The 108,294-nt window shown below is 39.5% G+C and overlaps 1 protein-coding gene across 1 annotated transcript; it reads right to left on the bottom strand.

Moving 5' to 3' along the window:
- Positions 1 to 12,559: 12,559 nt before the first annotated feature.
- LRP12 (LDL receptor related protein 12) lies at positions 12,560 to 82,218 on the bottom strand. Its single transcript, XM_004580670.3, has 7 exons — positions 81,783 to 82,218; positions 50,297 to 50,353; positions 29,855 to 29,990; positions 22,298 to 22,500; positions 19,279 to 20,383; positions 17,677 to 17,809; positions 12,560 to 14,845 (listed from the first exon to the last, which is right to left on the bottom strand). The coding sequence occupies exons 1-7, from the start codon at positions 82,213 to 82,215 to the stop codon at positions 13,976 to 13,978; spliced, it is 2,937 nt and encodes a 978-aa protein (XP_004580727.2). The 5' UTR covers positions 82,216 to 82,218; the 3' UTR covers positions 12,560 to 13,975.
- Positions 82,219 to 108,294: the final 26,076 nt, after the last annotated feature.

Genomic DNA, 108,294 nt, shown 5'->3' with positions numbered 1-108,294 from the left:
CACCTTGGGTGAACATCCCGTCTTTGTGGGCCAGCACTTTGCAGGCAGCCCTGCGCTGCATTCCTCACCAGCTGCAGAGCCAGCTCAGAGCTAGTGCACGAAGCGGCCTGGGAGCTCAGCTTCCAGAGCTCCTGAAGCCTCCACGTCTAGCAGCGTCTTCGCTGGATGGCTTCTTGCTTAAGCTGCTTTAATTGGGGTCCTTTGCCACTTCCAACAACAGTCAGCAGACAAGGACAGGGAAGAGATATTCGCCCGGATCACACATGATCTGGAAGTTGGCGTTTTCTGTAGTGAACTGCCGAGTTTTCTGAAGCGTTAGATTATCGTTAACCTCAGAATGATGAAAATTAGAAAGCGTTTGATGTAGAGTCCCACAGACTTGGCTGTCAAGGCTGGAACAGGAAACCCTAGAAGGTTATGTAGACTGGCAAGGAACTTTGTGTAAAGGTGAAAGGGATAATTATACACATAATGAAAGCCCTGCCGGTGGTACAAGTGCACAGTACCCAAGGAGAAGAAATCGGGTGTCAGTGCTGTCGGGACAGCCTCTCTGAAATGGCCCAGATGACGCATTTCAAAGCTTTCCTTATCTTGGACACTTTGTCTTATGACATTCCCTGCAACATAACACAAACGCCCCATATGCAATTAAACTTTTATTCAATTAAAGGCTTCTCCAGTGTCACCTGGGACAAGGGGAAACGGCTCATGGAGATTTCAGGAGAGAGCAGAGGAGAGAGGGGAGAGTAAGATGAGAGGAATGCCGGCTTGGCGGAGTCCTCCTGGCTGTGCTGTCCGTGGACACTCACTAGCCTGCAGGGGGCGCTGCTGAGCCAACTACTCAGCAGGGAAAGCTTGGCTTCAGGCACAGCACTTCTTTTCTAAGCCCTCTTCAATCTCCAGACCCTGCGTCCTCCATAAGCAAAAACCAAGTATTATGGGGCATAGTGTCGGTGCTTGGAAGAAGGCAGGAAGCACAACTTCTCTTGCTTTGTATTTTCCTTGCTGGAGAAGCAATCAGTTTGCGTGACTAATATATCAAGATGTATCAGAAAATGCCCTTCCTCAGCGGAGTGATTTCCAGAGAGAATTTTATAGGAGGATCCCAGATATTGGGATACTTAACCTGTAGAAGCTGCACCTGCTTTGGAGGACAGGTGAGAGTGATTTGGTAGCAAGAGCTTCCCAGCTGTGCCTGATGGTCCACGGGGATAGAAAAGCCAGAGGATCAAGCAAGATGACTTCTTGTATTGAGTTATTCAAGTGTTCAATAATCAGAATGAGCCCCAAATCAGTCATCGGCTTTCTTGGAAGGGCCAAATCCACCTTCTCTATTCTCCCAGCCCATCGCCAAGCACACTACAGCTTTTTGGTGGTGGTGGGGAGAGGGGATAGGAGAGGTTTTCGGGCTTTGTTTCCTTGTGATGTGAGAGCTCTCTGTAGGGCGGAGGACGGAATGATGAAAGGCATGTGGGCAACACTGAGCAAGAAGTGGTTGACATCTTAAGACAGCCCACCTAGGCTGGTGTCCGAATCCTGCAGTCTTCTGGCTCCTGGCACAGCAATGAGTTTATTCCTGGATCAGTTATAAATGCAGAGAAAAACAGGCAGCAAGAGAGGGTAGGAAGAAAATCAAGTGAGGAAATTGGCATTAGGAATCTAATCCTGAATCTGATATCAACTTCTAATGTGAGCTTGAGCAAGTCACTCTCACGGGCTCAGTTTCCTCAAGTGAAAAACAAGAGCTTGTGAGACCAAGCCTTCCCACTTCAGTGATTCTATGAACAGAGATTGTCTGGTATATTCCTAATATTCACACTCTTCTGTGGCTCAGGTTAACAAATTAGACACCAAGTAAGACTTGTGCCTTCTCTGGCCTGGCGCGATAGAATAGCAGCTAAAGTCCTTGCCTTGAATGCGCCGGGATCCCATATGGGTGCCGGTTCTAATCCCAGCAGCTCCACTTCCCATCCAGCTCCCTGCTGGTGGCCTGGGAAAGCAGTGCAGGACAGCCCAAAGCCTTGGAACCCTGCACCCGCGTGGGAGATCCGGAAGAGGTTCCTGGTTCCTGGCTTCGGATTGTCTCAGCTCCAGCCATTGCAGCCACTTGGGGAGTGAACCATCGGACGGAAGACCTTCCTCTCTGTATATTTGACTTTCCAATAAAAATAAAATAAATCTTTAAAAAAAACTTAAAAAAGAAGTTTGCGTTCTTGATAAGAGATTTGATGTCTTATCTCTCCATTGGGATTGAAGGTATCTTTTTGGAAAGTGAGCTACACACTGACTATAAAGCTTGTCATCATTAGGAGATGATGTTTGGCAGGTGTTATGATTTTGATGCTGTGTCTATCCCCTCCCCAAATCCATATCAAAACTTCCTCTTCAATGCAGCAGTATTAAGAAGGAGGTGATTTGATCACAGAGATTCCCCTCATATGAATGGGATTAAAGTGCTTTAAATATCATGTGACACAGCAGAAGGGCATCATCCTGAAAGCAGAGAACCCTCACTTCACATTGCACCTGCTGACACCTTGATCTTAAACTTGAGAACTCACCTTGAAAGTGCCAGGAACGTGAGAAGAACGGGTCAGGTGTAAAACAAGACCACAAGGTGCAGAGAAAGGACAGTCACAGCATGGTTCCTCTTACCTGTGCTGCCTCCTGCTCTGCGTGAAGCCAGACCTTTCTCCTGCATTTGCTCTCCAGGCTGCCTAATTTTAAGACATCTGTTTTTCTCTAACAAAACTTAAAGGAAATAGAGTTGCACATCTTTCTTCCTTACCGTTAAAGAAACACTTCTTCAGAGAAAACGTATTTGTTTGCTGCAAGAGGTATTCAGAGTCAGATTCGTAAACACCAGAGATGTGTTGTGATCGGTCAAGAATGATAACCTAACCACCTGTTACATAAACATACACTTAAGGGCATTGCTCTGTGAACTTTTGGCAAATGAAGACTGCATCATTTGTATTTTTGTAGGCAAAGTACTATGGCAGTACATGCACGGTGTTGAAACATACCATTATGCCCCATAAATACGTTTAATTTTTATGTGTCAATTTAAGATTAGCCAAATAAATAGTGGACTCAAACCTTACAAAAAGACCTATCACAGAACACTGCAGTGCCCGGGACAAGCCTACCAACTTTTTGTTTTTTCTCATGTGGTCACGGGATTCTACTAGGGGACTTCAGTATTTGATTCGTTTCATAAGAGTCTCTTTAAAACTGCTTTGGAGCCCCACACTCAACTTCCCTGTCACTTTTCAATTTGCACCTATTCATTTCAAGGAAGTTCATTTGAGTGGAAAGATAAACAAAATTACTGAACGAGTTCAGATGCAAAATAAATGATCACAATATGGAGACAAGCCACTAGATGGCGTTATGAAAGGACCAAGGATTTCTCTGGTTTGTTCAGCAGTTCATCATCAGAAACCTGAGTCCATCCTGGAGAATCTGTAGCTTTACTGAAATATAGTTATTCTCTCCTCAGCATTGGAAGAAAAATTTGCTTCTTTTGTAATTCCCTTAAATATGACTAATATATCCTCGTATGGAAGTTCTAATTTGCAAGTACATAAGTATCATAAAATGATGATTTTATAGATTTATACAAGGTATTCTTCACATTAAACATTTTCATGTCATGAGTTAGGAAATAGACTGAGCATGATTATTCAGCTTAAAAAGTTTAATGAGAACTCTTAAAGCAGCACCCCTTGCTTTTTCCATATTGCTTAATATGCATTTGGTTAACATACTCCTACTCATGCATGCATATAACTTAAACATCAAGTATAAAATTCTTCTTTCATTCCCTCAAACCACAGTTTTCCCTGTGTCCTTGACACTCATTCTTTTCTACTGTGTCTCTGGGAAAATGTTATTGCATAAGTCATTTCTTTAAAAAGTTTATTGTTATAATTTAAAAAAATGCCTCTTGCAGTGAGTCTTTCAGGAGAACAAATGAAAGCATTCATTAAAAATGAAGTGAAGGCCTCGGTGCTGTGACGTAGTACATGAAGCGTCTGTCTGCAACACCAGCATTCCAATGGGTGCTAGTCTGAGTCTTGTCTTTGCTGCCCTTCTGACCCAGCTGCCTTCTAATGCATCCAGGAAAGCAGCAGCAGGTGACTCAAGTTCTTGGACCCCTCAACCGACATGAGAGACCTGGAAGAAGCTTCTCTCTCTCTCTCTCTCTCTCTCTCTCTCTCTCTCTCTCTCTCTTTCTCTCTCTCTCTCTCTCCCCCTCTCTCCCTCTCTCCCTCTCTCCCCTTCTCCCCCTCTCCCTCTCTTCCTCTCTCCCTCTCCCTCTCCCCCTCTCTTCCTCTCTCCCTCTCTCTCTCTCCCCCCTCTGTCCCTCTCTCTCCTCCTCTCTCCCTCTCTCTCCCTCTCTCTCCCTCTCCCCCTCTCTCCTTCTCCCTCTCTCCTTCTCCCTCTCTCCTCATCTCCCCCTCTCTCTCCCTCTCTCCTCCTCTCTCCCTCTCTCCTTCTCCCTCTCTCCCCATCTCCCCCTCTCCCCCTCTTTCCCTCTCTCTCCCTCTCTCCCTCTCTCCCCCTCTCTCCCTCTCCCCTCTCTCTCCCTCTCTCCCTCTCTCTCCCTCTCCCCCTCTCTCTCTCCCTCTCTCCCTCTCTCTTCCTCTCCCCCTCTCTCTCTCCCCCTCTCTCCCTCTCTCCCCATCTCCCCCTCTCCCCCTCTCTCCTCCTCTCCCCCTCTCTCCCTCTCTCCCTCTCTCCCTCTCTTCCCCCTCTCCCTCTCTCCCTCTCTTCCTCTCTCTCTCCCTCTCCCCCTCTCTCTCTCCCCCTCTCTTCCTCTCTCCCTCTCTCTCTCCCCCCTTCTCTCTCTCCCCCTCTCTCCCTCTCTCCCCCTCTCTCCCCCTCTCTCCCTCTCTCCCCATCTCCCTCTCTCTCTCTCCCCCTCTCTCTCTCCATCTCTCCCCCTCTCTCCCTCTCTCCCCCTCTCTCCCTCTCTCCTTCTCCCTCTCTCCTCATCTCCCCCCCTCTCTCTCCCTCTCTCCTCCTCTCTCCCTCTCTCCTTCTCCCTCTGTCCTCATCTCCCCCTCTCTCCCCCTCTCTCCCTCTCTCCCCATCTCCCCCTCTCTCCTCCTCTCTCCTCCTCTCCCCCTCTCTCCCTCTCTCTCTCTCCCTCTCTCCTCTGCCTTTCAAACAAAATAAGTATTTCAGAAATGAAGTGCACATGCACAATTTCTCAAAGCAGCCATCATTCATTTATTGTGATTTAAGTCAAGTGGTTTTCAAGGGGAAAAGGAAAACTTTCAGGGCCATAGCTGTGAAGTTAGAGCAAAGTAAGGTTTAAGGAAAAACTTTAAATGATTTCTCAGCAATTCAATGCTTTTAACAGGATTGCTGCTTCTATCAAATTAGAACTCAGTAGTTAAGATAGAAATTAAGGCTGGCTCATAAGGGACGGTAGGTTAAGCTGCTGCTTGTGACGCCTGGCATTCCATGGAGGAGTCACGGCTGGTCCATGACTTGGCTACTGCACTTCTGATTCAGCTTCCTCTTAACGCGCCTGGAAAAGCAGTGAAGATGGCACACGTACTTGGGTCCCCGTCACCCACTTGGGCCATCAGGATGGAGTTCCAGTCTCCTACCTTCAACATGGCCCACACCCAGTTGTTGTGGCCGTTCGGGGAGTGAGCCAACGGATGGAAGATCTCTTTGTCACTCCCTCCTACACTCTGCACTTTACATAAATGCATCTTGAAAGAAGGAATAGAAATATTCAAGATTTGATCCCATGATAATGTAATTGAGAAAATGTTGTTTATATGTTGCTTCTTAGTAATAATACTTCTTAAAAGCATTTTATTTCTTTGAAAGATGGGGTTAGAGAAAGATATTTCATCTCCTGGCTCACTGCTTAAGCAGCTGCAACAGCCAGGGCTAGGCCAGGCAGGGGTCAGGAGCCAGAAGCTTCATCTGTTTTCCACTTTGATGGCAAAATTTGGTGCATTCACAGGTGTGTTTGCACAAAGCTAGGTCACAAGTGGAGCAGCCAGGACTCAAACAGCCTCCACTATAGGTTGCCAGTTTCTCAGGTGGTTGCTTAACCTGTTAGGCCATTAACTTTAGTCCCTAAAATAATAATTTATGAATAGAAACAACTTCCTGTATTTCTTCATACTTGTCCATAGTTCAATCCTTTCAGTAGTCCTGAAGGGTAGTTATATAATTTTTCAGATAAGACAAAAAGGCTTAGATAGATGAAGAGATTCAATTAATTACAAAATTCAGAAGTTGTAGGCAGAATTCAAGCCAGGACACTTCTGATTCCAAAATCCATGTTTGTCCATCTAATGTCCTGTGGTTTTTCCTTAGCGAAGCTCCCATGTCACTTTTAGAGGAGGATATTAAGACTCAATGAGTGAGCCCCTTTCCGATTCTTGCTGTAATTATCTCAGTATCCTTACATGGAAACACTGAGAAAAGTATTTTTGAAAGTTATTTTGTTACCAGTACACCACATTGCATCTAGGTTGGTATGGGGGTACCTAGTCCTCTAATGCCCAAGCACTGGTTTTCAAATTCTGTGAATTCTCAAAGCCCTTTCTTTCCAATGAAATCTCATGGTCTAGTCCAAAATATAAATTGCATTCTGTTGGGGGACGGCAAGGATCCATCAACTGAAGCTACTTTTACTGAGCACTTACTTACATGTGCTTTTGACCACCTCTGTCCTGAATATTCTCATTTAATCCTCCACATCAGTGTGATTTCAGATTTGACAGTAAGTAGATTGGTTAGAAACATTATTGAGAAGCCTACAATAGTTGCTTAAATACAAAGAATTTTAGTTTTTGCTTTGGCTTTGGTTTTTCATGTACCCAGAAGTCTGAAAGTAGCAATCAGGGTTGATATGGTTGCCAGCAGCAGGCTTTTACTCTTTTCATCACCCTTCCACCAGGCTGTTCTCTGCATGCAGAACTTATATGCAGCTAGCAGTGTTTGCTACTTCAGGGGAATTAAGTGATGTGACCAAGTGCTGGGTTCCAGGAGTCCAATAGTCATTATCATGAAAGCAATGTCCTCTGGCTCTAGGCTCTGCAGAGGCCTGCTCCCACCCCCCAGACTTCTCCTGTTAAAATTCCCTTTCATTCAGCAACAGTAGGTACATTTTTGTCCTTCACTGTCTTGCTCCTCTGGACTTTGGTTCTGTGTTGCAATCCTCTTCCATGACCCCAAAGGTGACACATTCTTGCACAGCTTCAAATACCAGTTATTTCAGAACCCTTCACATGTATTTAATTCAAGTTTTCATGTTTCTTTAAAAAAAAATTTAAACAGTAACACTGACAATACCAGATAGCTCCATAGCACTTACAATGAGCTATGCACTGTTCCATGAACCTTATGTCTGCATGTTTTAATTTGTTCAGTCTTCCCACAGTTCCATTATCATCCCTGTTTCATAGATGAAAAGCTTAAATGTGAACTGAATAAGCATCTTGCTGAAGGCCACAGGCCAACAAGAACTGGAGTAAAATTAAAATTATTTTTTTTACCCAATATACAGTTGTCTAAAAATTCTCAAACCTATTTTTTCTAGGTTATGTTAACATATCATGTTGTAAAATTAGTTATTTTAAATTTGGTTGAAAACTACAGGTCATTTTTATCTTTTACAATTTCTAAATTCTTTTGATAATCTTTACATAGTTGATCAGGGCACAAAGGGTCAAGGGCTACAGGAAGGTGGGTAAGATCATTGTTTCCACATTAATATTATTACTATTATTTTTCTGTATTCGGGTTAAGGAGAGAGATAAAGGAAAAGTCCCACTCAGCCTCCCACCCACCCCAGGTCCCCAATGTGGGACATGCTCTGAGGGTTCTGCTCATGCAGTTTTGACAGTTCAACAGTTCTAAATAGTAGGGCTGGTTGGTTTGAACTAGCCTTCAATGCCCATTGTCACGTAGGAGAGCTAAATGGGATGTGGCACAGACTGAACAAGTCTGCGGTACATAGTGGCAAGCATGGGAAACGGGGTAGGGGGCAGGACTGGTGAGGGTTATGGGAGTTGCCCTGACTAGGCTGCAGCTCCCACTGGTTTGCGTGGGGGCCAGGTATGAAGTGGGCAGGATCGGGCTGGACTGCAACACCCATTGGTTTGCATGGAAGACAGGGCTGGAAACAGAACTGACCCAGCAATTGCAACAACCAGCATATGCATAAGCTGATTGGGGTGACAGACTGTGCCGGGCTCTGTACTAGCAAGCACACACAAGAATCAGGTCTGGGATCTCCTCAGACGAAGTTTCTCTGAGGATCTCTCCAACTGAACTGCTGATCTCAAAACCCCAACCATGAAGAGACTATGTCAGCCATGGGATTCAGCAGGTCATCATCCTTACATACGAACTGCCTAAATATACTAAAAACTGCACCAACGTGATGATTTCTAACAATATCCTAATTGGTTTACCTTTGTATTTGTAAGAAACAAATATATTAAAAAATAACATACTTGACTTAGGAAGGAGGAATGGAATTAATATGATCAGCTTTCAAGCAAATGTTTACTGGAAAAGTAAAAGATTAAATTTGAAATGATAATGGCAGCTTGCTGTTTTTTTATTTATAATGCCATGCTATGGTATGTTAACAATGTCACAAATTCTTTGCTATTCTCTAATCAAGAGTGCAGCCTGTAATAAATACATCACTCACTGTTGGATCCATCCTTCACGCTCTGAGGACCCACGGTGCCATTTGTGTGCAAAGATCCCTGTGGACAGATGCTGAGGCTCCTGGGCTGGAGTGCCAGCCACCACTCGGCACTGACAAGATACCTTTTGGGAAGGTATCTTTCAAACCCAAAGGACAACAGGAGCTGGAAGTTGAATCCACAGAGATTTCCCCTCATAACTTACCTGTGGGTAAACTCCACCAAGAGTGGTTACGTTCAGCATAAAACTTGGGGTGCTGTTTTGCAGCAAGAGATGATCAACCCATGTCTTCAGGCCCTGACAAAGAGCATCTATACTCCTTCTTTTGATTTCATAAGGCGTTAAAGATGAAGCTAAGTGAGTGTGCTTACTTTCCCATCCATCAATTCCCACTTTAAGGCAAATTTATTTCTCCTGTTTGATAGGCATTACTTCATGATCCATCTTATTTCCAGCAGACCTGGCTATGACCAAAGTTAAAAATCTGCCCTTTTTGGTCATATGCTGTTAGATATTTCACAAGACCATGAAGATTTCAGTTATGTATGAAGGACTTGGCAGATGGGAGGCAGTTCCGCAATGGGTAAATTATCATTTGTTGGTGGCACTTGGCATAGTGGTTAAGATATCTACAATCCATATTGGAGTGCTTGTGTTCAAGTACTGGCTTTGCTTCAAATATATTTCCTACTAATGTGTGCCCTAGGGGCAGCAGATAATGTCTCAAGTAGTTTGGTTCCTGCCATCCACACGGGAAGCCTGGGTTGAGTTCTGGGTTCCCGGCATTGGCCTGGCCCAACCCAGCACAAGCTGTGTAGGCCAGTGAATAAATTCAAGACCTGCCTCTGTCTCTCAAAGTCAATATATATATATATTTTAATTCTAAGAAACTGTTCACTATAATGAAAGAGCAGCTAGCAGAAAATATTTGTACAAATGGTCTTTGCTGGTATGCACATGGGGTACTCACTCATGGACAGGTGTGTGCCAAGAAATGTCACAATGTCCTTTTTGAAGAAAACCTTTTAATGTCACACAGTGGTAAACTAAATGTGCTTACACATCTTATGTTTGCATGTATATATATATAGTATGTATGGGCATATGACAGATTTGTTAGAAGCTAGAAAATTTCTGATTAAACAACTGTCACCTGAAATGTTGAACATTGTACCAAAAATGAAATCAGTCAACTTTCACCCTGTGACTTAACAATATGTAATTTGCCAGCTATTCCTGAATAGTTTTGATGTTCTCAGAGAGGATCTTTCGAGAAGGATGGAACAGACTGAAGGGAGGGCAGAAGTTAAACTGCAGTTAACACTGCAGGGTCTGTCTGCAGCAGGTACTGAATACCGAGTGAACTCACTGTAATCATTTGGCTTTCATTCCTTGTAATCTGCCTCACCCATTTAGAAAGAAAATGGAGTTGGGTGGCTGGGTAGAAAATTAATATAAATATGCTGTTGGCTTTATAGACAGTGAAGTCAGGCTACATTACTAACAGAAAGGACTACATGATAATGTCAAAAAGAATTAAATTTGCTGAGAAAAAGCTATTTAAAATGAGATCTCTGTTATGTCAAATACCTCTGAAGGAAACAACAAAAATGGCCTAAACACGTACCATTCTTAAGAGCATCATTGTTTACATACATAAAAGCCTTCACTACAATGATGGTATTACATTTCTCCAAGTTAACTCATAAAGTTAAAACCGGCCAAAGTAAAGAATCAATTTGTTTTATGAAAATTAACAAATTGATTCTGGAGTTCAAACAGAAAAATAAGCAAAAATGTTTGAAATACAATTAAAAGTAGTCACTACATTCATTTTACATAGGAAGCAAAAATTATAGTAAATTTTTAGTAAACTAGCTTTACATATTTTCCCTGCTTCGATTTCATGGCTAACTAATCTTCACAATGCCTTCTCATTTTCTTGGTGCACAGAATATCTTTATCTGTAAGAGAAAGGGTAGAATTTCTCAGCTCAATGGTCTTTAAAAGGTCATGAAAGGTATTACTGGGTCTCTCCGAGAGTGATAAAGATTGAAAAATTTCAGGTTGGGCGCCATTGTATGGCCTTTGGTTTATAAAATAAAGTCCTGGATTTCCTCAAATTTAAACAAACAAATGAAAAAAACGCCAAACCAAACAAGAAGTAGAGAACTGGTCCTGGTGCTATATATAGCCTAGTGGTTAAATCCTCACTTTGCATGCTCAGGATTCCATTTGGGTGCTGGTTCATGTCCCAACTGCTCTCCTTGCTATCTCCCTGCTTGTGCTCTGGGAAAGCAGTAGAGATGGCCCAAAGCTTGGGATCTTGCACCTCCATGGGAAAAAGCTCCTAGCTTTGGGGATCGGTTCAGCTCTAGCCGTTGTGGCCACTTGAGGAATGAACCAGGACATGAAAGATCTTTCTCTCTGAAATCCGTCTTTCCAATAAAAATAAATAAATCTTTGAAAAAACAAAAGGTGTAAAACAATGGGCCAGTGATATGTAGAAACTGAAGTCACCGTTAAGGAAGTGGCATGCATGTGATTGAAGTCCCAGTAGCTCCACTTCTCATCCAGCTCTCCGCTTACATACACAGGAAAGCAGTGAAGGGAGACTGAAGTGTTTATGTGGCTGCACCCATGTGGGAGACCAGAAGACCATGGTTTTGGTCTGGCTCAATGCCCTATTGCAGCCACTAGAGAATGCACCAGTGGATGATCTCACTCTCTCTCTCTCTCCCTCTCCTGTAGCTCTTTCAAGTAAATAAGTAAGTCTTTAAGAAGTATAGGACTGGAACACAAGGAGAAAGATTCACTGAAGAGAATAGAACAGTCTAGAAACACACCCAAACATTATGGATATTTATCATATGGAAACGGTTCCATGTGCAAAAGTATTATTTGATGAATAGTTTTGAGAACACTAGGTGTGACCTGGAAAAACAGTAAAGCATTATAGGGAATATTAGTCGTATTAATGTAAAATCAAATGGACATAATCAACTTTGCTTTTTAATATTCACACTGTAATGAAGTATCTTTTCCCCTGAGCAAAGGGATAGAACATGAATGCACACTATCAGCTGCTTTGCCATAGATGGCATTTTTATACATTTACACACTGGCTGATGACACTTCTGAAGATACAAGAATCTGGTACTGTATGTGACTCTTTGAAAGGGAACTCAAGAGGTGGTGGCAGGAGCAGGACAGGGACTGTTTAACAAGAATGATGGATTACATTTAAAAATAAATGATTGCAGATGCATTAAGATACACATTTTCAACCAAGACTCTGGAAAAATTTCTCCACCCTGGTGTGACAAAGCCGCCACAGCACTGTCTGGGAGTTATCAAAACCACTCAAATACAACCACCCTCAGAACAAGCTTCCTCACATCAGGACCTCCAAGATATCATCAGAGGACTAGCCCCAACACCTGGTGCTGATGCAGTTTCATAGCAAGGCGAAAGAAAAAGAAAAAACTGAAACATTTGTCCCACTAATCTTCCTCCATATCTGACTCTCTCCAATTGAGCTGAAGACCCACATGAGTATGTGAATCCCTCTCAGTTATATCGACAATGTTAAAAAGAAAATTAAAAAAAAAATCTTAAAAAACCTAAAGGCTGGTAAATGGGTATGTAAAAACATTTTTGAAAAAGTTTAATTCAAGGCCAAATGATATTTGGACTCCTAAGGAATTTTGTCCTGAAATACTGTGTACGCTAGTACTTTACAGTAGTTAAGCAGTTGAGGAAGAATCTCCTCTCACAGTTTTTTTTGGTATACATACTGAATCTGTGTATGCACCAAAGCTCAATAAAAATAAAGAACAACTTTGATTTAAAAAGTAGCTCAAGGCAATAAAAAATTATTTTAATTTTTGATACATATTAAAACATTTTAGTCAGTTCTTCCTGACAGCATAACACGACAAATACACAAGACCTCAAACATGCTTTAAAATGACATTCAGCAAAGTACTTAAAATTTAATAAATAGCAATAATCACATACAAATACACTTTTCATACTCAATTATTAAGCTACTGAAAGACAACTAAAGAATAAATAAAACAGGAAATGACAATAAAAAAATATACAGAATTCTGTAAGTTACTACTGAAAAAAAAGGGGGTGACGATCTAAACAATGTCTCCATCTGTTCTTCTTCAGCACTGTAGCTTTATTCCGCCCCCCATCAATAAAAGACACTGGAAAACAATCATTCTTACAATAATGCAGTTTTTAAATACAACAAATAAATATGAAACCAGCAAAGCAATTTCAAGTTGTAATAAAAATGCTCCCCCCCAAAGCTATGGAAATATATAGTCACTGTGGTAGCAAATAATAATATTTAAAGTAATAGTGCTTGTGCACTAAACTCATCTGAGACCTTGATATGATTTTAGTGCAAATCCCTAGGGTCCAATACAAGCATAACCCTACATTAGGGAAAGACATTGCCAGTTGGAACTTATCATGTACAATTTTTGTACATATTTTATAAAGTTCAAAATTTAATGCATAGTAGAATATCTTCATTCTCTCAATCCTGTCCTTAAATACAGATGAAAAAACGAAATGAGTTAGAATTTTACCATTTGGTTGTACCATGTTTTAGTATTAAAGTCAACATTAGAAAATCTATAAAAGAGCTTTGTTTTTGCAGTAATTTATCTAACTTTACCTAAATGTCACATCGCTGCATGTTAAACATAAGAGACAAATTTGGAGAAAGTTTTTTTTTTCCTGTTGACAAGCTCATATTATGGTGAAATCCAGTAACAGACAAATGTCTGACAAATAAAAACAAAAGTCAGTATAAGGGTTTGCTTTTTTTGCACACTAACAACCTTTACTTCTAGCATAAGTTATGTGTTGGCAAAAGCATAAAACGTTCAATTAAAAGAAGACATTATTTTGTACAAACTTTCTAACATATGACAGACAAAACAACAGTCAAATAAATGAGGTTAGCAGCCACATTTTTACAGTGAACTACAGTACCAGGATAAAAACAATGGAAAGCCACTGGAAGAATATGGAACAAAATGAATACATAATGTATTTGCAGCTGCTAAAAACAGGAAACTCTAAACTCTGAGTTATGAGTTGTTTAATTTAACCATGCAGGCTAACATATAAATAAGAAATCACCCTGCATCTTTTTTTCTTTTTAAACTAAAACTAGTACAACTGTAAAGTTACAAAATAATGAATGGATATTGCTCCAACTTGAATACAATCTCCCTTATGTGATTCGTACCTAACAAAGTAACAAAGCCTCATCATCACTCGTTTCATTTTTCAGTGTTGCTTCTAAGCAAGTGTCTGGAATCTGGGCAGTGTGGACAATTCCACAGCGCTCACAGGGGCCGTCTCGACTGCTGGGCCTCACACCACCAGGGTTTGTCGCACTGTATGGTTGTCTAAGCCCTGGTCCTTGATCTGAGGCAAGATCAAGGAGAGGTCTGGAGCAGTCATTCCCATCAATGTCTGAAGCTCCATCAGAAACGGGAATCAGCATCTCAACATCATCATCTTCTTCTCTTCCATTGATCCCATTATCAAGTTGTCTCAAAGGACTCTGGTTTTGATTAATGGAACTTGATCGTCCTAACGTAAATCGTACCCAACGCAGTCCCTGAGTCACACGGCTTAGCGCACTGCTAAGCTGGTGACGTGCTGGACTCACACTTGGTGGTTCCACACTTGCCACATCCCTTCCGTTTTCTGGATGGCCACCTCGGGCACTCTGAGCTGACGAATTTCCACATGCTCCCACTGTTGCTTCTACTGCTGTTGTGGGAGGGACTTTCTGCGGCAAAGGAGCTGCAACCCCGCCAGATGCCCCCGCCGTATCTCTCCTCTCATTCTCTGCATCGGTGTCGTCAGACTCCACAGAAAACAAACTTCTGTGCGTGTGATTTCTTTCAGTTTCTCTGCTGGTACTCTGACTAGTGACAACCTCATCTCCATCTGCTGAGACCAGAGCCAGTGACCCTGAATGACGAGATCTTGCAAAACTAAAAATCCGATTCCAAATGTTGCTGGACCTGCCTGACATAGGAAGCCTGATTGAAGTAAATCCAAGCTGAGATCGTACGGCCAGTCTCAGATTTTCCAGCACAGATGCCTACAAAAATGAGAAAAGATTGTAAGTTTTCTAACAAAATATTAAAATAAAACCACTCTTCTAATAGGAATGTGTTATCACTAAAAATCCTATTTATTTCTATTAGTGTTTATGGAGGATGAGGTAAATTCTTTTAACATAAAGATTGAAGCCATTATAGAATTTAATCTGTAACTTGAAACACTGCTTATTATGTTTAATTTCAATGCTGCATTTCATACATACCATTTAAATACACTATTTATCTTCAACTGCAAGTTACTTTATTTTAAAGCCTCATACAATAATCCAATCCAAAAGGTGCGGCAAAGCTAGGAACTCAATTATCTGATACTTTCATAACTAGGAAGGTAAAATATTCTCCATTATAATTCACTAAATGACCATATATGTGAGTAACAAATCCTATACCTGTGTTTAATTTTCAAATACAGAATAAATAGGCATGATTTAAAGGCAGAGACTTTCCAAAATATGTGAAAACTGCATTTCCCAAAACTGGCTCTCAGTGATTTTTTTTTAGTGAATGGAACCAAGGATTCAATTTTGCAGCCACAAATAAAGAAATGAATACACTTGCAATATAGCACAGAAAACAAAAAAGTAAAGCTAAAGAAACTGACTCATTTACATCAATCAAAAATGATGCACAGACATCTGGATTCCTTCTCAATCTTTAATGTTTAAGCTTTGTTTTCCATGATATTAAGCAGAAGATAAAGTCTCGTTATTGTTGGAAAACTTGTGACTTTTTAATTAGTGTCTATTTGTATGCCCAATTGAAAGAAGAAACTCTTCTTTTTTCATTTGTAGCAACCAGCCTTTAGGCTCCATCTGGTGGTTGGAAAGTGAGTATTCAAATTTGGAGCAAACATAGCCTTCAGAAACCTGGCATTTAATGCTTAAAATACATTACTTCTGGGAAGCAATGGTGAATTAACAGAACATTATTATGGTTTCCTTCTACCAAAAAAGTTTACACCTCTTGCTTTTCTTATCATAGAAAAAAGGCTAGAGGATAAGCAAGATGCTACAGTTATGTTCTTCATCTCTGTGACTGGTACTGCAGGTACTTGTGATTTCCACATAGGTCTTTGCAAACTGCCAGAAGCACAACTCATGAGAAGTAAAAAGCTACTGTCAGAGAAACATAATCTAGTAACACAGACTGTCAGTAAGAAATAGGAATATCAACACACGTTAGGACCTTAGCTATAACAAAAACACAGCAGAAACAGGTTCCCTTCATAATGACTTTCTGTAGATGTGTTCTGTCCACTCAGCCTGGAGCTGTCCAAACTGGAGTGAGCACTGTGTTACTGCGCCAGCCTTGCAGACAGCTTTTGATGCTAAGCAGCTGCCACTCCTCAAGATCAACAATACTTCCACTATAGTGTCATGCTAAGGTGAAGCTCTTCATTAAGTTTAAAGTGTTTACTTAAAAGTCTAACATTAAGTTCTCCAAGGGGAAATCTCAGCACTGTTTCAGGAGTGATTTATTTATGCTTTTTTTTTTTGTTAAGATTTACTTTTTTAAATGGGTAAGACAATTAGTGCTGTATTGTTTCCTTAATATATCTGATTAGGGGATTCTAAGGGAGAAGACCCACCCAGTCTCCCACCCGCCCCAGGTCCCTGATGTGGAGCATGCGCCGAGGGTCTTGCTCAAGTGGTTTTGATAGTGCAACAGTTACGAATCGCTGCCAATCTTGCTACTCCAAGCACGAGGTCGTTGAAGAATCCACTGACTGACATAGTCCATCACAGAGTCTCCATTTGCCCAGTTTTTCACTGCCAACATATAGCTGAGGTGGCTGATTGACTTGTTCTGTCCTCTGTCTTTTCATGGTTAGGGTTTTGAGTCTGGAAGCTCAATTGGGGGGATACCCAAAGAAACTTTATCTGTGGTATTCCCAGACCAGATTCTTGATTTATGCTTCTTTACTCATAAAGCAAAAAGCATTTCTATGTTAAATATGACAGATTACAAGATTCCTTTTCTTTCTAAGAACAGCTGTGAAATCTGATAACACATTACCTTAAATCAGTAAAATCTAGTTCACCATTCATGAATACGTTTTCTTAAAACATTGAAGCATGATTCTGTCATAAGGATAAATTTTAACCTTAAAGAGAGGGGTGAAGAGCAGAGAGATGATCTCTGTCACAGTCTTTGTCCTTGACTTCTGGGATGTGATATCTGGGCCTTGAAATATCCCCCTGACAGGAATGTGTACCTGTAGACCTTGGGCCAGCCAGCCAGCCAGTCAGCAACACTGTGAAACGGGAAAGCCTGAGAGCCACACCGATCATGTGATGTAGGGTTAGGCTCTGGGCCACATGTTTTCAGTCTCTGCAAGAGATGGAGGCCCAGAGCAGCTGCACGTGCAGTTAGTCATGCCTGTGTTGGAGCCCCCGTAAAACCAGTGGGGCCAGAGCGAGTGTCCTTACTTTGTAACATTCCCCCACATGCCCACCCATCTGTGTCAACACAGCAATGCTTCCCGACTCTTTTGGACAAGAACAACTGAGAAGTCAATGCTTAGATCCTTCCTGAACGCTGTCCTACACATCTTTTCCCCTGGCTGGTTTTACTCTTTACTATGCCCCACTAATAAACTGTAACCACGAGTGAACAACTTAAAGAGAGTTCTTTGAGCTCATTTCTTATTTGGGGAGTAACTCCCCAAATCTGAAAGTAAGGTCAAGAGTGAGGACAATTGTGGGCACTGTGCTCTCTGCAGAGTGTTTAGGCGTGAGGGCTGGTAGATGCTAGAAGATAACAGAATTAACCACATATAGGTGCACATTCCCTTTAAACTGTAATTTACCTGATTAGGTGAACAAACAGGAAAATCTTCCACTGGTGGAATTAAACCCTGAGCAATCAACTGCCCATAGGAAGGAGGAGCTTCTCTTCTCAACAATTCTGCTTCCACTCTTGACAACTGTGTTTCGAAGGATCTTTAAGAATTCACGAGAGGATAAAAAAGGGTTAAAGAAGTCAAAACTGCGATTTTCTATGATCAGTAATCACAGCAATCTAAACCTCAGCATATTTGATTACTCAACATTTACTACAAAGACCTGCTTTACCTCAATGAGAACACACAGATGCGTATGCCTGGTGGTTGGGGGAAGTTGCATGAATAGGAGTTTACATTAAAGTTTTAATGAATTGGAAATTTCTTTTAAAAAGAGAAATGAAAATATCAGATCTTTAAACTCAAAATAAAAAGGGCAGCAGTGCCTCAGATACAGCATGGCAGCATTCGAATGCTCACAGAAGACACTGTCCATCAAGCCCAAGGCTTTTTGTCCATTAACAGTGAAATGAGTCACTAATGCACTTTCTGGAACAGCCGGTTTCTGAACTGAAGCCCTCTGACTCCGTATTGTGCTCCTTTGTTGCAGTGTGTGGTGCAAAGTTCTCTGGCCCGTAATACTTGGCAGAGAAAGGACAGTAATGGGCTGTGGCGATGCTGGGTGTCTGTGTGCCATCTAGGATCTCAACTGCCTGGTATGTAAAGGTTTTGAACAATCATTTCTGACTCTTGAAGACTGAAGGTAACTTCTACAGCAGCCTCCCAGGGAACCGCCCTGCCCTTATCTTCTCCCAGGTTCACTTTACATATCACAAAGGATGCTTTAAGGATGTTTCTTACAGAATGGAGACTTCAGGAACTTGGATCACACTGAAGTCTGCAATCCAATCAAGAGGACACAGCCTCATGTTCCAGATCGCCTACTGATTCTTCACAGGGATCCTGGCCTCCAGACCAAGAGCACCACGTGCAGTCCTCAGCGTTCCCTCTTCTGTATAGTTCTCCAGGCTATTTTTCCTGTTTTGAAACTTCAGTACTTTTCTCTACCTACATTCCACTGACACATCTCAAGCGCACTTTTCCAATTAAGTTCTGTGCAAAGCTGCCTTTCAGATTCTAATTTTCATGACACTTTGTTTACAGCCTGTACAGCTGCTACACTTCTGCTACCCTATGTCATTTCAGATCCTTCCTATCTGTAAACTGCTTGTCAGTTACGCTTTATTCATTCTTCTATTAACCTATATAGTGTTTTGAACATAGTAGGTCCTCAAGTATCTGGGAGTAAATTGATATTTATAAAGACAAGTTAAAATTACAACTGAGAATTCCAGCTTGCTCAATTTCTATAAAATAGTCTCCTACCCCCACCCCCCAAAAAACATACTGGCCAATACAGATTGGTTTTACTTACAACTCACTGAGATAATATTTTACTTCATTACCTCTTATCCTTTTCAAACTAATCTTATGAAGTGTAAGTAATATTTAACTTTCTAAACTAGTATAAAGCAGAACATATTACTAATCAAAGTACTTGCTGTAAATGTTTGGGGCATGCTTGTATTGCTAACCACATAATCACTACAGTTGTGCCTTGATACTGACCTTCGTTCAAACATTCTCAGAGAATACAGCTTACAAGTACATCCCAAAGCAATGACGAGCAACAGGCCACAGATAAGGCTGCCTATGACGGCTGCGGTTATGACCCTGGTTGGCACAATTACCGGGCAGTTTTCCTCATCACTGCCATCCCCACAGTCATCCTGAGAATCACACACCCAGCTCTCAAATACACAGCGATTGTTTTTACAATGAAAATTTCCTGGCTGGCAAAAAAAGCAGTTTTTTTCATCTGAGCCATTTGGGCAATGGTTTTGGTAGTTGCAGCGATCAGAACGGGGATAACAGACTCCATTTCGAGAACATGGAAATTCTTCTTTCTGACACATGGTACAGTTGATCTCATCTCTTCCATTTGGGCAATGCCAATAGCCATCGCATCGTTGCTGCTCAGTGTAACACCCCCAGTTACCTCCGCAGGGTATCTCCCATGGCAAACAAAAGCCATCTACTTGGTAGGTAGCATTAAATCCTCTTGCAGCATTCACTTTATCAGCACAAAAATGTACCCTTATCTGTCCAGAAGAAGAAACAACTGTAAGAGGTGCATGAGAATCAAAGGCAGTTAATACACGCAAAAGCTTGTGTGGATTCTCCTCTAAACCATCATAAATCTTGACGTAATCACCATAACCAGTGCCATCCAGTTTAAAGTCAGTGAAGCGTAAAATGACTTTGCGATGATCACCAGTATCTATTAACCAAGTGCAATTGCTTCCAGGAGGATAAAAGTCTGGATAATTAGGAGAATTAAAAGTTCCATAAAAATACTTTAACCACTGTCCGCAAGTTGGCACATCACAGTCTATCTCGTCTCCTAGGTCAAGGCAGTCAATGTTCCCATCACATTTTAGAGACTCGGGGAGGCAGGTGTAAACTTTGGTAAAGCGGGACAGACACTGGAATTGATTGTAAGCACAGGGTTGAAAAGCAGCAGCTGTTGGAGGATTCGCCTCTTTGGCACAGATCTCTTCATCAGAGCTGTCCCCACATTCGTCCATGTTATTACATTTCCAAGCTTCAGGAATACACTTTCCATTACCACAATGAAACTGATCACAAGCACAGTTTGGTTCCTCAGACTTCCCTGGGAGGATGTGGACAGAAGGAAGAAGGACAGAGAAAGAGGATAAAACCACACTTTTCAAAAGCTATATCACAGCAACTGGAATTTTTATGACAATGTTAATTAAGCCCAAGTGACAGAGGTTTAAAAAAAATGTTGTAAAAGATCAAATTCTAGTAACAAATTAGAACTGGTAATGCTAATTACCCAAAAATTCAATTGATTAAGTAATGTCTACCATTTTTTTTCCATGAGGATCTCCGAAGAGAGAAGGGACCAATTGTACTTTTTTACAGAGAACTGTTTTGTTTCAGGAGATAAGGAAAAATTATGTAAGACACAAAAGCTAACGGGATATAAAGACTTGTTAAAAAACTTAATAAACCTCATCAAAACAATGGGCATTCTAAAATTAAGAACAGCTCATCGGGCCTGGCGGCGTGGCCTAGCGGCTAAAGTCCTCGCCTTGAACGCCCCGCGATCCCATATGGGCACCGGTTCTAATCCCGGCAGCTCCACTTCCCATCCAGCTCCCTGCTTGTGGCCTGGGAAAGCAGTCGAGGACGGCCCAATGCATTGGGACCCTGCAACCGCGTGGGAGACCCGGAAGAGGTTCCTGGTTCCCGGCATTGGATCAGCGCGCACCGGCCTGTTGCGGCTCACTTCTCACTTGGGGAGTGAAACATTGGATGGAAGATCTTCCTCTCTGTCTCTCCTCCTCTCTGTATATCCGGCTTTCCAATAATAATAAAATCTTTAAAAAAAAGAAAGAACAGCTCATCATCACAATTGTTGTTTCGAACTATTTCTCTCGTATTCATTCACTCTTGTCTATATTCATTAATATGAGGGTACTTCAAAAAGTGGAAATGGACCAGAAGATAGTTTTTAGTTTGTTCTTCAGAAAATTCACAGAATAAGCATATTATGAAAAAATTATGCATGGATTTCGATTTTTTTTGGTACCAAAACAAACTCACTTTTCAATTCCATTTCTCCACACACCTTCTGAATCACCCACACATGACACAATATTTTCCTACATATACCACAGTATACTTCACAAAACCATTTATGCAAACTTTTTCTAAGATTAACAATGTAAGTTCACATTTTGTATAATTTCATGTAATAAAATACTTCTACTTTATAACTGCTATGCTTTTAATACAACTGTAATTCACTGTATGAATCTGAGTTAAAGGTACATGTTTGCTCACCAATACAACAGGAGATGGGGAGAAACAAGTTTCAGTTTCCTATAGGAGTCTGGTTATTTTAGTGTACCACTATAAATTTGTAACAATGACACAACCACAGCACATTAGATTCTTACTGTCCTCAAATGCACAATTTTGGGCCAATACTAAACTTTTCAACTAAGAACTTATTTATTGGCAATCATGTGGTTAATCATAGATTAAAAAGCAACACATGTTTGCTAATAGAGGTCATGTCATTTCAGAAGCTAAAAAGTAATTTTCAACGAAGAAGACACATAGCTCCAATGCAACACACAATTCATGCTTGTACGATCTGGTCACTCTTTGTGGACATAGTTTAAGAAAAAATTCTGAGACTACAGACTATAAAGCTGAAATGTTTTACGGTTTTTCACTGAAAGTAGAACAACCACACAAACATTCTGAAGTAGCTTTCAGTTCACAGAGAAGTACTGGAATTATTTTTTAAATAAATGTATTCTACATGCTTAAAAAGAAAACTGACTTTAGTTAATAACATTAGTCATTTTATTAGGATTATGCAAAGCATCTTTTTTTGAAGATACAGCTCTAATCACTAGATGTCCTCAGTCTCAGCTACCTGGAGGTCCAGTCATAACTAAGTACTTGTTGTTTAGATTAGCCTTGACGTAACTGAACAGTTAATAGCATGGAATTCAGTTCAGTATCTTTCATCTTTTTAAAAACTTACCTGAAAAATATGCCAGTCTGAAACCTTTTCTGGAAATGCTGTCATCCGAATGGAACCTGATCCAGACGTGGTCTTGGGAAGAGATATACGGAGGTGGAATTGTAGAACCACAAGCTCGGTAACTTTCCGTATTCTTGTACGTTTCTATTGTCAACCAATCCAAACTGCATCTTCTAGAACCTTGAATATCAAAATCCTGAAAACTACACACACAAAGTTAGAAAAGGTTATTTTATTTTACTTTATTTTATTTTAAAGATTTATTTATTTTCATTGGAAAGGCAGATGTACAGAGAGGAGAGACACAAAGGAAGATCCTCCTTCTGATGATTCATTCCCCAAGTGACCAAAATGGCTGGAGTCAAGCCTATCCGAAGCTAGGAGCCCAGAGCCTCTTCCAGGTCTCCTACACAGGTGCAGGGTCTTAAGGCTTTGGGCCATCCTCCACTGCCTTGCCAGGTCACAAGCAGGGAGCTGGATGGGAAGCGGGGCTGCCAGGATTAGAACCGGCACCCACATGGGATCTGGTTGCGTTCAAGGCGAGAACTTTAGCTGCTAGGGTAATGTAAGGGCCCTAGAAAAGGTTATTTTAAAAAGTAATTTTGGAAAGACAGTTCTTGACAGACCAATGGAACTGAGGACAGCAAATTCCCACACACCCACTGACTTTCCTAGGTTTTCCACGCATTTGACTATATCATCAGCAAACAATGTGGCTTCCACGTTCCCTAGTATTTCTACTTTTTTTGTAAGATTCTCGAACAAGTTTTTTTAATAAATAATGAAAATTCCAAATAATGCTAAAAAAATAGATGATGGCTGGCCCCTTTTTCTTTTTTTCTTCTGTGTGCATGTGTGTTAGGAAAACCCACTTTATTTCAGACCAAAATAAACTGCTCTGTTTGACCAAAAACACCATTCTACAACCTAATGAACAGAAATATAAAGACGTCTCTTACTAGTTAATTAACTTGGTTACTGAAAAGTTTATCACTGACATTTTCTGCAGAGCAAATAGCACAATCTGAGCAAGGTGACAAAATTAAAAGTTAATAAACGAACATATGAATTTCAATTCATTCAATGAACATCTCACTGAGTTGGGAACATCTTTTTAAATAAAATATTTATTGTTAAACATTGTATAGTTCATAAAATAAGAGAATGAGTGAAAGACAAAAAAGAGCACATATCAAAGTCGTTACTGATAATGAAGAGAAACCAAAATATCATTTTCTAATGTCTGAAAATGAATCATCACGAAGGTGAAAATGATTTTAGCTTCTTCCCTCTGCCTTAAGCTAAATGAGGTTAATTCTCTAGGAATGATTCTATCAGGTATTTCCTCTTTAAACATACTGAAGAACCGTAACAAAGACGTGCAGAGTACCCTCACTTTTATTATAAACAGGGCTTGAAAGAATGCACAAGCATGTATCTCTAACAACATAAGCCAGTACTACTTTGGGACAAACTTTCCTACAAAGAATATTACAGGGCTAAAGATACATAACTTTCTTAAATCAGCTAGACACTGACAAACAAGTGTTTATACTAATTCATAATTCCCCTACATAATGTGTCGTTGAAACATGAAAAAGAAAATCAAGAACCTTCTTGACGCTTTCCCCATTTGTCTTTGGTTTTGGTAGGCACTATTCCTTTTCTCTGTCAAGAGAACATCTTTAAGTATCATTTGTAGGGCAGGTTTGGAAGAGGCTTATTCTTTTAACTTTACCGTGGAGGAATTTTATTTCATTTTCAAAGACAAAGGAAAAGTTTTGCTGGGTACACTATCCTGGGCTGACAATTTTTTTTCTTTTAGCATCTGGATTATGTCACTCCATTCTCTTCTAACCTGTAGTTTCCTTTGAGAGATCAGCTGTGAATTTAATTGACATTCCTCTATTTATCAAATTTTTAAGCTGAGCTCCAATGAAATTTATTATTTTTCTGTTTTAATCTTAGTGTTTTTAGTGTCCTCCTTAAAATATCTTTGCCCTCTCCAAGATCCTAAACATATGTGTCCACTTTTTCCTTACATTTCAGCTTCAGCTTTCAGGTTTATATCCAGGCTTTATCTTGAATTGAATGTAACAAATACTCTAATAAATTTTATTCTATCACAGAATTAAATTATTATCTGATCATCCTAAATTTGAAGAGATGTTGTGTAAATTTGTAGAGATTTGTACAGTAGGTCCGTTCCGGTGTTGTCTTTGACCTTAGGGTAAATCTCTGGGACCTTATCTCTACTCAGTAGCCATGACACCTGGAGTATTATGACGAATCCCAAGGTGTTTATGAAGTTCCTCTTCTAAGTCAGCATGTTCCAACTCTAAACTATCTCCCCTAAGGAAAAGATTTAAAACAGCCTCAGCCGTGTTCACAGCAGCTGCTGTCCATGCATCACAGGCTCTTCACTGGGTTTCTTGGAGTTACCTTTAAGCATGTAAAGTTCACAGGGCAGCAAAAAACTTCAAAAGGATTTTATTCACATATAAGGGCTTCAGCTTTTGCTTGTCTCTATTCCAGAACTTGTCTTTTTGATTTCCAGCCACCTGAGAGTCACTAATCCACTATTTGGTAGCTCTAGCCAGCAACACAAGGTGGCAGTTTTCTTAGGTTCTGGTCACTCCATACTGCACAGACTCATGGAATCATCAGGGAGCTGGTAAAAGAGTTTACTTCACAGTGTGGTTCTTTCTTTCACATGGTATCTTATTCATCACCTCCTACTCTCAGTTACTTTCCAGTGCCTTCCAAACAGCTGATTTTGTGTATTTCATGTAGAACTGGTTAACTGCTGATGGGAAGGTTAGTCTGAATGATGCTAGGGTATTCCTTACAACACTTTTTAAAAAGGTTTACAACTCATGAAGGCAGGGTCTCCTTACAGAAAAGTAAAATCATTAACCATCTGTTCATATATACCTTAATAGATTGGGTTTGCTAATATTTCATCTAGGATTTGCACTAAAATGGACTGATCTGCAGGTGGTTTTTTTAATAGCTTATATAATAGCTTATATAACATAATAGCTTATATAACAAAAGCATGACTGATATGCCTGTGCCTCCTGCTTGCATAGATTTTCAGATTCAGGACACAGACTGCCAATGTCTTCATGTTTCTAGGTTTAGTCAGCTTTCCCAAAAATTTTGAGTCAATGTTTGATAAATAGGTTCCTTAGAAATTACTCATTTTAACATAACACAATTCATTATAGTAACGTGACAGATTTTTCAGGTTTGCACTCTTCAAATCAGTCTGAGTTTTCTATGTAAACTCAGCTTTCTATGTACATTACTGGAAGATTAGAAAAGTCCTGGGCCCAGCGGTGTGGTCTAGTGGCCAAAGTCCTCACCTTGAACGCCCCGGGATCCCATATGGGCGCCAGTTCTAATCCTGGCTGCTACACTTCCCATCCAGCTCCCTGCTGGTGGCCTGGGAAAGCAGTTGAGGACGGCCCAAAGCTTTGGGACTCTGCACCCGCATGGCAGACCTGGAGGAGGTTCCTGGCTCCAGACTGGCACAGCACCGGCCGTTGCACTCACTTGGGGAGTGAAACATCAGACGGAAGATCTTCCTCTCTGTCTCTCCTCCTTCTCTGTATATCTGACTTTGTAATAAAAATAAATAAATCTTTAAAAAAAAAAAAGTCCTGTCCCTTCTTAGTTTTTAATACCACTAATTTTATTTACTTCTATATTTATATTTGAAAGGGAGAAAAAGAAATAAGAAAATTTTTCCTTTCCATTTTCTTAAAACATTTATTTTATTTTCATTGGAAAGTCAGATATACAGAGAGGAGGAGAGACAGAGGAAGATCTTCCATCCGATGATTCACTCCCCAAGTGGCCATAACGGTGGGAGCTGCGCCAATTCAAAGCCAGGAGCCTAGAGTGGTGCAGGGTCCCAAGGCTCTGGGCCGTCCTCCACTGCTTTCCCAGGCCACAAGCAGGGAGCTGGGTGGGAAGTGGGCTACCAGGATTAGAACCAGTGCCCATATAGCATCCTGGCATGTGCAAAGTGAGGACTTTAGCTACTAGGCTACCATGCTGGGCCCTTCCTACCCATTTTTTTTATATCATTAATTTAATTTATTTATATCTGACAGACAGACCGAATGATTTTCCATCTGTTGCTTCACTATTCACATACCCACACAAGTACAGGCCAGGCTAGAGTAAAGCTAGAGCCTGGTACTTAAGCTGTGTCACTCATGCAGGTGGCAGAATTTAAGTACTTGAGCCTACACCTGCTGTCTCCCAGGGACATATCATCAGAAAAGCTGGAATGAGAAGTGAAGCCAGGGCTAAACGTAGGCGCTCTGCTGTGGATGACAAGCATCCTAAGCTAAGTCTTAATGGCTGTGTCACACATCCTTCCCTATGATCTTTTTTTTTTTAAAGATTTATTATTATTGGAAAGCCGGATACACAGAGAGGAGGACAGACAGAGAGGAAGATCTTCCATCCAATGTTTCATTCCCCAAGTGAGCCGCAATGGGCCGGTGCTATGCCAATCCGATGCCGGGAACCAGGAACCTCTTCCGGGTCTCCCACGCGGTTGCAGGGTCCCAATGCATTGGGCCGTCCTCCACTGCTTTCCCAGGCCACAAGCAGGGAGCTGGATGGGAAGTGGAGCTGCTGAGATTAGAACCGGCGCCCATATGGGATCGCGGGGCTTTCAAGGCGAGGACTTTAGCCGCTAGGCCACGCCGCCGGGCCCCCCTATGATCTTTATTATATTTATAATTATAAACACTTTTGCCTGTCTTTATATCTTCTTCAGTCTTGCCTTGAGGTTTTGTCTATTCTCTTGTTTTTCAAAAAGCCAGTTTTGTTTTGTTTCTAAATCAATAAGGCAAATGCTAGCCTTATTTCATATATTGCTGATTTTTTTTACCAATGCATCAAAGTTTTAAGTTTGATGTGTCCCAATAGTTTAATATATAATACTTTCATTATGGTTATTGAAAAAATATTGTTTATACTGGTTCTTTAATATAGGAGATACTTCAAAATGTTTCCAAACACAGTGGTTTTGTTACTTTTTTTCCTTTAATTGCATAATGGTAAGAAAATACAATCTGCATGACATAGGGTCTTGGATGTGGTTTAAGAATTTGTTGAGTATTCAATATTTGATTATTGTTTAGAAAAACTTTCCATGTATTTGAAAAGGTATGTATTAACTTTGTTAAAATAGATAACACCTTTTAAAATTGTGTTTAAATCTCCCTCTATAACTTGAATGGGTCAAGCTTTCTTGGTGATTATTCTCACTCTGTTTTGTGTGTATTTTAGCCTAATACCCGAAAGTCGGTACTGTACATCCTCCTGATGGATTATTCCATTTGCTACCAATATTTAAGCTTTAAGTTCCATGACATGTTGAGGTATAATAGCTTTCTCTTGACTAGTATTTCCATCACTGATCCTTTTCTATCTGCTTTAAAAACTGTATCTGAAAATCTTTATTAAGTTTTCGTTTTATTTGAAAGGCCAAACAAAACCAGAAGAACTTCAATTTGCTGACAGTTAAGGGCTGAGGCCGACTGAAGCCAGGAGCCCAGAACTCATTCCAGGTGTCCCACATGGGTGGCAGCGATCCAGCCGCTTGAGTCACCTTCTAATGCTTTTGAATGGTGAGTCTCAGCGGAAAGCTGAACTGCAGGTAGAGGAGCTGGGGCCGGAACCTGGCTCTCAGATGTGCATCATTACTACATAACAAACACTTTGACATATTTAATGATTGTACTTTAACAGGTTATTGTAATGCTACATATCAAAAACATTATTTTGGAAAACAATCCTCAGGTTTCACTAGACCACTGGTATCCATGATGTTAAACAAAAACAAAAACAAAACTAAGAGAACTCCTAACATAATAAATCTTACAATCAAAGTCTGTTAAATTTGTGTTCCAAATAAGTTCCCTGATTTTCTTAGTATTAATGTCCCTATATATTCTGGCTTGCAGGTTATTTTGTAGGTTTTTTAGTTTTAGTTTTTAATCTCAACTCCTGCTTCTTGCCTGGGTCTTCAGTCTAAAGTTGTTCCACTGAAGCTCAGGCAGGGTTTAGGAGCCACTTTTTCAGTTTTCTAAAGCAAAACAGTCTTATTATAGTCCTTGGCCTGAAACCTATGCTAAGACCCAATCTTCTACTTCCAACAGATAAGATGGCCTTTGGTAGGTCTCAAGGTAGAAAAATGAGGTAAAAATGAAAAGCAGCAAATGATGGCTCAAGTCCCTGGTCCCCTACTTCCACATGGAAGACCTGCAAGAAGCTCCTGGCTCCTCACTTCAGTGTGGTCCTTCCTTGGCTGCTCTGGCCATTGAGGGGAGTGGACCAATCAACAGAAGAGCTTTATCCACCTGTCCCCAACTATTTCAAAGATATACATCGTTTTTTTTAAGTTAACAATGCATCTTCCACAAACTTTCTGAAGTTCTTTGGTATACTCTTCAATTTTCGTTTCCTTCCATCCAGATTTTTAAAACTATGTTTCCAATTTCATTTTAGTAAGACTTCTAATTATTTTAAATTCAAGAACACATGTTGATTTTCTTTTGACCAAAATGTTTTAAAGCATATATTTGTTCCAGATATTAATATACTTTTCCTTTTGACTTGCTAGCTCCCAGCCGCTATACTTCTGATTTGCACAAATCTAAGGACACTGACTACTTCCAGAATTTAGGAGATGTTTTAGAAGCAGAGTTCGCGGGGCCCAGCACGATAGTATAATGGTTAAAGACCTCGCCTTGAACATGCCTGGATCCCATATGGGTGCTGGATCTAATCCCGGCAGCTCCACTTCCCATCCAGCTCCCTGCTTGTGGCCTGGGAAAGCAGTGGAGGATGGTCCAAGGCATTGGGACCCTGCAACCGCGTGGGAGACCCAGAAAGAAGTTCCTGGCTCCTGGCTTCAGATCGGCGCAGTATCCGCCTTTGCGCTCATTTGGGGAGTGAATCATTGGATGGAAGAAGGGTTCGCCTGGAATTTTGTTCTGAATATCAGGACTTTACTTAACTATTAGTGCTATGTTACTTTGTAAAATCTCAAGGATCCAACACATGATCAAAACCATACAGTAGTATTTCATATAATCTCTTCTGTGTAGGCAAGATTTTCTAATTCCTATATAACTGAGTTGGTAAGCTAGAAGTTGAATTTTTAGACTAAAAGCTAAATATCTTATAAATTATATTTCATATGGAAAAACTCCAGCATTAGCAGAAGTATGTTTTGTAAAAATATTTATACTTTTCTTCCCTTTTTAGGCTTTCAAATGTGTATCTTTTTGTAAAAAGAAACTTAGAATACTGACAATTCATTGAAAACTACTTTGTGCCCACTGCAGTTTTCAAAACACTTATCTGATAGACCATTACTCTTAATACCTAAGATAATACCAATATTTATAATTTATTTATCCTCTGAAATGGTTTTTCAAAAGACTGCATGCTGAGTAATGATTACTGAAAAACTGAATCTTTTGTAGAAAGATATTTGATAGTAATACAGAAAAATATCAGAATTACCTTATAGTAATGATTTCTCCTGGGTTTGCCCTTATGAACCAGCTACAGTTGATTTTGGAAGGATATTCAGAAGGCCAGCCTGGGCTTGTGATTATACCACTTGGTGCTCGAATTTGTTCTGGAGTCTCTCCACAAGCTGGAAGATAGCCAAAGCAATTTTAGCTAATTATTACACTTTAAAACACAGCATTAAGTAAATTGATGTTTATAAAACAAAAACTTCAGACATCAAATAATGTACAATAAGATGTGGTATTATCAACTTTAGATGCTTCTATTACTCTAATGAGTATTTTAATTTCTTTCACTATAGACAACTAAGTTAATGTTTCAGGCAGAAAAGGAAGTTTTCCAATTAAATCAATGCCTAACAGTTCAAGTCAGAATTACTCATTTTAGCCATGGATATTGATCCATGGAGCCACCTACCCAACTATCCATCCAATATTTACCTATTTACTGTTAGTCAAAACTCCTCTTCCGAATTTAGTTCCTTATTATAAGCTGTCTAAAAGGTCAGAATTTACTCAATTACTCTGTTTACATCCTTTAGGGGAACCATGTTGCTTTTAGGACTTTTCAAATAGACATAGTTGGATTGTAACTATAAGAAGTTAGTGGATAATTGGATAAAGACATCAAGTAGTCTTCTACTTTTCAATTTAGCTTCCAAAATGTACCACAGCATAAAAAAGCTAGGAAATATTATGTAACTTAAACTCCATCCATAAAGATCAACATAAAGCAAGTTATACTGCTTAAAGTCAATCTTTATTTATGCACAGAACATCCTATGAAGGAAACACACAATAAGGCCTTAGAAGCTTATACTAGCAAAGAACAAACACGAATGTCTACAGAAAATCTACCTTGGAATGAGGGTGTGCTACCAGAGGGCTCGTTTGGACAATTCTCAAACCAAGATGATTACTGTTTTCACAAAATTTACAATTAACATCAACCCAGGGTTGTACACCCATCTCAATTCTGCATGCGCAGAATTTCCAGTTTATCTTCCCCTCTGGATGTTGCTTCATGAAATCCCAATAAGGGTAAATTTCTTTCACAAAAACCTTTTGATTTTAATGAGTAGTACTTCAGAAAAAGACTAAATTTATCCAAACATAATTCTTTTTTTTTTTTAAGTCTTACATTTTCATTTGAAACGCAGAGCCACAGAGAGGTTCACTTCCCAAGTGGCTAAGCCAACCCAAAGCCAAGAGAAAGAAGATTCTTCCGGCTCTTCCTCATAGGTGCAGGGACCCAAGGACTGGAACATCTTCTATTGCCTTTCCAGAAAGAAATGGAACAACTGGGATTTGAACTCAGCACCTATATGGGATGAGGGCACTGCAGGTAGAGGTTTAGCCTAATATGCTATGGTGTCGACAAACCTCCCCCCACCAAGCATAATTCTACTGTAAGGGCTCATTAATAATAAAGTGTTATAGTTTCACTTTATTCCACTAAGCTACCATTATTTAATCATCCCAATATAGATAACTGTTCATTTTCACTAAGAGACATCTGCCTTGGGCCACGCATGATGGCTTAGTGGCTAAATCCTGCCTTACACATGCCAGGATCCCATGTGGGTGCCAGCTGATGTCCCTGCTGCTCCACTCCCTATCCAGCTCCTTGCTTGTGGTGTGGGAAAGCAGTTGAGAATGGCCCAAAGCCTTGGGATCCTGCACTAATGTGGGAGACCCAGAGGAACCCTCTAGATTCTGGCTCGGGACTGCCTCAGCTCCAGTCATTGTGGTTTCTTGGGGAATGAACCAGCAGATGGAAGATCTTTCTCTCCTCTCTTTAAATCTGCCTTTCTAAGAAAAATAAGTAAATCTTTTTTTCCCAAAGAACAGTCATCTGGCTTAAAGGGAAAAATGTAATTTTGAGTAAAATCACTTCTAACTTTCAGGTAGATACTGTGGTGCAGTACATTAGACCACCACCTGCCACACTGGCATCCCCTTAAGACTACCTGGCTCCAATCCTGGCTACTCCACTTCCAATCCAGATCCCTGCTAATGCGCTTGGGAAGTAGCAAATCATGGCTTGGGCACTTAAATTCCTGCCACCCATGCCGGAGGCCTGGATGGAGTTCCTGGCTCCTGGCTTCAGCCTTGACTAGCTCCAGATATTGCAGTCATTTGCATAGTGAAGCAGCAACAAAGATCAAAATATCTCTCTGTCTCTTCAAATTAATTAATACTACATTTTGTTAAAAGAAAGAGAGAGAGGAAGGAAGGAAGGAAGGAAGGAAGGAAGGAAGGAAGGAAGGAAGGAAGAAAGAAAGAAGGAAAGAAAGAAAAGAAAAGAAAAGAAAAGAAAAAGAGGGCCTGGCGAGATGGATTCATGGCTTAATCCTTGCTTTGCATGTGCCAAGATCCCATATAGGTGCCAATTTGTGCCTTGGCTGCCCCACTTCTGCCCAGCTCCCTGTTTGTGCCCTGGGAAAGCAGTGGAGGATGACCCAAAGCTTTGAATCCCTGTACCAATGTGGGAGACCCAGAAGAAACTCCTAGCTTCTGGCTTTGGATCGGCTCAGCTTCAAACGTGGCAACAACTTTGAGAGTGAATCTGCAGAAGGAAAAGCTTTCTCTGTGTGTCTTCTGTCTATAAATCTGCTTTTCAATAAAAATAAATCTTAAAAGAAAAAAGTCTCACTGAAATAGAAAATAAACAAAAACTAAAAAAATTTAAAGTTGTATCTTACGAAATAACACCATATTAACATGCAAGTACTAAATTACTTTAAAGCTGATTTAAATTTAGCAAAAACCTAGATGGAGGTAATTTATGACAACGAAAACTGCTGACCTTTAAATAAATGGGTAGTCTAACTGCAGGGGAAAAATAGAGAATTTTATTAGGTTTTTGTTTTACTAGGTTTTAAGAAAAATTATACAAATATATAAGAAACCCATAGGTGGTGCTCTTACAACAAAAAGTGGTTTTTGGTATGACCCTCAAAAACACATGTTGTGATAATTTTACTCTCATTTATGAGGATAAGAGACAGCACCATAATCAAGAATACTATTTTAGGACTAAGCACGTTCTACTTCAATTTTATATAATCAAAAAAATGCTATAGGATAATACAATTTTCCCTTGATATGGTTACAAATATATACATCTAGTTTCTCAAATTTGCTACATTCTTCAATTTGGCATTTGGTGTCCGATACGCAAGGGGATACACTCTAGCACAACTGTAACTTACTCCCTTCTAGATCTGAGAAAATAAACTCCAATGTCAAAGGACCACTACAAATGTCTGTTCTCTTTTGGGTTAAGAATCTACCTACCTATTGTGGTGGGTATAGAAGCACAGAACTCCATGCTGTTTGTTGCATCTGTTACCTACTGACTTTGCCACGATGTAACTACTAAGATACATTTTAATTACTAAGTTAAGTTTCTTTGACCATCACTAAGGTTGAATTTAGCTCTCAGTCATGTAGCTCTTTGTCCCTGTCATCACTGTGATATATTTCCTATATTTCTGACAGTTCTTTAGAATCCATTGGTAAATTTTTTATTTTATTACTTTGCATTCTTCTTTGACCTAAAGTAAAACTTCTAATTCTTATCTCCTTAGAAACCATGGCAATATTTCAGATCATTGCTGACATTATCGCAAAATCCAGAGAATACTCAATCTTTGGGATAGCTGGTTTTCCCAGAGCATTTCATGCTAATTATCTTTTCTCCAAACTTTCCTACCTTGACTTTGCTAACATGATTTCTCTAGCTCTCTTCCCAACTCCACCTGCTCTCATTTGGCCCTTTGGCATTAGATCCTTCATTGTCAGCCAGCCTCTGATATTATGGTATTCATTATTCATTCTGAAGTCTTTGACTCTTTTCTTGTCTGATAGAAGATCCCAATTTCAATGTGATCTATATGTCCTAGGTTTAGCATCTCTAAGCCAGAAACTTCACAAAGTCAAATGCCCTTTGGATGTTTCAACCTCAAATTCAACATGACGAGAACTTGTGTTTTCAAAATCCTGCTCTTTATCTACATTCTTAATCTTCATGGCTTTAATCATTTGGTGACAGAAAAGGCAATTAAGTAAAAAGGAAATTTTCTTTAGAAATATCACAGGCAAGGGGTAAGTAATTTCAAGGTTCCTTAAGGATGGTCAGTAAAAACCTCACAGGGACTAAAATTAGGAATTTATAAGTCAAAAATTTTTTTATTAAATTTATTCATTAATTACATTGTGTTGTAATTACATAGAATCTGGGATTCTCCCCCCCACCCTCCCTCCATGGTGGGTTCCTCCACCCCGCTGCATAACCATAGTTCAAGTTTAGTTGAAATTCCCTCCCTGCAAGAATTTGCCAAGCATAGAGTCCAACATCCCATAGTCCAGACAAGTCCAACTACTTATTGGGAAGACCCTCTCTGGTCTGAGGGCAGAGTCAGCAGAGTATCTTCCCGGTCAAATAAAAGCACTAATATACCATCTGCAACAATTAACATCATTATGGATTTAATTGACATGATATTGAGCAGTCAACATGTTAAAAATAAATGCGATTTCTTAACCACTTTCTGTGACCCCCATTCACAGTTCAATTTTAGTTTATATACTACAAATGACATAATATCCATAACATAACATGATATGCTTAACATCATATCATATTAAATTAAGGCAAACATGTGGTATCTAACCTTTTGGGATTGGTTCATTTCCCTTAGCATTATGGTTTCCAGTTTGGCCCATTTGGCCACAAAGAACTGCATTTTGTTTTTTTTAATAGCTGAGTAGTATTCCATGGAGTAGATGAACCATAGCATTCTTATCCAATCCTCTGCTGATGGGCATTTTGGCTGTTTCCATGTTTTTGCAATTACTGATTGTGCTGCTATGAACATAGCAGTGCATGTTGGTTTCTCATAAAACAAGTGTTCTGGATATATTCCTAGGAGTGCTATAACTGGGTCATACGGTATGTCGATTTTGAGTTGTTTGAATATTCTCCATACTGACTGCCATAGAGGCTGTACCAATCTGCAGCCTATAAGTCAAAATTGAAGCTTGGTGTCAGAGCCTAGTGGCTAAAGTCCTCGCCTTGCATATGCTGGGATCCTATATGGGCACTAGTATATGTCCCACCTGCTCCACTCCCCATCCAGCTCCTGCTGTGGCCTGGGAAAGCAGTCAAAGATGGTCCAAAACCTTGGGATCCTGCACCCGCATGAGAGAAGCTCCTGGCTTCTGATCAGCTTAGCTCTGGCTATTGCGGCCACTTGGGGAGTGATCCAGTGGACGGAAGATCTTTCTGTTTCTCCTTCTCTCTGTAAAGCTGAATTTCCACTAAAATACGATTTTTTTTAAAGATTTATTTATTTTTATTACAAAGTCAGATATAGAGAGGATTAGAGATAGAGAGGAAGATCTTCTGTCTGATGGTTCACTCCCCAAGTGAGCGCAACGGCCAGTGCTGCGCCAATCCAATGCCGGGAACCAGGAACCTCTTCTGAGTCTCCCACGTGGGTGCAGAGTCCCAAAGCATTGGGCCGTCCTCGACTGCTTTCCCAGGCCACCAGCAGGGAGCTGGATGGGAAGTTGAGCAGCCGGGACCAGAACCGGCGCCCGTATGGGATCCCGGTGTGTTCAAGGTGAGGACTTCAGCCGCTAGGCCACGGTGCCGGGCCCCAAAAATAAGTAGATCTTAAAAAAAAGTGTGGCTTTACTACTTTTTGAGGGATTTTATTCTCTATGTCTGCCACTGTCTTCCAAATAGCTTCCTAAATACTTTACTTTTTCATTATTTCAGTGCCTTATAAACTACTTCTAACACTTCAGCCTCAGAACCTTATCACCACCAGTAATTTCACTTCTTTCCAGTTACATTTATATCACTTTACCTCATTTTGCATTATTTGAAAGATCTCAAGTGGCTTATGGTGATCGACCTGACAAAATTTAAGCCTCCACTTCTTCACTTGTTAAATGGAGATTAAAATGCTACCTTGCACACGTGGTGTTACCAAGCAGTAAACACAATATTTTTTTTTTTTTTGGTAAAGGACTCCACACACTGCTTGAATTACAGTAAACAATAAATGAGTAACATTACAGGACATGCCAGAGCTAGTACAGCTGTCAGGCACACACTTGGAATGTCAGAATACTGACATGGCTCCCAGAGCTGTGCTGAGGCTCAGGGGGACAGAGGACAATAAGTGTTCATTAGGGCTGGGCCAGACTGAAGCAGCGGTCCAAGGACCTGAGTGCAGGGGTCCAAGGACCTGAGCCATCTTTTTTTTTTTTTTTAAAGACTTTATTGTTATTGGAAAGCCGAATATACAGAGAGGAGGAGAGACAGAGAGGAAGATCCTCCATCCGATGTTTCACTCCCCAAGTGAGCCGCAATGGGCCGGTACACGCCGATCCAAAGCCGGGAACCTGAAACCTCCTCCAGGCCTCCCACGCGGGTGCAGGGCCCCAAAGCCTCGGGCCGTCCTCGACTGCTTCCCCAGGCCACAAGCAGGGAGCCGGACGGGAAGTGGAGCTGCAGGGACCAGAACCGGCGCCCACATGGGATCCCGGGGCCCTCAAGGCAAGGACTTCAGCCGCCAGGCCACGCCGCCGGGCCCAGGACCTGAGCCATCTTATTGTGCTTTCCCAGGCAGGTACATTAGCAGGGAGCTGGTTTGGAGGTGGAACAGCCATGACTCGAACTGGCACCCCTGGGGCCAACTGGCATCCCAGTGGCAGCTTCACCTACTACATCACTTTGTGTTACAGCTGTCTCTTTATTCACACGTTCTCCATTGCCTACACATAATTATTTTAGTTCTGTCTGTACAGAGCAAATGCATAATTAAACAAGAAACTGAAAAAGAAAAAAACAAGGGGAAAATTAACTGATGAATCAATAGGTAAAGATCTTAAATATAATTTTAATGCTAGGTTTTTGGTTTAAAATATATAAACTTCATTACATAGTTCAGAAAATGGCACACAACAAAATGAGAAATACTCATGCAAGACTTCCCCATGTTTATTCTAATACTGTTTCTATAATCCCACAGAGCAACACAGAACTATGGTTTTAAAACTAAGTTAAGGGCCCAGTGGCGTCGTGGCCTAGCGGCTAAAGTCCTCGCCTTGAACACACCGGGATTCCATATGGGCGCTGGTTCTAATCCCGGCAGCTCCACTTCCCATTCAACTCCCTGCTTGTGGCCTGGGAAAGCAGGGGAGGACGGCCCAAAGCTTTGGGACCCTGCAGAAGAGGTTGCTGGTTCCCGGCATTGGATCGGCGCAGCACCGGCTGTTGCGGCTCACTTGGGGAGTGAACCATCAGACGGAAGATCTTCCTCTCAATCTCTCCTCCTCTCTGTATATCTGACTTTGTAATAAAAATAAATAAATCTTTAAAAAAATTAATATATATTTATGATCTCTGAAGCATTTAGAAAATTTGGAAATGTTCAAACAACCTCTATTAAGAGAATCCCTTCAAAATAGAAGTGATATCAAAAAAACACACATTCAATTTAAGATTTTATGGTTTTAAGCCTAGGAGAAATAGACAAATTCATGACTAGAGCTGAACTACTCTGAAAGAAAAGGTTTAATTTCTTGTTCCACAGATAAATAACTTTTTTCTCCCTTAAAACTGTTGATACTTTATGACAAAATTATAATACTAAAAGTGACATGAAATCTTTGTGTCTTTGGTTTTAGTAAATCACAAAACTGAAACAAAAGTAAAAAATCAGCTATGCTTACTACCTAACTCACAAGACAAATGTGAAGGGTATAAAGAAGTAAAGATAATTCCTGTTGTCATAAATCATAACTTTGAAAGGATGATGCATGTTGATTAACTGAATCCAAGAACTATGTTACTATGGAAGCATGCAAAAGTATTAAATGACATAATGTATATCGCCAAAGTGAACAAAATACAGTATTTTTAAAACAGAAAAAAGGCTCACCAGAAAGTTGCATTATGTGAGTACAGAACAGGTAGTATATACACTTCACTATAAACAAAGGATCTCTTTTATAAAACAGAAGCATATATACGCAGTAACAGCAAGTTAGAATTTAGTGATTCAGCCCTATACATACCACTTAAAGCAAGGCAGAACTAAACTGAGAAAGCAAGGGATATAATCTAAATATTTTTTAAGAATTGTTTTATAGCGTTGTAACTCATGGGAAGGAAAACCAGTTTAAGCAAAGAGATCAGCTAATAAAGAAAGTTTTTACTGTGGAACAAAAGCATTTCCACCTGTTCCTATGGCAGAACATTATTTGTAAGTAATGGTGGTCAATGTCATAGGCTATCTTAGCTTCCAGAGTATAGAGCATCTTAGTTCTACTATGATTGACAAGCACAAAGAAGTCCCAGGAGATAAACATATTAGTAAGAAGAGTTTGATTCCAATGGAAATAAGTGTGCTTAAAAAAAATCTTGTAAATAGTGACTGTTGAACAGCCCTGCAGAATGAGAGTAAGAATAATTATGAAGGCTAACAGGAAAATTATATACCACTCATGGTAAATATGCCCCTGCAACAATAAAATACCCAATGGTCCACTTTAATTTTGGAAGAGTATTAATTTGAAAAATTGAAAGACTGGAGACTATTCTCCACCCCAAGGGTCAAAGCACTTTCTGTTTCATAGTTGGAAATCATTGCTCAACTTGACATTCTAGTCAAGAAAGCAGACTGCTGATTTTTAGGCTTTCACACTGGTCAGGATGCCCTAAACTGCTCTCCAGACACTGAGTCTGGCCCATGATACCCACCTGCTTTCTGCTGGGAAGTGAATTCCTGGAACTCCACCTGCTTCCCTTTTGGTTATAGCTTAACTCTGGGCTTCAAAGCAACTTTGTCATTTCCCAGACTTACTGCTACCACTCCTCAAAACCACTGTCCTGGTCCAGATGGGTCCCTGATGGCTCAAGCACACATACTTATAAATTAACCAACAGAACTCAACACGTCTTTGTAGCCAGAGGTCAGGCACAAATGGGACACATGAGTTCCAAAAATATGTTAAGAGAATAGACTGAACAGTTTTTGAACACCAACACATTTGAGTTGGGAATAAATTTTCCAACTTACATATTTACAAATTCTCTCACTTTACTCCTGGTCTATTTTATTCTGTGTTATCTGTTGGAATTTGTAACCCTGCTACACCTTGCCTTCCATCATCTTTGGAAAGATTCTGTCTAAATGTAATGTACAACATTAAGAAGCACTGCCTTCTGAACAGAAAACACTAGTCCATACCTAGGTAGGGAAGATTTCAATTTGAATATCTTTCTCTTTCTCTGCTTTTTACCACTTAACCTAGGCTTTCCACTCATGCCTTGCTTCTCCACATTTTTTTTTTTGACCCAACTGTCCAGATTCCTTAAATGAGTTTTCTATCTACCATTTAGCTGAAGAACCAACACACTGATCATACGGTAGGGAACACATAGGGATCCTCTGAATTTCAAGCTTTTTTGTTTGCTTGTTTTTAAAGATTCAATTTTTTTTAATTGAAAAGTCAGATATACAGAGAAGAGGAGAGACAGAGAGGAAGATCTTCCATGCACTCACTCACTCCCCAAGTAGCTGCAATAGTCAAAGCTGACCCAACCTGAAGCCAGGAGGCAGGAGTGTCTTCCGGGTTTCCCATGCAGGTGCAGGATCCCCAGGTTTTGGGCCGTCCCCAACTGCTTTCCCAGGCCACAGGCAGGGTGCTGGATGGGGAGTGGGGCTGCCAGGACAAGACCCGGTACCCATATGGGATCCCAGCACATACCAGGTAAAGATTTTAATTGCTAGGCTACTGTGCCGGGCCCTCAAGCTTTTTTCTTTAGGAGCTTTTATTTTAATATAAAAAATTACTAATACTTGGACAACAATATTTACTAGTCTAAGATGAGAAATCTTTTAATTGTAACTTAAAAGAATTCGTGCAGGCAAAAAAAAAGATTAATCATTACAGCAAATAGGAACTCTATTTGTAATTCATGAATATGAGTCTGCATTAGTATAAATGGTTAAGAATGAATGAAGTAATATATTTATTGCTGTTATCCTAAGTGACAATCATTGAGAAACAAAATATTTTAATCAGTCATTAGCTATAATTGGAGCAAGTGAATCTTTGGTTTCACAAAAATCACTAATTTTCACAATAAAAAATCAAATTAATACTCAGGAGTTACATGGCAGTAGAATAACAACAACAACAACAACAAAAAGCCACAAATTTGGTGCAGAGAAGGCAAAATAGAAACACAGGGTAACAGAAGTATAAATATTTACCTTTTCATTAAGCTCATACAAGAGTTTTCCCTTCCTGACCCAAAAGCACATAAAAACTATTGGCATCAGACCGATCTTTTCCTACAGAAAACTAAAATGTCAATAAGAAAACCACTGCTTTTATTATCGGAATAGAAAAGAATAGTAATTTCTGAAGCTTATGGAGTCTCTTCTAAGAAGTACAGATGAGCTGAACCAGAAATGAACAAACTGGCCCTGTAACTCATGATCACCTCTGACATTGGTTTTAGTTCACCCACGTCTTCAACAAGAGCCCCATTCATTTGTCCCTTTTCAAGGAGCCCAGAAATAAATAAAAGATTCAGACTACGTTCAAGTGGGAGGTAAAGAAGAATCATTATCTGCTTTGTCCTGGATTCTACACTATTAATGCTCAAGATCAAATCTCTCCCTTAATTATGCTGGGCTATTGGTCAACTAATTTCCTAGGTCCAGTTTCCTTATCTATTAAGTGCACAGTCTATCCAGTTCAAAACAGTACCTTGGCAAAATTAAAAATAACTAATATGCTGCCTCACTTTGAATAATTATTTTCAGAGTTACATAATGAAAAAGAAAATGTTAAATGTTTGAATGCACTCTTTTCACAACTTTACTAGGTCTGGCCCACATCCACAGGAGTTTCACTTTTACCATCTGAGAGCATCATATACTGTGTCACAACATAATTTGTTCTGTCCACAGATGTGGCATCTGTGTGTACCATTCTAATGCTTAGATTATTCATAATTTATTGCAATAATGTAAGATAAAATACAGAGACTTCTAGGTTCATTAAAAATGGCAAATTTTAAAACTAATATCATATACTAGTATATGTTTTTTAAAAATATACTGTCTTGTGCAGTTTCTTGAGTTCACACTAAGTTCTATTCCATAATTTAAAATCCTAAAAGCCCTAATAGATTCATTTTTATTATCTAAAATACAGTAGGCTTTCTTTGTTTTCTTCATTTGAAACAGATAAAAGATACTATGCAATATTGGGTCAAGAAACTGTGAATTTCTTTTAGTAATTCTGGGAAGAGGTCCAGATATGTTTTAATAATTACAAAACAATAACAAAATTACATAAGACAGGCACGAAGGACCATTTGACCTATTGCTTATTCATGTAACTTTTATCTTAAAAACATTGCATCAACCAGTTTAGCTTTTATTTTCTTTCAAATTATTTTTATTTTAGCCAATCTTAAAAACTCTAGGGTAATTACAAGTTTTATCAGAACAGAAGTTTCCTAGAGAAAACTTCAGAACACCATAATCAATATTTAAGCAAGAGTTCTGGTTAATACAGCACTCTACACTAGTGCAAAATGTTACTAACAGATGTGTAAACAAATTTAGAAAATAACATATGCCCAATTAAAAACGCCATAAATAAATTAAATCGGTTTTGAGTACTAAAATAAGAACTATAAAAAGCAAATATACAAAACCAAGAAAGGGTTAGAATTTTGACAGTATAAATGTCTGATAAAATAAAGAACATTAAAAATTACTTGAAGTTTCTATCATAGAAAGACATTGATAATTCACTTAATATGAGCAGGATTAAAAAAGGAATATTCTCTCAGCTCTCAGAAATGTCAGTTTTGCCTTGCCTGAAAAAAGCTTTAGGGTCAAATGTTGTGATATCATGGGTCAAGGTAACTTCAACTAGAGCTTTCAACTAACATTATAAAAAGGTAGGAGCACTTAGAAGCTCTATCATTGGTTAACAGTAAACTGGGACTAACATGTTAATCTTCATACGTAACAATAAAAACCAACTTTCGACAAAGTACAAGTCCCAGCATCTACAGCAGCATCCAGAAATCTTTTCTGAATTTTGTGCTAGCTTTTGTCTAATTCGAAATTAATTTCATTTCCTTGTCACTACAAAGTCAAAACTTACGGCCATGATTCAAAGAGAAATTTACTTGTCCATAAACAATTTCAGAAAAATAAAAGGGCATGACTCGAAAAGAAACAAAGAACAAATTTAAAGCAGAAAAACATGATGAAATCCAATATAAATGCTTCTATGCATGGAAGATAACTATTAAAACGTACACAAACCTTTCTGAAAGCAATCTCAAATTATTTATGATTGTTTAAAAAATATTTGCTTTATTTATTTGAAAGGCAATTACAGACTGACAGAGAGAAGGAGGGAGGGGTCTTCTATCCAGTGGCCCACGCCCCACATGGCTGTAAAGGCTGGGGCTGGGCCTGGCTGAAGTGAGAACCCAGGAACTTCTTCCAAGTCTCCTATGTGGGTGCAGGGGACTAAGCAGTTAGGCCGTCTTCAGAGCATTAGCATGGAGCTGGTTTGGAAGTGAAGCAGCCAGGATTTCAACTGCTACCCTTTCGAGACACCAGCACTGTAGGTGGTAGCTTAATGCACTACATCACAGCACCAGCCCCTACTTATGAAATTTAACATACTAATTGTACTTCTAGAAATGTATATTCAGGAAATATCCTTAGAAACAAAAAGGCATATATATATATATCTTGCAACATGACCAAGAATAGGAAACAACCAAGACTTGGAAACAGCCATAGCTATGTTTCAGAACATCATACTGCAGTTACCTGATGGCATGTTGAGAGGTATTAAAATAAGGATATAAACAGTATAAAGAAACAAAAGGGCCCAGCGGCGTGGCCTAGCGGTTAAAGTCCTCGCCTTGAAAGCCCCGGGATCCCATATGGGCGCCGGTTCTAATCCCGGCAGCTCCACTTCCCATCCAGCTCCCTGCTTGTGGCCTGGGAAAGCAGTTGAGGACGGCCCACTGCATTGGGACACTGCACCCGCGTGGGAAACCCGGAAGAGGTTCCAGGTTCCTGGCATTGGATCGGCGCACCGGCCCCTTGTGGCTCACTTGGGGAGTGAAACATTGGACGGAAGATCTTCCTCTCTGTCTCTCCCCTCTGTGTATATCTGGCTGTAATAAAATGAATAAGTCTTTAAAAAAAAAATTAAAAAAAATAAAGAAACAAAAAATATTTTTAAAATACTAGAAAGGGCAGAAGGTAAGATCAGTTACAATTCAAACTCATTTACAACTTAAGATATGCACAGAAAAATTAAACAATGGGTGAGGTTAAATGATTTTCCTTAACTTTTAAATTTTTTCTGTGTTTCAAGATGTCTAAACACATAAAGACTCAATAAAATTTGTGAAAACAAGTTAAAAAGCTGACTCGGAAATAATCAAAAGTAAGGAGAGCAGAATAAAATTATTTCTAGAATTGGGACCAATGTTGTGGCACAATGGCTTAAAGTGCTGCTTGCAATGTTGGAATCCCCTATGGGCACCAGTCTGAGTCTCAGCAGTCCTACTTCCAAGCCAGCTCCTTGCTAATGTGCCTAGGAAAACAGCATTAGATGATGAAAGCGCTTGGGCCCCTGCCATCCACATGGGGGTGGTGGTGAAGGTTCCTGGCTTCTGTCAAAGTCCAGCTCCACCTATGGCGATCATTTGAGAAATAAACCAACAGGTGGAAGATATCTTTGTCTGTCTCTGTAACTCAGCCTTTTAAGTAAATAAATATTAAAATTAAAAAAAAATTTCTAGAATTATCCTGATTTGAGTCCATATCATGGAAAATTCAGTTTAAAGTAGTTACATTTAAAAAAATCAAATACATTTGAGGTCCCTGCAGTAGCCAGCAGGTGAATCCTCCACCCTGTGGCGCCAGCACCCCATATGGGCTCTCTGATATCCCATGGGGGCTCCGGTTCATATCCTGGATGCTTTATTTATAATCCGCTCTCTGCTTGTGGCCTTGGAAGGCAGCACAGGATAGCCCAAGTCCTTGGGACCCTGCACCCACTCAGGAGAGCAGGAAGAAGCCCCTGGTTCCCAGCTTTGGATCAGCTCAGCTCTGGTTGCTACAGCCATCTGAGGAGTGAAGCTGCTGATGGATCTTCTCTGTCTCTCCTTCTCTGTAAAAATCTGCCTTTCAAATAAAAAAAAAGAATAAGTAAATCTTTAAAAAAACAAACACATTATGTATACAAAAATTTATAATAAAAGATGTTTCATTTCATGTGGCAAATGAGCAGTAATTTTGCTACTAAAAAATTTAGACCTTTAGAAAAAGAGGCATATAATTTGACCTATTTTCAAAATCAGCATTAGGGGTGAGTGCCTTGCCGGGGCAGACTAAACGTCCACCTGTGATGGCAATATCCTGTACTACCAATGGTTCAGATCCTGACTGCTCCACTTCTGATCCAGCTCAGCTAAAGCGATTAATGCCATTTGGGAAGTGAACAAGTTAGTGGATGATCTCTCTCTCTCTCTCTCTCTCTCTCTCTCGTTCCTTCACAAGTCTGCCTTTCAGATATAGCAAATAAATATTTTTTTAAAAGACAACATTAAAATAACCTCCCTACTCTCACAGACACAAATAAGTTACCTGACAGTTTCTGTGATATAATTTATTTTCAGATATTTGTAGATGTACAAAAATGTCAATTGTTTTTTTCTCCTGTTAATAATATAAAGGAGCACTTAAAATTTGAAATCATGAAAAGTTCTAAACTAAAGAAAAAATAGACTCTACAATTTTTCTTTTCTGTTATATAATATACTTGCTGGTAACGCAGGCTAAGAACCAGAAAACGGGCAGATTTCTATCTCAGCAAGCATATGAGAAAGATGAAAATGAATAAAACAGTAGAAAGAGAAACAAACTATTTCAAACACAAAGCCAAAAATATAACTAGAAATAAGTGATTCTTTCAAAACTCACCAGTAAACAAAGTACTTAGTAATAGTTTAATTTTTAAAAATCAGAAGTTATTACTCATTTAGCATTCACAAGACGTTATAACTAGACTCTTTACGCATTAATTATCTAGCTTAACATTCTCCCTATTTGCCTTGGGATTTACTACATTAAGATGACACCATAGGTGCATTTTGTACATATTTGCCTTCTCTGTTAAAAGATAAGTTCCTGAGACAAGAATATTTTACTCCTTGTTCTCTCCTACTTTCCTGGCACAAAGCTCCATCACATGTTTCCACACATGCAAAATGAACTGAACTTATTACAGATAGAATGATACGATACATTCTGATTTGTGCAGGACAGTCCTGGTTTTCAGTATTGGCAGCACAATTTAAAAATAGTGCACTCTTTCATTTGCAAAGTGTCCTGACTGGGACAACAAATTTCTCTACCAACACTGCGTGCAAGTCAGTTAAAATTCTTTCTAAACTGTGATTTTCCAAAGCACAAACAACTGGACAAGAAACCTCAGCACTGTCTGATGGTGCGGCAAGCAGAGGTAAAGCGAGCCGATGCTGAGTGGAAACAGCAGCACAGGACACTGAGGTACCTCTCCACATCTGCTGCTTGCTGATCTCAACAGAAAGCTAATTCCCATACTTAAAGTATCTTTCAGAAACTATTTCTCCATTTACAGAAGAATTAAGGAGGCCTTAATTTCTACTGAGGCGGCAAGGGCATCAGAAAGCTTTTACAATTTGAGAATTCCTAGACCAGACATAAAAAATTCAAGGGCCTGGCGGCGTGGCCTAGCAGCTAATGTCCTCACCTTGAACATGCCAGCATCCCATATGGGCACTGGTTCTAATCCTGGCAGCCCTACTTCCCATCCAGCTCCCTGCTTGTGACCTGGGAAAGCAGTGAAGGAAGGCCCAAACCCTTGGGATTCTGCACCCACATGGGAGGCCTGGAAGTAGTTCCTGGCTCCTGGCTTCAGATCGGTGCAGCTCCAGCCGATGTGGTCACTTGGAGAGTAAGACAGAAAATCCTCCTCTCTGTCTCTTCTCCTCTCTGTATATCTGACTTTGCAATAAACATAAATCTTTAAAAAAATTCAAATGATCTGAACTGCATTTAGCATTTTTAGATTAGCAATGCTCAACTGGTGAAGTCTAAGGAGATATTCCAAAACTGGAAAAAAAAATGTTTTAAGTATTTAGAAGAAGATATACTCAACCTATACTATTTACATATAACCGTCCCATAGTGCTATCGTAAATCCATACATGGAAAGAAAATCTATTTAAAGGACAAGAAAGGCTAATTAGATCTCAATGTCACAGAATATAAAATGCTCACTGATATGGTAAATTCCACAATGCAATCACCCTCTAAGAAATTACCTCTTGGCGCCAGCACTGTGGTACAGCAGTGAAGCAATTGCTTATAATGCTGAACAAGGTAGTAACACTTGTCAGTGTATGTGAGGGCCAGGTTTGGGGGTGGGCATGCTGAGCTAAGCTGCAGCACCCATAGGTGTGCATAAGAACCAGGTAAGTTGTGGGTTTGGCTGGACTAGGCCACAACAGAGGCTGGCATGTGCAAAAAATCAGGGTTGAGCCAAGCCTACGGGGGTGGTTGGGGTTATCCCCAACCAGGCCACAGTACCTACTGATATGCCTAAGATCTGGATCTGTGGTGGGCTGGCTTGGTTAGGCTGCAGCACCCATCGGTTTCTGTGAGATATGAGGCTAAGGCAGAACTGACCACGCAGCAGCATCCGCCGATGTGTGTTGGCTGGTGCAGGGGAAAGAATAAACCTGAACCTGCACTGCACTGGCTAGCACACAGAAGAGTCAAGTCTGAGGTTACTTGAGGTTTCTCTGGGGACTCCCCAGCTACAGCACTGGACTCAGATCCTGACCACAGGGAAAAACACATTATACATGCTCTGACCTTGGAGTGTATGTATCAGAATTGGGCCTCAGCTGTAGTGGACAGCATGCCCAAACACACATGGGAAACATGACGGCCAGCCCATTTAGGCCAACAGGGGATTTCAAGTGCTTTGTCAGAGAATGGAAAGTAGAACAGGTCGGACAATTCTCTTGGCCTAGCTTTGCAGCAAGGGGTCTGGATGTGTGGATGCATTAAGGTGACTTTGTCAACCAATATACCTTGCAAAGATTATCTTAACCCTAGAATTATAAAATTGACAACTTCTCAATACCATCAACACCACTCAAGTAACTTCCCGGAAACACTTCCCCACATCAGGGTCTCTAAGGCAGCATCAAATGACCATCCCCATCCCCTGAGGCTGACATAGTCCGACAGCAAGGAGTAGCCATCTCCCTTTCCTCCCCTCTGCCACTGCAGACACATGAGAAAATAACTGAAACATGTCCCACCCGCCTTCCTCCTTACCTGACCCTCCCCACCTAATTGGAAGCCCACATAGGCATGCATGCCTCTCAACTACGTAAACAACATTAAAAAGATTTTTTAAAAATTTAAAAGGCTTTAAAAATTATAGAGATGTTATTAGTGGTTTTCATTTTGTAAAAGTGTCATTGTAAACATGCAACAGGTTTGCTACTTTTATAAAAAGGATTTGTTTGTTTGTTTATGAAAGGTAGAGCTACAGAGGGAGAAGAGAGAGATCTTCCATCCTCTGGGACACTCCCCAGAGGGCTATAATGGCCAGAGCTGGGATAGTCAGGGCCAGGAGCTTCTTCTGGTTCTCCCACGTGGGTGCAAGGGCCCAAGCACTTGCGCCATCATTTGCTACTTTCCCAGGCATATTGGCAGAGAGCTAGACAGGAAGTGAAGCAACTCAGACTTCAAATAGCTTACCTATATGGTACACCAATACAGTAGGAGGTGGCTTTCCTATTGCACCACAGCACCGGCTTCATTCAACGTCATTTTTAATTTGATCAACATGATTAATTGGGGGATTTCATTTTTATATGAAAGTCAGGGAGAGAGAGTGAGACAAGAGATTTTCCATTGCTAGTTCACTCTCTGAAATCCTGTAACAGCCAGGCCAAAGCCAAGATGCTGGAACTCAATCTGGATCTCCGACACAAGCTAAAGAGACCCAAGTATGACCTGCTGCCCCAGAGGGTTTACATTTTGGAAAGCTGGAAGCAGCAGCAGAAGAGCTGGAACTTGAACCAGGCACTGCAACTAGTAACGGAGTGAGCAATTCAAGTGAAATATTAACCAATGGACCAAATGTCTGCTCTCCAAATTAACACGTTTCAAATGAACTTTCAGTTTCAATTTTTAATAAACTAAATATTGGTAGCTATAGTCTATGTGAATAAAAATTTTTTACAATCCTTGTTATGGTCTCAAAACTCATATGAAGATCTTAGCCCCAATGTGAGTATATTTGCAGAGAGAAGAAACTAGATTAAATAAGAATGGAAGGGGTGGGGATCCCTCTAGTAAGAGGACTAGTGTCCTTAAATAAGGAAAAGGGGTGGCATGTCAGCTTTGCAATTGAGACACTAACCGGGATGTCCATACACCATGTCTAAATACCTGGGTTCAAATCCTGCTCTACTCCCACATCCAGCTTCCTGCTAATGTATAACCTGAGAAGCAGGTTATACATTTATTTATTTTTATTGGAAAAGCAGATTTATAGACAGAAGGAGAGACAGAAAGATCTTCCATCTGCTGGCTGACTCCCCAGATGGCCAAAATGATCAGAGCTGAGCCGATCCAAAGCCAGAAGGTAGGAGTTTCTTCTATGTTTCCCATGTCATATAGGAACCCAAGAATTTGGGTCATCTTCCACTGCTTTCCCAGGCCACAAGCAAGGAGCTGGATGGGAAGTGGTTTATCCAGGATACAAACTGGCACCCATATGCAATGCCAGCACTTGCAGGTGGAGGATCTGCCAACTAAGTCATTGCACTAGCTCCAAGCCTTTGGATTTCTACCACCCATGAAGGGGACCTAGTTGAGTTCCTGGTTCTTAGCTGTGGTCTAGTCCAGGCCTAGCTATTGTAGCCATTTGGGGAGTGAAGCAAGATGGGATCCTGTATGTGCTCTCTCTCTCAAACAAATAAATAATAATTTTTTCAAAGAAGAATCAGAAGATACCAGAGACCTCTTCTCTCACTTTAAGCACTGACAGAAGACAATGTGAGAACACAGTAAGAACTGTACATCTATAGCTAGGAAGACGCACAACAAACCCAACAATCTTGCTCATACTTTGGTCTTGGACTTCAGGCCTCCAGAACCAGGAGAAAACTAAGATTTTAGGTTATCTGGCCTAAGCTAACACAGTCTGCAATAATTTTTAAAAGCTAATAAGAACCATACAATAATCATTTAGTTTTATAACTTTGGATGCTTTTGCAGTTACAACTTACAGAAATAATCATAATTTTTTGATGTATATAATTATATAATACTTGAAAGCATATACAACAAGTGAAACAAATCATGGAAAGAATGCACACGGCCTGCAGAGGCAACACTTTTTATTTTAAGGAAATCAGCCTGGAGATGTACTTGATGAGTGAACACTAATTTCTAGAGTACTTTTTCAGTCTATCATTTAAGAACAAGGGCAAGCACTAAAGAGCCAACTTCACTTTTGCTTCACGAGAGAAAACTAATGAATTTCAAGATAACACAAATTAATGACTGATAAATATATTAACTGAAATTATTTTTAACCACAAAAATCTATCAAGAATATAGGGAATGTTTAGTGAAAAGTAAGAAACCCTATCTCAGGAACTGTAATACAAAACTGCAGAAGCCAACTAAGTATAAACATTTTATAGCTATGGGCCTTTAAGAAATTACTTAGCTGCAAAAGCCCAAACAGGTGGAAAAATGCATTTGCCTCAACAAATTTCTGAATTTCATGGACACAAGTATGTCGCTGGATTGTCTTTAACAGCATATTAATTGTACATTCAAGTATAATACACTTGTGGATAACAATAATCTAAAAATCGAGTTAAATGCTTTATTTTCAAGACTCTAAATCTTAGGTATAACATTCAAAAAATTGATAAAATTTAATGAATTTCATTTCACCTAACTTTGTATGGGGAAAAATACTAATTCAGCTTCAGCTAACTCCTTTCTTGGTTCAATATTTGTATGAAAAAAAATAATTACGCAGTCTGCTTGGAAAAGTAAAATCAATCCATGGGCATGTAAGTATCAAGTTAATCTTATAAGGATTTCTCCATGTTCCAGTTACTTCATTCCTTATTACATGCTGCAGAAAGCAGTAATAATTTTTAAGGCCAAATATCACTCCACAAGATACCAGGTGGCTTTCAATATTTACCATATAAGTCATGCATGAAATTTAAACATTACGAAAAATGACTTACCAGTTGACACTCCTGAAATACGCACATTTTCAGAATGTTCTGCAACAGCACCACTTCCTAAAATTAAACATAATGAATAAAATAATTTCCAAGATAAAATTTACAAAACTTTTTAGATTCTCCTTTTAAAAGAAAAATAACTATATAGAACTATTTCTAATATTTAGAAATTAAATTAGGTTTCTTATAAAAATCTTAATACAATACTAAGCTCAAAACCTAATAGCAGAGAAAATGAAACACTTTAGAAATAACACTGTAGTATAATACATGAAGGTTAAACATATAGATCTGATTAACATCAGAAAGAATTTCTACCAATTAATAATCAAGAGGGAACGCAGGAATAACTAGAATAGAGATAATCACTGTTTTTTTTTTTTTTAAACAGCAGGGTCACACATCTTCGTACTTTTTAAAAAAATGACTCTAAATATTCCAACTTTTTCTTGCCAACAGCTAATAATCTTAAAAGCAGAAACAGAATTACTTTCTAATTTCTATATCCCATTCCACAGAGTTAGGGACCCAAATATATTCCAGTAACTTACAACAAACATCACCTAGTAAAATAAAACCAGGATTTTCAAAGACTCATATTTAAAGAACTGAAGATACTCCTTTCAAATTAATGCGAAGTAACCATCTGGGTACTGAATTTTTAAAACTAAATTTTTAAATTTTGTTATGATTGATTTCTCTGCACTTGTTCTTTCTTGCGCAAACTGTTTGCCATTACTTCTAAAGTCTGATATAGCTCAACCCATTAGCTGCAGCTACCACTAACTGCTCAGGACCCCAGCAGATGTAAAATTCTCCTTGGAGTGGGATGAGACGAGGTATGAAGCTGGCTGGAAGAAGCTTAAAAGGCAAAAGCAGAATTCTTTTTTATGGTTGAGAAAGAAAAACAGCAAATATTTTAATTAACTTTTCTTTGACAACTGTGACACTTGTATGACTGCTGGATCACTGCACTACGTGGGAGAACAACATCTGTGCTTGCTGGTTCACCATGGATGCACCATTCCAGGAGCAGAGCCAGTACGCCAAGAGCTGAAAGGTGAATAAATGAAGGATGTCAGGACAGTTCAAATGAATCCAGCTCCGTCTGATACACAGCACTGAAGAAATAATGATTTTTACAATGGTACAAGATATATTATTACTAAACAATAATCACAGAACATTTTTAGTTCCACTATAATTGTATCATTCAATATCAAATGTTAGGTTCCTTCAAGAATGACACAGCAGGAATAGTGAAACAGGTGTGTATGACATAACAGGTATAAAAATAAACCAGCTCTTATAGATTAAACATTGTGTATTAATATCGGATATGGCATAATTTCTTTTTCACAGTAATGTTAAATGTTATTTACTTGAACAACTAGAGAGATGTTATACATTTCATTATCATATTACGACTTACCAAATAGGAAGCAGAAACAAAGAAACAGATTCAACAAAACATCTAACAAGATTTGCCAAAGGTCAGTATAAGTGGCTTAATCCATGATACTCATGAGTAAGTCAGCAGGAACAGCATCCCTGAGAGCTTATGAGAAATGCAGAGACTTAGTGTCACACTGCTGATTACTGAATGGGAATTTGCATTTTATTTTATTTTAAAGATTTATGTATTTTTACAGGAAAGGCAGATTTACAGTGAGGAGATACAGAAAGATCTTCCATCTGAAGGTTCACTCCCAAGAGGTTAAAATGGCCAGACCGAGGCAAGAGCTGAGCTGCTCTGAAGCCAGAAGCCAAGAGCGTCTTTCAGGTCTCCCAAGTGGGTGCAGGCTCCCAAGGCATTGGGCCATCCTTGACTGCTTTCCCAGGCCACAAGCAGGGGGTGCAAGGCAAGTGGAGCTGTCAGGATACAAACTGATGCCTATATGGGATCCCTGCGCATGCACGGCAAAGACTTTAGTCACTAGGCTACTGCACCAGGCCCGGGGATCTGCATTTTCACAAGACCCTCTCATACTCAATGACCTCCATGTACACCAAGTTTGAGAAACACTCAGTTTTTGATTAAATATTCTACTTCAGGACTAGTATTGAAAACTGCTGCCTACAAAACCAGCATTCCATTTGGTTGTCAGATCATGTCTCAGCTTCTCCACTTACAATTCAGCTCAAAACCAACAGCTTGGGAAAAGCAGTGTTTGGGTCACTGTTACCTGTGTGAGAACCAGGAATTCCTGGCTCCTGGTCTTGGGCTGGTCCAGCCCCAGCCACTGTAGCCATACAGAGTGAACCAGTAGACTGAAGACCTCTCTTTCTCTTTCTCTGTCTCTCCCTGCTTCTATGTAACTCTGTCAAATTATCTCTTTTTTAAAAGATCAATATACAATGAGTTTTATTTTTTATATTTAGCATCTTGGATGGATATACATATTACATGAAAATGGCTCTGAATTATATTAGAATGTGATCTAACTTATACTTTATAATTGTGTATGTACAATTTGTGACTTGCATATTTATGAGCATGTAAAGTGTATGTAAAAGATACTTTAAAGGGCTCATGAAAATGGAATCAAAAGTTTAGCTGCTTGCAAAAGATGTTTGAAAAACACATACTTTCTTCACAATAGAAATTTTCCATGAACTTCATTAGATCTTTTCTAAATATACTTTCTAATATTTCTGCAGCAAAACAAAACTTAATATTTTAATTCCATCTTCCAGAAATCCTTTTCAAGTCCCCATATATTTGTCTTTTACATAAATTATAGGTCTGAGGGTAGCATACAAATTATGAGTAAAACCCATGGGATTGGAACCAAACGTGAGTGGGACAACAGTGCTGCTCTGTTAATAGTGGTGCTGACCAGGCATCATTTTTTTTATACTCTCCTTAGTGTAACTAGTGTTCAAATGCAGCTATTTTGGATATTTGCACAGAAAACCACCATCTAGGGGTAGCAAATACGGGAAAAACATACATGATGAAAGAGTACCTGTACAACTATATATTAGTAGATGATGTTAATGAACAAATGATTACTTAACTCCTAAAAAAAGGTTAAAAAAAAAAAGAAAAAGAAAAAACTTCACCTAAGTCAAGAAACTTATGAGAATCATGACGGGGGAATAGGGTAAGGGTACATTTAAACAGATGCAGAATCATTAGCTAGGGTGAAGCAGAGAGGGCATATTCCAGGAAACAGGAGACGACAGACTTACGGCAGACTGATGGACGCAGGAAAGTAGCGGAGACAATGGTGTGTGTAGTGACCAGATACCCCACTGGCAGTCAGCGAGCCATGATCTGAGCTCCACCTGTGGCTGGAGCTCCACAGACAGCCAGGTGGGAAGGGGAGTTCACTTGTAGCTCAGGGGGTGAAAGCAGACAAAGAACTACCCATCCTGCTGATTTACTTGATTTGACCAAGAGCAGAGATAAAGCAGCAGACCCCAAACAGATGGTGCAGGAACAAGGTGGATTTCACAGTCCAGACTCCCACCAAAGCCATACTGGGGGACAAATTGTATAGGGAGGCAAAGGATGTGGGATGGGATTATACATAAACCAGGAGCGAATTCATTTCTGGCTCAGTGCATTGCACAATGTGACATTCTACAGGTTTCACCCAAAATAGGTTCGGGCGGCCCCAAGACCTAACAGCTACCATTTCCAGAACTCCACCAGTGGCACATCAGGTGCCATTCTGTACAGGGTGGCAGAGGCTGTGGTACCGGAGGGACAATAATGAAATGCGCATGCACTAAGCTGGGAGCAAACTCACTTCCAGCTCAGTGCATTGCACTGCTGCCACAGGGAAAATAATATCAACTTTGGTACCCTACAGGTCAAAAAAAGTCTGGGTGGCCCTCAGACCTACGGCTAGCAGGTTCCAGCAAGATCAACACCACCGACCTAGTTATTTAGGACACCTGGTGACTCCCTAATCCCCGGAACTGCTCAAACCAGAAGTGGGAGAAATATATAGGCAACAGTGCAGCCACAGCATGGGACCATAGGAGGTAGAGAGTGGTGCGTATGGGGCTGTGGCTTTGTAGACTGTTATGGAAGCCTAACACAATAATCCAAACCTGAAACTTGCTGGCGGCAGTGGCACAAGTGATTGCAAAAAGGAACCAGGTTCCAAACACAATCAGTAAAATTGAACTGTAGACCTGTGAGTGACACAGCTTAGAAATCAGCCTTAAGGAGAAGACTCTACTAATTAAATGTACAATGACCAAAAGTAAAAGAAACAGAGGCACAAGCACATTATTGAAGACTCCTCTACAAAGGAGCAAAAGCCTTTGCCAACCTCATGGTTAACTGAGGAAGACATTGAGGAAACAGGGGATAAAAAGCCTACAAAACATGTTATGAAGCTTCTTATCAACAACGAGAAGCACTTGCAGGAATTTAAGCAATAGGTCACACTGGATACAGCAACACTGAAACAAAATCAACCAGAATTATTCGAAATGAAGGATACAATGGGGCAAATTAAAAATTCAGTGGAAAGTTTCAATAATAGCACAAAAGAGGGAAGAAAGAATCTCAGATTTGGAAGATATTTCTTGCCACAGTGGTGAAACAATAAAAAAGCTAGAAGAGGAACTTAAGAAAAGTATTCAAAGAATTAAGGGACTCTATTAAAAGGCCAAATATAAGAGTTATGGGAGTTCCAGAAGGTGCAGTAATAGAAGCTGGGTTTAAAAATGTATTTAATGCAGTAATGAAGCAAAACTTTCCTAATCTGGAGAAAGAACTAGGAAACAGAATACAGGAGGGGCATAGAACTCCCAACAGGGTTGACCAAAAGCAGTCTTCACCACAACACATGATAATCAAGCTCTCTTCCGTTGAACAAAAGGAAAAGATCTTTAAATGTACATGAGAAAAAAAATCAATCTACAAATAGAGGAACCCAATCAGACTCACAGCTAACCTCTCACAGGATACCCTGCAGGCCAAAAGAGAATGGAGCAACATATTTCAAATTCTAAAAGTAAAAAATTGCTGGCCCAGAATAACATACCCAGCAAAGTTTTCCTTTGTCTTTAAAAATGAAATAAAATTCTTCCACAGTAAAGAAAAGCTCAAAGAACATTCCTCTTTCAGACCTGTGCTATAAATGATACTTAAAGATGTTCTTTTGACTGAGAAAAGGAATAGCACCCACCAAAACCAAAGGTAAATGGAAAGAACATCCCAGTAAAATAACAGAAGACTAAATCAAACAATGAACAACCCATTGCTAAAATGACAGGACCAAATCGCAACTATCCATATTAACCCTGAATGTTAATGGTTTAAATTCATCAATCAAATGTCACAGATTAGTAGACTGGATAAATATATAAACAAACAAACAAACAATCTGTTACCTACAGGAGACACATCTTACCAACAAAGACCAGTGGAAACTATATTATATGGCTTTTGATGTTTTGTTTTTAGTTTCATTTCTTCAAAATGTTTTTTTTCCCTCATTAAATTCTTCACTGACTCATAAGTCATACAGTAGCATCATTTTCTTCAAAAAGGTTTTTCATTTTCTTTTTCAATTGTTCAGAGACATGACTCATTCGGTAGCATGTTACTTAACTTCGTGACATTGTAAATTTCTATTTTTATTCCTGTTGTTGATTTGGTATTGTGGCTTTTCATATATCAGGAAGTACAGTAATTGTGTAATGAAGACTATCATATTCAGATATGAGGATACAACGTAGTATGCACCTCTACTTCCAGATTAAAGATGGACTCCCAATGAAACTGTTAAATACATCTTGACAATAGGATGCTAGACTCTCTGCCATTTCCGATGCCTGCAATGATGGACATAGGTAGGACAGTTGATGAAGAACTATACTATTGTGATAATATAGGGGAAATCAGCGTGTGAGGGAAGGGACCTGAGAGGGGGGTGAGGGAAATTCCAGAGCCTATTGAACTATATCATAAAATAATAATAATAATAATGAAAATTAAAAATAATAAGAATTCAGTAATATTTATGTATAATATATAATAACATTTTCAGTCCCATTATTAAATATCAAAAGATGATTAACAGTGTAATTTACCCCATTAATCACTCTTTGTAGTATTGACCACAATATACCACAGATTCAGTTGGAAGAGATGCTGCTTTAGCTGCAAAGAAGTTACAGAATAGGGATGGAACCTGAGAATCAGCTTTCCTGTAATGAAAACTACTGTACTGCTTATTTAGTCATAAACCTCAATTAAACTGGATGAAGATCTGGGTGATCTTGGCAGATCAAAAAGTGTTCCCTCAATCTATGACCAGGAATAATTTATCTCCAGAGTAAAGGGTCTTCTGTAAGTGCCCTCACAAAGTTTTAAAACAGCCTTCAACTGGAACATTCCAACACTGACAGAGTGACTATAAAACAGTGCAATTACTTTAGAAAAAAGAATGTTTTCAAGATGAACACGTACTTGCTTCACCTAACAACTGCATACCTTTGTAAAGGAAAAGAAAACATAAAAAGAGGGAATTCCAGAAACCTATAGAACAAAATGAACAAACATAAAATAATTCATCCTGTATTATTCTACTATAAATTTCTAGAACAGGAAACACTAATCCAGAGGAGCAGAAATCAGAACAGTGGCAGCCTGGTGTAGCAGGCAGGGACAACCAACCAGGAAAAACCGAAGGACTTTTTGTGATAATGAATGCCCTGTATCTTGATGGGATGTACTTGTGAATATATGCTTGCCAAAATGTGTGCTTTTACTGCATACAAACTATACCCCCAAGAAAGTTAGTTAAAGAAAAACTCAAGAGTTAGGATATACTTGATTCAGGAATCTACCTCCCTTTCTGTCCCATTCTCCTGGCTATTGCGTACTAGCTTTCTTTCCAACCTAAAACAATGATTACAAAAGATTCAGGCATAGCATTCAGAGGAAAACAGAATATTTGTTTCCCATAATTTGAAACCAAATGCTTTGAAATTCATCCTGCTTAGAACAGCCGTGGTCACATGCCTACCATCAAGGAAAATTAATGGAATACGATGACTGGCACATGCCTGAAGTATTGAATTGATTCTTCTGAAGCTTATAAGGACATTGTCAAAAAGAGGAAAGGGATTATTGGATGACAGGAAACCAAAACTACTGCAGCTATTTTTTTCTTCCAAATAAAATGCAAGTCCTTCCTTGCATTCACATCCTATATAATCTAGTTGCAGACTTTTCCACTTTAAATTCTTCTTCTCCTTTATTACAACATTGTTCTTCTATCCTCTCTATAAAATAACAACAACAACAATAATAATAAACCGTTTGCACCCTGTATCTTCATTTATCAAATTTTCCAAGAAACAACAGGGTCCAATTAAATTTTAACTCAGCCACAACCCTTCGGTTAATCACGCTAGCCTGAAAAAACGCTAGAAATCCAAATGGTCAGCAGTTTGCATCATTTTGTGAACTGAAAGCATAGGCCAACAACAACTAACACCAGGAGAGAGACAGAGAGGCCAACTATCAATGAATCATGTGGCTGCCAACGGAAGAGCACACACAGAGAAGGAAAATGAAATCTGATCAAGCCTTTACCTAAAGTAGCACGGTCCAGAACAATTTTCTAGAATGACAGCAACATTCTATAACGGCACTGTCCGTTAGAGTAGCCATTACTATGGCTCTTGATCAGTTAAAGAGGCTAGTACACCTCTGCAACAATTTTATGTTTCAACTCTCTAAACTTAAAATAGCTTATACAGTTAGTGGCACTATTGAACAGTGTTAATTCTGACTCCAATCAGCAATTTACAGGAAAGACAGTCAGAGGGACATTTTAAGTCATACTATGGAGATGTACTCAGCAAATTCCATTCTGAAAAACTCCACTAGAAAGGCAAGCTTGATACAGCAGTGCTCATTTTGCCTCAGTTACACATCAGGTCATTTTCTCATTTCTCAAAACTAGCATTGAACACTGGGTCTCTTGGATCTCTGTTATGAAAGATTAAGTGAAGTTCTTGGAGGGGAGCACAGCAGTCACTCATCTAAGACTGATGTCCTCATAAGAGGAGGAGACAACAGAGATCTCTTCCTACAAGTGTAGAAGTTGTCACGTGAAGACACTTAAGCGAGGGGGACACTACAGGCCAGGAAGAGGTACCTAAATCTTGGACTCTAAGCCTTGAGATTAGACAGAAAATAAACTGTTCCCAAGTCACCCAGCCCATGGTATGTTACTGAGGTGGTTCAAACATGCCTTTCCCAGGTCTGGCTGTACCAGGATGTCTGTGACCCCCCTGAAAACCTATGAAGAATTCAGTACACCTTTCTGGGGAAAAGCACTAATATCTAATAAATGAGTTATTACGAGTTATTAATAACTATGAGTTATTCCAAGCCAAAGGAGCCAAGGAATCCCTGGAAAACAAGACTGTGTTTTTCTGATTTATTTGATTATTGGCACAGTAGTATTTCTGTTGCTTCTTAAATGCAGCCATCCATTGTGGAGCCGTATGAACTGGCCTGAATCTAACTGTGACTTAATAGAAATCATTACTTTTAATAGAAAGACACATTCTAATTTTTAAACCACATCCTCAACAAACATTTGGAAGTTCAATACTTCTATATGTTTACATGACATGTAGCATTGCATTAGCAAGACTCTATGTCTGAACTGTCTTGGAAGTAAGAATATGGTGACAATGAAGTATTATTCAAACACTAAATGAGTAACACAAGCTCTTATCATTCAAAGGATAAATCATATCCCTTAGAGAATATGAGAAGATTTGTTTATGCATATGTAAATTTTTTTGTTCTAAAATTAGCTTGGATCACTGAGAGATCTCATGACATAAATTATAAAAGGCATTTTTAAGATTATCTGAGCTCAATGTTTCATACACATGACTCCTGTGGTTCACAGAATAAATAAGCAGGCTTGAAGACGTTAAGAATTCCAGAATGGAAGAAGAGCAGGCAATGGGAGTGGGGCTTATGATGCCTGTGCCTCACTTGGGGGTGTCTGGGATCTGAATGTTGGCTCTAGCATTTGTCCCAGTGGTTAGGATGTCTGTGCCTCACCTTGGAGTGTCCAGGGTTTGAATGCTAGCTCCAGCTCCTTCCTGACTTCAATTTTCTGTCAATGCAGATCTTAGGAGGCAGTATGGATGGATGGTTAAAGGGACACTTTGACTGCATTCCTGGCTCCTAGTTTGGTCTTGGTTCTTTACAAGCTTTTGGAGAGTATTTGGAGAATGAATGATTGGGGGAAGGAAGGTTAGAGGGCAGAATCTCACATATAAATAAGCTAAAGAAATTATATTATAAATCAATGTTTCTTCCATTGATACATACTTCACACATAATAAATCTCAGCATTTTAATATAAAAAGTCTGAAGGTGCAGCACAATAGCCTAGTGGCTAAAGTCCCAGTCTTGCATGTGCTGGGATCCTATATGGGTGCCAGTTCTAATTCTGGCAGCCCCTCCTCCCATCCAGCTCCCTGCTTGTGGCCTGGGAAAGCAGTCGAGATGGCCCAAAGCTTTGGGACTCTGCACCTGTGTGAGACCTGGATGCAGCTCCAGGCTCCTGGCTTCAGACTGGCTCAGCCTGGCCACTGGGGACGCTTGGGGAGTGAATCAACGGAAGGAAGATCTTCCTCTCTGTCTCTTCTCCTCTGTGTATATCTGACTTTCCAATAAAAATTAAAAAAAAAAAAACAAAACAACCTTTATACAGCCTGAACCTTTTAGTGTAATCAAGAAGTTATATAAATATTCCAACTGAACATTTTCATCACAATAAAAAAAATTTGCCCTCAGTTGCAAGACATTTGAATAATGTCCGCATCTTATGAATAATGTTGCTATAAATATGTGTCTATGTTTCTGCGTGGAAACATATTTTCACTTAAGAATAAACACACAGAATGGAACTTGCAGGTGGTGTCATAAATTCACCTTTCTGAAGAAATACCAATCTTATTTCCACATAGCTGTACTATTTTACAGGTCCCACCAGCAGTGAGGATTCAATTTCACCACACCCTGAACAACTTCTGCTATTGTCTACTTTTTTGTTTTAGCCATCCTACAGCAGTACAAATTGGTATGCCACTACAGTCTTGGCTTGTATTGGCCAATCAAAGTGATGCTAAGATTCTTTTCACATGTTATAGGCCATTTGCTAGGCAAACTAACCATTCAAATTTGCTCATTTTTCATTAATTGGAGTGTCCTTTTGTTGCTTTTCAACTGCCAGTTCTTTACACATTGTGGATTACGACCGGATGTGATTTGCATGTACTTACCCCCCATTTTATAATGTAACTTTCATTTTCTTGACACTATTCTTTGAAACAATGTACACACACTCACATTTGCTGATTAATTAATTTAGAGGGAGACCAATTTATTTCCCTTTTGTTTGTGCTTTGGCCACAATTAGCTTGCTGATTACATCACATCGTTTCTGGAGAGTGGCTGATGATCTGCTTTACTCGAGATGATTCAGAAAGCACTGAATCTGGTCCCTCAGTGCAGCAGACAGGCACGACAGGTCAAAACCTTTCACACTGTGGAAACTGATTAGCACTGGGAAGGGAAAGCAAGAAAATCTTAGTGATAAAAACGTTTGTTACCAGGTTTTATTAATAGTTAATCAAACTGAAAGGCAGAAAAAAAAGGGATGCTAACTTTTGAAAAAATAGCTTTGTTGAGGAATAATTTACATGTAAAAGAACCATTAGTATTCTTGACTATAAGATGCTGCACTTTCTGCCACTGTCTATACCTACAATGTCAAGATACACTTAAATAGCAGAATCATGGATTTATGACTGTTTTTGAAGGACTAAACTATTGTAATAATATAGGGGAAATCTGTGGGGAGAATCAAACGGGGAGGAAATCCCTGAGCCTATGGAACTGTATCATAAGATACATAAATTAATTAAAATAAATAAAAGGTACAGTTTGAAGAGTTGTAACGAAGGTAGACATAATCCTGGAACCGCAACTGCAATACAAAGCTTTCTGGTTTCCTTTTTTTTTTTTTTAAGATTTACTTACTTTTATCAGATATACAGACAGGAGGTGAGACAGAGAGGATGATCTTTTGTTCAATGATTCATTCCCTAAGCGGCTGCAACGGCTGGAGCTATGCTGATCTGAAGCCAGGAGCCAGAAGCCTCTTCAGCTCCTCCCACACGTGCACAGAGTCCCAAAGCTTTGGGCCTTCCTCCACTGCTTTCCCAGGCTACAAGCAGGGAGCTGGATGGGAAGCTGGATGGGAAGCTGGATGGGAAGCGGGCCACTGGGATTAGAACTGGCGCCCGTATGGGTTCCCGCTGCATTCAAGGTGAGGACTTTAGCCACTAGGTTACCGCACCAGGCCCAGCGTTCTGGTTTGCTTTTGCAGTCAACTCCCTCCCCACACTACTAAAGCCAGCCAGATGAAAATTAGTTTAACAAGCATCATTCATTGTACTGAAGTGGTGAGATTAAATCTTACTCCTAAAGTTGTAACAGATACTGTTACCTATTACCATGTTATAGATGAAGAAAAAGACCTAGAATTTCATAACTAGCCCAAGTTTTTCAGTTAGTAACTGGCAGAGGTGGACTCAAATCCAGATTTACCACATTCCAAAATTTAAAAACTGAAGGTTTGCTGGGGGAGGTGGTTGAAGTCCTGTCTGCTCTGCCTCTGATCTGGCTCCCTACTAATATGACTGGGCAAGCAGTGGAAGAGGGCCCAGGTATCTGGGCCCTTTTCACCCTTGAGAGTACAGCTGGGGTTTCAGCCTCTGGCTTTGATCTGCACTAGCTCCAGCCATGTGGCAATTTGGAAAAAGCACCAGTAGAAAGAGAACCAGTGCTTTTACATTCTTGTGCTCACTAGAGCTGTGACCCCACCCCACCCTGTCGCATTGCCTTTCAAATAGGTCAAATACATCTAACAAGCTGAAAGCTTTTATCTAAGCGCCCAGCGCGATCGTCTAGTGGCTAAAGTCCTCACCTTGAACAAACTGGGATCCCATATGGGCAACGATTCTAATCCCAGGCTCCCCGCTTCCCTTCCAGCTTCTTGCTTGTGGCCTCAGTCCAGGACTGCCCAAAGCCTTGGGACCCTGCACCTGTGTAGGAGACCCGGAAGAAGCTCCGGGCTCCTGGCTTCGGACTGGCTCAGCTTCAGGCATTGTGGCTGCTTGGGGAGTGAACCATTGGACAGAAGATCTTTCCCTGTTTCTCCTCCTCTCTGTATATCAGCCTTTTTAAATAAAAATAAATAAATCTCTTCTTTAAAAAAAAAAAAAAAAGGCTTTTATTTTGAAATATTTGAATTTTTTGGTTTCCTTTGGGAAAAATTGTTACTGTCTACATTTATATATGTGTGATTTATGCCTACTGAGCTCATTAGTGGCTAGGCTCTTTTTAAAGGAAACATACAAGATTGCAGGTGTCCAATGTCTACTATTTCCTGCTGTCTTTCAGACACTGATACCAGACTTTCTTTATTCATTTGTGTCACCCATATGGTCCCTCTTATATTCTGTGAGTCTGTTTAGTTTTTCATTAAAAAAACTACACTACTAAACATAACACAGCCAAGTTACACAAGACCGATTCCGTGCTGAGGTGAAACCTTAAAGTCTGTCAGATGATGTTAAAAAAAAAAAAAAAGACTTAAGCCCTTTCCCCAAGGTATCTCATTACATAAAGAAAAATATAACAAAATAAAAATAACCTGAAATTTGGAAAAATATATGAGAAAAGACATTAATTTTATAACACTGCTTACTAACCTCTTCCAAGATGGAAGAAACAAAGGCAGGAACGCTTGGTTTTTGGTCTTGATACATGTGTCTAATAGGCCACTTTTTATAGTATATATGGCTTTTATAATTCATATGAATGCAATATATGTACTGAAACACTACTATCTGGAAAAATACAATAAATTCTGCAGCACCACAGTTTCATTTTCTTCATAACACAATAAAAACATGACCATTGGTCAAATTTTTTCTTAATATTGTTAAAATGGTTTAATTTTATTATATTATTTATATTACTAATATAGTAAATATTAAATATTATCTCAGAGTAGCAAATCACTTTAAAATGTTCTCATACATGACATTAGATGATGAGAAGAATATGATATGGCTAGTCTTGCTTATATCACTAATGATACTATAATGTTCATGCACAGATTAACGCAAATATAGTTTTGTTATGCAGTAACAAAGAAAAATTATTTTGATGTATATTACAGTAAAAAGAAAACAGCTTTAATAAAATTCTTCAATATATGAGGAATGCAAAATTTAGATATCAACCTAGGATTTTAAGGTGTAATTTAAAAATGCATTTATTCGACAGAGTCCTCATCTTCTGTTTCACTTCTCAAACTGAAGGTGTGAGCTGGAAACGAACCCAGGCCTACCATAGAGACGGCAGGAACCCAGTGACTACAGCCTTCTCACTGCTTCCAGAGTCCGCACAGCCAGAGGCTGGAACCGGGAGCTATACACAGGTATGGAACCTGGAGACTCTGACACAGGACACGGGGCTTCAACTTCTAGCCAAAAGCCTGCCCCTTAAAGCATACTTTCAACAAGATTTATAAGAAATTCTAAAAAATCTTTTACATTGTAGATCTGCATTTTCCTGACTATCATGCACTCTTTAGTTTGCATCAAACATCCTGGCTTTTCCCTAGCTTTATTTAATTACAGAAGATGAGAGAATAATTCGCTGATTCTACTTTTAGCAGTAGCTCTGACTAGAGAACACGGAGTTGTGAATGAACGGTAAAGATCCACTGTCAGACAAAGTGTAAGTCCACCTGAGCATCCGCCGAGGAAGGCAGTGCTGTCGCCCTGGGTCCTGGCTGCAGCCACTAGCAACTCTCCGCTTCACCTTCACACCGCTCCTCTCTCCTGGCTCCTCTGTCTCAGATATTTATCAATGTGCTTCTCAGCTATTAAAACAAAAATCTTCCACTTTCCTACCATAGTCTTTCTTTCTCAGCCAATGTTTTTGAAAAGGATGTACACTCAACAAAGGAACTTCCTTATATTCCTGAATCCTCAGTTTAGCTTTTTTTTTTTTTTTTTAAGATTTGTCTTTATTGGAAAGTCAGATTTAAAGAGAAGGAGAGATGAAGAGAAAGAGCTTCCATCTACTGGTTCACTCCCCAAGTAGCAACAACGGTCAGTGCTAAGTCGATCCAAAGTCAGGAGCCAGGATCTTCTTCTGGGTCTCCCATGCAGGTGCAGGCTCCCAAGGCGTTGGGCCACCCTTGACTGCTTTCCCAGGTCACAAGCATGGAGCTGGATGAGGAATGGAGCAGCCAGGATACCAACTGGCACCCATATGGGATCCTGGGGGAGCAAGGCAAGGATTTTAGCCACTAGGCTACCATGCCAGGCCCAGCTTTTTTTAAAATATACCTAGCAAATTTCTGAAGCTCATGTTGCAAAGTTTACCTTTGACTTACCTACATTTCCTCCAAATCAGCTATAAATCCCATTTCCAGAAGCTGAAGACAATCGTGTATCTCTAAGGAACAGTGTTATGGTTTTGATTAATCTGGATGCTTAGTACTGCTGTATAATCTCTTAATAAAGCTTTATTCAACTCTATCTCCAATTCCTTTGAAGACTGTATCAGCCTTTGCTTACTCTCTTCAAGACTCCAAACAACCCAGCCAACCAATACTCGTAGTAAGTTATATCCCTTGCCAACTATTGAGACATCTTCAGCCACAATACCCTTTGTCTTTCTAGAAACTCTTTTCAATTCATGTAGTGAAAGACTCAGCTCCACCAAATGAATACCTCTCAAACATCTACCCCTGTGCTGCACCCTTTCAGAAGTATAACTTTTTGACTCTCAGAACCCAATGAGTATTTATCTCGCATCAGTCATTGCAGTAGATGCTTCTCATATTTACTAATTTTTACAGTATCCCTACAAAATATTCATTTTATATGCAGAGAAACTGAAACTTTCTAAAGAAGTATTTTTGCTCAACTCCACATTAGTTTTAAAGGGCACTGTTATCTAGCTCAGAACCCATAATCTTAAATAACTAAGAGAAGCTAACATGCTATACTATGTCAGACGGTGGCTTAAGCAATTTCTATGCCTCAGTACATTTAACCTTCAAAACTACTCTATGAAGGAGCAGCTATTATTATTTCTATCCTAAAGATGGGGCTTTAACTGCTATGATATGGTTTTGCCTACCATTACTTCAGTGTCTCAAAACTCATTATGTGCAAGACTGAGCTCCTTTTATCCACCTTCAGTCTGCTCCTCCGATGTTCCTTATCACCTTGATGAATGATTACCTCATAGCTGTCCAAGCAGAAACCAGAAGTCATTCTGTATTTCTTCTTCACCATTCTTCCCTGGAAGTACATAAGTTCTCTTCATTCTTTTTCATTTCTTTCCAACCCTCTTGCCATATCCTTATTTCATGTCCCTGGTAATTCTCTGTCACACTGAATGCAAGTTCTACAAGGACAGAAGCCCAGATTGGTGCCTAATTATTAGATAATTATGAATAAGTATGAATGTATGAATAAGTAGATTATCTTTCAAGTTTGCTCCTGCTTTTGTAGTCCTCTGATACTTTGCCTTCCTTTCTCATGAATTATCTCATGCACTGCAACACTACGAGATCTTTTTCAAAAGCTCATCTGATATTCATTTCATAAAACTGTAAGTGGTTCAATACCTAGCACAACAGCCTCTAAGGCCCATGATAATCTGGCTTTTATCTGTCTCTTTATGTTCACTTAAGCTACCCCTTCCCGTCTTCTACCACACACACACACACAATTCTGACATCGGTACTGTTAAATGTTCTCTCTGCCTGACACAGTCAAGTACACTACCACCAGTTACTCTGTTGTAACCCAACCCAAGAAACCCATCTCAATCCAGAGATGGAGGTAACTTAGAGGTTCTCCTTGATGTTCCCACAGTACACAGCATTAGTAGTGAACTATGACCATCAAAGTTCTCATCACCTTTTGAGTCAAGGTCACACTGCCTGTCCCACCACACCAAATTCTGAGTGCCTTAAGGTTAAACAAAGTTGCACTCCCTTGCCAACTTTCTTTCTACTTCTCTCATTTCTTTTCTTCTTCAGGTTTTTGTTGTCATTGTTGTTGGTTGGTTGTCATTGTTGTTGGTTGTTGTCATTGTTGTTGGTTGGTGGGTTTTTTGCTGTTGTTGTTGGTTTTGTTTGTTTATTTTGACTTTCTCCCTCCTGGCTATTTCACAATTTTACAGGAATAATCCCGAGTTTCTGACATAGTGAGATCTCAGTAAATATCTACTGATTTAATGCATCAAAGTTAATAGATTTTGAAATAAGACATGAGGAATTTGTGTAATTAACAATCTGACTTCATGTTATGCAACTTGTCAGGAGTATAAACTAGGAAAAAAGACAGAAATGTATTTGAGGGAGATAGTCATTCTTTCCTTAGTGAACACAGGTAGACAGGCACGAGGGGAGATAGTTTAGACCCAAGTATTCACTTTGAGCATAGGCTTTACATTACTGAGTCTCATCACTGCCCTTCTTTCAAAATGCAAAAGATTTGATAAATAATGACTCCAAGCTCTTGTGCTTACAGCTTTAGGCTGTGAGGCCCTCTGCTCTGCATCAGCCTTAGCAGTTTGTTGGAGAAGGGCATGCTACAAGTTGGAAACATATTTTCACCATTTCTGATCTTTGCCAATTCTGGGATTTGAGTAGATTAAGCCTATGAATATAATAACCTTATGTAAAGAATTCTTTCTTTCTCAGTGAATACATAGCTTTATGCTACTGCAACTCACTACATAATTATCTACTTACTCATAAAAACCTTAAAATCGCAGTTTTGCAGCTTTTCCTGTCAACTTGGCATGATGCTATATAAGTAGCATATGCAAAATTGAAGACTATCCTTTTTCACATAAACGTTTTAAATTATTCCAACATAAATATATCTACCTCTGTTATCCAGGCTATGTTTGTCCAAATAAAGGGCAGAAAAATATTAAAGCAACTGAAATATATCTATTGGTATATTATGCATTTTCATAGGTTTTTTAAATTACTTTCTTAAATATTTGAAATAGGCATTGCCGTGCTTACAAAGAGAACAAAACTTTAGAAACACAACCACCCACAGTGAATGACTTGCTCAAGGTGACATAACCAAGAAACAGAATATATAAACTTCAAGTTTGACTTATGATAAAGATAACACATTTAATTTCTTCACAGTACCTTCCAAAATATAAGCAGGCCAAATTTTGGCTATTAATTTTATCACTTATGAAACACTTTCATAATTTATATATTTTCATCTTAAATAACCGCAAGGGTAACTGACATTCCTTTCCTAAGGTCTAGGAAATTGAGATGCAGCAATTAAATTGACAGGACTAAACATCAAAGCTACCCAGGAGTTAAATCAAGTGCTGAAACACCAGGGTCTTCTCCACCAAGACAAGAACATATGGATTCTTCCTTGACAGATGCCCCTGTTAATGATGCCAAGATGCAATGAATGGAAGGAATCCAAGGGTGTGCTCATATCAACAAACAAACCAAGGGATTAGAAAAATTTTAAAACATATAGATTGTGTTGTTAGTCACTGTCATAAGCAAAACATAGGCAATACTAAAATGTACTACAGTTAACATAAGACAGCAAGGACTTAATAGAAAGCATCTAAGTCTTAATTATGAAAGTTCAACTCTGACTGCTTTTGCTACACTTTTCTTTAAATTCATTAAAAATAAATGCCACATATAATTTTACCTCCATTTACTTTAACATACATCTTTAAAAACACATTCTCTATCTATCTATAATGCTATTACTTTAACTCATAATCATGAGTTCTTGATTGTCTTGTAAATGTCTTTTCGATTTCCTCACTTAAAGAAGTTAAACATTTCATTTGGTTAATGTGTTCAAGCCCTCCCTTTAACCTATGGTGATAACTCTCATTTGCCATACCACCACGTTGCTACACAATCAGATCAGCTGTCCTAAAACAAGGCTTCTATTCTATGATGTGACTTCCTTTGGACTCATTTAACTTTATTCATCTACTTCAGGGGTTGGCAAACTTTTTTCTATAGAAGAAGGAAATAGTATTAGGAAATAGGTTTGGGTCATATGACCCTTGCTACTCCACATGGTCATTGAAGCACAAAAGGAACCACAGATAATGTGTAAACAAAATAAGACGGCTGTGTTTCAATCAAATGTTATTTAAAATAGTAATAATAAAGTAGGCAATACACTGGATTTGACTGAAAGGTCATAATTTGCCAACTCATGCCAGAAAACTTTGATTTCATATAGGTGCAATATTATTGAATAGTTTGTGCCATACATCTTGCATGCATCAGACCATCTATATATATCCTGCTCTTCTTGTCTCAGATTTGGGAAGCCTATCTCCTCCATCAAGAAATTTACACATGACCACATGTGTGATGGTTCCATTCACTGAGGATTACAGCTAAACCAATCACTGAGGATTATAGCTGAATAAATTATTTCATGGGGGTGCAGGCAAAAATGATATTCTAACCCTATCATTTTCCTCACATTCATTGACTCAAATTATTCAAAGAACTTTCCCACAAAAAAATAATGCTATTTACTCATCTTGAAAAAGAATTCATACAGAAAAAGGGAAGCTAATGCTTAGTTCGTTATCATTGCTTATTTTCAGAGAATGAAATTAGTACCCTATTTGTTCCCAGTGATACCCAGTAATTAGCTGTTGTTTTACTGGATATGTACTTGTAGTATGTGCACACACAGGAGTGTGTGTGTGTGTGTGTGTGTTTTAATTACAAGACTCCCTCTGTGAACCAAGGAATATTTTACATATTTAGTGCATTTCCACCAAGTCTTCACTACTCTACTTGAGAGAGAGAAATCCAAAGATATTGTCCACTTACTGACTCACTTCAACTGCCCAGAAGCTGGTTACTCAATCTCGATCTCCACATGGTATACCTGGCAAGAACCCAATTACTTAAGCCACCACCTGCGGCCTCCCCTCCCATGGTACACATTAGCAGTAAGCTGGAATCCGGAAGGAAGCTGGGACTTGAACCAAGGTACTCAGGGGTCCGACCTTGTCTCAACCACTGCACCAAATAGTTACTCCATTTTAGGCAACTCCATTTTGATGCTCAAGTTCTCGCATCCTTGACTAATGCACATCCCCTTATATTGACCATGTCTTTCTAGAATGAACTATTGCTGTAGCTTCCTTGTTTTCTGTTACAACAGAATTTTCAGGCTCATCTTTTATATTTTCTGCCCCAACCTGGATCCTGTTTCAGTGAGGAATGATATGCAAAGTTCATCATTACGGTCACTGGATTTGAACTTTGGTACTCAATATGGGATATGAACATCCCAAGCAGCATCTTAACTACTGGGTTAAATACTCATCCCCATTTTGAAAACAAATCAAATGAATATAGATAAAACACAAAAGCAATAACTACTACATGGTGAGCATTCAACAAAAATTTAGCGCTTTTATTGAAACCTTTGAAAATACTCCACACTTTGACCCAACAATTCTACTTCTATGACTGAATCAATGAAATTATTACAATATACATAACTGCGAACAAAACTGTAAAAATTAAATATCTAATGTTCATCATTCATTTATTAAAAATTATGTGAAGATGGCCAAGATTTGTCAAATAATACAAATAAATCTATCAACAAAAGTTCACCATTTCTACTAATCTAGTATTGATGCTCATTTTCTTGTGCTCTAATTGCTATTTTAATGTCTCTATTAAAAATTTAACATCTGATAGAACAGTTTTATTTTTACATATTTACTAAAATGATAGGTGGCATTTATCTGCATTTCTTGACTGCCTTTGAAATTAATTGTTGTTTCTACTTATATTAGTCATTTGATTATGGTGCCTGTAAAATTATCTTTGTTCACAGACTGAGGAAGGAAATTATCACCTGATGTAATAAAATATTGACATAAATTATTTAACAGCCTAACAACAGACTTTCAAGTAGGCAGCGTATTATATAGTAACTCAGCACCTTACCATTTAGAAATCTCAATTAATAGCAAACCAAAATTAATTCAGAAAACATTTATGATCTAGCATCTTTGATTCATCTATCAGCAATTCCACATGCACATGAATTCTAGCAATGAACTGAGTCAATGTATCAGGGATTAATCAGCTTGCTCATGAGCTGCAGTGAGTACAGGCAGATCTCTAAGCGAAACTGCAAAGAACTAGTATAATATATTGTATAAAATGGTTAAAATTGCAAATTCATAGCCATGCTATATATATATATATATGTTTAAATACTTGTTCTGCCTTCTACCAATTATGAGATTCTGGTGCAATTTTGTTATTTATAAAGTGGAAGTATTAACATTATTTAGTCTGATAGCACTGCTGTAAATAAATGTTTCTACACTACACACACACGTGCGCAAACACACACACACACACACACACACACACACACACACACACACACAGTCATAAGATCTGAATCCCTAAAATGCACATTTTAAATCCTTACCCCTAAAGTGAACATGTGAATAGGCACCTTCTCATGAGGGGATTGGCTCATGACAGCTCTGTTATCATGAATAACGTTAAATAACCTTACAAATGAGACACCAGAGAGCTAGCCAGTCCATTCTGCCATGGAAGGACACAGCTAGAAGGCACTACCTATGACTCAGAAAGTGGGCCCTCACCCCACAGCAAAGCTGCCAGTTCCTCAATCTTAGACTTCTCAGCCTCCATCCCATAAAAATAAAATGTGCTATAAGCCATCTAGTTCACAGTCTGCCGCTATAGCAGACCCAGGGACTGACAGACACCCGGGAACACACCCTGGCCCATAGTAACTTCTATGTAGGTGTTTGGTATTCAGAGAATGAGTTTATTATATCAGTTTCTCCTTGCTTCCTGATGCTACATATAGTGTAACTTGGTATTCAAATACTACACCATACTGTAACTATTTCAAAATATTTGTATTTTACAATGTTAGTGAGCAAGGCACGATTTCCTAAAAAGTACTCTTCATGACACTCTAGACACAATTACATTTCTAAAAGAGGCAAAGTAAGAGAAAAACAATAAACATACTTCTAAATCATACACTAGTCTACAGAAGCAGGTTTCTAACCAGAGTTGCTCAAATATGAAACAAAGCATCTGGGATGTTGTTAAGGAAAAGTCCTATTCAGCAACTGGGGCAGGGCCTGAGACTCAGCCCTTCTAACAAGCTCCCAAGTGCTTCCAGAAGAGCACCTTGAACTCCAAAGATCTAGAGTTTACCAAGTAGCTTCAGAGGTTCTGGATTCACATGACTCTAAAATTAATTGTTAATGTGCATTTTCAAAGGACCAATAGCTAATTTGAAATACCAAACTGCCACTAATGAAGAAAAATACCTGGAAATAGACAGTGTAGACAAAACACAATTTAGAAGTCAATTACAGAACAGAAAAGAAGGATATAAAAGTCTAGGAGACAAAAACAAAGTCAGATTAGGTAGTCTAGACAAAAGAATTAGAAGGATAAAAGGACATTTAAACAACTGTGTATATGTGTGTATGCATGCACTTCCACAATGTATGTATGAGAATATGCATTCACAGACATATGTAGTCATGCATGCATACATGTGTTTTAGGAAATAGCAGTATTTAAGGATAAAATGGCGCATCAAACACCAAACAGTAATAATGATTAGAGATACATATTACAGATCCAATTGGTGAAAACTAAAAACTCTAACTATAAAAAGAAAATTGCAAGAACAAAAATCGCAACATGAAAGTTCAAGCTGATAAAGTAACACATGCAGAATTCTGAAAAAAAAATTTTGCAACCTAAAATTCTATATCCAGTCATACCACTCTAAGTGTGAGGGAAAAATAGAGACATTTTCAGTATATTTACCTAAGAATTTATACAGCTCATATATTCTTGGGGGTTGGGTAGGGAGGGGAGAATATGGGTCAAGAATATGCTCCAGGAAAGTAAAATTCAACCTGATTAAAGATTTCAAGAAAGATGACACAGGATCCCTGCTCCCCAAATAAATAAAACAGTGAGGGCAGTGGAGGAGAGGATCTATAAATAATCAAAATACAGAATGGAGTTGCAAATTTTTATTGGAATTTTTTTAGGCATTCTAACACCTTTTTTCCTTTGTGCTAATATGTGAAATTTCAATTATGGATAAAACACTGTTAAGTTCCCACTTATCCTCCCAACTTCGACTATAATACAATGCTTAAATACAATTATTTAAAAAGTGATTATAAATAAAGATTTCTACTCTTGCCATTTTTATCAACTTTACTGGAGTTTTAAGTGAAAGCAATTATTCAAGAGGAAAAAATATCCATCCAGATCAGAAGAACTGCCTTTGTTTGCAAGCATGCTAAGATCTTGTATATAAAAATCCTAAGGAATTAAAAAAAAAAACTATTAGAGCTAATAAACAGGTTCAGAAAGCTCACAAAAATAAGAAAAAAATGTATTCCTATGTTCTAACAATGACAATTTGAATACCAAAATAAAATTAAATTTACAACAGTACGAAAAAAAAAGAAACACAGAAGTAGGCATTCAACATGGAAGTCAAGAGCCCCACTTACAATGCCTAACATCCCATACCACCACACTTAGTCTAGGTCCGGGCTCAGCCTACTGCTAATGCTGATTCCAATAGGGCATCCCAGTCACCAAAGTGCAGGACCTGGATTGTCAATTCTTGGCTCCTGGGTTTGGTCTCGCCTAGCCAGTATGGGCATTTGGGTAGAGATAGTAGTAAAAGCGTCTCTTCCTGTTTCTCAAATAATAAAAAATTTTAAAATATTTTTTTAGAAAAGAATGAAATGTATTGTAACAGTGAGCGGCACAGTCACCTGTGAGCCATAATTCCACATTGCCCCCAGTCTGTATCTCTGCTGCTACACTTCAAACATCCCTCACCAAATTGCCCTACCGGCTCAGTGCATTCTCTGTCAAATCGCAGCTGTATCTTCCCCTATCTCCAGAAACTGACAAACTGATCCTAACACTCAAGGAATATAGAACAAAGTAACCTTGTAAACAAAGAATTGGAGGATTCACGCATCCTGACCTCAAAAACTCTAACAAAGCTACAAAGACTGTGTATTCCCCATAGAGTGCTGGGTGCCAAGTCCAGGACCCATTCCCAAGTCCACCTTCCTTATAATTCACACCTGGGGAGGCAGCAGATGACGGCTCAAATGATCAGCCCCCAATCACCTCTGTTGGAGACCCAGATTAAGCTCCTGGATCCTAGCTGTACCACCAATTGCTGCAGGCAGTGGAGGAGCAAACTAGCAGATGGCATATTTCTGTCTCTGTCTCCTTGCCTGCCATCAAAAATACAATACGTAAATAATAAAAATAAGTCTACATTGAAGTAACATTTAACAACCACTAGGATGGCAAGTGGTGGAGAAAATAGAACTTTCACACATTCTAGTAGGATGTAAAACAATGCAGCACATGGAAACAATTTGGTGGTTTTCTCATAAAGGTAAACATACAGTTGGCACATGAATTAGCAATTCCACTCATATATACATATAGATAGATATATAAAGCACAAATTATTGAAACTACATACACAAAAATAGTATTCAAATATTAATAGCAGCATTATTCACAACTGTCAAAAAGCAGAAACTTTAAATGTCTATCAATTAATGAATTAATAAATTTTAGCCTATATAGACAATGGTAATTTTTTGGCTAAAAAAAGAAATGTTTTCACTCATATTTAAAAAATGGATAAACTGCACACACTATCTGGTTAGATTCAAAAAGCCAAACATAAAATGCTCCATGAGAATATTCCAGAAAATATTCCGGAATTAAATAGTAGTAATGATTACACAACACTGTCAATATGTTTAAAATAACAGAACTATATACTTCAGAAAGCTGAAATTCAATGTATTAACTACAAAAACTTGGTTTATTCTGAGAATGAAAGACTAAATATTTGGAAATCCAATCAAACCGTTTCTATAAGTATTAACAGTTCAAAAAAGAAAATAATATGACATTAGGAGACGCAGAAAAAGCATTTTTCAAAATAATATAACATCTATTCACAATTTCAGCACATACTCCACCACAGCCATTCACCACTCAGAGTCCAGACAAATGTGATAGCCAGAACTTGAACATGACCCTTCCAACTGAACTAAACAACCTTGTCTCTAAAGGTAATTGGGTCAGTTACTCCATTATAGTCACAAAGGTTATTATGCATAGCTACTAGAACATTTAAAGCCCATACATGGCTGACATTTAAGAGTCACGGCATATTTCTGAGACACTGTTAAGATGGCACTGTGCTTTGAGGACACAGGAAGGCAGCTAGTATCTAAAGGAAAGCTGAAAGACAAGCAGGAGTTAGCCTAGTAAAGGAAGTTGTAGAGGAAGGAAGATCAAAAACAGCAGAGGGAGCAGTATGTGTTCAGTCCAGCAGGCAGGAGAAACAACATTTGTAAGGCACTACTAGCACAGTGTGCGGCACAGGGAAGAGCAGCAGTTAAGGGAAAGGACAAGAGACAAGGCAGAAAGTTAAGAGGAGTTCAGGAAGGCTCTGATTCACATTTAGATTGTAAGAACAGGGAACTCCTACTGGGTTTTAAGTAAGAAAGTTACATAATCAGATTCATACTTTAAAGTCATTCTGGCTGCTGCTGCTATGTGATCTGATCAAACCACAGCAAGACTAGAGCCAACAGTAAGTGAAGGCTATTACAATGTTAACCAAAACCAGGCCTCTACTTGAGAATAGCAGTAGAGATACAAATCTTAGTCAAAATCACTACTCTCGAAGCTTCAACTGCTTTTAACAACGACAACAAAAATCTACTTCACAATTATTTTGAGAATAATGCCATTTTTAAACAAATGCACTCTGTATTCAAACAACTAGCAAATAGTTTTAGTGTCATTAGAATGGCTAATAATTCCAAGAATCTGAATAGATCAAACACAAAGATTCATCTTCTGTTTTCTCCAAGACAGGGTTTTTAGACCTAAATAATACTTTTACTATGAATGACATTCAGTCATACTTAAGACTCACTAGCTTCTTCATGTTTGAAAAGTAAATTTAAACCACTAAACAGTCTACTATGATTCATTCAATCCTAATTTTCAAAGATTAGCACCATTTTTCATTTCTCAAAATCTGAAATGTATCTATCAAGTTAGTTTCATTCAATGCTGAAATCAGTGTAAAATAATTTTACTTCTTTACCAGAGGTAACAGTAAGAAAGTTATCATTTATTGCATTGATACGTTCCTCTTTCCTCTGTCTACAGCAATATTCTCTTCTAGCAAAAAGGTGACCCACACTCTTCCATCTTCATTATTATATCTTGGTCCACACTCCAGTGTCTTTTTTTTTTTTTTTTTAATTATTATTGGAAAGCCAGATATACAGAGAGGAGGAGAGACAGAGAGGAAGATCTTCCATCCGATGATTCACTCCCCAAGTGAGCCGCAACGGGCCGGTACGCGCCGATCCAATGCCGGGAACCAGGAACCTCTTCGGGTTTCCCACGCGGGTGCAGGGTCCCAATGCATTGGGCCGTCCTCGACTGCTTTCCCAGGCCACAAGCAGGGAGCTGGATGGGAAGTGGAGCTGCCGGGATTAGAACCGGCGTCCATATGGGATCCCGGGGCTTTCAAGGCGAGGACTTTAGCTGCTAGGCCAAGCCGCCGGGCACTCCAGTGTCTTTCAAATAGATTACAGCCAAAATCTCTTCTGAACAAACACTCCATTTCTACTATCTCATAGTAATACCTTACACAGTAGTGAAAAGTACAGAAATTGGCTGTTTCAACACATAGATCAACAGTACATTACTTAAACTCATTACATAAGTTTACTTAAAACACAAACTAAAACTCTTTGGTTTTAAAGCCCTCAGCCCCAGCCTATCACTCTATCTCACTGTTTTCCTTGAAAAGCACTAAGCTGGGCTCCAGCTACAGATTTTATTTATTCTTCTGCACACACTCTCACATCATTTCTCTCCTGATTTTCTCATCCAGTGTTCCCACAGGTAAAGCTTTCCTCACAATTGGTAACATGTTTCCTATCTGTTAGGTCTTAAAATGTTCCCTAACAAGGAAGTCTTCTAGTTACATTGTGACTGTTATTCACTATCTCTGCCCTTTCTTTGTTTCTGATAGAGCACTTGTTACAACTTAGTGGCTAGACTGAAAGTTTCAAGAGGACAGAGACTATTAGGCTGTTGTACCTAATCCCTTACCACACATAATTAAGCCCTCAAAATCTGATTCTTGAATAAATTAATGACTGAAAAGAGCATTTGGCTGTAATCTCTACTACTTCCTAATGGTTTGATCTTAAATAATTCACTTCTCTCAGCTTCAATGTTCTCTTCTGTAAAATAAATAAATATTTATAGAATTGCTAAATGAGACCTATTAAAGATTAACTGGCAATGAAAAATGACCAAAAAAACCCCATAATTTAACAAATGCTATAAAATGCATTTGCCAATCATTACTTAGTTCCCCTCTCTCCTTGAGGATGGACAATGAGAATTCTCTAAACTAGTTCTATTGTGAAATAATGCACAGTTCACACCTACTTAAAACAAAAGGACTTACATGGCATGCCCCAGAACTAGCAGATGAGTAACCTGAATTAACAGGGTCTAATTCAAAATCTTAGCAAACAGGAACAACAACAAAAAAGTGCATCTTTAGGGGCAGTGAAAAGAAAAGGAGAAATAGAAGAAAAAACAACCTAAAAACTTGAGTTTACCAATTTAACTGCAATTCCCAAACATAGTTCACATTTAAATTTTTATTTATTTGAAAGGAAGGGAGGGAGAGAGGAATTCTCCATATGCTGGTTCATTCACCAAATGCCCACACATCCTGGTAGTGCTGGGCCAGGCAGAAGCCAGCAACCAAGAACTCCACAGTCTCCTCTCACACAGGTGGCAGAAACTCAAACACTTGGGTTATCATCTGTTACCCCTCAGGTGCATTAGCAGGAAGCTAGATGGAAAGGGAGAGAGGAACAAATCCCAAGGTCTCTGAGATGCAGGTACCCAGTGGCTTAATGTGCTCAGCCACCATCAGCGCCACAGTTCCTACACTTAGAACAGCCTTCACTAATCTATCAGGAAACAAGAACTGGATTCTAAACGGCTGACATTCTACAATTTTGAAATCAAGCTATTTTCTATTTATTTAAATCTATGTAAATTCACATATTTAATATACCTGATGTCCTTTTATATCCATTCTTTTCATTTTACATATAATAAGTGTAAAATATAAAAAGTCCAAAAAAGGTCTCCTTGTTCCTCTAGTTTCTTGATAAGCTTTACATTTCCTAACCACTAATGGCAACTCTTAATGTTTGCCTAATCTCCCTATTATGCTTTTTTAAAGAGATTTTATTTTCCAGGAACCCATTGAATTATTTACCATTTATCATTCAAATCTGCTTCTACTTGTCCACCTTCTGGAATATAGCTACCCAAGTGAAAGCAGTCTTTTAAAAACCTCTGCCCAACCACCACCTATTAACTTCATATTCTCCTCAGGATTCAGATACAACTTAGATTGTCAACCTAAGGAAGGGTTTATGTTCAGCAACTAATTCAGTTTTATTCAACCTATTTCATGTAATTAAGTTTGATTTTTTTAGGAGTAAATGATGCTGGTTTGGATTTTCTTTCTTCATGCTCCAGTTATTTCTACAACCTTTCTAAAACTGGAACTCCTAGTATATCAAAGTGGAAATTTACAAAGTACTGTTGATTGTTCCATAAAAATTCATGGGAAAAGATCTATCCATTAAATATAAAGTGCAAGAGTAAAAAAAAAGAGTATTTTATGCTTACAACATCTAGAACAGTACTGTGCACAGTAAAGACTCTTGGTTGCAATAAGCCAAGTTTCAACTTAAAAATACATTTTTTTCACAGGTCAGGTGGTACCTACCAGGAACAATTCTTACTGCTGCTACTCAGTGTCCTGGCAGCAAGTAACCCAACCATGTGCACTTGTGAGGGTAACTGTAAAACGATATACCAACACAATCAACATTCTCAGGTAACATTTTTGGCTTCATCCAGGGCAATGTTTTTCAAAGAACTGTGATCTATTAGTGGGCCACAATTAATCTGAATCCAGATCAGCAAAGGAAGAAAGGAAAGGTGAGAGGGAGAGAGAATAAATAGAAGAGAATGGATCTGAGGTTAGCAGGGGTATCATTTCATGAACTTTGTTTTATTTTTCAGGTATCTCCTGAAAGCAATGCCAAATGTACTTTAAGGATAGATGTATGTACAATTAGAAAACACTGATCTGAGAGACAAATGGAAGCCAAAAGGAAAAAGCAACAAAAACGCTTCAATCACCTACTCTTGGCTTTGGAGGCAGGCAAGACTAACAGTTTCTCCTGACCAGAAGGCAGCAGTCTCAACACTCCCTTGTGAGAAATGAAGATGCATTTTTTCACCTCCTTGTGGGTCTAGGATAACGTGTAGCACGCCTCACACCTGCAGCTGTTAATGTTCTCATCCCTTCAAACTCCTAAAGGCAGAGGTCACCCTTTTACTTCCTCCTGCTTGGTAGGCACAGTCAGTGCAGCTAAGATGCCACAGGCCCCTGAGAGATATTTGTTGATCTTTGAACAACCACTTCTGGAAAATATTAAGTGTATTTTAATTCCACAAATTAGAGTTTTTAAGTAAGACTTTGACATTTAAAAAAGAAACCTGGAAGTCTGATGTATAAAACAGAACTTAGAATAATGTGTGACCGCACAACAGAGTCCACTAAAAAATGGCCATATGGAGAATATAAACACTCAATTTTTTTCTCAAAAGACATACAGAATGTTTCACAGACTCAGGCACAACTGGAGCCATTTAACGCCACAGTTAATAGGTAACAGTAACTTTGTACAGAATCACTGGAATTCCATGAATGCTGGCCATTAGACCTGTATTTCTTCATTGGGTCTTCGTTCAGAGTTACTCTATACAGTTGTTTCAACAGTGTTTTCCTATTATTTTTAAAGCCACTTGAAAAAAAAGCACTTATTGACAGTTCTGAATCTGTTCTAAGAGATTCAGAGATGTTTATGTCTCAGGGTGTATCTACAGATCGCAAACACTATATATTCAAGCTACTCAAATCCCACTCTTGCTATGCTAGCACCCCACTACCACCACCATTGTTACAGCTGCCTCCCTCACACAAACACTGCCAGGAGGACTGAGGAGGACAACATGCACCCATCAGGAGCATCTCCCCGCCTGCAGGCTGAATGGTTCTTTCACTCTCTGCTATTGATAACAGTGTACTGTTCGGCTTGGCTCACCACCTCCTTGTTGTAGCTTGATAAATCAACCTTTGGCATAATCAACAGATAGTCTTATAATCTGAGTTCACACTGTCAGAAAAAGGAATTTCAGTCTTTGCATTTTAAGTTTCTTGCTGAACAAATTCCAAAATGATAAATACCTACAAGAAAGTGACTTTGCATACAAACACTAAAGAATGCACCAAAACCAATCACTGGGTTCACAGCCTCTTACACCTACAGGCAACAACATGCTTTACTGACCACAGAAGCATTAATGAAAACACAAATGCCCAACTATTTGCCTGTTTCTAACTGCACACCACAGAAATGTATTTCTGGTTAACAGTGGCAGACAAAGCTGGCAATCCCTAACCCCTCTAGATTCTAAAGCTACCTTTTACTTTCTTCTCTCTCCTGGGTCATTGCATCAAGCCTAGAGCAAAACCATCCCCAAACTTCAGGATAGGAGAAACAATACAATGGCTTATTGCTCTCTGGTTGAAGACCCAAACCCACAAGTCATCAGGCAAGATGGGACCACAGCCACTTGATGCAACTAACAATCAAAAGTCACAACTGAATTTCCTGGTTACACAACGGCACACTATTGGCAATGACCACATCAAGAGTGAATCAAACCACTTCCTTCACCCCCCCAAAAAATAACAACACAGTGATCAGGTAAGGGAGCAACACAAGCTGAGCCACAACCTCTCGGCTGTTGGCACATATGACTTAAATTCACTAACTTCTTCACTTACTGTAGCTTCTTGGGTTTTACCAGCTACCATCACGTTTAGTTTCACAGATAAATGCATTCAAAAGAGGTAATTGCTCCCGAATGACACGTTGGCTGAAGCCCCATCACCACTAGACGATCAGTGTTTGTGGCAAATGACTCAGAGTTCCTCAGAAGTATGACCCACCAAAGAATGCTAATTAGTCGCTGCTGGCAAAATCTAAGCAACACTCCATACAGAAAGGGTTAACTTTGTTCTCAGAAACACCTATTCCACGCGTTTAACCTAGAGATGCAATTCACATCTCTTGGGCAATGGATGCGCGACCAACAGATCCCACTGTGTGCTCGGTCTGACCCAGAGAGCAGCGTCGCGCTCAGGACTCCAGCAGAAGTCTCCAGCCCTCTGGGAACCTGAAAGAACTATCTTTAATCTGATCACAGACTGCAAGAGGGCCAGCAACGGGGACGACAGGAGCGGGCGACGATGGATGAATTGGAACTGGCAGCTGAACCAGGAGTCCAGGCAGACATGCGCGCCCCAAGAGAAGAGACCAAGATGGATCTGGAAACTATTTCCAGGCCTTCTCCTGCGTGCTGCTCCCGTGGAAAGGACAGGATCCTGCAAGCCCAGGATGCACATAGAATGCTGGCCCCAGGCAGAACGCTGTGGTGCTGGGGTGCGCTTGCAGGGAGCTGGGGGGCAGGGAGACCGGGGTGGGGGCACCCGCGTGGTGGCAGAGTGCAGAGAACTTCCAGAGCTGAGAGAAGCCGGAGGGGCGGGGGTGGCAGTCCTGTCCCGGGTAGCTGGGGGTGACCTCCCCTTGTTCCCCATACAGTCACGCAGCTCTGTGTGTGTGTGAATAGAGAAGCGGGGTTGGGAGTGCTGGGGCCCTCCAAGCCCAGGACTGAGGTGCGCCCGCTACCCCCTCGTTCCTCCGACGCCCCCAGTCCGGACCCCAGGCCGGCTTCAGCGCCCCGCGGGTCTGGAGGTGGACCGGTGCGCTCGAAGCATCTGGGTGCAGGGACAGCCCGCCCGCCGCATCCAGCCCCTTGCCGGCTCTTTGTCCCGCCGGCGGCCAGGGTCGGCTCCCCACCCCGCTCCACACCGCCCCCTCCCCGAATCTCTCGCGGAAACCCCAGCCCCCCACACCGTCCCGGAGGCCTTGGGGGGCCCGGGAGAGGGGACGGTCGCCCCAGCTTTGTTCGGTCAGCGGGGCTAGGGGCTGGCGGGGTGGGGGGGGAGGAGGGACGTAGCCACTTACCGCACATCCCAGCGAGGCAGAGCAGGAGCAACGCCGACCTCCACCGCGGAGACTCTTCTGTGCCCCAGCGACGGGCCATCCCCACGGCCGATGGAGGGAGCGAGGAGGAGACGGAGGAGGAGGAGCACGGGCCAGACGCCGCCGAGCCCCCGGCTGCTCCCTGCGCTCTCCGCGGCGGCGGCGGGAGGCGGCAGGGGGAGGGGAGGGGCCGCCGCCGCCGCCCGCGCTGCCTCCCGCTTCCCTCAGCCCCGGCGGCGGCGCGACGGCCCCGGCGCGGGCCTGGGGCCAGCCCGGGCACCGGGGCAGGGGCAGGCGGCGCGCCCGGCGGCGCGAGGCGAGCGGAGGGCCGAGTCGGGGGCCGCGGCCTCGCGCCGCCCAGGAGCGCCGGCGCCTCCACCCGCCACCGGGAGCCCCAGCCGGCCCTCGCGCTCATCTGTGCGCTCGGCAATCCCCTGGCCCGCCTGCTCGGGTTCCCGCCCCGCGCGCCGTTAGACTTTCCCAGTCTCCGGCGCCTGGAGCCCGAGGAGCCAGGCAGCGCCAATCGATGCGCGAGCGCGCGAACGCGGCCGGTGGACTCCGGAGCGGTGGCGGTGGTGCGCGGGGAGGGAGGCCGCAGTCGGAATCCCACGGGAAGGCGGCCCTGTGGGCTGAGGGGTTACGGATGACTTAAGAGGGTCAGGGAGATGGGGGTGTAGAGGGGAAAAACAGTGAACGGTCAGAGGCCGAGAACTTGAGACGTCTTGCTTTTAAGAAGGGGTCCGCTGGGGGAGAGCGGCGGGGGCTCGCGGTTGGGTCTGTGAGGACGCGGGCTGGGGAACTCTGGTTCGGACGCCCCCGGGAGGAGCTGAGGGAGCCGAGTGCGGAGCTCGCCCCTCGGGTCGGGCACCGGAGCCGCGGAGGGCGGTTTGACATCTGGTGGCTGGGGGGCTGGGGGCGCCGCTACCCCGGGTTCTCCGCAGCCGCTGACCTTGGAGGCGGAGAAATGAGAAGGGGGCTCGTCCGGCACTTCTGGATTTCGCTAAACCTCTTCCCAAACAAGTGTGGATGCCCGAGAACCTCCCAATGCCTCTGAATACTTCGGTGGTGAAACGGGCTCCTCAGACCATCCGCCTTGGGTTTTTAAAGTGTCTGCCTACGGAAGCCTTATCTGCCCTGTTAGATTGATCGGCGGCCTTTACAAGCACCTTGTCACTTACTCGTGGAGAGCTGTGAACCGGGCTATCTCCTTTTAATCCCTAACAACCTTGTGGGATAAATATTATCTTTAGATAGGAAAATGAGACTCACAGGTTAAATCCTCCCTCCCCCCCCCCCCCCCCAAGATGTAGCAAGTAAATCGTCTGAAGCAATTGTAATCTTTGCAGTCAAGTCCCCTTTCCCTGACAGCGCACTCTCTGGCACACTGCTCAGTGCCTAGTAAATAAATACATGTTACATTTTCATACTCTTGACGGACTACACACAAAGCCCCTTTCAGTTTTGGCCATCCTTCCATTCACGCCCCGCCACCCTGCTGCTTAGGCATCCGTGTAGCTATGTCTCGGAGTTTGGTTCTCAAGCGGGTTAATATCTTGGATCTTCAACCTTCTCACAATTTGAGGAGGACTTCAAGGAGCTTCTGTTTATGTGCATCGTTTCTATTGGCATTCACCACTTAGAAATCGAAACAATTTAAAAATATGTATCAATTCGTTGAAGATAGAAAAGTACATAAACAAGTCTTTCCAAGCCACAACAAAAATTGAAGGGCAACGGTGTTCAGCTTTGCAAAGCTCTCTGCTGATTTAATACACGACAGCCGGACGCTCCTGTCTGCTTCTACATTGTCTCTTGTAACACACTGTTTTAGTTCAAGAATGTAAAGAACCCAGATATACACAAATGTGTGAGTTGGCAAAGGTACAACCTGCTGGGCCTCCTTTAAATTGTTCCAGGGACTGCAGCCATCACTACTGTAGGCAGGTTGAGTGTGTCCCTTTCCAGATTTTGGGTTTTTAGATGAGGGATGTTCAGCAGGTACGATTAATGCAAACATTCCCAAATCATAAAACTCTAAACTCTGAAACACTTTAGACCTAGTCATTTTAGATAAGGGTTGCTCAATTTCCCCTTCCCCGACAGCAGACACAGAAGACAAAAAATTGAAACATTTGTCCCACCCACCCTCCTCCATGCCTCACGCTCCCCACCCTAATCTAACACCCACATGGCCATGCATCCCTCTCAGCTATGTAAAACATTAAAAATAGAAGAAAAAGCTTAAAAAATATTTTAAGAGAACAATTAAATCTAATAATTAGCAAATTATAGTTTCTGCTGAAGAATATAGTTTAAGAACTGAGATCCTTCAATCTAACTGAACTTTATCCAGTTCCCCAACACATTTGTTTCTTTTTGTGGTTATCATTGTATTCTGTGCTCTGACAGCATGCTCCGCATTTGTACAAAGTAGTCAAAGGCATAATGCTGGCTCTAAATTAAATAACCCCGATTCACACAGATTCTTTTGCCCTCAACAATTCAACTTCTTCATTGTCAAGGCAGAGAGCATGCATGAACTTCTAGTCATAACAGCATCTGTGACATACTTCAAAAAGTTCACGCAAAATACAAGCAAAGATGATGTTTTCTTTGGGTGCAAAAACTTTTTTGAAATCTGAACAATTTTTCATAATAGGTATTTTTCATAAACTAATGAGCTTTATGAAGTAGCTCTGTGTATCTTGTAAAGGATGAAACAATTACTGCCATCAATAAAATAAAGAATAAAGGGAGAATTTGCTTTAGACATCAGTATTTATCAAGAGATGCTCTGAAACTTTTTAAACTTTTGTTTGTTAGTGCAGTGTTAAAATGCACATAACTTTATGTTCAAGTCCTCACCATTGATGATGCGAGCTGGAAATGCTTGCAGAAGCACTCTTAGCTCATGAGTCCATCACACGGGAATTTGGCAACGGTGGTGGCAACTCAATGACCCATTACAGGGAAATGTTGCTATTTGGGGACATATATAATTCATTCATTTGTACTCTGCTCAACTCCAAAAAGGATGTGGAGTTTCCCACGGCATTTGGCAAAAGTGAATATAGTATATTATAGTAGATTAAGACATAGGTCTCAAGAGTTTGACTGAACTGAGTTTGATTTAGATGGATAGCTTGGTAAAATACCCAACTTCTCCTACCTCTTATTTCCTCCTATTAAATGGGAAAAGATGAGGCTTCATTTGGTTATTTACATGCCTTAAGTGAGGTAGCACTAATTTTTAATACACATAAAAAATCTGAGGTAGGCTATACATTTAATTATTAAACTTTCTATGATATTATTATCTCTGTTTTTCAAATAATTTCAGTAGTTTTCTCAAGTTCATGTGGAGTAAATGGCCAGTATTTACACTTTGGCACTTTGACTCCAGAGTACATGATGCTAATTTTTCTGCCACACTGTATGTAAAGTGCTCGACATTCATGGCAAAACAGGTACCTAGTAAGTGATAAATGGCAGCGATTGTACTGAACACATAAATGATGTAGGCAAAAACAACCCTTCCTCCCTAATATGATGCAATTAAAGCCAAAATGAGTAGAACTCTTTCCTGTCTTGCTTTTGTTTCCTGGAATTAACTGATGCTACCTTGATTTCTGTTCATTGGCATAACCCCTTGAAACATTCATTTTAAAAAAGAAAAGGTGTTGTTAAAATGCTTATTTCTTTGAATTTGGGAAAACAGCAAGTGTCAATTAGGTAAAGTATAAGTCTAGTTTTTTGCTGCTTGTGCTAATTGTGTGTGTGTGTGTGTGTGTGTGAACTTCAAGTGATTATTTATAGTTTCCTTTGAAGATCAGAGAACCCTAGGTTGCTTATTACCCTAATCTTCAGAAAAGATCTATGACAGATTTTTTTCTGATCTCAAAGAATACATCAAATCCTATGAAACTGCTCAGTTACCAGGCCATGAAAACAGAGGTCATTTTTACTAAAGAATAGATTACTCCAGCTTCATCATGAAAAGAATATTCTCCTTGGAAATACCCAGGCGGGTTTGCATTTTGAATTCATACCAGCTGTGATGGAAAAGAACAGTCTAAGCCTTTGGATTCCCAGAGTCGGCTGCCTCGCTTGCACAGCAGGGAATGCGAAAGAAATTGTGTCAGAAGCATTTCAACATAAAAATTTTATTCTCATACTAAAATGAGTCAAGTAACCAAAAGGAAAAGTTAAGCATTTTAGAACATTATGTCAGCTGGTTCTAGATGTGAGAGCCCTTAATTCTAGTCATCACAACTTTTTCCCATGTCATTACCAGCTCCGCTTAAGTCCAAATGCTCCTGAGATGGTAGTAACCCCATGTTATCAATAAGCGTATATACCAAATTTTATAAAGTACCTTTATCCTTTGAAATACATAACTTAAAGGTGATTAATGATAGTGCAAGTGGAGACCCAGCTCTATTGAAGCTGCTTTAGGTGACCTATGAGTAGGGGAGGAAGAGGCACAGTCCCAGAGTGGCTGTGCTCACTGGGCTCCTCTTGGATTCAGTTCCCAGCAGCTCTGACCTTCAGTTCTGGGGTGTACGACAGCTTTAGACATTTTACCCTCATTCATTGTCTCACACAGATGGATGCAGAGAGTCAGACTTCTTACCAGGCACACTTATTCTTCTCATTTCCCTATAAATTTCCCTAAGTCAGTTTTCAGAGTGCTGTCCCCCTTAATCAGGCTAGTTAACCAATTTCCCCAGGAGCCTCCTTCCAGCAAGGCACCAGACATGGTCTGGCCAGGCTTATCCTTCTCTTCTCCTATTACCTCAGAAATAATCACATTAAGAATTGAGACAGAGGGCCCGGCGGCGTGGCCTAACAGCTAAAGTCCTCGCCTTGAAAGCCCCGGGATCCCATATGCGCGCCGGTTCTAATCCCGGCAGCTCCACTTCCCATCCAGCTCCCTGCTTGTGGCCTGGGGAAGCAGTTGAGGACGACCCAATGCACTGGGACACTGCACCCATGTGGGAGACCCGGAAGAGGTTCCTAGCTTTGGATGGGCGCGTACCAGCCCATTGAGGCTCACTTGGGGAGTGAATCATCGGACGGAAGATCTACCTCTCTGTTTCTCCTCCTCTCTGTATATCTGGCTTTCCAATAATAAAATGAATAAATCTTTTTTAAAAAAAAAGAATTGAGACAGAGACTTTTCTCTGAAGCTGGGGGAACGACTCTCTATTCACTTATCCTGAACATAGTTGAAGTCTGGTGCATGTATTATTCTGGAGATGACAAAATAATTCTCTTCATTGTAGAAGAATGATGAGGAAATTGAGAAGAGTTCTGGTTTGGCAAGTGGTCTTGTCTGTTTTGTTTACTAGTGTATGCTTAGAGATTGGATAATGCTCAGTAAACATTTATCAAATGAATATAGGAACTCGGGACTGAAACACTGCCTGGGGTCACAGCAAACAAAAGTGTTGGACAGCGAGCATGTAGAGGGTAGGGATGATGAACACCTGCCCTGGCAGTAGTACCCAAGCAGACTATGGGGAAGGTCCTTAGCTTTGGAACCCTGGCTCAAAAGGAGTGAATCTTTGTTGGCTGGTCTTACAAAAAGCTATTAAGCCTCATTGCAAGACTAGGTCCACGTACTCTTGTGATATGTAAGTTTTTTTTTTTTTTTAAAAAAAAAAAAATAGCCTGAAACTGAAACCCCAGTTTTCTATAATTATACTGTCAATCTTTAACATTCCCACTTTTATACCAACTTAAATGGACTTCTTATGACTTCAGCTAAGTTTATATGATTGATGAGTTGGACATTATTTATTTTACTGACTATTAAAATTAGTCAGCCCTCTGATCCCCAGCACAGGGCTTTTCAAAAGATTCTCCTGGGGCTGGCAAAATGGCTCAATTGGCTACTCCTCTAACTCCAAGCACCAGCATCTCATATGGGTGTCAGTTTGTATCCTAGCTACTCCACTTCCAATACAGATCCCTGATTGTGCCCTGGGAAAGCAGCAAAAGATAGCCCAAAGCCTTGGGACCCAGTACCCAGGTAAGAGAACTGGGTGAAGCTCCTGGCTTTAGATCAGCTCAGCTCTGACTGTTGTGGCCATTTGGGAAGTGAACCAGCAGATTGAAGATCTTTCAGCCTCTCCTTTTCTCTGAAAATCTGCCTTTCCAATAAAAATGAATCTTTTAAAAATACTTTATTAAGCTAAACATACTCCTTTTCTCTGTGAAGTACAGCTGTTCTCTAGCATTAGTCTGGGAAATGATGAAATTATTGCCAAGTGTGACGCCAGGATCAGAGAGCAGAGAATGGAATGCAGATGACAAAACCTTTGTGGCTTGAATACAAGACGTGATCAGCACATGATGAATTTCTGGGCCATCATCCACTATCCTATTAAGATATTAAGTACAGAAAATACCTTCTAATATCGAAAACTAAAGTACTGGTTATCATTTACTATTTTTATTTTTTATTTATTTTTTCTTTTTTTATATACATATTTTTTATTGTATTTTTGTTGACAATCTTTACATAGTTAATTACGGTAAAAAAAAAAAAAAGGTTCAGGGGGTATAGGGAAGTGGGTAATAGTATTATGTCCATATTGTTTCCATCATGTATCTGAGGTAAAGGGGGATATTGACGGAGAAGCCCCACCCAGTTTCCCACCCACCCCAAGTCCCGGATGTAGGGCATGCTCTGAGATCCTTGCTCAAATGGTTTTAATAGTTCTCCAGTTATGAATCGCTGCCAGTTTCACTCGATGAGGTCGTCCACTGATTGACACAGTCCATCATAGAGTCTTCATTTGCCCAGTATTTTGCTGCCAACATATAGCTGAGGTGGTTGATTAACTTCCTCTGTCCTCTGTCTTTTCTTGGCTAGAGTTCTGAGTCCGGCAGTTCTATTGGGGAGATCTCCAAAGAAACTTTGAGGTATTCCCAGACCAGATTCTTGTATGCTTTAGCAAGCACAGGGCCCGGCACAGTCCGTCACCACGATCAGCTGGTATTTTATTTGCCACAGTTGATTGTTCACTAAGTTAAAACCAATTTTCTAAGAGTTATCTAGAAGTACTACAGGACTGTTAAAATCAAAGCACCCTGCTACTGATGCAAAACAGACATGCAGATCAACATGGTAAAATGGAAAACCCAGAATTTAATTCACTCATCTGCAATGTAACCTTTTTAATTTTTTTTTAAATTTTTGATGATGTTTACATAGTAGACCAGGGTGAGACCATTGTTTCCAAATGTTCTCCCCCTCATCCTCCTGCATCTGGGGGAAGGGCAGAAATTAAGGGAGAATCTGCACCCAGCCTCCCCACCACACCAGTACCCAGGGACGGGGAATGGCCACCCAGATGCCATCCCAGGGTCTCCGCTGTGGGGCCTGCTCCGAGTGTTCCACTCGTGGTTTCGATAGTTCTGAAAGGCTGTCAGTCTCACCAATGAAAGGATGAGGAAATCCTTCCAAGGTCCATCTGCTGACACACTCCACCCCCATTGTCTCCATTGGCCCAGATATTTGCTGTTAATGCTTGCCTGAGGTAGTTGAGCACTTTCTTCCGCTCTCCTTCCTCTGCTATGGTACCAGATGTCCCCTGCAGGCCCCATGGACTGCCATATCCTCCATGTGCGTCTGAATATGCTGTCCATTGCTCCATATTCGCCATTTAGGAGGTCCAATTCTGACACATGCACTCCACGGTGAGACCACAGGTCCCACAATTCTCCCCATGCTCTTGAATCTACTGTTGTAACGTTCCTAGCTTTATTTGATTATTTGATTGCTTCAGCTATTGGCTTCTTTTCTTTTTCATTATCAACTTTAAGATTCAATTTTTTCCCTAGTTTTGTAAAGATTGTCCTTGGGTTTTTGATTGGGATATATTGAATGTTTATGGATGTCTTAATGATATTAACTATTTCTTTTTTTGTGTGTGTCTCCTATTTCTTTCACTGATGTCTTGTAATTTTTAATACACAAAGCTTCACATTTGTGGTTAAATTTGTCCCAAAGTTATATATGTATCTATTTTTTTTACTTACTATGAATAGAACTAATCTGGTAAGTTCTTTCTCACATTGTTAGTGTGTAAAAATGTTGTTGATTTTTGAACTTTGATTTTATAATCTGCAGCTTTGTGGAAGCCTCTTATGAGTTCTAATAATCTCTTAGTGGCATCTTTTGGTTCCCCCCAAAAAAGATCAGGTTATGTCCACTAGAGATAATTTGACTCCTTCCTTCCAATTTGTATCTTTTTTATTCTTTTCCTTACCTAATAGCTTCCATAGTTTATTGGATAACAGTGGTGAGAGTGTGCATCCTATTTTAGGCCCCTTGTGGAAATTCTTCCAACATTTTTGCATTTATATGACACTTACCTTTATTGTGTTGAAATGTGTTCTTTTTATATCAAAATTTTTATATTTTATCATGAAATGGTATTGTGTTCTAGCAAATGCTTTCTCTGCTTCTGTTTGGATAATCATGGCTTTCATCCTTCATTTTATTGATATGATGTATCAGGTTTATTGATCTGCATATGTTGAGCCATCCAAAACTCCACATGTTAATGTCTTATTTTGTGTCTTTTAGCTTAACAGTTGCTCCATCACTAATGTAATTTAATATTGTATCATATTTTGGGAAATTTTATAATAGAATAAAAGCACTTTATTTATTATGAAAAAGTTATCTGAGTTATTTTTTGATGTTTTACTAAGAATTCACTCGATACTTTTGAGTATGTGAAAAATGCTAAAGGTTTGTGGACAATGTGGAAATTCATATTACATGATTCAAACCCTTGATAATGGAGGTTCTACTCTGTCATCTAGTGGGAAAACAGATAGACACACACACAAATACACACAATACTCATTCATGCAAAATATATTTATTAAACTCCTGTTACTTACCTGTCATTTTTCCATCAGGTGCTGGAACTTCTCAGTGAACAAAATTGATAATTTTTCAAGCCTGGAATGCCCAAATAGAAAGGTAATTCTCTGCCTGTGGTGCTGACGTGCAGATCAGTTTGTATCTGTTTGCTTCTGATCTAGCTATCTGCTAATGGCCTGAGACATCAGAGGAGAATATCCCGAGTCCTGGACCCTGCACCCACATGGCTTAGGACTGACGCAGTAGCAGCAGTCACTGGGTAGTGAACCAATTGATAGATCTGTGTGTGTGTTTCCCTATAGCTTTCTTGCTTGAATATTTTTCAAGTAAAACAAATAAATCTTTTTTTTTAAAAAAATTATAACTGTCACAGTAGAACTACACACATATGAGGTACACCAGAACGGCTAGTAGGATTTAGGGAAGACCTCACAGAGAACAAACATTCAATTTGTAAAGAAAAAAAAAGCTGAGTAGGTGAAATGTAAATGGCAGTGGAAAGTATTCTAAGCCAATAAACAGCAAGTGGGAGATAGGAGAGAATAGAATAGGTTCTGGGAATGTAAAGTAATTTAACAATCCTGATTCAAAAGTGTGCATGTTTGGGAGCTAAGGGAGGTAAATGATTTGACATATAGTCAGAAATCACATCACAAAGGTCATGACAAGCACATAAGTGAAGACACTTTATGTTGTACTATGTGAGTGATTGGGAACCTTGAAAAAATTTTGAGCCCAAGAGTCAAGCTCCATCTGTAGTGGAGGCTGGAATTGGCAGGTGGGAGGAACTCTGGACACCAGACAGAGGCTGCCATAGTAGTGAGAACTGGAGTTGGCAGATGAATGCTTAGCAACAGTAGGATTGAGAGTAGATACCACACTCAATAGTTGCATAGAAGAACTTAAGATTACTGGGTTTTTAGGTTGATCAATTCCATGATAGCACCTTTCCCTGTATAGGGAATTAGGGAGAGTAAGTGAAGTAGAGAGAACAGTGGGAGAAGATGACGGGTATAATTTTGAGCCAGCACATTCAAGTGAAGCAGACCAATAGCAGTTGGATGTGCTGCATATTCTAGAGAACAAAGATTGGCTTAAGATAGAAAACTACTGGCATGATAACACAGCACTATTGCAGACAATGATTTTTCCCTTAAAAAATGTGGAAGGCATCAGTATCTTAGGGACTAGAGGTGATAGAGGAAGAGAGGACAACAACAGAAAGAAAGGAATGAGATGTGATAATCATAGGTATGAGGAGATGGAAGACAAAAACAAAAATTCTTGGTGTCCCAAAAAACTGAGCAATGAGTTTTATGAAAAGAGCAGAGGTAGCATATGTTAATGCCAAACAGTAGAAAGTCAATAGAGAACTGTCTATGAGAAAGTTTGGCAAACGAATCTGAAGGCTTCTATAGAAACTTGTTCTTGAATTTAGATGCATGCTGAATTCTTGGTGATTCTATGCATTATTTTATTTAGTGAATCATTTTACCTTTTTTTCCTTCACCATTGCTATTCATTTTATATTTAAACTTGGGAATTTGTAAGTTCAGCATGGAAGTTGAACATGACATTAAAGTCCACCGACTGCCTGTATCACTCAGGAGTTTAATTTGCCCTCTCTCTTCTCCAGCCTGACTTCCCTTCTTCGGGCTTCTTCTTCCAACATATTCAGGCTTTTCTCCCAACACTTTTTCTTCATGGTTCTCAGGAAAAAAAAGTTTCATAAGTGAATCCAACTTGAAGCCAAAAACGATTTCTCTCCTAACAGCTTGTTAGTGGAAATTTGAGGTTGGAATTATAGTCAATAAGGGAGAGATTTGGGGTGAGCCAGCCTTTCCCAATGACTCTCGGGGCCATCCCTACCTAGAAGATAAGTTGGTGTAAGAATGTCTAAATTTTCTCCTAAAACCATACTAAACCTTTAGAAGACTTAAAGGTCACACACATTTATTATATCTGTAACATTCTTTTTGGAAATTACATTTTTGGCCGATAGTATTTCAATGTACTTAGTTGTTAACAGAATAGCCAAAGAGTACATATCCTTTATCTTGTTGAATGCCAGCTACTCTGTCACTATTTTGCTTGGAGCTGTTGGAGTAACTTCAAATGTGGTTCCGGACAGACAAGTTCAACTCTACAGAGGTCATATATAGTTATGTCTCTTGAGTCACTTGTTTCCTATTAGAATTTTAAAGCAGTATTAATGACAGATTTCTATACAGCCAAGTAGTTTGATCATGCTTTTTATTTAATTCATTTTAGGAGAGGAAAACAATCTCATTCATCTTTTAACATTAAATTCTTTTGTATGATGTAGATACCAGTTTCCTAAAGCAGTCTTTGCTGGAGGTCTCAGTCTGGAAAACAAGACTAGCTTGGTGAGTGACAAAGTTTATTATAATGTACTTCATTTTAAAAATTAGAAGTATGACAAGAGCACTTGCCTAGTCTGATATGTAATAAAAAGGTATATTAATTTTGTTCAGTGTATCATTTAAAATGCATTATGCCTTCATGGATGTGTTTGTATCTCATGCAAATTAGTTATGCTCTTAATCCACTATTTGCATTGAACCTCAGGGAGCAAGGTTCCCAATCAATGCATTGCATATTAATATTCTTTTTGCAAAAAGAGAAGAGAAAGTGTGTAAATCCAAAGATAGCCTAATCAGTAAAGGCTCATTTACAAGAGGCATACATGGGTCCTGGGCAATTCCCTCAAATGACAAGCTCCTAAACGGGAGAAAGTAGTAGATTAGCAAGGCTTTCCATTTAAGTTTGAAATCTAGAAGGAAAATCTTTAGTGTATCACTTAGTGGTCTGACTAAAATAAGTTGGATGAACTGATAATAACTGTAGTTATTTAAGGAAAAGTACTAAGAAATAGAAGCATTGCACCAAAGGCATGATGAGAAATTTATCGTCAGAAAAGAGAGTTAGGGACAGACATGCAGGAATAGAAATAATCTATTTGGTACCTGGTATGATTTTATTTTCTCTGAAATGCTGTCAAGGACTATTACATGGAAGAGGCATTTGTAGAATCACAAGACTGTCAGAGCTGAAAGGGTCATCTCTAGTTCAATCTCCTAATTTTACAGGTGAGAAAACCCAAGGCCCTTTTATTTAGGGGTAATAATACTCTGTGAATTCTGCCAAGGGATAGGTAATTTGTGAGAGATAAGTGCCTGGAACCAGACCTATGCATTCAGGTAGAGATAGGAAAGAAAAGACAGACTGGCTTTCAGAAAGCTCCATCTTGTGGTACTTGAAGGACTGATAGCATCCTGATAGACAGATGGCACTTAGCTATTACTGGAAGACAATCAGTTGGGTCTTAGAAACCCAAGCAAGTAGTGAATCTTAAATAGGTAGCTGGGGCCTTGGTTACACATCTTCAATCCAGCAGCACCTGTCCTGTTGCTAAAAAGAAAGGAATTACATCAAGACCAAGATAAGATCCCAATCCATGAAAATTTGGAATATCAGTTAAATTAAAAATAGACAGTCAGTATTCATTTAGAATGAATGTTTAAGAGGAGCATTGCATTTCTAGTCCCAAGGCATACGGTCAGAGGTAATAGAAGCTACTTAAAGAAATATATTTTCCAACATTCTAGGTTAGAACTCTCCATGTTCCTCTTTAGGGCAAACATTTTCTGAGAAACTTTAATATGTGGAAAGTTATTGTTTCCAGCTGTAAGGAGAGGGCTTCAAGTCCCATGAACATGTATTCTGTTTCCTCTAACAATTCAAGGCTAGCTTTGTATAAAACACTTCTGTGTGAATCAAGCTACTTTTCACACTTGATTTAGGCTGCTAAAATGTTAAGATGCAAGGGATTAGGTGTCTTTTGAAAAGTGTACCATTCAATATTCTGGAAGTTGGGAAGCCCATGATTAAGGCCTACTTTCTGGTTCATGGAGAATCTTCGTTTTGCTGTAATCACACATGGAGGAAGGAAGCAAAGGATGATTTCTGGAGTCTCAATGAGTACTACCCATTTCCTGCATGAGAGCTGTGTCCTCAAGACGCAATTATCCAAAGACATGCCTGCAAATACCATTGTGAACACTAAAATTTCACCATATGAACTTGGTAGGGACACAAATTGTTCAGTCAACAGTAATAGATGAACCTAATCTAGGGAATTTACCTTAGTCATTCTCAAATATAACTTATATTGCCAATACTGAGATGTTTGAAAAGCAAAAGGGAACACTTTTTTCTTTGTCATTAATAATACTAATTGTTCTCATGAATGCTCATTAATTTCAGTGAATGAATTTAATCATAGAACTTTGAATTATGTTCTTGCTTTGTTGCCAAGAAAAAAGAAAAAAGTGAAGAACAACTGAAATATAATTGGAATATCATACAAAATGTTAGATAACTGGGACAATTTGTGCAGTTTGGAATTAATAGCATTCAGTGGAGCACTTGCTAAGACTCTAACATGAGATGAACTGGAGATGGTGTGAGATCAGCATGCTATTCAACTTTATAGGTTAAGGTGCTCAGTAATTTGGTTGAAGACCAATGTGGATGTTGCTGTGAGGGTATTTTTAGTATCAGCACTTAAATCAGTAGATTTTAAGTACAACAACTTACTTAAATGCAACTGGGCCTCAACTAGTCTGTGGAAGGTCTTAAGAACACAGACGAAACCACATGTTTCCTCTCACACGTGGGAACCAAAAAAAAAAAATTCTCAATCTAAACACAGCATATTTGTTTCTAGTACTGGGAGAGATAGAAGAGAGAGAGGGAGTTTGTATTGAAAAAAGGAGAAGCTGGATATGCTTCATTAATTGTGACAAATCTTTCTTACTAATATGACATGTTAACAATAAGGGAAGCTGAATAAGACTCACTGATTCTGACAGATGCAGCAAAGTAATATAAAATTTTAACAACAGGGAATTCTGGATGTGGCATAAATGAAACTCTGTGCTATTTCACAATTTTTCTCTGGTAAATTTAAAATTGTTCTGAAATAAAAAGCTTTTAAAAATTATTAAGATAGAGATTTCCTGAAGAAGCAATACTCAATACCGCAACATAAAAAGCCTGCATGAGTTTCCATTTTTATGCCCTATGGAATTTGGAACTCAGAGTGAAAAAAATCAACATGTCTGAATCTTAAGCCTGCTGGTCTTCTCTGCAAATTTATATCTTGCCTTCCCAAGCAATCACATGAGACAATACCTTGAAAAACACATTTGTCTGTCTATTTTTTTTAATTGAATCTGTTTCTCTGAAGAACCATAGCTAATACACGTAGCCTATTTTCACATTGAGAATCAGTCAGATGCAGAAAAATCTTCAGTTATTTCAAGTTTGGTCTGGCTAGACTGGTAGCATTTAAATTTCTTTTTGAAGTGTTGTCATGAAGGCAATACATCTCTGATACATTGTGCTTCAATTTCCCATGCCAAAACTTGATTAGGTTTGTCTAAACGAAGTCTCAATAAATCTTGTTTCTGCTGGATCGCTGCCATTTTTTCTTTCAGGAGCTCTTCAAGTCAAATTTTAGTGGGGACATGTGAAAGTAACTATGAGGCCATGGAAAATAGGAGAATTTGAAAACTTGAAGAACACTGTGATGAACAGCTTGGATCATCATGAATTAACTATAAGCAAGCATTTATTCATAAAAATAGTGTTGACTCAAGCAATGGTTTACATTAAATCACACACAAAAAAATGAAATTGGGATTTACTTGGAAATCTGTTCTACTTATGCTCCTAGGATTTGCTAAAAGTTGAATACAACCTAGAAGGCTCTCTAACTGAACTTACTGGTTTTGGAAATGAGGTACAGGAAAATTAAGTGTGACTTTGAGCAGTGATTTATTCTCAACTAGCAGGCAGAATGAATTTTTAAAAACATGTCAACTCATGTCACACCTACTCAAAAACATCCAAGGGCTTCGTAAAATTGTTCTGGGAAAAACTGAAGTCATTTTAAGTTATGCAAGCCATTACTTGATTGCCTTAATTGTGGAGGCTAGCTGTGGACAAACTGGTGTATCGAAGACCAGGAAAATGTTGATATTGCAACTCATCTCTGAGCAAAGTCAGCAGGCAGAATACATCTTGTTGAGGACAATACTGCACTTAAGATTTCCAGCTGATTGACTGAGGCCCGCCTATACCATGGAGGGTAGTTGGCTATACTTCAAGTTATGCAAGCCATTACTTTATTACTGACTTGTAAGCACTTCAGTGATTTTTTTTCTTGCAAGTTACTTTTATATAGTATTTCAAACCATCACTGTTTCTTGAATATCCACTCTACTGCTTGTGCATTGTATTGTTAACATTCATACTGTTATTTTATATTTCAGGTTAATAAGGCCTAGACTGGTGGGCTAATTTGTGTAAGGTGTCACAGTTTTATTTGAATTATTTTAAGCCAAATTTGTTGGAATATGAACCTCTTGCTATTTCCACTGTGTCATGTTTGTTACATAACTTCATTTATCCCATAACAATAACAAGAAATGGCTTTTTAAACATTTCACGTGGTTTACTCTTTTGACAAACAGTATCAACTTTAACCCTTACACAACTTGCCAGGTAGATATTATTGTTACTTTTAGTTTGTAAAAGAAGTGAGATCTCATCATAGTTTTTATTTGGATTTCTCTGATAAATAGTGATGCTGAATGTTTTTTATGTGTCTGTTGACTATTTGTACTTCATCTTTTGAAAGATATCTGTTGATGTCTTTTAGCCATTTCTTAACTGGGTTGTTTGTTTGTTGTTGAATTTCTTGAACTCCTTATGTATTCTGGATATTAATCCTTTATCAATTGCGCAGTTTGCAAATATTTTCTCCCATTCTGTTGGTTACGTCTTCACATTTTTTGATTTGTTCCTTTGCACTGCAGAAGCTTCTTAGGTTAATACAGTCCAGTTAGTCTATTTTTGCCTTTATTACTGGTGATTCTGAGGCCTTTCACAAATCTTTGTTAATGCCAATGTTTTGCAGTTGTCCTCTAATATTGTGATGATATCAGGTTGTAGATTTAGATCCTTGATCCACTGTGAGTTGACTTTTGTATAAGGTGTGAGATAGAAGTTTTGTTTCATGCTTCTACATGTAGAGATCCAATTTTCCCAACACTATTTGTTGAAGTAACTGTCCTTTCTGCAAGGACTGCTTTTAGCTCATCTGTCAAAGATTAGTTGGTTGTAACTATGTGGATTGAGTTTTAGAGTTCATATTCAGTTCCATTAGTATATATTGCTATCACTTAAAAATAAAAAAACTAATGTTGGGGACTATATGGGAAGATAAAAATGGAAATTACTTAACAAATTCGAAAATAGACCTACCATGTGACCCAGTCATCCCACTCCTGGGACCTTACTCACAGGAAATGAAGTCAATATATGAAATAGTTATCTGTACCCACCCCCACACATTTATAGCAACTGTGGAATCAATCCAGACTTTATTAGCCTATGACTTGGTAAAGAAAATGATGTATAAATACATTATGAAATATTGTTGAGGCGTAAAAAAGAATGAAAGCCTGTCTTTTGCAATAGAATGGAACTGAAAACCACTACGTTTAGTAAAGCAAACAAGTCTCAAAGGACAAATATCATATATTTTCTCTGATGTGGTAAATAAATACAGAATGCAAAAATATATAGGGCTGAAGCTGACATCCTGTGATTTGATTATAGCTGTTGGCCCTTGTTCATATTACTGTGGAATGACTGTCTTTCTACATTTTACTTATTGAGTATTATGATTAGCAGTGCATTAAACATGTGATTATGGAGTGGACTGAAATTATGATTTTGCAAAAATTAAAGACAAAAAGAAAGAAGGAGGAGTCTTAAGGGAGAGACAGAGGAAGGCAGGGAAGCATGATTACCTTCTTAGAATTGTACCTTTGGGGCTCGGCACGATAGTGTAGCGGTTAAAGTCCTTGCCTTGAACGTGCAAGGATCCCATATACGCGCCGGTTCTAATCCCGGTGGCCCTGCTTCCCATCAAGCTCTCTGCCTGTGGCCTGGGAATGCAGTGGAGGACGGCCCAAAGCTTGGGGACCCTGCACCTGCCTGGGAGACCCAGAGGAAGCTCCTGGCTCCTGGCTTTGGATTGGCTCAGCTCCAACCATTGCAACCACTTGGCGAGTGAGCCATAGGACGGAAGATCTTCCTCTCTGTCTCTCCTCCTCTCTGTATTTGCGCCTTTCCAATAAAAATAAATAAATCTTAAAAAAAAAAAAGAGACTGTACCTTTGAAATACATGAAATATGTTCTCTTCACTTAATTTTTAAAATTTTTTGTATAACGTGGGCCTGGCGGCGTGGCCTAGCAGCTAAAGTCCTTGCCTTGAACACCCCGGGATCCCATATGGGTGCCAGTTCTAGTCCTGGCAGCTCCACTTCCCATCCAGCTCCCTGCTTGTGGCCTGGGAAAGCAGTTGAGGACGGCCCAAAGCTTTGGGATCCTGCACCCACGTGGGAGACCCGGTAGAGGTTCCTGGTTCCCGGCTTCGGATCGGCGCGCACCAGCCCGTTGGGGCTCACTTGGGGAGTGAAACATCGGATGGAAGATCTTCCTCTCTGTCTCTCCTCCTCTCTGTATATCCGGCTTTCTAATAATAATAAAATCTTTAAAAAAATTTTTTTTGTATAAGGAAACAAAAGCATAGAGTTTAAGCAATATGCTGGTGGTAAGGCAACTAGTTACTGCTGAATGAGTAAGCGAAAGAAATGCTATTTTGTAGAAGAATAAATTGAAATTCAAAAAAATCAATGATTTGTTCACATTTGGAATGCTGGTATATGACAACAGTAGCAGATTTGAGAGCAAATTACATGGCTTTACCAAGAGTCGTATATAAATTCCTTTTTTTTTTTTTTTTTTAGAAAAAAGTGGAGTTCCTAACACCTCTAGAAAGCTGTAAGAGCTGTATCTTACACTGTGCGTAAAACTAAATGAAGTAAATTCAAGTAAGGGATGTAAAGGAAACACAATAATACTAAATAACCATTTTGCACCATAAAGGATAACAGAGGACCATTGAGAAACAGTAATAAGAGGCGGTCCAACCAAGCATGCAGAGATCAGAAATTGGATCGCTCTTTGGAAACAAATGTCACTAGCAATTGTAAAGACATGTTTAATCTATGCAATAAATTTAACCTCTTAAGCTCACATTTTTCTTATTCTTTTTGTCATTTATAATAGACAAAGCCATCTGGCCACTTTATTCAACATTTGAAGTGCAAGTAACTGATTTCATCAATACAAGTATAATAATACAAAGTTTGTACTTAAAATGCGAGAATTTAAAAAAAGTACATTTCTTTATTTTTTGGAAGATTTATTTGTTTATTTGAAAATAGAGTGACAGAAAGAGAGAAGCAGAAGCAGAGAGATTTTCTATCTGCTGGTTCACCACCCCCCCCCCAGTTGGTTGTAATGACTCAGGTTGGATCAGGCTGAAGACAGGAGTTAAGAGTGTCTTCTGGTCTCCCTCATGGGTTGCAGGGGCCCAGAGACTTGGGCTATCTTCTGCTGCTTTCCTATGCACATCAGTAGGTAGCTGGAACTAGTGCAGCTGCTGAACTGATGGGTGCCAGTAATACATGAATAGCTGAATCAGGACACACAGGCATGTCAGGCAGCCAGAGGGAACATGCAAAAGTAAGCAGGGCATACTTTCTACGTGGGGCAAGAGGAGAGAGGCTCTGAGATTAATGGATGGGTCTTGTTATATTATGCAACCAATCTCTAGGCAGTTGTGAAAACCCACGCTTCCCATACACTTTGGAAACTTTTATTTAATAAACATTTAATATTGCATTATTGTTACAGTCAGAATTGTAGTTTAAAGGCAGAATCAGATTTTGAGGTAGAGGTAAGTGCTGATGCACTGAATTTTAATGGGTTGCATTGCCATTTTTAGACAAGAGGGACTGTTTTTTTGTGATAATGTTATTATTCTTTTGACAGTGTAAGGGTTATTCACTCAGCAAGTTTATGTTGTCAATGATGAACTGTACATTGTTTTTGCACTGGGAGTAGACAAGCAAGTTCCAGTACCCGACATCAAACAACCTAAAATAGAGCAACAGAAAGTTAATACATAGTAGAAATTTCTTTGGTGTGCTTAAGCATTTGGGATACACAAAAGATGTCAATATGGAATGTAATTGGAGTGTGAGGGCAAGTTATTGGTTTTATATGGTCAGAAGGGTTAAGAAATGTTCACAGGAAGCTGGAGTCAGGAGCTAACCAACTATCACATCCCAGTACTACACAATAGGACATGGGCATCTTAGCCTCTTGGTTCAATGCCTATCTTTACCAAGGAAAGAATGTTGTATGAATAAGCCTGCTGCGAGAGGACAAAGATTGTACTGAGAAGGGCCAAAGATTACTATTGTGTAATTAAAATTCGAAGAGGGTGAACATGGGTTGGCATTTATGAGTCAGCAGGTTAAGCTGTTGCTTGCAATGCTGGCATCCAATAGGAGTGGTAGTTCCAGCCCCAGCTGTACCACTTCTGATCTCTGTTGATACATCTTGGAAAGCAGTAGTAGATGGCCTGAGTCAGAGGCCCCTCTGCTCAGGTGAGAGACCCAGATAAAGCTTCTGGCTCAGCCTGGCCCAAGCCTGATAGCTGCTATGATTTGGGGATGAGTCAGCAGATGTCTTTCCCTCTATGTAACTCTACCTTTCAAATAAATACATACATCTTTTTTTTTTTTAAAGATTTATTTATTTTTATTGGAAAGGCACAAATACAGAGAGGAGGAGAGACAGACAGCAAGATCTTCCGTCCCATGATTCACTCCCCAAGTGACTGCAACGGCTGGTGCGCGCCGATCTGAAGCCAGCAATCTGGAACCTCGTCCGGGTCTCCCACGTGGGTGCAGGATCCCAAGGCTTTGGGCCATCCTCGACTGCTTTCCCAGGCCACAAGCAGGGAGCTGGACGGGAAGTGGAGCTGCCGGGATCAGAACCGGCGCCCATATGGGATCCCAGGGCGCTCAAGGCGAGGACTTTAGCTGCTAGGCCACGCCACCGGGCCCAAAACAATACATAAATCTTTAAAATATATATATTGTATACAGTCATCCTTTGATACTCTTAGGGGATTGATTCCGGATATCAAAATCTTTGCATATTCAAGTTACATTAAATGTACATAACCTATACAATTCGTCTCTGAAATATTTAGACTCCTAATACATGTAAATGCCATACAAATAGTTGCTGTATCACACTATTTAAGGAGCAACAAGAAAAAGTCTGTCCATGTTCAGTATGGATACAATTTTTCTTCCAAAATTTCCCTATCAGTGAACCTCTAGAGACAGAATCCATGGATGTGGAATTTGAATGTAGAGGTTTGGCTGGATGTTGAGCAGGAAACTGACCTTGTTTAGCCTTTGAAGAAGGATTGGATAGAACAGAGCAGGATGTTCAAATAAGGCAAGAAAAGAAAATCACCTATGAAGAACAGTACTAGAGGAGGAGGCAACAATCTGATTTAGGCTACCAGGTAGAGAGGTTACCCCACAGTGTAAAGGATTCATCTTCTGTGAAACTTGGGACAAGTTGAAGCTCAGCACTACCACAGTTCATCCTAGCACGTTCCAGAGCACCCTGCAATGAATTCCAGTCCATGATTTCCTTTTTGTCTTATCAGGATATACCAAATCATTTGAATGTTTTCTTCACATTTCCATTCTTCCTCTGGTATCTAATCAGACATTGCTGCTTGTTTATTAGTTATGCTTTCATGTTTTTGATTTTTCAAAGATGCAGTCTTTCAGGCACAAGCATTTACAAATTAAGGGTTATTAAATCCACAAGAGCTGAAGAACCCTTAGTGCCAGCCTTAATTACTAGCTCTAATTCTTTCAGTTGTGTGACTGCTGGTGTCACAAGGCAAATTCCAAATGTCTATTCACCAAAGTTCTGATACAGTGCCTGAGAAGGAGAAAACTGAAGCTGCTCTCTTCGTGTAACATACTCTGAAGTTTTCATGAATATCAAATCCTTAGTATCTGGTTACTTACAGTCTTCACGCTTTCATTTTTACCTCCCTCTTTTTTCTCACCCTCCCTGTCCGTTTGTTCTTCCTTATCTCCTCTGTTTCCCATTTGATAGTTGGGTAAATAGTTTGAAAGGAGGCACAGATGAGTCAAATGTTAAACAGTTTAGTGCAGGTAAATGGTAACAGTGACTCAGATGGGTATGATGACTATGGACATAGAGATAGTTGGACAGCATCCAAAGTGTATTTTGAACATAGAATTGACTGATGAAGGTGCTGGTATTGCGGTAGATCAGGCTAAGCCTATGGCTCTCATATCCCATATGAGCGCCAGGTTGAGACCCAGATGCTCCATGCCCAATCCAACTTCCTGCTAATGTGCCCAGGTAAGCAACAAAATGACCCAGGTTTTTGGATTCCTACACTTACATGGAAGACACTGATGAAGTTCCAGGTTCCTGTTTCAGTTTAGTCCATCCTTGGCCATTGCAGCCATTTGTGGAGTAACCAGTGAATGAAAGATTGTGTGTGTGTGTGTGTGTGTGTGTGTCTTTCCATCATGCTGCCTTTCAAATAAATTTTAAAAATCATAAGAATTTGATTAGTGGACTGGATATAGAAGAGTGGATGTCAGGTCTTGATATGATGGCTCAGCGACTAAATCTTTGCCTTGCAAGCACCAGGATTCTATTGGAGTGCTGGTTTGTGTTCTGACTGCTCCACTTGCAAAACAGCTGCCTGTTTGTGGCCTGGGAAAGCAGTAGAGGATAACCCAAAGCCTTGAGACCCTGCGCTACTTGGGAGACCTGAAGTAAGCTCCTGACCACTAGCTTTGGATTGGCTCAGCTCTGGCCATTGCAGCCACTTGGGGAGTGAACCAGTGGATGGCAGATTTTTCTGTCTCTCCTTCTCTCTGTGAATCTACCTTTCCAGGAAAATGAATAAATCTTTGGGAAAAAACATGTGGATGCTGCTTCAGGTAGGGATCAGGACTCAGTTGTATGTTTCTGGCTCATATAACTAAATGGCCTTAACCATGACAGGAAATATTTGAGAGGAAAAACTAGTTTTTGGAGTTGGGGACAAGGAAGAAGCAAAACAAATGTCTTGGATTTGTTGAATCTCAGCAGCCTCTGAACTAGCCAAATGGAGATGCCTCAGCATTTGGATATATGTATATCTTTTATCTAGGTCCTATAGATACAAATTTAAATGCTATAAAAATACATGTTCTCTTCCAAAATGCTAGGTGCAGAAAAGTGTTTGGGATTGGGGTTGGGAGGAGTTGTCAGAATATGAATAATGAGATGGGACCCAAGTCTAACCATGGACTATATTTGCTTCACATTTACTTTATATACATAGCCTTAAGGTAATTTTATACAATATTTTTTAGTATGTTTGACATATCACATGAGATCAGTTGTGGAATTTTCCACTGGTGATGGCAGGTTGGTGCTCAAGATGTTTCACACTTTAACATTTTGGATTTTTCAGATTAATCATACTTACCCTACAGGAGGTATTTGAACGCAAAAGAATGGCAATGAGGGTAAATTATATGAGAAGAGAAGCTCCGCAACCTAGTTCAGAAAATGTAGGGATAGAAGTGTGGTACAGCAGCTGAAATGCTGCTTAGGTTGATTACACTCCTAGTGCTGTGTCTGGGTTTGAGTCCCAGCTTTGTCACAGCTTCTAGGTTTCTGTTAATGTGGGGCAGAAGGTGATGATCCCGAGTATTTGGGTCCTTGCCACTCATGTAAGAGAATCAGCTTGAGTTCTTTTTCTTTTTAGGCTCTGGATGTTGTAGGCATATGGGATGTGGGCCTGCTGATGGAAGTTTTTTGTTTTTTTTTTTCTTACCCTGTCTTTCTCTGTCTCTGTGCCTCTTTCTTTAAAATAAATAAAAAACAAGGAATCTTTTTTTTTTTTTTTCAGAAAAGAAAGGCAACATCTAGAGATGAAATGTTAACAAAGAACCAGGAATAATTACTAAAAAGAAACCAGTAAGATAGGAGAAAAACTAATTCAATGCCATGCAATATGACTGAGTCAAGGAAGAGAAATACTTCTGTGTGTAGAAAGACTAGGAAAGGTTGCTTAAGATGAGAACAGAAAAATGCCCACTGAATCTCCAATACAAAGATTCTTAGTGACCTTGACAAAAATAGTTGACTAGTGGTTGGGGAAGACAACTTGTGACAGGTTGGAAAATACTATGTTTTATTATTTAGAATCCATTGATCATTTCAAAAATCATAATTAGAGATACCTCGGAAATATGTAAACATACAATTTTATCATTATGGCCATGTTCTCAGTGGCCGCTGTCCTAGTGTCTCCAGGTAAATCGTCACCACGAGTGTAGCCAGGATATCAATCCTTTTGTTAAATTTGATCCAGAATTGTTAAATTTTGTAAACTATTTAAGCACACTAGCCTAAATATTGCCTGGTAATTACATATTGAGTAGTGTGATCATTGTGAACATACATACTAGGATATAAATATTAATAAAAGCATAAGGAGAATGAAAGTTTAACATGGAAAGATTCTGAAGATCTCCAGATTCATATCTCTGGATGCGTCTCTTTGTTTCACTCTTGAGCACAGACATGTATTTGTGTCTTGAATCATAAGCTTGAAAGACCCAGCATCAAGTAAAATTCAACATCATCTACCCCTAAAATTCTTCTTAGTGCTCTAATTTCTCATCTTCTTCATGAAATAAATAAATTTAAAAAAACCCAGGAACTAAAAAGAACGGACCCTTACAAATCAAATATTTTTCTTCTTTCTGCATCATAGTTTCTAAACCTGTATGCCATTTTCATTTCCTTTTCTGAGATCTTCATCTTTTTTTTTTTTTTTTGCTTTGTGGCAACAATCTTTCAAACGGTACTGCTGCCACATGTACTGACTCATCACTCACTCTTCCATGCGCCCACCAGAATCATGTTTCCTTGTCTACAACATGAAGATCGTGCATGGCCTTGGAAAGAGTAGTTTCAGTGAAGTGATTGCAAAGAAAGACAGGATTGTGTTGTCTTACTCCATTACTTTATAACCTAGTATGACTCTCACTGACAGTAACACCTAGAGACCACATATGTTCAGTAAATTTTATACTACATCCATCATAATTTTTATGACTTAAATTTCTTACATTAGATCTTATTTTTCCATATTGTATATAACTGAAATCCTACATTTTTTACTCTGCTGAAGTAGTTCATCTTGGAACACTTCATGTTTTTTTTTTTATATTCTCATGTTCTATTTTTTAGAACTGCCTCCCATCTTTTTTCTTTATTAAAAAAAACCCTGTGACTCATTTTTAAAGGGCACCGTTTACACACCATCTTCTCTGCAGACAGCTTCCACAGTGACTGTTGCAGTTTCTATCCCATTCTATTGTGGTGCTATAGGAGGTGCTAGTTACTATTTCAACGCAAATGAAACAGGGTTAGGGGAAGGATGTCTGTGGTTTCCACCCTGCCTTACTCTCAAGATAAAATGTTTGCAAACCCCATCTGATGCAAGCAAGCCATTATCTCAGACTTCCATAGTAGTTGTGGTTAACTTGTCTGGTTCCCTGACTATATCTGAGTTTACTGGCAGGGTCCTTGTCTTAATAGTTTGTGTTTGAGCTGCAGTTAGCTCATAGGAAACGTAAATGGATGTAGAATAAATGACATTTCACTGCTTAAGCAGGTGATGCCCCAGGATTAACTTTGTTTATGCATGACAAGGAATTACAGAAAGAAGGCAAATAGATCAATCAGCTAATTCTAATAAAAAAGGCTGCTTACAATGTTTTGAAACATATAATAAAACGTTTATACACATGTAGAAGCAAAGTTTCTCATACTCGTCAAAGTTCTCTATTGACCCAGCTTATACTGAAGCATGTGATTTTAGGATTCACAAGTTAAGCATAGCTTAGTAGTTTTGAATACTTGCAGGAAAGTAATGTGAAAAAAGTCTGTGTCTGTTTAGTTTCCTATGAGAACCACCCGAGTCATACATTTTTAAAGTCCGTTAAAATAGATGGTGGGGTGGATGAGAAACTAGCAATAATTTTATTCACTAAAGAAGACTGACTAAAATTTATGGACAGAGTGGTTTTTAATTGGCAGAATGAAAAATTACATGGCACAGAAAAGAAATAGATTAAAAATGTGTTTTTAAAGGTTATTCTTCAGCAACATTAATAACAGCTACAATTGATAAGCACTTTTCATGTTCTGTCACTGTACTTTGTATTGGGAAGAAAGCTACAGGTAAGTCTGTTTTTAAAAGAATAGAAAAATCTTTAAAATAACTTTTTCAAAATTACTAGAATTTAGAAAATACAGAAACAACTTAAGGGAAAAAGAATAAAATAGAATATGCTCAAACCCACTGCATTTGAAAACAAATTTTTAAAATTCAGCATTGTAAACTGTACTGCACTAGTTTAATAACTGACAATGACATCTGAGAAACATGATATATAGACCAGAAACAGATACCATTCTATATGAGAATTCAATACATAACAAAAGAGGCAATAGAACACAATGGAGAACAAATTGATTAGTCAGCAAATGATGCAGCAATGGACATTGCTGCATTGGGAAAACAATCAGTTCTTCAACCTGCCCTATTCCCAAAGCAAATTTGTGGCAGAAAGAGGTTAAGTACAACATGATGACATAAATCATCTGAATAAAAATAGAATTTAGCCTTTATGGCTTTCTTTTTTTTTTCTTAAAGTTTTTTTATTATTATTGGAAAGCCAGATATACAGAGAGGAGGAGAGACAGAGAGGAAGATCCTCCATCCGATGTTTCATTCCCCAAGTGAACCGCAACGGGCCGGTACGCGCCAATCCGATGCCGGGACTAGGAACCTCTTCCGGTCTCCCACGCGGGCGCAGGGTCCCAAAGCTTTGGGCCGTCCTCGACTGCCTTCCCAGGCCACAAGCAGGGAGCTGGATGGGAAGTGGAGCTGCCAGGACTAGAACTGGTGCCCATATGGGATCCCGGGGCGTTCAAGACAAGGAGAGGACTTTAGCCGCTAGACCACGCCGCCGGGCCCCCTTTATGGCTTTCTTCTAGAAGATTAGGGACATTTTCCATGCTTAAAATTAACAGAAGACAGCACCAAGAAAAATAAAATCATCTATACTTCATTCATCTATTTAAATAAAAATTTTGCACAGAAATCTAAATGGAATCTATACAAGCTGGTCAACAACAGAATATGATATAGATCATAAGCAGTCTATGATCAATCTACATCAAAGAACTGAAAAACCTGATATGCTTTTAATACCCTATGTTATTCCGTAATGGGTCAGGAGAGCAGAGAAATCTTCCATCTTCTTAGAGTGTGTGAGGAAGATGTTAAGCATAACCTATCAAATTTATAACAGGTGACTTACAGACAGCAGACTCGAATGTGCATTAGACATTAGCAAAAACTACACAAACATACGCTGGGATCCAAGAACGATCCTGACAGCCTCTTAACAGGAGGTCATATGCACAGAGCA

Source organism: Ochotona princeps, chromosome 9 (assembly GCF_030435755.1).
Source record: "Ochotona princeps isolate mOchPri1 chromosome 9, mOchPri1.hap1, whole genome shotgun sequence".
In the NCBI taxonomy this organism is placed as follows: Eukaryota; Metazoa; Chordata; class Mammalia; order Lagomorpha; family Ochotonidae; genus Ochotona; species Ochotona princeps.
This window is presented reverse-complemented; position numbering and strand designations above follow the sequence as displayed.

Bases quoted from the DNA above. Each gene is read 5' to 3' on its own strand.
- LRP12 (XM_004580670.3), bottom strand. From the start codon at position 82,215: ATGAGCGCGAGGGCCGGCTGGGGCTCCCGGTGGCGGGTGGAGGCGCCG. The intron at 22,501-29,854 runs GTAATTCTGATA...TTGTGTGTGTAG, and splicing joins GGAGAAATCATTACTATAAG to TTTTCAGGATTTTGATATTC. The intron at 20,384-22,297 runs GTAAGTTTTTAA...ACATCCTCCCAG, and splicing joins CAGACTGGCATATTTTTCAG to GGAAGTCTGAGGAACCAAAC.